At 34.4% G+C, this 144,179-nt stretch overlaps 1 protein-coding gene across 3 annotated transcripts; it reads left to right on the forward strand.

The window, feature by feature from the left end:
- The first annotated feature begins 18,082 nt into the window (after nt 1–18,082).
- CDH9 (cadherin 9) lies at nt 18,083–110,087 on the forward strand. Of its 3 annotated transcripts, none has more exons than XM_052703703.1 (12): nt 18,083–18,382; nt 47,071–47,385; nt 64,406–64,700; nt 83,406–83,525; nt 85,755–85,922; nt 89,759–89,946; nt 91,193–91,446; nt 92,004–92,140; nt 93,029–93,150; nt 105,588–105,705; nt 105,803–106,054; nt 108,853–110,087. In XM_052703703.1, the coding sequence occupies exons 2-12, from the start codon at nt 47,155–47,157 to the stop codon at nt 109,338–109,340; spliced, it is 2,373 nt and encodes a 790-aa protein (XP_052559663.1). In that variant the 5' UTR covers nt 18,083–18,382; nt 47,071–47,154; the 3' UTR covers nt 109,341–110,087. The 3 variants fall into 3 exon arrangements, with proteins under 3 accessions (XP_052559663.1, XP_052559664.1, XP_052559665.1); XM_052703704.1 differs by having other exon boundaries at nt 91,196–91,446; XM_052703705.1 differs by lacking the exon at nt 18,083–18,382 and having other exon boundaries at nt 47,278–47,385; nt 64,273–64,700.
- Nucleotides 110,088–144,179: the final 34,092 nt, after the last annotated feature.

Genomic DNA, 144,179 nt, shown 5'->3' on the forward strand with positions numbered 1-144,179 from the left:
AAGTGAGAATCAGACAGCTGAAGGAGAAATAGTTTGTATTAACTACTATGCGTAATCACTGACAATGCAAGACATAGGTAAATTTTAATATACAGGGGAGGAATGTCCTTTATAGAAATGTAGAAGTAAGCTAGGTGACAACTTCAATGTTTTTTTTCAAATATTGCAGTTCTTTATAGCCACTGTCATACAACCTACGTGATCAGGCACTGGAACTGGCTTCTAAGGGAAGTTAGCAAAGCATTCAGGCTGCCATAATTAAAGGAGAATTTGGACAATGTTCTCAGAAATATACCTTGATTTGTTAGGTAGTCCTGTGTGGAGTCAGGAGCTGGAATCAATGAACTTTGTTTGTCCTTTCCAACTTAGGATGTTCCATTCTATGATTCTGTCCTAGAACTCTTGGGAAGACTTTAGAGCTCACTGGGCTATCAAAACAAGTTTCTTTGATATCCAATATTTTTTAAAATGCATTTTAGATTTTTACATAAGTGAAAGGAGTTTTCAAGAATCTGAGAGTTGCCAGATATTGTTGATGTTTGATTGTTTGATTGTTTTGTTTCAGAATCTGCAAGATCAAATAAAAAAAATAGTTAAAAAGAAAAAGTGAACAGCAATATATTCTTGGACTATCCACTTTCCTCAAGCTGTGGTCATCAATAGGTGTGTGAAATATTATCTTGCAGTGAATTTTTCCTCATTTCTTTTGCTTCATGCAATGAGGTACTCTCTGGGCTCCTGATTGGATTCATGAAATTTTATTTAAAAATACATAAAAATGTAAACAAAATTCCTTCGATATCAGTACTATAAATGCCTGTGCACAATTATGGAAAAATAATCATCTCAAAACATGAAACTCTGACAATCTAAACAATCTTTCACTTTCCTCCAAGTTGCTGCATCAATTTTCCCTGACAAGCAACTTGTTTACCAAAAAAAAAAAACCCAAACAAACAAAAAAAACCCCATAAGGTACAACTACTTCTCCAAACATATTTCACTAAATTAATTTAAAATGGAATAAAGTTTAACCTGAAGGGTGATTGGACCTTATCTCTTCCAGCCTGAACTTTGTGATTTCAACAAGATTCAACTAATGTGAAACAAGACAATGTAAATTGTAATTTTCACAAGGATAAACTTGTCCAAGTAAACTCATCTCCTTCAAGACTCAGAGTGCTGAAACTAACAGAGCCACGAATTACAATTTTCACTGAAATTTTGTTTTAATGAAATTTCTTTGATCTAAATAAACAATACAGATCATTTTGTATTAATCATATGAAGTTAGAACGATTGTGCTTCCAGCCTTATATATGACCATGTCATTTCTATTCAAGCAAATATTTTTTTCCTAATACAAAAAAATAATTCAACTTAAGAGAGTAGCTTTTTAAAAACCTTTTGTCAAGTGACAGCAAAGTCTTAAACTCTGCCAGTGCAGATAATAATAATGCCCCGTACTTATTTAAATAAAGAGGATTCTTCCTCTAATCATCTTGACCTGAGACAACTAATAGCTGTAAACCCTCCTAATTACTTCCTAGAATTGTATTACTTTCACCTGACTGAGTATACTGACATTTAAAATTCCTTTTTTACAGCATAATATGATATAGTCTTTTCAGTGCTGCATTTCTAATGTCCCAGTGTCCAGCAGAATATTATTATTGTGAATCTTGTGAATTTCATTCAAAACACACAGTTTAAATAGATATCCCAAGCCCACAAAAGACAGCATTAAGCTTTGAATGAGGAAGGAAAGGCAAAGAAACATATTAAGTCATGCAATTCTGAGGAAAGTGTATAATGTGGAAGCCATATAAAATTGCATCACATTCCTGTATCTGATATACAAGCCCTGTCTCAGTGTAATTTTATTTTTTTCAATTCACATTTGTGTCAAAAACCACAAAATGGCTGCAGGGAACAGAATCACATGACAGAATCATAGCATGAATGAGGTTGGAAGGGACATCTGGAGGTGATCTAGTCCAACATCTGCTTAGGCAAGGACATCTAATGCCACTTGCCCAGGACCATGTCCAGATGACTTTTAAAGAACTCCAAAAAGGAAAGCTCCATAACCTCTCTGGGCAACTTGTGATAATGTTCCATTACTCATGCAGTTGGAAAGTATTACCTGATGCTCAGACAGAACTTCTTGTATTTTAGTTTATGCCATTACCTTGTCTAGTCACTGACACCAATAATGAAAGCTGGATCCATTTTCTTTGTATTCTCTCCTTAGATATTCATATATATTAATAAGATCTCAATCAAGTCTTTTCTCCAAGTTGATCAGACCCAATTTATTCAGCCTTTCTTCATTTTAGAGGTACTCCAGCTAAATAACATTCTCATAAATCCCAGTTTTACTGGAGAATTAGTGGTTAAAATCAGCAGAAAACAGAAGGTTCATAGTCGTGGACATGTGCAATAGTCCTTTATGAGCCAGTTAAAATGCAGGTGGGAAATGCCTTTTGGAAGCTTGCAATCTTGCAGACATAGGTATCCAGGAACTCCTTAATGTCTAAAATATTAGATATAGTTTAGCCAGAGATGGTCTCTTTAACAGAGACATTCAGTTTTGTGATTTTAGCAATGACATTCCAATTATGAACAACTGTGTAGTGAAAGAGTTCCATCTAGAGCAAATCAGTTGATTTCCAGATTAATTATAGACTAACTTGGCTAATGAAATGGTTGAAGAAGAGATCGTCAAGATGATATAAGAGCAGTAAAGCAGAGTAGACGTTTTTATGGAGAGATGAGAATGCACATCTCTCGTACCATAAATTACTTCCTTAATCAGAGCTGTCTTGTCAACAGAACTCTATATCCCTATCTCTTCATTCATCTGTCAATGACTCTGGTAAACAATGACCTATGGGTGTGCTGCACCAGGGACATTAAAACAAAAGGAAGGGCAAATACATCACATAAGGCATTGTTGAAAGTATGGTGGGGCTAACTCTCCATCCTTCAGCTGACTTCTCTGTAAATAAGATATTTTTGTGAAGGTCCTAACTAATGAATCAAAAACTTTTCAACTTTGCAAAGTTAAATTGCTCAAATTGTCAGGGATGTGAAAGTATTCAATGTTAATTTAGCTTCTGCAATGTCTTTTTTTTGTGAACAACTGAAACTGTCTTCCAGTTTTACTTGACAAAAGATTTTATTTGGAATCAGATGTAGTTTCACTTGAATTTTTAAACATTTTAAATTCTTATTTTATTATTAATTTAAAGAAAATAAGAAGCAAAAAAGAGGCTTAAGAAAAATGACAATTTTATTTTGTTGTTTCCAAATTTTAAATTAAAAAAACCTTCCCATTTGACTTTCAACTTAAGTCTGCCATCAAAAGGTAGTCAGTTTTTTTCTGATGGTGTTATTATAAGATGCTCAGAAAGGGCTTATTTACCTACCTTTTATTTTTATGTAAATGAGTTATCCTATTTACGTGATCAAGATCTTATTCCTTTTTGTGATTAGAAAATCCTGCTAATACTTGTACTGTACACCCAGAATTTGCACAAGAAATGCAAGTGGTGCACATGAGACATACTGTCCATTCCACGTGCAATTTATCATACTTCAGCAGATCATATCTGGAGAGTCTTGGAACCAGTATGCATATTCTAACTACTGATCTATCAGTTAAGGAAAAGACTGATTCATTCAATCAAGCTATAGCAACCAGACCTGTCCCACTTGCTTTCAGGACATCAAGAAATCATGGGGAAGTGATTACACCTTCCAGAATATGCGAAAGGAAAATATAGCCAAAATCTGACACATAGTTGGACTGTATGAAATTGTTCAAAAGTACACTTGAACTAAGAGTAAATATCATATAATCATCATAGAATGGCTTGGGTTGGAATGGACCCTGAAGACTTACCAGTTCTGACCCACCTGCCATGCACTTCATTTACACTCAATATCACTTACTGACATTTTAACTGCTACCATCATGGCTTATCAGGCTGTATATTCCTAACATTAGGAGTACTGTAAATGAGTTGTTCCAGTGCTTAGTAAGAACAAGGGGTCGTGATGGAAAGGAGCAGGCTGAAAGTCTGGAATTTCCAGCAATCTGGACCAGATCTGCACTTTGCAGTCAGAGTACACATCAAAGAGTTTGAGAGAAATCCAAACTTTTCTTTTGGGAAATGTACTTCTTGTTTCACCTTGTAATCCAATGAAAAGCTACAATATGCAAATGTGCTTAGGTAATAAATCTCTAACCATTGAGTAAAGAAAGAACTGGGTGTCAAAATGTCTCAATATTTAGTGAATAACTATCAAGTTTTCACTAATTCATAAATAAGTGAATGATTCTTGAAGTGCATGGACTACTTATATTATCCAGTGTGAAGGAACTCTGCTTCTTGTACCTCTCTGCTCATTCAGTTTTGTGCATTTGCAGTTTGCAAATTATTATTATTATTATTATTATTATTATTAACCTAAGGTTGTTATCTTTGAAGTGTTCCAATCAAGAACATCTTGAAAGCTAAATCATATAGCACAGTTCAGATCATGGTATGTTTGGACTTCTCACCAGATGCTGATTGAGAGCATGTCACCTGATTTGCTGAAGTACTAAGATTGCAAAAAAATAGAAAAACAAACTCCCCACTTTCACATTCCCAAGTCTCTGAATTTTCTCACTGAGATATCTGAAATATGAAGTGCTCACTTGCCACACAAAGCACTTCTCAATCTGTTTTCACTTAGATATGTTGTTTCATCCTTACAAGCTTGCACATAGTTAAAAGGCTGGTCTGTACGTAAAAAGGCAGTAATTCATAATATATTCCCAATACTATCATTAGTGTCTTGAACAAGTAATTAGATGGAAAGCAATAATAATGACACATTACTATGTGTAAAAAGAATGAGCTAAACTTTGAGTCGTACAGAAAATTTGTTACTATGACTATATTGCCTTATGCGGTATACTTACACAATAATATTACAAGGTGAAGTTTATGTTCAATTTTAAACCTATATTTTGCTTAAAATACATTCATTCAGTTAGAATCTACTTACTATATTTTCATCTTTCTAAAAATTGTAAGTTGTTCTGTCATGCATTTCAAATCATTAGAACGATATCCTTTCTTATAGTCTGAAGATACGTAAAGCTGACCTTATTAGTACAATTGGTAGGAAACAATTTCCCAATCCTGTGAGAATTTTTGATGCATCAAAAACTTTCCCATCTAAAAAGAGGCCAAAGAATCAAAATCCCTAAAACAAAACTAATTTTTCATTTTACATTCAGTTAAGTTTCACATCATCCGTGTCTTATATGGGCAGCAAAAATACAAACAATGCCTACTTTAAAAAACTTATTTTTGTGTAAGATATCTCCTTTTACATTGCATTTTTTAAAAAATTAACAACATTTCCTATAGAAAAGAGAAACAATAAGTATTAGAGTCAGCGCCACTTACCAATCACAAAGAGGAGAGCCATGGAAAAATATTTTCTGTTCAACAAGGAGATACGAAGCATGTATCAGTGATCTTTGAACTCCAGATCCCCCAAAATGATACCCAAGATACCCAAGTGAAAAAGAATATTAATGAATTATTGTCTGCTAGTTAAAAATGTGCTTTGATTCTGCACTTGTTTTAGGCTCATCTCATGCCTGAATCCATGAGCTCAAAATTAAAAAAAAAAAAAAAAGAAGTAAATTCTGAGAAAGATGGAGAAACTTTGCTAACTATTCCACATACAAGTAGCAAGCACTAAACACTGTAACAATAAACCCTAGACAGACAATTCCTTATGGGCATTTTACACAAACAAAATCATGATCATATGTATATGATATATTTAAGTGGACATCTGTTGATGGCTCTTTGCATGAAGACTCCATGTCTATATTTACATTTTGTACATTAAAAACCTAATTGTTTATTAAAAATTAATTATTGAAAGCAAACCTTATGGCGACAGAGGAACACACCAGAATGAAACAGAGCCTGTCTGAATAAAGCAAATTTGCCCTGAAGCCCTATTAATCTCAAGCTTTATGATTGCCTGCTGCTTGTGCTAAGATGTCAACAACTAAAGCTGTAGGTTTGGGATATTTTTAATCTCTAAATGGTACAACCATCAGTCAGAGGAGAAATTGCATTTGAGTAAATGAGTACAGCTCTCCTTTGGGGTAAACGGAAATGTGTCAAAATTATCACAGCCAGGCTGCCTTAGTGTCTGGGCTGAATTAATCTATCACAGAGGTCTTTAAAATGTCTGGAACAGTAGTATGCTCAGATCACTTGCCTCTTCTGACATACCTAGCACTTTTCCTGCAGATCTAAATTCGGACCACAGTACCACAGCCTGAATTTGAGTAGTGGTCTCATTTCCTTGGGATTTACATTAGCCCTTAATGCAAACAGCAGTGTTCATCCCTGGGAAAATTTGTGCATAGATGGAATTTTGTTTTCATTAGGATTATGAATGGCACTGTGCATGGAAACAATGAAAAGCTGTAGTTTGAAGCTAATCAGTGACATGTACAATATCATCAAATTCTTTTCTCACTCTCACTATATCCCTCACTTGAAAGGGTAGCAAATTCACTTTAATCTTTTAAGAGGTTTGGCAGAAAGAATATAAACTAGAAGGCAGCAAGACAAATAATTTAAAAGCCATTAAATAGAAAGGAGATTTGAAATAATACCAGAGTTCAATCTTAAGAGAATGCAACCTGCACTTGAGGAAATCCAACAGACATTGGTAAGCTGGTCCCCATCAGTGCGTTGATTACAACCAGTAGTGTGAGCGGATCAGAGCATTTTCCCTGACATGAAGGACCCATGCCTGTGCTAGTTCTGTAGCTTAGCAGGACAGAATTTATTTTACTGTGCAAGCTCTTCAGGGTAATACTACAGAGGAAAATCTTTTAATTCAGAGCAGCCCTCCAATCGTTTGTTGTTTTATGCTGCAAGTTTACAGATAAAGGGCAGCAAAGTGATGCTTAGGGTTCAGACACAGTCAAGAAACGTGGATAGCATTTCATTACTTCTTACTTGAAAGAAGGACAAAGAAGAGCAGTAACAGGAGAGTGTAAAGGCAGGAGAGAGCCAGGGCTCTGGTTTGAAAGAGCTAACCAAAGGGTTGCTCCTCATTTTTGGTCTTACCAGCTGGAGTCGTGTAAGCCCCTGAAGGGAATTGTTTCAGGCAGATATGGCAAGAGCAGATCAGTGATTGAATCTGCATATTTTGTACCAAGACAGTTGTTTACTGTACCTTGTCATTAAAACTGGATTCGCTGAGATTGAAATACAGGCATTTTTTTCATTATGCTGAGTTCTTGCACTGAAACAAGGTGTCATTCAGAGTAATTTTTCTAAGTAATTGAATAATAGACTGAACTCACAAAATTAATTTTGCAATCAGAAAGTCAGTAACTCTTAAATTAAAACAGTAAAATGACACCGTTATTGTAATGACAGCTATTTTTTGTTATCTAGTTGATAGGGTACAAAGGCTTTAACCAGAAGTTTCTTTATGACAGTGGCCTCAGCTCGCTGCTTGACTTGGCTTGAGAGAATGGAAGTGAATGCACTGTACTAACAAAGCTTATACCAAATGGCTAATCAATGCCTGAGGCAATACAATAATTTTTGCATATAATGAAGATAGTTTCCTGGTAGCAACTGGACTACATTGTCATTGAAGATTTATAGCAAAAATCCCCTTTAGCAATAGGAATCCTTAGTGAAAAGTCTTAATATCTGAATTGAGAATGTTTTACTTCTAAAATCAAAATTATAAACTCAACTCTCAGAAGTAACTAAGTATAATTGGAAAATGATATCTTGTTACTTGTAGGATATGAAATTCATTTGCCAGCAAAAAAAAAAAAAAAAAGGAAAAATTGAGGAAAATATTTGGGTTTGTATTGCTTATTCTAATACTTTACCCCAGGATTTTGAGAAAAGTACTGTTCTGTTTTTATTTGCCCTACTTCTACAGCTGATGCAGAAGTAGTTTTAAGCTTCCTTCTTTACCTACTCCAAAAGAATTTTATGGGTCATATGCACAATAGTTAAGCTCAGAAATAACATCTCTCAGATTGCCTGAGTAATCTTTCCAGACTGATGTCTTTGAAAATATTTTGTTCAGACTTTAGTATCTGGCTTCATGAATTTTCATCTTGGGGCATGAGAGTGCTCCAGAGTGCTCTTGCAATTCAATAGTAAATAATTGTATCTAAAAGAGAAGGGGTATGAAAGGTATGAAATGGGAAGCTGGTAGGATTCGAATATATTCCCGTGGGTGCTGTTGTGAATTTCCATTTGCCAAAATGTGCAAGCTGATGGAGTTTTGTTATCACTACTTTAGATTTCTGGATAATACCTGTCGTAGTAATTTGGTTACTCAGTGCATTGGCTAGATCTGAAAAATACTGCTTATCTACTGTCAAGACTGAAGATATCTCAACATTGTAAAAGGTATGCTACATTCCCACAGATGGTGGTCTAATGACCTATGACAGTTTTGAGGATAACCTCATCTAGGTACAGTTATTCCATTGGATTTTAGTGGTGGGAAAAAAACATACCAACAAACAAACAATCAACCAACCAACCAAAACCAGAAAGACTGTAAAATTCAGAAGCTACCCATGGCAATAACTGTTGTGCTGAAGTGCTGACATATGTCTAAGAGAGCAGAAGGTACATATCAATTCCTCCTAATCGAGGCAATGTGGCTATGATTAAGCTTTGAACAATTTTCGGTGCAGTAGTCTGAAATAAGTATTGTTGTCTAGGGTGGACACTCAAGTGGGAACATAATCTTTCCTCCCCTCTCCAGGCTGCAGTGTGACTGAAAGGGAACAGCATAGTTCTGTATGTGCTGTTCGGTTGTATTCTTTCCGCTTACATTAGGAGGTCTATGGCCATTTAAACTGTGCATTCACTAATACAAAAAGTAGCATTGTTCAGCATGTTTTTAAAGCACCTGACATAGAGTGGTGATGAGCTCTACGAAAGCTTTCTATTCACTACAGAAATAGAAACAGATGATAATAAAGACCAACTGTCACAACATAGCGTTGGAGACTTGTTCAAACATGAGTGCCTGTACAAAGCTGGCAACACCTAAAGCACTGTGTTGTCCATCTGCTGAAGTAACCTGATTATTTTGCTGTTCAGGGAAACTCAGCAACAAAGTATTCTGCTACTCCATTTGGCCTTCATCCTAAGAGGAGACCTATTCACCCCATTCATCGTATAATGCATTTTTGGAGCAAGGTATATTGTTTTCCACAAACATGCAAATGTCTTTGGAATTTTGAATAAATTCTGATTCTGAATAACTTTTGGATGCTGTGCTAGACAGCAAAATAACCAGATGATCAGCCTCACATTTCGATACATTTATCCAATACGTTTTCCTCTCATCTGTCTCCTTTATTTTTATCCTTATTGTGAGCAACCCTCCCTCTTGCTAAATTTCCACATCTCCATATCTAACTTAGTGGAATGTAGAAAATAGCAGAAAATAGTCACTGATTTCAAATCATGTAAAAACAGTAAATAGATACTAAGTACAGCATTTTTATCTAAACCTCTGTAAGTTCATGTATCTTTGTGTGCACGCTTACAGTGTACAGTTCTGGTTTTTCCATTAACCTTCTGGTAACATCCAGGATTTCAATATAATCTAGACAGTATCACTATTGATTTATTTAAAGAATGGTTGATATTGCACAGAGCCCCCTTTGCTGTGTTTAGAATAACTTTAACCAAAAGATGTGTGCTCTTAGGGAAAAAAAAAGAAAAAAAAGAAAAAAAAGAAAAAAAAGTATAACTTGGGACTTAAATCAGAATAATTTTTCTAGTTAAAATAAATTCACCTTAAATCAACCACAGCATTATGCAAAGAAAGGCTAGGGAACCAAGTGCTGTGTGGATCCTGTAAAACAGAGCATAGTGTTTCTCATAAGAGGCACAGAGAAGTGAGAACATACAGTTCACTTTTTTCCTCTCCTCAGTTAGAAAGCAACACCATTACAGCTGACTGAAACAGAATTTTTAAGTGCTTTAGCGTGCTGCTTATTTACAAAACAAAGCTAAAGGCAGAAATAATAATAATAACTTCAAAAAATTAAATGGATTAAATACACTCCAAACCATACTAAAAAATATAAAATCACAAGAATAGCAATTTATTTATTTATTTATCTATTTATTTATTTATAATTCTATAAGCCAAGTTGTTGCTTCACACACTTAAAACTGTTTTCACACCGGGGAACTGTACAGTTGCATTGGAGAAGGCAACAGAAAGAGTTGCCTGCAGAAAATACTGCCCATTGCTTAAGTCTGTCCTATGTTATCAGTATTCCATATTATGACATCATGAAGCAAGCTGTTTTAATAATGGAACTTTGTGCCAGGAAGCTGCATTTCCTTGATCATTCCCTGGCATTGTCAGCTTACATGATTTGCAGCTCTCTGGGAAGTAGATACACTGAGAAGAAACAGACTGCAGTCCCCAGAAGTATCTGGTACTCCCCATGTGATTTCTGTTTCCAGGTAAAAGAGGTAGAATAGCATAGCAATGGGGGAGAAGCCTCTCTTCCATTTCTGATAGCAAAGATAGAAGCAGCTGTTAGCAACTCTTCCACTTCTGGTAGCAAAGAGAGCTGAATCTTCTCTCTCTCAGCATTTTTTTTTTTTTTTAATTTATTATCTGTTAATCCTTCTCATATCATATTGACTTACATTCTTTATCACTTGTAATATATTAGTTATCCCTCCTTGTCTTGGTTATGTCCTTTATACTTCTTCTCCCTCTCCAAAAGAGAGAAATGTCAGGGAGGGAAAGTCCTGTCACTGGTAATAGAATTGACTAAACAGTGACAAAATGTCATATATTCTATCTTAGGTCATTAACATCGGCTTCCTTCAGCACCAAAGCTCCAGCCTGGGTCTCTGAGGCTTTGCTATCTCCAAACTATTTCTGAATCCCTGAATCAGAATGATTAAGATTTGTCTGTTCTACTATTCTAAAATATTTTTTTAAAGAAATAACTTAAGCATCTACATACTTTCTGCATACTTTCTGACTTAGAATGTTTGCATGAATATGCTAAGTCAAATTGTTTGACCACATCAGTCTGGTCAATAGCACTGATTGTCTCAATACTGTGACATTTTTTATGATCTTAACACATACCCTCCTGTAAGTGAACACCATGGAAAATATTGAGAGGACATTTCATTTTTGAATGAATAATAACATGCTAAAATCTTTTTTTTGTTTGTTTGTTTGTTTGTTTTTTTTTTTGTATTTCCATTCTTTCCTCCCAGCCAGGAGATATCTATGGAAACATAATTTAACAACAAGCTAGTGCAAACCTTGAATAATTGTTGTCATGAATCATAGACCTTTCAGAACTCCATGGCAAGGAACTTAAGGAAATAATTAATTTCACCTATTGTCAGTACTTGAAAGTTAGGCAAACATCTAAGCATTTCAGCAAGATCCCCTCCATAGTCATCTGAGAGAAAGAAAAAAATCCATATGGGGTTGCTTAGCAACTCCAATTTTTCTCCAATATCTTAGGCAGCTATCTTAAAATGGGTAAGTTCTTCTCTGGAGACATTTTTCTCCTTCCAATGATAGCAGGTGAAATAGCTTAAAGTGGCTGCCTAACTTCTGGACCAATAAAATAAGTGAAGTGAATTTCATCTCAATATTCAATTATAATACAATTATGGATTTTTTGGTGATGCTCCAAGAACAGTAGTGACTGGGAACTTAAGCATTAACACATGGAAGATGAGGAAGTTTATCTAAATTACCTGATGTAAACAGAATTGGTGCCTGCCAAACTGATGGAGGACAGCCTTGGCATGTGTCACAGACTAAAACATTTATTTATTATTTTTTTATACACATAAGCAAAAGACAACTTGGGAAGGATCTAGAATATTCTACACAGCAATAATGTCTGAAATACAAATATTTATGTGTATATATTTATCTTAATGTAGAAAGGATGAAAAATGTTTTATCTTTGTCATATCAAGGGGCAAAAGTCATCTGAGGGAGCTTTGTTTTTTTAAAAAAATCTGCTACTTCTGCTGTTTATTCTAAATCTGCTTCTACTTCTATGCTAGAGGAAAACAACATTCCTCCCACATTTTTTTCAGTAACTCATCATAACTGTCATATGCTCTATACTGTAAGAAAATAATTTAAGCATTAAGCTGATGAATAAATGGCAACTGAATGTTTAGCAGCTTATAATGATAAATACTTGAGTATACATACCAAAATCATATGAACTCTAGCTATGGAATTAAGGTTAGACATCTTATGTTAATATACAGTTCCATATGTACTGTTGTGTCTAGCTGCAAGCTTCAGAATACTTCACAGTATTTTTTTTAATTTATTTATCTATCTACCTATTTATTTGCAGTGCATGAATAATGAAAAATCTGAGATTTTACTGATATTATAAAATTCCATTTAAATTCTTTTTCTTTTTTTTTCTCTTCATCAGATTTTATGTGATTAAGATTTGAAAATTAATCTTAGTAACTTGGGTTACATCTGTACAACTAAATATTGATTCCAAATACAGTAGACCAGCATTACATCTGCCTTGATTAGTGTTCATTCTATCTGTAGCAAGTGAGCTTCATTCACACTTCATAGCACTTGCATCTCTTACAAGACCAAGGGCTACCCCTTCTTTCCCAAAAACCATTATTTATTTATTTATCTATTTACGTACTTACTTATTTACTTACTTACTTAGTGTCTGAGTGTGTGTGTACAAGCGTAAGTGGGAGTAATCTCACGTTATTGTGTTTGTCCTAAGGTAAAGGCCACTAGAGTAATGTTTCTGTAACATGAAAGCATGAAAGTGGCGCAGTTTCTAAAAAGATTTAAATGCTTTGTTTATATTCCTGAAATTTCTCATTCACTGTGATTAAGACTGTGGGGAAAAACTCTCTAAGATATCTTGTACGTGAATAAATGAGTTTCAAAATGTTTTGCACTGAGATGCAAAAACAAACAAAATCAACCAGCCCAACTAAACAACCAAGCAATTAAACAAAAGTTTCACTCAAAACAAACTGAATAAGGTCAAGCTTAACACTGTATTTAAATCATTCTGAAAAGTTCCATTTCAGGCAGGAATCAAGTGCTCACAGTTTTCTCCCCAAAGGATTTGATATAGGAGATCAACAAGAAGAATCCAATACCGATCAATAGTTTCAGAAAGCCAGTATACCGAAGGAAAAATCTTTGTTAAAGATCTTGACAAGCTCTAATTACCCATGTATGCAATTATTTATATAAGACTGAGAACTAAAGTGTTCAGTGCATCAGTATATATAAAAGTGTATATCAGTATATAAAAGTGTTACATTTTAGCCTAGAACTCACACTATGTTTTTACGGACTTTATCATAATTTTCTATTGATGCGTTCATAAATTCTGTTTAATATTTATTGTTTATATTAAATACAGTGCGTTTAACTCTATGTGTGTGCAATAATGCATATTCCCACACAATTTTTATTAAATCATTTGAAAATTTAGAACATTTTAATTTCATGTATTTGTTATGGTATACTTCAAAAATTTTTACCAGCTTGGACTTGATTAAATGCTGAAAAAACATAAAGGCCTTGCTGCTACTAAATCTGTTCTGACGTTTTAAATTTTCAGTTATCTCTTAGCAAAATCTAACCCAGATTTATCTTGTTTTGAAATTTCAAATTATTGCATCTGTAGAGTGTAAATAAAGCAAGATAAAATTGATCAATTCCATTGATTTATGTCTGACAAGAAAAAAAGATTTAATTAAAAACAAATTCACAAAAATAAAGCTATAAGAGATCTTTCGTTTATTTTTATTTTTAATTTAAAAAGTAACATCAAATCATCTTGATTCTGTGGATTAAATGATCTTTATTCTTTGGGGTAAAAACATTTTTCATAATACTATGTATGTTTTGGTAAATTTACATATATATGTGGGCAAATAACTCCAATCACATTGTACCATCTTCCTAAAAGAAAATAACACTAGGTTTTAGCAAGATGGAAAAAAAATAATTTATGAATGTGATTTTAAAATACTTAGAACAGAATATACAATTTAAGCTATAGAACTGACTGTTAAAGATATTTTTGATTCAACCTTCTACTGTTGTCTTTCTCAAAACATACACACCATTAAGTCTGGGGACAATTTAGCTTAATCCAATGGTCTGTGGGGCATGGTGTTGCCTTATAAGTACATTTTAGCTTTGGCTTGTTTAAACACAGCTCAAAGTTTAACAACGTTTAATTGCTCTTACCATGTTTTGGCCTTGTTACATGTTCTTTTCCCTCCTACACACATCTTTCCTTCTTTCCATCTTTCACATCTTTTTTTGGCAACCTGGAGCCAGATACAGTATTGCAATTCTCCCTGAGAAAAGAAAGAGGGGCTGTTTCTTGCATAATTTTTTCAAAGGAAGGGGCTCAAAAGGGGGAAAAGAACAGAAGATTTCAAAGGGGGCTAGCCGAAATCTACTGCTTGCCAGGTCTGATTTAGTAATGTTCTTCAGTCTTTCAAAGTCAGATATTCCTCCATATTCTTTAACAAATGAACCCTTTAAAGACTTTCACGGGAAAAGAAAGTCTGGAGAAAAACTGGAGAAAAAGCTAACAGTGTTTTTTGAAGTCACAGAATAGGTGAAAATACAGTGACATTTTGAACTAGTTTTTCAGCTCTTGGTATTTATTTGCTTGATCTTCCCTACGCTTCAGAATCTTAAATGTTCAAGTGAACATAAACAGACATCAAGTTGCACAACCACTGGCATTGTTCTTGTGGAGGAACTTCCCTTACTTGTGTGCTTCTTTTCTCTTTTAGTCTGTTCAGCTCTGTTCTTTTTGCCATTTCATAGGGTCTTTTACTTGAGAAAGATTTAACATCTCTTTTACTTTTTGCGTAATGGAAAGAAATCATATAATTGGCAGACTGAAGCGAAATTTTGCTATCAAAATCCCAAGCCATTTTTTCCTTACAAACCATAGGATGTTGGAAGTAACAGATGTGTGAGAATATAATCCTGCCTTAGTTTACTGGAAGCATGCAAAAAGACTATTCAAAAATTCAAAGTCTCACCAGAATATTAGTAGACATCATTCCCTGACTGGATTATAGGCGGTGAAATCTATTTTACAGCGGGGTAGTAAAATACAGATGACTCCGTCTGTCTTCTGAAGTTCTATTTGTATTTAGTTTTACCTAAGCAAATTAAGTGTAAACCTGTCAGGAGAATTAAAAAATGATGGGAAGCAGTGATTGAACTCAGAACGATTTATCATGGCAATAAGGCCACTCTGTGCATTGCTGCATGATCTTAGCTGCTGTGAAATAAGGAAATGTTCATAATTTCAACAAAGTTTAGGTGTGCAATCACTGCCTGCAATGGATGCCAGCAGAAAAACCTTTAGAAAGGAAAAAAAAAAAAAAAAAAAAAGGAAGATGAAGAGGGGTCAGAAAAAGAAAAGACCTGATTCCAGAAAGACTTCATAAAACATAAAACTGAAGTACAGCCTGTCTTGCAATAAAAACAATATTGCCTTAACCTTTTGGTGCACTTTCTGCTTTTTCGTGTCTTACCTTCTTCACACTCATTTTCAGAAGAAGCATTTTCTTTTTCCTCCCCTATATGAAGTAGCTTTCTGTGAGTTAGTGCACGGACTCAGATTTCCGCCCTTCCCTCTCTGGTTGCTGTCACACCCACACTTTCTCCTTTTTGTCCTACTTTTAATGTATATTTCATTTACAACTTATATTGCAAAACCTTTTACCCTAATCATGTAATACTGTTTATATTAGAAGTACATCTTTTCATGAATGCATAGCATGTTTTTTTTTTTTTTTTTTTTTTTGACTTTTCCCCTATAGTAGTCACTGTACTGTATTTACAACATCATGAAGAATATATCAGAGAAAGCAGCCATTATACTGCCTAATATAAATAATGTTGGCTGTTTTACTGCAAAATTCTAGATGGCACATGAACAGAGCCTTTCCCATTTATGAGTGCACATTGCCTAGTATTGCACTGTTGTGTGTGCCTGCCTTCAAAGCAGAAGACAGACCTCCAGGTGCCAGGGAATAGCACCTACTAAAGCTCAAGGAAGAGTTGTGCAAAGATGTCTTGCATATCTCTCCAGTTTGTGGGATTTCTCTGTATCTTGATGATCTCCTAATATTAATAAGAATAGAAACAATGTACCTGTAGAGTAGCCAAAATAGTGAAAAAGCTCTAATGAAGTGAAAAACCTAGAGACATTACTCATTTTTTTTTTTTAATCATACAACCATCTTCCTATTAAGAAAAAATATATATTTTTGTGAATACCCAAAATTAAAGGCTTCACTGGGATCACAAGGCATCAGAGATATAAAGTTGTCTGTCTCTAGTTTTTCTTCTTGCTTTCCCATGTACGTACTGAAACAAAGATTATAGCAATCATTTTTATCCATAGATCTGCTAACGTAGAGTGAAATGCATGTGCTCATTTAAACTGCTTTATACAGTTTTTTTTTTGTTTGTTTTTTTTTTTTTTTTTTTTTTTTTTTTTTTTTTTTAGTTGAGGTACAGTAATTGATCCTGTTTGTGTTTGGATTCTGATTTTTGATTTTCAAAATGTTAGGCTGAATTCTACATTCAGTTACAAATATGCAAATATGGTCATAATGGATGTGCAGAATTCCCAGAGAAGACTAAGTTCACTCAGGGACCAATTTAAGTGCTACTGAAATCAATGGAAAGACTCAGGCTGATGTCTGTGTGAATTATATCAATCCCTTCATCATTTCAAATGGAATATAATGATGACATAGTTCTCATTAGAAACAACATACTGTGAATATGGGCCTGCTGAGCTCATCAGTAGTAGTACTAAAGCAATAATATGGGCTTATGCCTGAAAAAAAGAGGAATAATTTACTTAGATTTCTCAATTGGTTATTTTAGGTAAATACATCTTTTGTTACAGTAAGGTTCCTCCATGAGAGTAAAAGAATTTCTCCTTCCACTAGTTATTTACCTAATGATATTTCCTAATTAGAAACTGGCATCATGATCCATCTTTCTAAGAAGGAAATGCTGGCACTAAATTAATTACATTACATTACACTTCACAGCATTCTATGCTATTCTATTCATGCTTACAACATCCAGTGAAGATTATTCCCAAAATTTCTTGGTATAGAAAGTGACTGCAAAGTCACTGTTCCTAGCAGTCCTGTTGCAAATTCTTAAGTTATGTCAGTGACTGAAATAGTTATTAGCAATCAGAAGCTCACAAAAAAATGCACAGGACTTACAGCACTTCAGTTTTTCTATTTCGATAAGTAGTGTCTTATTATTTGATCAAAGATGCTGTTTCAAACAAATGATGATGTTCTACAATAGTTCACACTGGTAGCACAGTGGGAAGCAATGGTTACTCCTGTCCAAAAAAAAAAAAAAAAAAAAAAAAAAAGTATCAGGAACCATGAAATTTCATTTGTGTTGCTTGCAAAACCACATGTTTTTGTGAATGACCTGAACATTATTAACCATAACTCCTGAAATATCCTTTGCAATTTTACATTATGTTCTCCTCCAGATGCAATGACAAGTCCATCATTGTCAACATCTGTCAGTGTTACTGCTGCTGTAAACCCGTTTAGTACATAGGCAAATTTTGTACGCTGACCTTTCTTCAACTTAAAATAATTTTTCACCACAATGGTACTGGGTAATTTTACTTTCTTTAATCAGTATGTACACACAAATGGTACTGAACTGCCAGTGTAGATAATTAGAGTAGATCTTTTCTCCAGATAATTCAAAGGTTATGGGCATACCATTCCCTTTATATTAAAACTGAAAACAGATCAAACTGAGCTGGTAGCATGAGTCTCTGTATTTAAGTCTCAGTTAATAAGAGGGTCCTTAACAAAGCCCTCCTCTCTGAACCCTCCCACTGCATTCACTTGCAAATCACTGTATAGCTGGCAAAGTCGGCGTCCCCCCAGCCCCAGACCTCCTCATCTGAGCACTGCGGCTCTATCGGCAGCAACATCTCTCTCAGTGGGGGACGTTTCTTATTAATCAGGACCACTGAATGGAAACCAATCAGATAGAGAATCCCTTTGGCTTCATCTCCCTGCCTGCCTGAGTTAAAAGCGATACTGGGAGAGAGGCTGCCTTAGTTAGCTGTAAGCACACAGCGCTGGTGATACCGTGCTAGGCAGAAGGGAGGAAGCAGGTAGAGAAACAGCACTGGATGGGCAGAGCCGGGCTCAAGCTGCCAGGCACGGTGAGTAGATTAACTTTCTGTAGCACAGAAATGTCTATAGCACAAAAAAGTAGACGCTTTCTTTAAAATGGCTAAAATGTTAAAGATTCCTTGCAGATCTCTTTTAGAGAGGGGGTGGGGGAAGAGTCAGAAGAGCACTTTTGAGTGAGAAATTAAAATAATCTCTGAAATATAAACTTCTGCTGTTGTATATATGACAGTTCCTTGTGTGTATGAGAAATCTAGCAATGTCTACGCTATCTGGTGGTACTGTTAAACATTATTACTCTCATTCTGATTTTTACAGCAATATAACAGTAACAATATAATCTAACTTTTGTGCAGAATACTCTTTCAACTGCCCGGATAGAAAGTATAACCCTTTACTGTCTGTCATCTTTGTTTGTACTGAAAACATCTAATTATAACAAACACAGTTAAGAAGAATGAAAAATGAAGAGGATTTTAGTACCAACAGGAATAAAGTAACAATGCTTTATTTTTCTTTAGCTGCAGTAATGAAATTATTTTTCTTTACATGATGGGTGACTAAAAGCTCAACGTTCAGAATGACTGAGATCTGAGGCAGATGTTCCTCTGAATGTTCAGAGCAGTAAGTCAGAGTCAACAGGCTTAAAGCATAAGACTGTTTTCCAGAAGCACTACCAACAATACCAGTTCAGTGTTTATAAACAGAGACTAAGAGAAAAAACAAGGCAAAAAGCTTAAAAGGCCAAACTGACCATTTGATTTTGAAGTAATCAGCAGAGAGAAACTGCCCAGTGAATGGCATTTTACTTTTACTTTCCACATGCAAGAGACACGCAGTCACATCCATTCAATTTCACTGACAGATTAGCTTCAAACAAAGAATGATGCTTAAGAACCATAAAGAACTCCATATTCCCCTGAAATTCATGGTAATGTGCATACAGTTGTACCTACTTGCCATCTCACAGACAGGTTTAAGTAGCAGGTGAGAGCAGTAAAATGATAGTTTGGTGAGGGTACTTTCCATATGCAGGAGTAAGATTTGTAATCAACGTATCAGTCTCACTCTGATTAAGTCTGTGACAAACCTAATATTTTACTTTAATCACAGCAAGCTCATGCTCCATTGTTGAGTACTAAACTAGTTCATTGTGATAAGAGAAAATATGGGTAAAAAGGCAAACGTAATACTTGTAACAGTTTTGCTAATGGGATCAAATGCCTTTTTTAATAAATAATATTGGTGATAAGACTTGCTAATGATGGCTCTACAAAGATCACTGGTTCCAAGTCATTTTGCATAGCTAAAAATTTCTCTCAAAAAGTGAGAACAGACTAATTAAATATTTAGGTGTCTCATTACATTTTTTTTCCTGTGGTTACTCTGAATTCCATAAAATTATGTTAGTTTTATAGGCATATTGCTAACTATATGTGAATTTTGCAGATAAAGTGCATTGTCCTGTCGTTTGTCCTTCACTATGTAATAATATGAATTAAAGATTAAATACGTTGACAGCTAATGACATTTTCTGTTAGTACAGATGTAAAACTTTTGCGTGATCATATTATCTAATCAAATGCTTATGGAAATACATATATATGTTAATGTTAGATAAACAAGCTTGTTTTAAAATCATGAAATATGTATGTTTATTGTGATATACTACAGTTGTACCTAAAATACTTGTCAAGTCTTTTTAGTTCTGATGGAGAGATTTCAATAGTGAAATTCTTTGTTTGCTTAGAATCATAGAATCATCATAGAATTTCTCAGGTTGGGAAAGACCTTAAAGAACATTGAGTCCAAACACAACATAACCATAGTACCCTAACTCTAACAACCCTCCCCTAAATGATGTCCCTGAGCACAGCATCTGAACCATTTCTAAATACAGTCAGAAATGGTGACTCAACCACCTCTCTGGGGAGCCTATTCCAGTGCTTAACAACCCTTTCCATTAAGAAGCTTTTCCTGATATCCAACCTAAACTTACCCTGATGCAACTTAATGCCATTTCTCCTCATCCTGTCACCTGTCATCAGTGAGAAGAGACAAACCCTGCTCTCACTGTAAGTACCTTTCAGATTTTGGAAGAGAGTAATAAGGTCTCTAACCTCAGCCTCTTTTTCCCCAGACTAAACTGCCACAGTTCCTTCAGTCTCTCCTCATAGGGCATAGTCTCCAAGCCCTTATCAAGCCTTGTTGCCCTTCTTTGGACCTGCTCCAGCACCTCAATGTCCTTTCTGTACTGAGCTGCTCAAAACTGAGCTCAGTATTCAAAGTGAGACCTCACGAGTGCCAAGTACAGGGGCAGGATGACTTCCCTACTTCTGCTCACTACACCATTCCTTATACAAGCCAGGATGCCATTGGCCTTATTTACCACCTGGGTATGCTGCTGGCTCATATTCAGCTGACTGTCCGTCAGTACACCAAGGTCCCTTTCCATCAGGCAGTTTTCCAGCCACTCCTCCCCAAGAGTATAGAGTTGCTTGGGACTGTTGTGACCAAAATGCAGTACTTGACACTTGGCCCTATTGAAACTCACACAATCAACCTTGGTTCACTGATCCAGCCTATCTAGGTCCCTCTGTAGTGCCTTTCTCCTATCTGGCACATCAACATTCCATCCCAGGTTGATGTCATCTGCAAACTTACTGAGGGTGCACTTAATCCCCTCATCAAGATCTTTAATAAACATGTTATCTGTGTGAGAAAAGTAGTGTATTTCACTTCCAGAGGCTACATTACAGTCATTATTTCAGAAAAAAAAAAAAAAAAAAAAAAAAGTGTTACATAAATATCACCATAACTCAGAAAGCAGTTTTGAAAATGCAATTTGGAGAGAAATGGCATTGTGAAATAGTGCTGCCATATGCCTTGTACAGATTCACAGTCTCAATTTTCACACTTGTTTGAAGAAGTGACCATTCAATAAATGTCCGATTCTCCAGACAGAAGCTCATTTGGGAGGATGTGCACTCTCCCCTTGCCTGGCTTCCGCTGCACTCAGTGTAGTTTGTGTTAGGTTGGCAGGGATGCACTCCAATCATTGGATCAGCCAATGGGGATGATTTAATTCCCTATGCCTGCCAATCAAAATCAACTGGTTTAAATTATATTACTGACAGTGTTTTGGAAAGAACTACACAACTTAATTCTGACGTTTGCTTTTGCCCTGGTGTCAGGAAATTGTTTTTGTAGCACAACAAGATGGCTTGCAGGGAAGCTACTGGCAGAAGCATGAGAGGTAGAGGTCAAAAGTGACAGGACTCACAATTTCCTTTGAGGATGAGTTTGTTCAGGAGATAAACTAAGTTAGATGGATGTCTCCTGAAGTTGACCAAATCTTAATGATAACAAGACACACAAAAGAACAAATACTACTTAAGAGTTTTAGTGTAGGGTAGAGTAAATCACACATGCACACACAATCTTTTACCTATTTTTTTTAGGGATAAACAGAAATCTAGCACTGCTCTCCTTTTCTGCTCCCTCTCTCTCAGCTCCTTTCATTTCTGGAAAATCTTGTGGAGATGCAAAAAAGACCTTCCTGGAAATAAAAACTCATCACTGAACACTTAAAAAACCTCCCAATTCCTGCACAAATCTTGTTCTTACAGCAAAACTGGGTTACACAGACCTGGATATATCAGACCATATCAGATATATTATTTTATAGGTTTCTTTCATTCAGTCAGGGCTATTTAACTGTAGAAGGCAACTGAAGCAAAAGCATAGACAAAAATGCATCTCCCACTCATTTCACAAAGCCTTCTGAATTTCTAAGGCTTGCAGCAGGTGTTACATGCAAATGTTATCCACAGAAGCACAAATATTTGAACATGAATAGGGATGTCTGAGTGAAAGCTAACTGCATTCTGTGTGTGAGTGAGAGTTTATGAAAAGTCATTTGTGGAAATAGATCCTAAATTTTGCTAAAAGGGAGTGGGAGGGAAAGGAAAATAATGCAAGAGGAAATGACTTTCAGCTACGAACAAAAAGAATTCTCATAAAAGCAGTCAAGCGTCATTTTAATAACTTTCTCCTTTTGTCTCTCAAACAAATATTAAATCACTGAGTGGCAAAAGACAAGTTACTGTTCTGACATCCAGTGACTGATCGTGTTAAAGCCTCCAGTGGCTCTGAGGCCTACCTGCCTGGCATGACTTAACAGGAGGAACCACTCCTGATCAGATCTCAGTATGTTTACACCAGAAAATTCTAGCAAAACTGGGTGTGATTTACTTGAAGGAAAATCTTGTTAGTAACTCCAGGGAAAACAGAAAAATGCTGTGCATATGCTGTAGCTTATAAAGAAGTGAAGATAGAAAGTCAAGTGTATTATTTTTAACCTTAATTCTACATCTTCAGAAATGGAGGCTGATGAGGTTGTCTTCATCCCACAGAGACTACTGCACAGAGTGTTCAGGTAATGAACTCTCAGCAGCTTTGTGGGTGTGCCTCTGCTTTCCCAGTCTCAAACTTCTCCGTGTGACTTTAACCATGTGCATGAAAATAAATATGCCTTGAGTACCTAAAAAGTACCACAGTTTTTAATATTTATTTCACAAAATTTTCTGCAACTGCAAAATGGTGTGCCTCAATTGATGGCCAGTATATTTCTTTGCCAGTTAAGTGAAAGTATTTATATTTGAATTTCACACTTTTTAGTAGTAAGAGCAACAACAACACAAAGACAGCTTCAGATTAGATTGTTTTTCCTGTCTCACATAAATGTAAATTTGATATTAAAATCTTCTGAAATGAAAATGCAAATATCAGGGATGTTTGTGTAAGTACAAATTTCTAGGCATTAAATATTACTCAGGTTTCTTTGACCTCACAAATCCTAGCCAAGGGAAATAACCTCCAGCTTCATGGAAATTCTGCCTGAGAAAATATTAGAGCATTGGGCCATGCACATCATCACTCAGAAATTCCATTTTTTCAAGAAACGTTGAAAGCATTTTCCACTGCATATAATATGTTGAGAAAGTTATCCTAAATTGTTTGTCCAAAATCAAAACATGCTCTTTATAAATGATACCTAACAAAAGATTCAGTGAAACAGAGAAAATTGTAGATAATGCTTTTCTATTCGGAAATGGGAACAGCAGGCCTTTTCATCAGTATGAAACAAACCACACAACATTTCTCATGAGAAGGTGGTGTCAGTTTGCTTATTCTTTAATCATTGAATTGCAAGCAATTAATCATGAGTACAAGCAATACATCTAGTAATATATACAAACATTATTATATTTATCTGTTAATTTCTGAAAATAATGATCAGTTAGATTGATAATCAGGAATGAAGAGTTTGACATTTATTTTTCGAACATCTTAAAAAAGAATTCAATAAAACATGAAATTATACAAGATAGTTCAATAAAGGAAATTTGAAATGTGGGATGATCTTCAATTCTCATCTTCAGATCTTACTAAAATAGTTGATCTTTATATTCTCTGTCTTTCAATATTTGCTCCTGAGGAGGCGCGAAGGAGGTAAAGCAAAAACAGTGTGAACTGAGAAGGGGGACATTAATCCCACAAGCTCTGTTTTGAAAGAAAATGTAGGCACATTATAAAATAAAATTTACATGTTAATATCCAAAAGTTATAGATTATACAAGATTTCATTAGTAAACTGCTTATTTATGAATTTAAAAAATCAGAGTAACCCCAGTTCATGAGCAGAATACTTACATATGTTTACACATGTATGTATACATATATATTAACCTAAACATAACTCAGGAAAATTCTGAGAGTAGATTAAAATGACTTTGCTGAAGTTTTGAGTGAAAATTTTTGGCTGAATTTTGTTGCTTGTGTTATTTTTTATTAGAATACTTTCATGTGATTTACGTTATTCTTTATCACAATCCTTTATAATGATGTATTCAGATACAAAGTGGGAAACTGTTAAATAAACATTCTTTTTTTCTCTTCTGACTTTAAGGAATGGGAGCAGCCTGTGGCAAATCTCAAGGAAATAATTCTGCCTTTGTAGGAACTGAGAAAATATCAGGCAAATATAGGCATTTCAAAAAGAATGTTTTTAGTTTCTTAAACTATTTTTAAGAATTGCTTGTGCTTGTGCCAAGTTCTGGAGTCCTTACAGAATGAGTAACATTTTGTATTAAGACTAGTCCCACTGAAGTCATTAAATTACTTTTGTGCATTTCCCTTACTCAGAGTGAAAATGAATGCTGAATCTGTGTTTTTATGATGATTTTATCTGATTAAAAAATATATTTTTCTCAGAGTAAAAATAAGAACGCTGTATTATGGAAAATATTTTCTCATTTCCTGTAAGATGTGCAGTAATCCTTACATTAACTTTCCAAATGTGAAATTTCATCTGTAATGAGAGTTCAGACTTGTTGAAAAATGGAAATATATTTTAAAATCCATGTAGACTCTTCCTTCCTTGCAATTATCTGCATTCCATGGATAATCAGCAAATCACTATCAGCAAATGACTATTTCCAATTTGTGCATCCAAGGATAGGGCATCCACCATGTCTTCAGGTAACCTGTTCCAGTGCCTCACCACTCTTATTGTAAAAGAATTCTTCCTTATATCTAACCAAAATCTACCCTCTTTAAGCTTGAAACCATTTTGCCTTTTTCTATCACAACGGACTCTGCTAAAGAGTCTATCCGCTTTTTTCTAGTAGGTCCCTTTGATACTGAAAGGCCACTATCAGATCATATTGCAGCCTTCTGTTCTCCAAGCTGAAGAGCTCCAGCTCTCTCAGCCTGTTCTCATAGGACAGGTACTGCATCCCTTGGATCATTTTTACGGCCCTCATCTGAATGCACTCCAGCTCTAAAATGCAGTACTCCAGGTGAGGCTCCACCCACACTGAGTAGAGAAGAAGGATCACATCTCTTGACCTGCTGACCACTATTCTTTTGATGCAGCCCAGGATACAGTTGACTTTCTGGGTTGTGAGGGCACATTGCTGGCTCATGTTCAGCTTCCCATTCACCAGTTCACCTAGATCATTTTCAGCAGAGCTGCACTCAATCCTTTCATCCCCCAGCTGGTATTGGTAACAGACTTGACCCAAGTGCAAGACCTTGTACTTGAATTGGTTGAAACTCATGAGGTTCACGTGAGCCCATTGCTCATGCTTATCTAGGTTCCTCTGGATGGCATTCCATTCCTCTGGTGTGTTGACTGCACCCTACAATGTGGTGTCATTCATTCTCTGGAGAAAGATGGAAGGAATGCTTCCTTTCTAAAGTTCCATCAGTGAATTTATGAATGTGGAGCAGTAAAAAGATTTGTGTAAATCAGCATCATGTCTAGGGTTACTTTTTTTTAAAAAAAATATGAATTACTGAACCACAGGTGGGATTAAAGTTAGCTATTGTTGGTTATTGTAGTTTTCTATGTGATTTCTGAGCCTGTAGCATCAAAATAATTAATTTGTACAGAATGAGAGCTGAAATCTGCAAATACATGCTTTTAAGGAACATAAGTAGGGGGGACATTGCTCTAGAACAGAAAATAAATGAGTCAAATTAATTTTCAGTTTCCTCTACCTCAGGTTAATTAGTATGCATTAAATTTCATGCTAGTCAGTCTGTGAATTTAGTAGACAATAAAAAAACAAATAAATTTTTACTGTTTGTGACAACACATACACATATGCATACATATACTCATGTATCTATGTAATTATATATCTACTGATATCAATAGAAATATGCATGTATATGTTCTACGTTTCTATATATCTACATAACTATGTATATATCTATCTATACCTACCATGATAAAAGTATCCATCTCAACTTAGGTATATAGATAGGAACATAGTATATATGGACATTGCACATGTTACATACATTTATACTGTATGGACGGCATCAGTATTAGGAAATCCATGCATATACTTGCCTTGTAAGGTGGTTTATATTTTAGCCAATATTAGGTGAGGTAAGAAGTTTATACTCAGTGGGTTGGTAAGAGATTTGCAGGCAGTTTCAAATTTATGTCCTTTGACAAAACATCCTCTAACAACAAACACACCAGACTGGTAAATATAAGAGGAAATCACAGTGAAACTGCTGTTCTGCCTGCACTATCAATGCAGAAGGAAAATCTTGAAAGAATAAAGAATGTCAGTCAATTAATCCATATTGAGGCCAGAATTCTGTGGAAAGAGAATTGAAGTCTAAATCACATAAATACAATAGTGTAGCATTTACTGATGGCATTCAGTGAAGCATCTATTCTTACTCTAACACCCTTACAATTTCTACCTGTAACACATATTATAAAACTCCTACCTACAGAAAGTTTAAACAACTAGTTCAAGATGAGATTTTCAGCTTGTCTCTCCATTTCTCAAGGTGTAGTCATTTGGGAAACCAGAGATGTTATTGCTACAATGCAGTTTTCATAATAACTTCAGCCTTACCTGCCTCATCATCTAAATGATCAGATGCAAGATAGGAAAAAAATCATCTCTTTTTTAAATGCCCCTCCACAATGCAAACATAAAGTTGACTTCTTCTCTCTTGTTCAATTATTTATTCCTGAAGTTTAGCTAATTGACAAATCAAGTGATGATTCTTTTATGTAGAATTTTCCACACCGATACTGGTTATCTGAAGGGAACAAGGAAAATATAAGCATGGTCTCTCACTATTCCTTTTAGTCTATCATGGTAATTTCTGAGGTATACTAAGTGAAATTGAATCCAACAGTTATTATCCTAATGATAAATTAGAAAACTGTAGGTGTTAAGCTTTAGATAAAAAAGTTTGTCATTGTGTGCAATTACAACCTTTATTTACAAGCAATTCATTCCTCAGATGTGGTAGCAAACCAGTACATAGCCCAGTCAAGAGATGAAGAAATGTTACTTTCTATATATATACAGTGGTGTTAATCTTTGGATTTTTTCTAGGATAAATGGAATTTTTTCATATAATTGTTAAACTACTGTGTTTGATAATTAATGTCTTAATACTTCACCAACTGCATTCATTAATGCTAGGAACAGAGATAAAAACTTGCCATTTATATCAGTCAGAATTTAAGAAGTATTTTTCAGTGTTTGTTTGGTTTGTTGTCTGCACTTTTATGAAATTCCCTTTGAAAAAAATTCAAACATAGAATAAAAATATTCATTATTTAAATGCAAGAACATATATATAATTTATTATGTATATGTATGTATATGCATGGGTCGCTTTGAAAATAATGTGTCATATTTATTTCCATGAAAGCTGCAACAACAAAGAGCACAATAATAGTATTTAATAGAGCAAATTCTCAGCTACAAAAAGCTATTTTTCAATATAGTCACCAACATTAGCTATACATTTTCATCAGCAATGAACTACTGTCTGCATGTCTCACTCGTAAAAATCTGCATCAGTGAAGATAAATATATAATTTATAAGTGAAAGTTGATGTAATAGTAAGAGTTAGATACATTATGATTTCATCTACTAGTGAGCAGAAGTAACCCAGGTGCCCAGCAGTCTTAATCTGTCTGATGCTCATTACAAATAATTGTTATCTGTCAGAATTACAGCATTGTCAAAATATTTTTCAATATTTATCTTTTCTCATAGTTTGCAAGGTAGAAGGCCTGGCTTCACTGCCTTCATTAGCACTTGCCTTTCTTGTGCATTGCTGTAATTTGACTATTGATGTTTGTGGTAGGTTTGAAGAAATCAGTGGACAATGGAGAGAGCAGAGGGTTCTGAATGATAAGTCATCCTGAGGGAAGTGAGGAAAAAGGGTGACATCCTATGCCATGGAGTGATGTGACAGTGAAAACCTCTGTCTCCACTGCTCTGGAGACAGAATTGATTTAGTAAGTGTAGAGAAAGATCCTTTCTTGCATTCTAAATCATGTTGAACACTTGTCCAAAAAAAAAAAAAAAACACAAAAAAACAAAAACCAACAACAACAACAAAAAAAACCCAAAAAAACAAAACAGATGCCACCATCATTATCTTTATACTTTATGGATATTTAAGTGATCAAAGATTCATGTCTTAACAACCACTAATGTTTGTGCTCCATCTTAAAGGGATCTCTGAGAAAGACTAGGAGAGAGATGAAAGCCTAAGGTTCAATCCAGCATAAGTTTACTACTCATCCCATAGCTTGTCATTCTACTAGGACAGACATTGTCCAGCCCACCTGCCCTGTAACATATTTTTCAATCACATTTATGTCCATCAATAGTGACTTCCTAGCAGAATTAATTATGTAATTAAGTAACTAATAGACATTTTATTAATATTTCTACATTCTTCTAATGTGGAAAATACCGCCTATTCTTCAAGAGAAGGTCAATCTGCAAATTAAAGAAACTGAACTCAGTTCTCAGAGAATAGCACAACACTAAACAGCTGACTGGAAATAAAGTGTGGGTAGATTTTATCTACTGAGTCTGCAGATTTTTCTCAGAAACCCATAAAAAATGTAAGATAAAACAGACAAACAAATGAAAAAAAACTGTTGCAAGCAAGTTCAAATCTGTCCTACAGAATCCCACTTTCCTGATAGAACATGTTTATGTCTGTTATGCCTGTAAAATTTGCCTGCTGCATTTTTAACAAATACGAGGTTTATTAAGAAAAAACAACAACAACAAACCATATAGCCTCAGTAAACGTGTTGAAACATGAAAAGCAAACAAATGGTTGTGAAAGGACGTGAGAATGGAGAATTCATTCAAGATTGTGATTTCTATATCATTAATCAAAAAGGATTAAAAAATCTGAAAATCTGAAGGACAAGAAAATAGATAGGATGGCAGGGACAGTACATTATTAGAAATGAGAACGTTTAAACATTCTAATTTTAATGCAAAGATGTTCAGAAACTTCTATAAATACAATTCTATGTATCAAGTTAAAGTTCACATTTTACATTTGATTTCAGAATAGTTCAAATTTTATATCTAATTTCAGCTAAGATATGCATAAACAATTTTATTATTGAATTTGAAGAGCTCTTAAATTACAGGTACCACAGGAAAATATTAAAGTCTTAGCTTACTGCTCATTAGAAAGTATCACCCTTCTAACTCAAATAGATTTTCTCACAGGGCACAGAATCAAATATTGAAATTAAGTCTTGAAGAGATACTAAGAACTGAGAAAATGAATAAATAAGTAATATTTCAGCATTGTATGTAATATCTTCATAATTACATGGTTCCATCTTACTAGGACTAAACTGAGAAGTCGATGTCATATTAGAGATCAAGTAAATTGGGATTCATGTGATTCCCCTCCAAAAATTCCAATCACCACTCAGAAATTACTGCAAAGCACTTCAAAGCATTTGGTGAGAACAGCTGTATATAACCCATAGGTAAGATCTGATGGAAAGATTAGCACAGTCTAGAGCACAGTATGACTATTCTCAAATACATCAGTAACATTTAAACTCAGCCTTTATAAAAGGAAGATATAAAGTAATGATCGTCGGTGAGCAGAGAAGGATTTGGCAGATGTAGAGGAAAAGGAGAGGCAGAATTTTCCACATGGCTGATCACCAATCCATGTTAATGTGTATAATGTGTATATGGATAGATACACATAGATACATAATATATGGAAGAGTGCATGTGTGATCTGAGGTCTGCTCTGAAAATAATGCCTCCTCTTTTACTATCTTGGCCCTCAGTGTTAGAGGAGGATGTTGGTGATGTGGCAATAGAGTTTCAACCTTCCTTTCTCTTACATTTTGTTGCTGAGCGACAGATGACATCAGAAGGACAGTATGACAAAATGACATGAAAGTGTGCATGAAGTAAAGGTGTATCATTGAATTACTCCATGCAGAAAAAATTGCACTCACTGACATTCACCAATGCTTGCTGAACATTTATGGAGACCAAACAATGAATGCAAACATGGTGAGGCAGTGGATAGCAGATTTTAGCAGTGGTGACAGCAATGTGAGAGACAACCCACATTCTGGGTGGCCATGAAAACAAAGAGCATCTTGATCAGCTCATCCATGTGAATCAATGGTTAAAGACCAGGGAACTGTATGCAGAGCTGATTGTCAGCTTCAACACATTGGAAATCGTAGCAGTACTGGAAATCACAAAGTTTGTGGAAGGTGGGTCCCTTAAGTGCTCACTTAGAAGAAAAGAAGGAACACCATATACAAGTTTCTCAGGATCTATTGAAGCAATATTACACTAAAGGTGACAGTTTCCTGGATTGAATCACTATCAATGATGAGATACGGTGTCACCACTATGAGTTGGAATCAAAACAGCAGCCTGTGGAATGGTGACATTATACTTCTTCATTGAAGAAAAAATTCAAGACACAGCCCTCAGAGGGTCAAATGATATCACTGTCACTGTCTTGGATTTTTTTTTTTTTTTTTTTTTGAGGGCGGGGTAGAAAGATGAGGGTCCGTCTGGTTTCACTGGAACCCAGAGAAACCACCAGTTCTGATCACTGCATTTCAGAGTCAGACCAGAGCAGAAGACAACCATTTTTTTGCAACTAGTGCTCAGACCTATGTCAGTTTAAAGACCTTGAAGAACATTGCCAATTTTGGCTTCACTGTCCTATCACACCCACCCCACATCTGGATTTAGTGCGTTACAACTTCCATCTGTTGGGCCAATGAAAAATGGACTTACTGGGAAACATTTTTGTATCAATGATGTCACCATCATAGCAGCTGTGAAACATTCAGTCACCATCACTGGTGCAGATTTTTATGAGTGACAATAAGTCTCTTGTTCATCATCAGCAAAAATATGTGGTTAATGGTGGTGACTATTTTGAAGAATAGCATTTTATAGCTGAGAATTTGCTCTATCGAACAGTGTTCTTTGTATCTCTTGTAGTTTCTGTGGAAAGAAACAGAAAGCATAACTGTTGGAGCAACCTACCTACATAAAATATATATTTTTTTTAAATGAGCGGAACTAAACAAATGAATAGAATAATTCCATACTCCTTGAAGGATAGGTGTCAAATGAAAATACTGAAAAATGTCACCAAGTACTGATTTTTTATACACTGAAGTGTAAATTTATCAAAAAATCTAGATAGTTTGAAAGTACTTCTTTCTGCACAGGGAGAGAAAGAGAAATTACAGCTTGTTCAGCCTTCAAAATCAGATTCAAATATAATTTCAGTATAGCTTTAAATGGGACAAATATAGGATTTTGAAAGTATTGCTCAAATTAATCAGTGATTTTATTAGATAACATAAATAGTTGTAACTGCATACCAAAAGATAGGACAATAAATAATAGACAATAGATTTTAAAATTATACACAGGGCTAATAAATATTCCATTTAAACAGAATAAAACACAAATGTATACATCTGTTTAAGAAGCAATTGCTTTAGAAGACATTAATATGTGTATATCATTAATGAAAATTTCATTGAAATACGGAGACTTTGGCTAATGGCAGATAAAATGGTGGAAAAGTACAGAAATGACACAGAATTTAGCGGAAACTTTTTATTGACTTGGAATTAAGTTGTAAAATTTCTTGCAAAGACTAGAAGAGTTAAAAGTAGGAAAATAAGAAATAACGCTACATACACCTGTGTAGCAAAGACAGTACATTCAAGAAAGAGAAAGGAAAATCACCTCTACATAAATTAATCATTTACTGAAATAATATTCAGTGTAAATGATGGAGGGAAGAAGAATGGAAATAAAGAGTCCATTGTTACATTTAACCTTCAAATACTCACTGAAATAAACACATTGAAAAATCTAGAATTTTGTGGATTCTGTATGGAAAAAGAAAACAATAGAAGCACGTGTCCTAGTGAAGTCATTAGAAATTCAGAATTCCAGCTACAAAGTAACTCTTTTTAAGAACACTTTTTATTTATATAGATGTAGGTTAAAACAGACTGTAATTAAGTAATTTGCCGCATAGCCTGTATTGCAAAGGACTAGCATGATTGAAATAAAAATAGATTAAAAGTATTACAAATGTTTTTGGTTTGGAAATAGAATATTCAAAGTAAGCCTGATGGTACATGAAATAACTTCAGTGAATATAAATGAGAAAAAAAATAAGCACATTTTGAAATGCCAGCAGGGAAAACAGAAAATAAAAATAAGACTGAAGTAAGAACTTGTATATATAGAACTTATAATTACAATAAAAGGGCTCACATTCAAATAAATTTCACATACGTTTTCAATGCATTATCTTTTAGAATTTCAAAAATCACAAGCTAGTGTTAGTAGGTGTATTTTATTATGTATATTCATCAAGACCAGAAGGGAAAGCTAGAGGTCAAGAAACAGGCTTAAACTCTAGTTCATCTTTTCTTTTGAGATGACTTAATGACAGCGGATTAAAACTTTAATTTGATTAACAAAAATTCTGTGAAAAATTACAAAATTTCATTATAACAGAACTGGGAGAAGAGTTCAATTTGGAAATTAAGGCAGAGTGTTTTATTTTGGATTATATAACAAAGCTTTCAGTAATTAAATCAAAGTGTTTTTATTTGTTTCACATTAGCTAATAAAGCATAATGTGTCACAATAGAAATGAAGTGGAAAGCGTTTAGTTTTGTGAACCAATGTAACTGATGATCATGAAATACTGATACTAAACCTGAAGAGAATAAATTTAAAAATATATCAACTAAAGAATTTCTTTTACAAGGACTTCAGAGTAATGAAAGTGATTTTAAGTAATGAAAGGAAAAAGGTGGAAAAAAAAGAGTGGAATGTTTATTCTATTTGTGCTTGATTTAGATGATCACCTTCCCTAAAATAAATAAATAAATAAATAAATAAATAAAATTTCAGTCCTTATGTACTTTGTAGGAGTTTTCCTAGAACTAATCTACATAATGTATTGCAACATATATTAGGCACTTCAGACATCACTGTGGTAAATTCAGATATGGGGAATAATACTTATTCCCAAACTTGTTATCTGAAATTCTACAGAAAGTTGCAGAGACTTTCAAAACACATAAAGTACTACAATTATATAAATCCCCGATGATTAAACGTCTGAGGACCAAAAAAAATACGTGGATTTCAAAATACATGAAAAAATTGACCCTGGGAAAGCAACAGTTTTTGAAGAATCTGAGCATTTACAAATCTTTTTTTTTTTTTTTTATTTCTGAACTTGCTAATACTCATCAGCTCTGAAAAAGAATTGGATCTATGACTCTTGAGCTGAGTAACATAAAACAGATTCTAGAAGGCAACCAAACTTTATCTGCCAAATATGAGCTATGAATGGTATGTTCACCTAACCTACTTTAAACAATTCTCCTCTGAAGAACATTCATACTGCTTTCCTGCAGATTTTTATTCTCAAATGTTTGTATCCTCTCCTCTGTGCTCTCTCCTCTCTTCCTAGGTGAATGTCTTTCACTTTTTTATTTACCAGAAAAACTTACATCGTAGACTATTCTTTGATAATTTTAGATTTTTTTTCACTTTATAAGATAGTAAATGAATTCAGAGAAATTAAACTCCTTCATCAAAATTGGTATGCAAGCATCTGGTGCAACCAAGAACAAGTGACATGACTCTATGACAATATACTTTTATGTTGTTTAAGCATATATGATTTTATTACAACTGTTATAGTCAGCTCAAATAAAATTATTAGGATGCATGGTTTAGTTCTGACCTATATCATTTTTTCACATAAAAAGAACAACAAAAATCTCAGAGCTAGCTGCATCTTCTAGTCCAAGGAAAAGGAGTAAAAGAAGCTAATCAGTTTCATCACCTCATAAAGTAGAAAGATGTAGTACAATACTATGGCTCCCTCTTTTGGATAGCACACATTTACTATTCAGTACTAAGAACACTCATAATGTCCTAATATTAAAACAAAACAAAACAAAACAAAACACAAGTCTTTCACTTTTCCTCCCTACTTAACAGCAATGAATTTAATGAATAAATCCAGATATTATACATTTCTTGTGAAATGCAATTATATTATAGATACAGAATCTGTACATTCTAAAAATAGACACACATTTCCCAGTTAGGGATGTAACTAAGATGTTTTAGAAAGATGTTAAGCTTTAGTCCATCAAGTATGTACAAACCTGAAGTATAAAATTCTTTCACAGATTGATCCCTATTTCAGTTTTGCTATTAATACAAAATGAAGGAGAACTATAAACAAAAGATATCTAGAAAAGCACTTCAGCTAGCTTACTCTCCAGAGAAGAGACCAAAAAGAATTAGATTTTATTCCTACATTATTTCTACTTCATTAGGAACTGACAGTGAAAAATATAACTATTATTGGTTTGCTTTTAAAAAATTTTCCACGACTGTTTTCTAGTTGAAAGTCCAGTGAATTATATGCATTGATTACAGGAAATTTTGGTACATATCCTTGAAGAACTAAAACACATACAGGTATTTATAAAGTTAAAAAAAAAAAAAAAAAAGAGTAATTCTTGCAAAATAAGAAGTGATTTGTTAGGATGGAAAGATGGAGAAAAAGTGTTAAAATGTACTAGTGTAGAACAACAAATCCTGATGGAGCCTAAATGTTCATGATTAAAAACTTTTTCTTAACATAAGACTAGCAATCTAGCAATACTGGCTTTATGGGAATACTTCTATTTCATTACAAATTTGAATTTTACTTTTCCAAGTAAAATTCTTCTACACTTCTACATTAATATGTAGATATAATTCATGTTGTAAAACTAATTCCATTTTCTCCATGTCTCCATGTATACTGTGCTGAGTCAACTAGAAATAGAATTTTTGGCAAAAAGTCTTCATGAAAAATTCAGCAGCACTATTCAATGACTTCTGCTGTGTCAGCAAGAAGGCAGACTTTTTTTCCAGTCATATTCCTTCCTATTGCTTTCTTATTATCCTAATATAAAATACAAATGTTTAAGCAGGTTTATATAAATGAATTATTCTTCAAGATTTTTTTTGGCTCTTCCTTTTACTCAAAATAGGAATTTCTCAACATTCATTAGGATATTGGGCTACACAACTAAACAATTGGATTTATATGAAGTATTTTCATTTTTTTACATTATAATGACCTTCCTAATTATACCATTGCAGCATATTTTCCTTCACAGTATCCAAAATTAACTTTCATGAAGAGCTGTATAACCAATAGGACAGTTGTTTTTCACTCTACAGGATCATTATTATTCATTTTATATATTAGTAGCAGTTACTCTTTATTAAAAAATCAACATTGTAATACAGATTTTTGATGAAGGTACATTTTTTTCAATGAATAAAAGCACTAACAAAAGAGTAATTTAACTTTATTGGGAATAGCAATGAAAATATTTCATTAGCTGCTGCTCTGCGCTAACAATCCCACTATGAAGTGGCATCAAAATTTGCCGCTGTGATGTTCAAAATCACAAAGGTAAAAAGAATGGGACAAAGCTCATTTGTAGACAACATAACTTTATTTGCATTGTATCTACTCATAAGAAAGAAAACTGACCCAATATACACATCCTGAATGTCACCTCTGCACTTTTTTCCTAATATAAGTTTGTGCTAATTTTTTCTATGAAGCTAGAGTTGTCATAACAGTATGGTACATGGCTGTAAATTCGGTTATACTCCCATATATTCTCTTCTTTCATCTTTTAGAAATCTAAGAATTGAGAAAGATGTAGATATTTTAAGTTTATGAGATAAATATATTTTAATGATTGTTGATATCCTGACATTTGTGGCAAACCATCTGTACTAGAATGGATGACATAATTCTACATTTTCATATGCTTTGCTTTTTCAGCTGTTTTCAGACTTTTTTTTTTTTTTTTTTTTTCCGTCTTAGAAACTGGAAACATATTCAATATTTCATCCTCTATATTGTACCAAGTTTCAATGAAAAAGGCAGGAAGATGTAGGTAGTAATTCTACAATATTATCTGAAAAGTACTGTGTGCGTTTTGAATTAATCCAAATAAGTTACATGAAAATCTGCACTTTCTGGAAATTCATAATAGGATACAGAATGTTTAGCTCTCAGTTATAGTCCAAAATTTACCAAAGGAAACATATCACATTATTTGAAAGCTAGCTGATATAGACTAGCTACTTCTGCCTCTGAATAAATAGTAAAACAGTTGGTATTTGCAATAACAACTGATGTCTGATCAGAACACAATTAAGTGATTAAATATATGTGCAGATGACATTTCCCCCCATTTTAGACCCATTTCCAGATCAGTATGTAATCTTCTAGAATTGACTATCATTACAGCAATAGTAAATCACATATAAACTGTGGTACAAATTTGCACAAATGATCAAATTCAAGAAATACTACAGAGAATCTTGAAAAAAAACAAAAAAATTCCAGGGAAGGGAAGTGAAGAGGAGAGGAGTGGAGGAAATTAATAGATTAATTTTAGAGATTTTTTTTCCTGAAAGGACTTTATAACTTGAAGTAATCTAAATTGCCATATTAAATTGAAAATGGAAGCCAAACTGTGAGTTTTGATCAGAGTTCTTGATGGGTTGTTTGAACCTGTCTGTAAGAATCAAGAACAGGAAGAAATTTAGTTGAGGACATTTAGGCTACAATTTCATAGAATCATAGAATCATAAAATCATAGAATCACAAGGTTGGAAACGACCATAAGATCATCTAGTCCAACCATCTGCTCATCACCATTGCCACCACCACCATTGGAAAATGCACAAAGCTTTACAAAACAAATATCAGGAAGGGACTCCACTATAATAAAAAAAAAGGCACTCAACATCCACTGTCAAATATCTGCAGAATGCCGTATTTAAAATTTCATTAGAAAATAATTTTAAAAATTTCTACAATTAAAAACTGAAATATACTTGGGAATTTGATGGAAAACCTTTATCAGCAGTTTCTTGTGACTAACCACTGACTAATCATTATTCCCTACAATCCTGTACCACATCTTCCATGACACTAGAAGGTTTCAGCACGTCAAATATAATGCCCATTTTTAAAAAAGCTGTTTAAGTTCTATCAAGGACAAATAATGTCAAAGTCTAACAGAGAAACTAACAGCAACTCTTATAAAGAATAAAAGTAGTGATCATGATGTAGCGCTGAAAAGTCAGTGGAAAGTGCAGTCTGGCTTCTCAGAGCTATTGCAGTTCTCTGAAAGTGTTATCAAGTATATGGATAACTGACCTCTTTGATATGTTCCCGTTCTGCTCCTAGTCAGCTTTTGACAGAGTCACTCACCAAAGGCTCTTAAGAATCCACAAGCTGGAAGTGAAGGCCCTTGCATATATTAGTAATTGATTAAATGACAAGAACCAGCAGGAAGAAGTAAATAATTGGTTTTCACACTGAAATAAGGTCTGCTGTGTTGTTTCATGGGGATCTGTACTGGAGCCAGAATTACTTAACATGTAATAAACTGAAAACAGGTTCAAATATCAAGGTGAAAAATTTTGCAAGTAACATTCAGTGTAATAAAGCTAAACAGCCTTTGCAAAGGCTCACAAAATATTTTTATAGCTATGACACTAGTATATGTATATGCTAGTATATGCTAATATATTTCACATGACAAGAAAATCAACTTTTGTAATGCAATTGTCCATGCCATTTCACTGTTATCACAGTCCCTCCCTAAAACAACTTAGGCTGTAACAACAGGCTGTGAGAAAACTCACAGCTCTGTTTTAGGACTAGGACTGGTTTCCCACAGATGACATGGACAAAGTAAACATTCCAGCTTTGCCACATCATCTGGTCTTTACCTCAAAACAGTTTAATAACTACAGTAGATTTTTAGTAAAATTGCAGTCTGTGCAATACAGACGCTGGTCGTCAAAATAATGGATGATGAATTTGTAATAAAATTATGAAGTTACATAAAGCAACACATATACTAACCTCCAGATTTCACACTTAAAATAACAGGCTGACTATTCTCATCTGGGATTAATGCCCAAATATAAAGATACATAATAACAGATTTCTTCAACAATGGAAAGAAACAAACAGTGCTACAAAAACAATGTGATTGACTGTCTCTACATTCATGAAGCTCCTGCATGTTGAATATTGCAATAAATGAAACTCTCACATCTCAAACAACTTAACACAAAATACAAAGAAATTCAGAGAAGGGTAAAGGTGCAATCAGAAGTATGGTATGGCTTCCAAATAAGGAATGATTGAACCAGCAGTCCCAGAACTTTTCATCTTGGAAAAGAGACAGCTGAGGGAGAATTTGATACGCGTTGATAAATTTGTCAGTGGCAAAGACAGTGAAGAACAAATGACTATTCATCCTGGCTTACAACTATAGGTCTAGTTGTATAATGAAGCCATCACGTACCTTGTTAAAAAAAAGGAGTTGGTCTCACAGTAGATTGTTGAACTGCTATTCTCCTTGCTGCACAGTGCTGTGGCTCCTAAGAACTTACATGAGTTCAAAGCAAAGCAGATCAGCAGAAAGTTGTGATAAAGTTTATCTATTGGAATTACTAAATATCTAATATCTGGAGACAAGGAAAATGGAGAAAAAATAATCATATATTTCTCCGTGATTTTATACTATCATAGATGTTTATCATACTTCTTGAAAAGATCTTAGACTATCAGAATGCTCAGAGAATTAGCAATACATTATCACACCTGCTAAGAATTTACTCATGTTTTATATTTTTCTTTCATTAATGATGTCAAACAAGATGTGAGGGAAAAGTGCTTCTGCTTCTTTTTGGGAATATAGGGGAAAATCTTTTTAAGAATGAGATTCAGACATAGGGAAATCATAATACTTAACATTTCTGAGATCACTCTTACTTGTTTAAGTGGTAGAAATGACACTTGTAGATACTGCAGACTATTTATTATGAAAATCCAGTCTCAAATCTCAACTGTGTCAGGATCCTTTCACATTGAAATAATAAATGGCAAAAGTGGTGTTAAATCTATGCATTGTTTCTGTGCACAAATTCCTGTGATTTTCTCAGATCAGAGGATGAAACTTTTTTTGATTTTGCATTCCCCTTAGAGACAGCAGAAGGGTACAAAGAGGGCTGAGCTCTGATAAATGACAGCATTCAGCAGCTGCTTCATTTGTTCAGGAAGGAAGACACAACAACAGGCTGCAATTGCCACTCCAAATCTGCTAACTACCTTTAATTGGTCAGCAACTTGTTTTTTTTTTTTTTTTTTTTCCAGTTCACATAAGTGAATATATATATATGATGCAGGAAATAACTGCATCTGTTTTTCACTATCCTTCCCTATATGAATGATTTCTAATGACTCAAATATACATGAACTAAAAAAAGATTAGTATTTAAAAAAAAATTACTTGAGGTACTATCTTGAAAATATCTGCATTCCAAAAAATTCTGGCTTATTACAGCCTGCTGGGCTATTATAAAAGCTAGAGACCTGGAAAATGTAGCAAGTTCTTATCCTGCTACATGCTATGCTGAGAAGATAAGAAGTGGTAGGAGGCATTTGACATAGAATCTCAGAATGCTTCATTAGGACTTAGCTGTGTGACTGGAGTAGAGAGCTGCGTAACAAGCTGCAAGAAAGGCATTTGACAAAAACACGTAGTCCCAGTTATCAGCATTACTGGTGTGTCCCATCATTAACAGTGCTACCATAGGCGAATCTCATCTGCTTAATGTAGGAAGTCTGATTTGAATCAATGTGTCTAGAAAAGAGGGGCTTGCATCTCCAGATACCTCTTTATTTTGTGACAGGCAGACAGAAGGTTAAGCTGCTTATGGAAAAAAAAATGCCTTAAATGGTGTAGGGTATCAATATTAAAGTGCAGACAACTGGTTTATGAATGCAAGGACTTGTCATGTCAAATAAACAGGTAATTCCAAAGGGGAAACAAAAAGAAGAGTTTTGCTTTGATGACAGTATATATTTATTCTTCTGTCTCTAAAGGCTAACCTTTAAAAACCATGAATGTGTTGTATTTGTAAATAAAGTGTGATATAAAAACATATTATGCAATTTCATTATATGCTAAGAGGAAAATATGTATCCTGTGGAGAAAAATCGATACTAAAAATCAAAGGAAGATCTTCAAAAGGCCTTGTGTAAAAGGTTTACTGGAGATATATTCCTTAGATTCCCTCGTGTTGATGAAAAGCAGATCCTGTAGAAAGGATCATTATAGGAGAAAAAGGGTCTTCTATTTTTTTTAATGTGAAAACTCATATATTGCTTTTGAAATCCCAATGAGCTGCTTCCTCAGTAGTAGAGGTTTTTAAAGTCTCAGCCTGATTAAATACCGTTGCTTATAAGTAAGAGACCCTCATACAGGATGGGTCAGAAGTGCAGTAATTCAATTACTGACAGGAGTATGGGTGGGGAGAAAGAGGCCAGTGTTTTATTTCCATCCCAGAAGAGAAGGGCAGATATTATTTCACTGCCCAGGGAGAGTTGCCTAACACACAGCTGTCTCTGCATGAGACTTTGCCAGTGGGGACTGTGCAAACACATACCTACACATTCTCCTGCCATCCATCCACTCATGGGACTAGCATTTCTCACTGTGTGATACAGAGGTTGACTCAAGCCCTGGTTGAATTTGGTCCAAAATCTCCAAGGTATGATCCCAAGGGGCTGGGAACAGGAAGATAAATGTTTCTTGGGATGCATGGATAAAACATAGATTAATTAATCGACGGGCATTAATTCAGTCATTCCAATATAAATTGTTATCAGTTGAAATTCTCTAAGACTTTATTTATGTTCATGTGACCTCCTGATACACATAGCTAAGGAAACACTCAGTAGTGTCTGTACACTCAGTACTATCTTCAGTAGTTTTCTGGAAAAATTTTCAGCTGGAAAGCTATTCTGAAATTCTGCTCCAAAGGTTTGCAATGGGAGTGAAGTTTTTGTTTTTGTTTTTTATTTTTGCTGTCATTTCTGAGTGAGATATAAGTGCTGAAAAGATGAGTGTTCATCACTCCAGGATCTGTCCCTTCTGTGTTTGAGATCCCTCATAATATACTTCAATTCTTCTAGAAATAAATGAAGATACCTTTCTTCATTCTCCCAGATTAAGCAACAGGTGTAAATAGTGAAGATGCACAGTCATCATTTTCTTTTCATCTCTCCAGTGTTGTTCCCAACTCTATCTTTACTTATGAAGAAGAGAAAAATTAGGAATACATTTTTTAAAAGTCAGCTATCACTGATGCATCCAGAGTTTATTCATTTATCTAGGATAACAGGACTCATTGTCAGCTGCATTTGGAAGGAGGCATGTACATACATACCTCGTCTGTCTTTAGGTAGTCAGGAAATAAATATGACTGAAGCAAAAGTGGCACAGATCTAGCATAAGCCTTGATATTATTGGTGACCATGTGAAATTTATAGTGTAGCCTATGTTAATACTATGTTAGTCATTGCTCTTGGAATTCAGACTCCATAGGTCAAAGCTGCAGGGCTATTCTGAAAGTAATACTTCCTCCTTTATTGTATCAGTCCATGGCATCAAAGGCAGATGCTGGTGTTATAGCAGCAGAGGTTGAACCTTCCTGACAGTATTCTGTTACATTTTATTGTTGTGTGGCAGATGGCAGGCAGTAGAGGGGCAGTCTGACAGAATGGTGTCTGACTTAGCAATGTTTATGAAGCAAAGGTGTGTCACTGAATTCCTCTACACTGAAAAAATGGCACCCACTGGCATTCACTGATGCTTGCTGAACATTTATGGAGGCCAAAAAGTGGATGTGAGCATAGTAGGTGGTATGTGCATTTCAGTAGCTACGACAGTGACATGTTCCTCACAGCCATGCAGATTTACAAAAGTATGGCATGCAAGTTCTTATTCATCAGTGGCAAAAATATATAAAAAATGGTGGTGACTCTGTTGAAAAGTAGTACTTTGTAGCTGAGAATTTGCTTTATCAAATAGTACTATTATAATCTTTGTATCTGCTGTAATTTGCATGGAAATAAATATGAGGCATTACTTTCAGAGCGACCTATGCATGTTCAGATATTTTGTTTGCAGAAGAAACATAGCCAAAGTCAGTGAAACACATACAGGCTACAGAAGATTTACATTTGTTATATACTGTTTAAATACATATCTTATTTTTACAGATTGTATGGATCATTGTGAAGACAGTTGCATCCCTTCTATTTAAAACATGGTGAGAGCAATATGAAGTGCTGCTGCTGCACTTTACTCTGCTATTTTTAGATGTAAATGAGCACTGCAGCCCATGTCTTTAAAAACAAATTTTTACTTCACTATTAACAAATGAAACAAACTGATGTGGGATGTATTATCAAGTTGCTGAAGGTTAGCCTTTCTTCATGTCATGCTTGTGAGTGACTGCGCTGTACTAATTAAAAACATTGCCACGGCTATTGCTATAGAAACATTTAAATTGGCATCATTGCTAACAAATCCTTGCTATTGATCCCAGCAGGGCTTATTGCACATTACACCTGGAGAATCTAAATAGAATATTTTACTTTCAAAAGGACTTTAAAAATATACTTTTTTTTTTCCTAGTTGCTATAATGCTCAGGAGAATCATGTCTTTTATATAGACATAATTCATTTATCTGGAACTGTTGCAGGGTTCTGATGTCAGAATCCTTCCTGCAAAGTGAGATTGTAATGATTCCAGGTAGCCACCATGCATCCCTCAAAGTGTAAAAATCAAATCCACTCAGATGCTCTGATTGGCTGAATGGGGAAAGACCAAAATTCTCCACAGTTTAAGGCATTAAACTGTGTAGTATGGGAATAGCTCATCTTAAGGAAGTTTCCAATGTACCTAAAAAAAAAAAGAAAGATTTTTTGCTATTTAACAAGAATAATAAATTGACTCTAGTATTGTCTAAATACTGGAAGCAGAAGTGAAGCAATAAAGACTGTGAATATAACGTAAACCAGTTACTGAGAGCAAAAATCATTAAAATTGTGCTCTCTGGTTTCAGACAAAACATCTTTTCTCCTCTTGGAAGAAATCTAATTGCTGTAATGTTTAGCAGATCCAGAATCCTCTAGACTAATAAATCTCTCTTTACAGCTAGAACATCCTACCATGGGAAAGAACGGGCTTTATTTATTTATGTATTTGTTAGTCATTTCAAAATCAGGCTTTCATAGTTCTTGATGAGTAGTAAGTCCTTCTGTTAATTAGCGAGGAAATCAGTAGAGGGCAGCACTACACAGAAAACCACATTAAATACGGAAACCGATATTACTCCGAGGAGTTTTCCCTTTTTAAAAGGCTGGTATTTGAAAGAAATAATTCTGTATAGTGTATCTAGACCACCTACACACTGCAAATTGTGGCCCCTTGGGCATCTACTCTTGCTTTTCCAGACTGCTCCAGAAAACTTTTGTTTCAGCGTAACAATGCCTTCTGAACCTTCCAAGTGTTCATCCTGACTTACCTGAAGAGCTGACTGTAAGACAAGATGCATAAACCAACAGCCACTTTGCAGGATTTCTTTGAGTACAGTGAAAAGTGTAATGCATCTAATGCATATAATGCATTTGAATGAGTATGGCACACTGATTTTGGACAGAAAGGAATAAGGAGAGTTTGAGAAAATTAAATGTTTCATTTTGAAATAGCAAAAAATAAACAATTGAGTTTTCCTATGTTACTTCCATTTGATATCACAAAATTGAACATACACTCGCACATCTCCAAATGACTACCTGAAAATACAAGCTACTCTGAAAATAGTGCCTCTTATTTATTTCCATGAAAAGTACAACAGATACAAAGAGTGTAATAACAGCATTTCATATTGAAAATTCTCAGTCACTAACTGCTTTATTTTTCAACATAGTCACTGCCATATTCACCAGTGATGAGCAAGGGTCTGCATGGTTCAGAACTGTAAAAATCTGCGCCAGCGGAGGTGAGCCACTGTCTCTGCCATCACTGTTGAAACATGCCACCTACCACATCACTGTGTTCACATCCACAAACATAAATATTTAGTAAATGCTGGTGAAGGGCAGTGGGTGCCATTTATTTCCACAAGAAGGAGGTCTATGTAACATCTATGCTTCATATGTGCTTCCAGGTCAGATCCCCCTCTACTGCTATCTGTCACAAAGCAATAAAATGTAGTGGAAACATGGTGGGGAGGTTCAACCTCTACTGCCATACCACCAATATCCATCTCTGACGTTGTGACCCGATGTAATAAAATAGAAGGCATTACTTTCAGAGCAGCCCTCATATATTGACAGTCACAATTTTTCCCCCAGTACTGTTTCTAAATATATAAATAACAATAAACCAATCTAAAATATTGGAGTGTTAGATTTTTCTATAGTTTTGAATAATGACTAGTGAATTCAGAAGATAAATATATTTTACGTGTATTTTAGGATTTTCTGCTTTTTAGGTTAACTATGCATTAAATTTTTGCCAAATACATATGTAGTTTTCAGAATTTTACACAGCCCTGAAAGACAAAGTACTGTTTTAAGACAAATCAACCAATGTTTCCAAGGTTAAGACAGGAACCTTGAGAGTCATTTTACAAATGAGGAGATATGCTCTTTGTATAGAGTATTTTCAAAAGTAGCTGCTGTTTCTTTTTACTGCTATTGTACAATACCTCAAGCATTATATTTGCAGAGTCTGAATAGGCCCTGAATGGTGATGCACTTGGTGGTCCAGATAACCAAGTTTTATGTGATACACTGATAGACAGTTATATTCAATGATAAAAAATACTTCTGTCTATGTTTTACAGGGAATTAGAATAATTAAATGTAGACATTTAAAATCAGCATGAAAGATTGAACTTAATATTGTCCTTTTTTTAATTATTATTTGCTGGTTTATTTTATCGATCTCTTTTGATCTCTATGGAATAAGCATGGAAGAAGGCAATCACATAACGTATCTAACATGAACTATTTCACAATGTCAAAAATTACTGACATTAAATTAGCCACAGGAGAGTTGCCTTTTGTCCTTGCACACTCAACAGGATCATATTGGACATTAAAAGATAGAAAATAAGATTTTGAGCGTACCTACATAATTCAAAAAAACCACATCCACTAATGTGTGCCAAGATGTATGTACAGGATGCATGTGCAGGATTTTATGTAAATTGAATTTACTTTGTGCTCTGATTCTTCAATTAAAATAAAGCAAAATAAAATAAAAGTTTTCCTGTATTATATCCATTATCTTCTGCATAAATTTGACACCTATTAAATTGATTTTTTTGTTGTTTGATTTTAAACATATTAGAGAGTGATAAATATACTATGCTCTCACTTCTTGCTCAGATAAAACTGTTTGAAGTTACTAAAATGCTAAGACTTTGATCTTTCTTTCAAACTGACAGTTAAGATCCTGAGACCACAAAAAATATCACAATTTTAAGGAGAACTCCACACAAGGGCACAACTTTATCTATGAACTCATTAAAGCATTTAGAATATTATTCATGGAATGTTTTTTCTTAAATAACTTTGGCTCTGAACTAATTGATAACTTTCATTTAAAAAAAATCCTATTTCCATAAATTCCCATTGAAAAAGACATCTCCATCCTCCAAATAAAATAATTTTTAAAAAGTAAAGGTAGCTTCTGTTAGAGTTTTGAGAGAAAGTAAGATGGGTATATACATTTTGGCAAATTTTAGAATTTCAGTATTCTAAAATTTCTCATGCTTTCTTGTCAACTACCACTGTCCATGAACTAGCTTCCTGATATTTTAGGTGCTGTACTGTTTAACTAGATTTTCTGTAATACACATCACAGCTCAGATAAGAATATCCAAAAACTAAAGCATGTTTTCCTGGTAATCCAGGTTATAAAAGAGACTGAGACACTTGGAATCTCACTTGTATTGCCAAATTAAGACTATTCCATTTCAAACAAAAGACTATTCCATTTCAAACAAAAAAACCAAAACAATATGAAAAAAAGATTTTGGATAAGCTGTGTTCTTCTACAAGAAGCTAAACTTCTCAGAAAATAACAGTATCTATGTAAGAATCAATAATAACAATATTCTATGTAATGAAATTTCCAATTTGTTGAAAAAATAAACTGAAATTTATTTCAATTCAATTTCATATAATTCACATATTGAAAAAATAAATACACAGCACGTGCACGATTCTGACCCAAAAGTAGAATTTTGTAAATCTCAGCAGAATTCTGATAAAAAAAAACTTTCCTAACTCACTCTTGCAAAGAAACTTGTTAAAGTCATCAATAATACTTTAAATTTCATTTTCTATCATGAGCTCCTTTATGCAGAAACTGAAATGTATTCTCTGGATATTTGACAATAGGGAGTCTTCTTGTTCACAAAATAAGAGAATATTCAGACTTGCAGATAATAAAAGCAGATTCCATTGGACTGAGATGGAAGAGGTTAGACTACAAGTTTTCTTACTACATGACTTTTTTTATTGTTTGAACAAGAAACTGTTAGCTAAACTTTTATGACCAAAGGCATTTTACTCAATTAATGTCTTAAATTACTGTCTATCTATACTGTGGGAATGTATAATGGAAGAGGATGAATGTATCAAAGTACTTAAATTTAAACTCTAATTCCTGTATGTAATTGTCTCAAGAAAAGCTTCAAATGCACAACTGTTATTTATTCATACAGTTTTATGTAATTTGCATGGGTTGTTGTCTTGATCACTAGGCTATTGGTAGACTGCAATGTACTCAAACACTTTTCTCCATTCCCTAGGTCCTATTTCCAAGAGGAATATAACATTTGAAAATTTTGTCTGGTGAATTATTACAGAAGTGGAGTCTAATAGCATCTCTGTAAATGATGAGGGCTTATTCCTTCTTGACAGTTTTGCTTTGGAGCTCTGTGCTTCATGGTATTCATATGATGCCATCACAAAAAAGAACTAACAAGTATTCACACAGTGAAAGGATAACAAGACTGTCAGAGAATGATGGAAAAACACTGCATCGTACCAAGCGTGGATGGATGTGGAATCAATTTTTCTTGCTGGAAGAGTACACAGGTCCAGATACTCAATATGTGGGTAAGGTAAGTTCTACGTGTAAGGGATTCTTTACAGGTGATGCATCTGACAACCCTGGAATTTCCCCTCCCTCTCTTTGCTTTTTATGATGCAGCATTCCCAGTTTTTCATATCAGGCAAAGAAAACACCTGTCATGTCACTTGAGTCTTTCTTGATTTCTCCAAGTTTTTCAGGAAATGGAGTAGCTTAGTAAATAAAATAGGAAACTGTTCAGACCAGCATGGTACAGTTTGTTATTACATATGCCTATGCACACTTCATCACTTCATCATTTCCAGCTTTAAACTGTTAAACGTAAATATTAGATAAGGATATAGAAAAGCTGTGCTTTCATTCATCTACACTGTGGCATTTACCAGCTTGCTGGGATGTGTGCTTCTTCAAGTGAAATGTAAAATCTTATTTATCAACAATAAAATTTCTTCCTCTGCACAATTGTAAGCACAGACAAGGTGTAAGAGAAGAGAAAAACAATATTTTTCATCATCCTTGTGACAAACTGAGATCTTTACTTAATGGTTTGAAAGAATTCAGCACTTCTGAATTCCAGCTCTCCAAAGTTCTATCTTTCCTGATATCACACAACTCAAGGGTTTCCATATTTCCAGTCCTCTGGTGTCTACCATCTACAGATCTGCCTTGTGTTCTGGTGTAATTGTACAGTCTTGATATTAATTTAGAGTAACCACCCAGAATGACTCTCAAACCAAGGAAATGTTTATCTTAAAACAGTAATAAATTTTAATTCCAACTTCTGTCATTCATTCACAGTGCTCTCACTAGCAAGGGTTGTCCTGTAGCTGTTATTTTCTGGTGCCTTACTACCATGTGGATTGAGACATTTTTAATTAAAAGACTGCAAATTGTTTTTGATCATTTGTTAACACCTCTAATCATGTGAGGTATGATCATCTGGAAAGCAAGCTTTATTATGAGAGAAATGTCAGAGAAACCAACTATAATTATAACTACGAACTTGATTCTAACCCATTTATACTAAGATTATACTCACATGATTCTGTTTTAGTAAGTAGAAATAAGATAATTCCAAATAATCCTATTGCTAGATTTATTTATCAGTTTAAAAAATAGGTAGATGTGGTATAAGTCAACCTTTATTGAAATGACCTTCAATAAAGGTAAACTAATCGCATAATTTCTAAAATAAAAAATAAATAAAAAATTGGTTGGAAGCTTACAAAGAAAACATATAATAAAGTGCACAGATCTCCATAGAAGCTCTACCTCAACTTAAAGACATATTTTCTGTTAGAACATAAAATTTGTATAGAGACAAGTAAGTAGCAAATACAGGAATTTATTTTTCTGGACATAGTACTATAGATGAATGGACTTCAGACCATTTATGCATTCTAAATCTCAAATAAATTCAGCATACCTAGAGACTGTTATCAATATGTTTGCTTCACACAAAGAAAATTACTCAGTAATGAGTCTACATGGTATATTGTTTCAGGTGTTAATTTACTCTGCAATCATTCCAAACTAATTAAAAACCATTGAACCTTATTGACAAAGCTGAGTTCAAGAAATAAAACAGATGCCCATGCAGCAGTATAAGTACCTGAGATGATATATTTATTACAACTCAAAGAGCGTGTTGAGATTTTTTACATTTCACCACAAAATCTTGTACAGAGCCCCTGAGGGAGGAGCAGCATTAGTGATTTTCTAACATAAATCACCACAAACTCTATCCAGTGTTCCAAAGAGATGGGCGTTGGATTGGAGTGGTGTAATCCATATGGTTGTGTTAACTTTAGTACAGTTCATGACATGACAAAATGATTGTGACTGTCCTCAGTAGCATAAAAACACAGCCCTTATATCTGAGTTAGACCAAAATTTCCCTACTACATGTGGCATACACAGCATGCCTAAAGAGAGGCATGCTCCTAAAGAGAGCTGCTAGAATTAGCAACTAAGAAATTTGCTATTTATAGAAAGCAAAATTTTTTAAGATTATCTCCAAAAAAGACTTAAATGTTAGGTTTAGTATTCTTCTGCTTGAAGTGATGGCAAGTAGCAAAAAAAAAGGGTGAAGAGAAAGCACTTTTATTCCCACCCATGAGGACTATCTGGTAGTAAGAATTCTTATCCAGTCCCTCTTTAATATGGATATACACAGGCAGATAGATTACAAGGGCAGAATAATAAATGCTGCACTAGAAATAAAATAAAATGAATTAAGAAAAATTATCAGAAAATGAACATCTAAGGGATTATAGGTATAGTAGTAATAAATTAGTTTTCCCTTCACATTTTAATTTTAGAATAATTTTACTTCATTATGTTACTGCTTGCATTTTGTTAGTGAGGTTATTTCACTGACACTTCATTTTGTTGTGTGTTCTGTTATTGGCAGTGGAGCAAAATAACACATTTCTCAGAATGGCATATTATTATACACTTTACTACACATCATCGACCCATAGAGAGGAGATGGAGAGTAATTCTGTGACAGCCAATATCTCTCCGTCCCATCAGTCAGTCCTCCAGCCCTGTTTAGACCAGTACCAGGGAGAAACATAAGGAACAGAACACTCCCTCCAACCACTTGACTATCTAAATCCTTCTGACAGTCTGGGCTCAATGTGGATACTTCTACCTTAGACTGTCTCTGACGTTTCAGAGAACCCTGGAGAGTAGGAGGTAGCCCTTCCAGCATGCCTTATGTGCTAACATCTTAACTACTGATTGCCTTTTAAAATTAGATTGAGAGCAGCCAAATGCCTCACAAGCCAAGCAGGCTCAGAACAATCTTTCCACATATCTAAGATTGAATAGTAATTGTTACCAGGGTTACTGTACTCTCCGGTCTCCTTCCCAAATGTCTTCCAAGAATGGAAAGTTGACAGCTCCATCATTCCTGTTTTTGTTTGTTTGTTTGTTTTTGTTACTTTCTTGCACATACAAGAGTCTTCTAAGCGGTTAAAGCTGACAGATATAATAATGGTCTCATTTATCTGAGTGGTGCTTGGAGACAGGCTTCACCTTATGACAAGAAGTAACTCAAAATGAGGTCAGGTCTACTAAGAAGGTAGATGACAAAATCAGCTCCTTGAAAGCTGGAGGATAGCTCATAGACCACTAAAGCAGGTAGCATGGTTTTAATGGACTCTGAACAGCTGGAGGAGAGCTTATGTTCCCAGCTACTGCTAGATAGCTTTTGGACAGAAGCAGTGGTAATGGTGACATGTGACATTAAATAGACACCAGTAAGTGCGTCCAATGCATTTAGTGAAATAGAAAATATTGCTTTGTGAGTAAAAGATATTAGCATTTAACAGGTGCCAAAAGACTTGATGCCTAGAATAACTTTAGTAAGGAAATTACTCAAAGGACAGAGGTGAATCATTGACCGTCTTTAGGCAGCAGCATGCATGTAAAACAATTACCCTGTGAATATTGTAGAAAGAGGAGTAATAAGAACCTATCGTATATCTGTCACGCATCTTTCTTCCCTTTTCCTTCTTCAAACGATCCATTTGTATCAAACTGTTGGATGCTTCTCTATGTAAAAGATGAGAGATTAGGAAGACTTGAAATTTCATACATCCTTTTATTCATATCTGAAACAATTCAAGAACTGTTTATGGCATCTTTTAATTCATCTTCATTTTAAATTAATTTAAGGAAGTATCTAGAGAAAACAGTGGTTACTACATGTACAAAAAACACAGAGGAAGATAAATTTTGCCATGGAGAATTTGTGAATGGAATATTTGGTCAGATAGAAAGGTAGCATAAGCAATATCACAGTCCTGATTAAAAACAAAAACAAAAACGAAATGGTCTTCCCCATTTTTTCTTTAATTAAAACATAAAAACTTTCATGCTATTTCAAGATAGCTGTTACTTAGTATGAATGTTGAACAACTTAGTGAAAACATCAGCATGAGAAGTTTTTCATGGGATACAGTGAGGGGAATAGTACAGCTCATACTACCTACAAGAATTCAGAAAAAGAAAAAAAAAAAAAAAAAAAAAAGGGCTACAATATAATACACAAAGTTTAATGTTTGAAGGGTTTTTATTTTTAAACAAAAAAGGAAATTTGTCAATATTTATGAAATTTAAAGGGATTGAGGAAACAAAAAAGAAACTGTAATGTGGTATTCTTTCGTTTCACATTGGGAAAGATCATGGATTTGATTTTTCAGCTGCTACTATATTTAATGAGGTAGAAAACCCCAGCTGAAGCCCCAGAAAGGACCTAAGAAATAGAATCTAAAACACTGACTATCTGTGAGATAAAAGTCTATCAAAATTTACTCACTGCCTCAACAAATATATTAAGGAAAAAACTTAAGAAAATGGACATGCAATTTAAGAATATTAAAACTTGATGGGATCACGTCCATTAATTAAAGGAAAAGCCAATAAAATGCACTGGAGTCTCAAAACAGATAGCCCTTCAGGGATACTTAGATTTACTTTCCAAAGCTAAAACTGAATTTATTAGCCCCTATTTCTAAATAACTTAACTGACACTCAGTAAAAATGCTTCAGTTGTGCAAAATGTCAGATTTTCCACATCTTTAACTGTTGTCATTATGAAATATCCCTAGGTGGGAAGAAACATACCTAGTCAAAATCAACAATTATGGAAAACACAATTCTTTATGGTTTGCAAAAATATATGTACAAGATTTCAAGAGATGAATTTCTTTTTCCTTTTATTAAACTGCTCAATTATGTTTTCATATGAAAGCTAGCCTTTTTCTGCATAGAATAAGCAGTTAACTAATCAAAGGTAGTTGAAGGATAGATAATTTGTGAAGTTTCATGCAAACTATGCCAGAGCAGTGTTAAACTATACAATACCAAACATTTAAAATGTGTATCTATCCCAAAAATTAAAAGAAAGGGAACAATAACATTTTTTACACCACCTGTAAGAAACAAAACTTTTATTTTTCATATTAAAGGGGGAAATACAAATAAAAAAGAATTAACATTGCTCAAAATTAACTATTCCATGAGTAACCTCCCATTTAATAACTTATATAAAAATAAACAAACTGAGCTTTACATGTCATAAAAGCCATTTAAATTGGATGCAAACTGATGAAAAATCTCTATTCTACCAGTTAACAAATGAGTTTGATTCATGACATTTTCCTACATGTCTTATTAAAAATTATAAAGAAAATTATACAGAGGATGTTTCTTTTGGTGAGCTGGTTGCAGTATCTATCTGAATGCAATCATTTATTAATTGCAGTCTGCACTTTACAAGTATTCAGACACTTACAAGTGGGATTCCCACTACTGTTGTCTGATTTACAGGAAAAGAGAGAGCAAATCAAAAGAACTTCATATAAAATACAGAACGTCTTGCTACACTACCACATTCATCAGACTTAAAAAATTCAGTTTCATTCAATTACCTCATTATATATATTTGTTTTGTTTTGTTTTTTTTTTTCTTATTTAATGTGATTGAAGAGAAAGAAAATTGAATGAATGTAGTCCTTACTCCACCATTATTATCTCAGTTCATCCACTGTTGTTCATGTCCTCTCAACAATGTTGTGATGAACTTAGCAATACTTAGCATCTGCCTTGGGAAGTTTGGGAAAAAAGAGCTTGTTATCAGAAAAGGTGACCCATTGAGCTGGCTCTTGATTTATTGCATAAATATTTTTTGTCAATATATATATTGAATTTTCTCTTGATGTTGCCTTTAGAATATAAAAAATTGGTTTTTTTATTTGTCTTTAATTGACATATGCAATAAATCCATAAAGATTTACTCAAAGCATTTGTTATTTTCCTTCAACATAATCATTTTGATAAGTCACCTATTCTTACATGAGAAAATATATAGAAACACTGTAAGTCTTCCAAATGTGTTCTTCAGTTCATTATAGATGCATCCTAACATTCTCTTTACAAAAGTTGTTGCATTCAGTCCAGCACCTAAATGCTGTTAAAAACAGCATGTTACTTTACCATCCTTTAACTAAACAGTATGATATGTTTTAAAGAAAAAAAATCATGTTACTGACTTATAACCATTCAGAAGGATAATTCACATGAGGAAAGAATTCAGTGTGAACATTCTTAAAATGCTACATCTAGCATGTGCTGCAAAACCGTAAGAGTCCCAAACTCTCTGGCCACATTCTTTTAGATATTCTATGCACAGAGTGCAATATTGAATATCAAAATGATTTTTTTTTAAATCATCATTATGATGCAGGTCATCTTCTGTTTCTCTAAAGGAATATGTGAGCTGAAGTCAAGCTTGTTCACTAAAAAAACTCTTTTGATAGTAATTTAATTTGTGTATTTTCTATACCTTATGTTGTCCTGTGCTACATACTCATATCCTCATGTGAGTCTTGTTCACTCAGAGAAACATTTGCACTCTTTTAATTAGGTCAAGGAGAAACATTCTCCTTGGTTGATCCACTTAGTTGTTCATTGCTGTTTGCTTAAGACAAATGCAACATAGACAATTAAAAAACTCAAAGTCAAAGTTATTATTTAAAACAGAGATTTAAAGAACATTTTATAAAAAGCTTTTGTTTGGATTGAGAGTGATAAGCTAACAAAAATGAAAGCTGGAAGAAAAAAAAAAACAACAAAAAGAAGACTGTAAAGCCATGTGGACGTGTAGGATGGAAATTCCTCCTATCTCTGGTAGTAACTTTCAGTTGCCCTATGAAACAACATTTTCATTTCTATAAAAAAATAAATTTTCTGAGCTTGAAAGCCTCTTGGTCTTTGCAAGATCCTTATGTTAAAAGACCTATGTAGGTGTGCCTCAGAGCTCCAGCTGGCTTGGGACCTGCCAAGATAGACCTAGCTTCTTATTACAACTTCACAGGCTGGCATTTCCCAGACTTCTGGTGAGAAATTTAGACTAGCAGTAATCTGCAGACCTATCATTACCTGTTATAAGGCAATCATTTACTCTGCAGAAAAGGTGGGAGGGTGAAGAAAATGATTTTATCAAGACACTTTTCATGATTCTGCATATTTATTCCATGGATTACTTTACAGGAGCAATTCTGAAAGGGGGAAGTGTTTTGACTATGTTGTGATTTACTGATATCTGCCAGTCTAGTAATAAAAAGAGAGAAAACCCCATCAGAGCAAATCAGTATGTGACTACTTCACAAGGCCAATTTGACTGTGTCAGACAGTAGTATTGTGAAAAACCTTTCTGTTGGAGAAAGGTCTATGTATAGTCAATTTGAAGATCAATAGAGAATATCAGAATACAGTTATCCAAAGTTACAGAAGCAAATGACAACAGTTAGAGAATTGAATAACCACTGCAAAGGTGAACAATTAGAAATTAGCACATTCACATATTTGAGGAGAAAATCAAGTCAGAAATGATAGCATATGTCAAGGTTGAAAAATATTTGAGAAAGGAGCATTTTTAATCCTTCATTCTGAATATTAGCAGATTGTGAAGTTCTATCTTAAAATCTCCACATCTTAAACTCTCCGCATACTCAACGTGATAATGGTCAATATTTTATTTCAGATAAAGTCATAGTATAATTAGCAAGAACGTCAAATTTACTTGATGTTCTATGTGCCTATCCAAAGTACTAAGTAAATACTAAGACAAAAATGTAATTCAACAAAGGATGAGATATTTTTACAGTTAGCATTGAAGACTCTATTTCCCCCCCAATTTTTTTTTTTCCTTCTCTTTTCCCTTAAAATTAATGCAAAATTCACTCCAATAGTTTAAGGTTTTTTCTGTGCTTTAAGCAGATGCAAGCACTTTGACTACTCATGCTGTTAAACTAATATTAACTCATTTTTTTTGCACATCCTGATGGGTTTTGATGGATTTCTTTTTCATTAATATTAGCTCTGAGACTCTAAAGAGCAAAATAAAAGAAACCAATAAAACCCACTCACCCAATGAACAACAAAAAAATCATTAGACCTCACTCTTATTTAACTCTTGCATTATCTACTATTTCCATATTCATCTAATTTCATCTGTTACAGCTTGCAGATTCAGCAATTAAACATACCCTTGCTGAAGTGGCACTGTTGATCTGCAGGGCTTCATGCTTGGTTTCAGCCTTATGCTTTGGCTTCTCTACGTGCTGTTCGTCCTTTGTGCAGTTTTCATTAGAAGCCCCAGGCAGCTTTACCCTTGCTCTCCACTAAGCAACAGTCCTCATGCTTAATCAAACAGGTAAAATCAGCCTGTGGGTTAGGTTGAACCTGAAAGCCTGTTTCAGGCTCTTATGAAATGGTATTGTACTTACCAGATTTTCTTGTGCCAGGAAAATAATGAAGTTATTTTGGTAAATGTTCCAGCTACCATCCTGACTTTGCCATTGCTATAATGGTGACCTTCCAAAGACAATAATCTGAAATGACATTTAAATAAACTGTAGAAGTACATAATGCTAATTTCAGTAAGTATTGGATCAATGACAAAAAAAGGAATAGCAAAAAAACTCTTTTTATCTTTTCATAAATACTTATTTCCAAACTACTTGGAAATAAATCTTTTTCTTTCCCAGCATACTCTTCCTTTAGCAATAGTTTCAGGTAAGAAGCTACATTATCATAATATATTCAAGACTTGGTGCTTATTATTGGCCCTTCTTGATTTCAGATCTTATACTGATATATCCACCTCTGAGATTTTACCAAGACACTGTGCCTTAGTGCATTGGTGGGCATGGGGAACGGCACTCAGACTGAAGAGCACAAAAGATGGATGATACCTCTACAGTGTACTTTTACTGAGTGTTCTTTGATGAGTGTGAAAGTTTACAATTCCAGTGCAACTTGAAGAATAAACAGTATAATAAGTATAATATCTTAAACTAATTTATCCCCTTTTTGTGTTGTTTGGTTACCTTTGCTAAGAAATAAACATTAACAAAGGATTATTAAAATCAAGAAAGGATCTTATCTACCTTCCACAACTGTTTGTTTTAAAATTTAAATTCAGATTCAAATTTAAGGATTTTAAAGAGTCACAATTGAACAGTCATATTCTAGAATAAGTATTGAGGCTTGAACTTCTTGAGAGATGCATCCAGCGTCCTAACCACAAAATATTTAGCTTGTCAACTGCAGATCACAATTTCTGGGGGGAAGAAAAAAAAAAAAAAAAAAAAAATATATATATATATATATATATATATATAAAAACCAGTGGTTTGAAACTTTTTCTTAGATAACTGACTGAGAATCAATAAGTATGGAACTCAAAATCATCACTCTTTCAGGTCTGATGTGCATTCACATAAGAATAAATCTTTTTAATGACAGTAAATAGCTTCAAATATTTTGAATATTTTTGGAAAAAATAGATCTTTGAACAGCTTAGAAAAAATGCATGTTCTTGGGTTTGCTTCCTTTGAATTAGTTGACCTATAGTATGGTCCTGTTTTTTTTGGTACTGCAAATATGGAAGGCTGTTTAGAGATTTTAGACCAAAAAAAGACTCTTTGATCACAGACTCACATCTCATTGTCTTATTCTATTTCTCTTGCATAATGCTGTATGATACACAAACTGCCCCTTTCCTGCTTCACCCTCATACACACACTCATGTACACACTTGTGATTAAATTTATTTAAAAAATTCCTGTTATTGACACTATCTTCAGATCATTGTGGATGATCCACATCTGGAAAGAACAGAACTTAATCAGTATAACTCTTGTGCAGTTAGGACAAAGGATAACTAGACAAGTTCAAGGACGTTAGATTCATAGAACAAAATGAGAATGAAAAAGGCAGCTCATAGTTGCATGCTCACATCCCTCTCCCCCATGTTTCTCCAAATTTATCCATTTCAAAAATTAATACTGTTTCAATGGACAGAAATTTTATTTTAGCCTATCTCTATGCTCATCTTTTGGAATTTTGAGCCCTCAAACTGCAAGATATCACACATGCTGAAAGATTTTACCCAGAAGTTTCTGGACAGAAAAAAATCTATGAAAAATATATGTACTGTCTTGTTATAAAGTCTTTAAAATAATGATGGATTTACCAACTGCTCCAGGGATTGATTAAAGTGACAGTGTTTGATGTTGAGTTGTGATGTGATAATTTCTGATCTGTGGACATAAGTGATGACTACAATCATTTACAGTAACCTATATATCATATTCTGGAACAGAAAAATTATAGTCTTTGACAAACTGCAGCAAAACTTTGATTTTGTTAAATCAGGCTGAGAACCTGCATCTCAGCAGTTGATTTGGATAATCAAGAAATTAGAATGGACAAGAAAATTCTATATGCTCTGAAATCCAATTCCTTGTACAAAACTAAGAATGCAACCATCTTTCCAGATTTGACTAGGGCACAAGAGATATAGAAGGTATGCAAGGGAAGGAGACACTTGAGAAAGTAATTGTATTGCAGTACTCCAACTCCTATGCATGAGGAGGAGATGTGGGTATTAGGGAAAATGAATTTTCCCTAATTGTTTTTGTATCAGCAGCACCAAAATACTGCTAAGAATTCTTCTTAGCACTTCCTAACTGAAAACTAGATTTACCTCTAACCATTAAGCCAAAATCAGCACCTGCAGCTGTTGTCAGTGGTGTTTTTCACAGTATCGTTCTCTAGAGAATTTGTAACAATAGAGAACTGAACATAAGAACCAGATGCTGGAAAATAGAAGATAAGAAAAGTAAATGTCATTTGCCTTGTTTAATATACAGTCACTTAGGTTACCATCACACACAAAGTCAGGTTGTTTAATTAAGAAGTTTGTGCTGATGTCACAGATTCATGTCAGGTAAATACATTGCCATTTAGAACATACATAAAACTTTTGATTAAACATACATCAATAGAAAATTAAGGCATTGCAGATGCTGCTACTGCAATTTACACTAAAGAACCACTGAAGTTATTAAGATGTCATTAGAGTTTTTAATTAGTTGAAATGTTAATGAAGGAAGAGCTCCTGTTGCTTCTATATTCCAGCTGCTGTAAATCTGAAATCATGTAATGAGGGTACTGGTTAATATCCTACTTGTCACTAGCACTCAGCATATTTTATGTGAGATTTTGGGATTGAATACGGTGCTACAAACTCTTATTTCAAGTTCACTTCTTGCATTTTCTACGTGAATTTCATTTATTTTATTTTCAATACTCATCCATCCACCTCTTCAACTACTCTCTTCTTTCTCACCTGAATATGAATGACTCTTCTGACTTCTAGTAATATATCTAAATAAAAATCTGATGCAAATAGGCACAAGGTTTTGTGAAAGTAATGTATACTGGATTTTCCTCTTTCTTCCCTCAGCCCAGAAATATTGGCTACAGATTGTTATTACTAGATATCCGAGGAGCTTTAGAAACATTCTTTTCTGCCTCTTGTTAAAAAAGGATAACTGCATTGCTTCACACTTCGGACACACCTGAAAAAATTTTCTGCCCTTCCCATTACTTACACTTCCCATTTCAGAAGGTGTAAGTATATTTGAAAGAATCATGCTAAATCTTACCACTTAGAACACTTTGCCACTTGAACATGTATACCATGTGCAGACTACTGAGGTTTCCCTATATATTTTACAGAATCAGTCTATCTGGATATGTTACAGCCAAAACTTACTATTTCCTAACTGTTAAACTATTAATATAATGCTGCCTTACATAAATATTATGGAAAAGCTTTTCAGTCTAAATTATACATTACTTAAGAATTTTGCCTTATGCCATAATTGAAAGCTAAACTCAAGGAATAGACTCTCTAGGAAAGACAAAGTTGTGACTGGCATATGGGAATAACTTTAACTGTACTACAAACTAAGAGGCTGAGAATAGTGTTTGGAGGGAATTTTTTTTCCATCTGAGGCATAAATTGCACATGAAATACAAAATGAACAGAAAAATGTTTGGACGGCTGCAGATGGTTCAACAAATCCTTAAAGAGAAATATATTTGATAAAAAAAAAAATAATATCAATATATAACTCTTGTAATAGCTTTCAGTTTCATGGGGAAAAAAAAAAGTTCTGTTATGGCTTCCAAGTTTCTTCTGCTGACTCGTGATAGCCTCAAAACAAACTAACCAGCAGCATTTACACTTCACATTTTCACTGTTGTGCCTGTGGCAGATAGAAGAGAGCAAAAGAGCAAGCAGCTCTAATGTCTGCTTGAAGACAGTGGAGATAAGAAATCTGCAGTGATAGCCCTTTTTCGATACCATGATACAGAGGCATACTGTAAACCATACAGAAGTGTAAACCTCAATGTAAACATGGATCTATCCTCTTCTTGAGGCATCTCTGTCCTTCATTTCTTCTCATTCCTCTCCACAGGTGAGAACATACCACCTTTCTGAATTTTGATAAATAAATATTTGCACTCTCTTTGTCCATCTCAATAGTAATAAGTTGCTCACCTTTCTCTTTTTTTTTTTTTTCCTTTTTCCTCTACAACAGTTGTTGTACAGAAATAAATTATAATTAGAATGAAATCTAAATGAAGTCTGAAGATTTCTTTTTTTCAAAATGGGGAAAGTGTATTCATATTACTAAATAATTTGTTAAATGCTTATTCTTCTCTTTTCCACTTATTATATGTCTGCCTAAATTGAAAAAATTTACTTTCTGATACTGTTACTTTCTGCCACACATTTTACATAAGACTTTATAAACTAAAATTGAAGTGTTAAGCAACAGTCAAGAACTTTTAAATTTTGGCTTCTTCAGGCAATTTTTTTCCTCTGCTACTTTTATTTCTTTCCATAACAATTCCTAAACTTGACTATTTAAGAAATTTGTTTTCCTTTCAACATAGGCTTCTTTTCTACCATGTGTAGTGATAGTAATTTTTGAGGAGTTATGGACTGTAATAATCCTGAAAGCAAGAAGTTATGTGTTGTAACTACATTTTGTTGATAAATATTGAGTAGTACTTGAAGACATCAAAGGTGCAAGGTATTAACTTAGGGCAAATAAAATTATGCTACAGATCTCTGAGATCATCTGTTGTCTTTCTACTCATTTACATATTGTAACATGAACCCATGTATATTTATGTCAAGATTTATTTGGAAAATATCATGATCTTGATTATCACATCAAACAAAAAATCAGTTTTGCAGAACTGGATAGAAAGGGTAATTTGAGATGCATATTTTTCATATGCAAATAAAGAAAGAAGATTGAGAGAAGATTTAAAATATGCTCATTCCTAAGACATACGTTGTTACAGAGAAAGCTAATTGTCACTGCCATAACCATTACTGATATTTTTGTCTCTGATGATCCTCAGGAGAGTTTGTGTTGACAGTGCATTTAAGCAGCAACACGGGAGACTACAGCAAAATAAATACGTGTGAAAGAATAATAAGAAATTAAGATAATTAAGATAAATAGCAGAACATCTTCAATGTTAAATTCATTTCAAAATATTTCAAATGACTCCATGTTGGATATAGAATGGAATGGACTATATCTACACCTATCTATCTATCTATATCTATATCTGTATCTATATCTATATTTATATCTATATTTATATCTATCCATATCATCTATATCTATATCTATATCTACCAGTCAAAATTAAATTGCATCACATTCTTATAACTGTATCTCACCTTATATTTATTTTACATAAATATATGCAATCTTATCTGGAGTTTCTCTGTTTTGTAAATTGAAAATAATATTTGGTAGTTATATAGATTTATTACAGTGAGAATTGTTCGATTGTTAAATTTTACACAACTAGTATTTTGTTCATATCAGATGCATATTAGAAGTTTTGATTTTTGCAATTATTATTATTTATTTTTAATATGGAAATAAATCCATTTTTTCACAAACTCTAATGCTACAAACTTAAATCATAGCTTAATGAAAATTCATCGAATGCTAAGTTAAAATAAAACATTCAAGGGAATTAGAAATTGACATGTATGGAATAAGTGGTACCTTGTACTTCAGTGGTCTTGTTAATAGAAAGTGGGCAACAGAGTAAAGAAATATGTTGCCTGGAAATCATACTCTATTTCAAAATTTACTGTGCTTGAAAATTCTGCTTAAAATCTGGTAGAAACATGAAATCAGGGGAACCTTAAAGCATCCATCACAGTTTGATCTACCGAACATCTTTGTGAGCAGTTTGGAATGCCAGATAAAATAAATTAACCTATTTTCTTAGGATCTATGTATAGTTAGGCAGGATAAGGGAATGATGGTGGATAGATTTTTTTTTTTTTTTTTACAAAATCACTTTTTAATGTACAAAGATCAGTGTCCCCACTACTTGCTCATCACTGCCCCACTGCAAAAGGTCATTGATTCTGGATTACCAAAAGAATTGCTCAAATGAACAATCAAAATGAGTTTGGCAAGCCAGCACTATTTACAATCACAGTCTGGATTTTTTGCTACCTATCTACATGTATCTTCTTTTTTATACAAGGGACCAGTCTGCAGTAGAAGAACAGATTTCTAGATCTAGAAAGAGTTTGTAGGAATAAACAACTGTGAATAGCTGTATTTGGATTCTTATTATGAAAAACACTGTTTTTAAAGTCATTTTTATATTCTCTGAATGATTCTTTAGGTTGCAGAGATGCCTGAGAGAAGCATTTAACAGTTATTCAGATATGAACTACATTATTACCTGTCTTAGTAAATAGCTTTTATCTCAACCCATGAGTTCTATACTGTTTCCAATTCTCTCCCTCATTCTGTTTGGAAGTGTGAGAGGTTGTGTGGTGGTTAGCTGGATGCAAGGTTAATCCACAGCATTACCACAGTTTCAAATAAAATTATATTAACATAATATTCCAGGTACAATTTCTAATGAAAATAAAATGCATTTTATATATTTATGGTTTCTGATATAATTCCACTCTTACATTACATTTTTATTTAAATACAGATTTTGGTTTTCTGTTCTAAATAATACAAAAAGTAGTAAAAATCTCATCTCACTTCCTACCCTGTTTTTGTTTTTTTTTTTCTTTCATTTCCTAGTTCAGAATAGTGTAATATTTTGTTCCAGAAATGGTTGCTTATTTTGAAAAGTGGAAAATTTCCAGTGTCTCTGGACAAATCACATTCTTGAAAATTCAAGACCAAGACTCCTGATAGTTAAGTCCCTCCACATGCAGTTTTCGAGGCAGACTGCAATGCAGATATTACCTGTAGGCCAGAATTCAGTTTAATTTGTATAACAAGTCACAGAAATTTATATCAATAACTGCATTTGAACATATATATATAAGTTTAAGTAACATTAAGAAAGGATAAGGATGTAAGCCTAACTGAGGCCACAACCTCAACAACACTATCCCCAGGCTTCATGTTTCCTAGTGCACAGAAATTGTGCTGTATGACACAAGACAAGATCATCTGACCAAAAGTAATACTCTCTATTTTGCACTTGAGATACACATAAATCTACTTTGATTTCTTTTTCTTTGCCCTGGAAACAAGATCAGGTTTCATACTCAAATGCTTTTAATTAACTCTGTTTGTTAATTACATAATACTCCACATTCTGTACTAAGATGCAGTCTTTAAATTTACTTTTTCTATATTCTCCTTAGAGCTGGCTAATTGCCACTGAGGATTTTTGTGAGTGCTATATGCATATTGTATTACATTCTTCAAACACGTTGTATTTAATCCTTAAGAATTTTCATGGAGATTTATTACAGTGGTAGACTGAATACAGTAGGTATTAAAATTGCTCAGATAGTCATATCATCCATTCTTTCCTCTAAAAGAACAAGAGAATAATCAGCTCACATGTGTTAATAGTGTTAAATTACAGTGTAAAATCAGTTGAAAAAATCAAAGTGAAGGAATTTTAACAAAATCCTCTGCGATCAGCCTTTGTACAGGTGGAGTAGTGGAAAGATGAAGTGGTTCAGCTATGAAACATGGAGATAAACACAGACTGAGATAGAGAAATGAGGAAAAAAAATGGCAAAAATAACTTTTCTGGCTTTACGGACAATCTAGACTAAAGCCTTTACTGATACTGAACAATATATTTTCAGGTGGATGACATACTACAATCTATTCAGAGAAAAGAAAAAAAGCTGGATTCTTTCTATCCATATCCAAAACATTCAGGCTACTGAGCTGTGGTCAAATGGGACTGTAAACATATATCTGAGGGACATGTACTGCAGATGATTTTAAAGAGCAAGTGTATACCCCTGTAAATGAAATTATAGGAGTAGAATTCAAGAAAAGAGCATTGTATCAGAATTTCTAAAATCTGAGACCGTCTCAAGGCCTTGCTTTGGATGATGTTTTGAAGCACTTTTTCACAATGGTATTGTACAGCAAGTTATCAGTAACTCTAAGCTCATAAGCATACTGTTTTGAACTCTTATGTAGAAGTGTAGTAAGAAAAAAACTGTAAAATTCCACTCAATGCTTTGAAAATTTACCTCCTAGTGTTCTTGAGAATTATTTCACCCATGTGGAGAGGACTAGAAGGAAGGTAGTAATCAACTGAAGCAAGATCTTTCAAAAGAAATATGTTAGAAACACAAGTTGCTTAGAGCAAAACACTTATAAGTGATCTGGAGAAGTTCAAAAGCTGTAATCCTTAAAATCTATTTCTTGTTACAAGATACTAATGCAAGAGTGCATCATCAACAGTCAATAAATGGGAAAACAAGATTTATTCTCCAAATAGAAACTTGAGGATTTTACACTCCCTTTCATCTTTAACGTTTTCAATAAGGAGATTACTATCACTTTCTTGATAGGCCATTGAAAGAAGTGTTATCTTTTGTTTTAATTTTGAACATTACTACATCATCTTCTATATTTCCTCATGTCTTTACAGATTTGTTTAGAAATATTTTTTTGTGTATTACTGAGTCACAAATTTGTAATTTTTTCAACAGTGAAACAGAAGATAACCACTGCTGACCCCAATTACAGTCAAGATTGTACAGACTTATTCATATATGCTGAATGATTTGGTCTGTAATAACAATACATATATTTATAGAATTCTTCTTTTCTACCTCCCTGAAGCTACACACTGACCAAGATAAAGGAGATGGAAATTTAAAATACATATTAACAGGAGATGGGGCTGGCAGTCTGTTCATTATAGATGAAAATACAGGAGATATTCATGCTGCGAAGAAATTGGACAGAGAAGAAAAGTCCCTGTATGTGCTACGTGCCAAGGCTATAGACAGAAAGTCTGGAAGACAAGTGGAGCCAGAGTCTGAATTTATCATTAAAATCCACGATATCAATGACAATGAACCAAAATTCACCAAGGATCTGTACACCGCCAGTATCCCGGAGATGTCTGGAGTTGGTAGGTAAAAATTATCCTTATGTAGATTCCAAACATTTTTGGGCTGATTTGGAATTGCAAATAATTTCTTATCTGAGATACTTAGTTTCTGTAAAAATCCAAGGAAAAAATTCTGTTGTCAGTAGGATAACATAAATGATTGATTCATGTTTTTATTTATTTGTTTAATCTTTATCCACATTTAAATCCTTTTTCTACATTATAAGCTGCTCTTTTGCTCTTTTAAGCCCACTGGACCTGCAAGGAATGTAAAATATACAATTGTCTTATCAGTTTTGTCACACCTGTGAGTGTTGTTTCTATAACATACATTTTCATTATATTTACAATGTGTAATCTTCCAAACCTTTCTGTAGCTTTAGACATGAGCCACTTTTAGGAAGTAAGTATTCAAATCAATTTATGTATCAAAATGATGCAAAGTATCTTGCTAAAATACTGAAGGATTTCGTTTTGGATTGTTGCTTTTAGATCTTTGTTATCAACATTAATATGATTATCATTATTTTATTATTATTTTTTTTTAGGATACCAAACATGTGAACATCTTTCCCAAATAAATAAGATATTTAGTTAGATAAATTTAATTTTTTTTAAAAATAACTAGCTTAAAGCAATTCACAGCTGCGCTGAAAAATGTGGAATTCCATTAATAGTTGGGTAAGAAATATAGCCTCAAAGTATAATAAATCTTTGAGCTTGGTAGAAATAATAGCATCATAGATAGCATTCACAATCATACACTCATTAGAGTTAATAATGATCATCTGTGCATTTTAATCATTTACAGTAGAGACAATCTCTCTGATGATTAAGTCTGAAATACCTGGGACAATGGGGAACAAATAACAAGGAATATATCAAGAGTTATTTACTTATCATGAATTAGTATAATGGTTTCCAAAATAGGCCCTGGATGATGTTATTTCTCAGACAGAAAAAAAAGCACCTATGAATATTTGCAACCAATGTGTCCTTGCAAAAATAATTTCCTGAAGTTAATAATTATCACCAAGTGTAATTGGCCTTCTGTGATGGATGGCATGAGTGGATGAAGGAAAGGCAACTGATGTCATCTACCTGGTCTTGTGCAAGGCTTTTTGATATGGTCCTGTATCACATCCCTAACTCTAAATTGGAGACGTATCAATTTGAAGTATGAATTATTCCTTATTCGGTGAATAAAGAATTGGTTGGAAGGACACTGTCAAAGGGTTGTGGTCAGTGGATCTACTTCCAGTGGAGGCCAGCAGTAATGAGCAGAGTCCCCCAGAAGTCCATTCTTATTAGGACCAATGCACTTGAACATTTTTATCAGGGACATAGATGATGGAGTTGAGTGTATCCTCAGCAAGTTCGTTGATGACACCAAGATGAGTAGTGCAGATGATAGAATGAAGGAATGTTATCCAGAATGACCTTGATAAACTTGAAAGGTGGGCCCTTGTGAACATAATGAGGTTCAACAAACCTAGCTGCAAGATTTTGCACTTGTGTCATCAATCTCAGATATATGTACAAGCTGGGAGAACTCACTGGGAGCAGCTCTGTGAAGAAAGACCTGGGTGTCCTGATGGATGAAAACTGTAATATGTGCCAACAGTGTCCACATGCATCTTGGAAGGCCAATGATATTCTAGGCTTCAAAAGAAGGGTGGCCAGCAGGGCGAGGGAGGTGACTGTCCTCCTATTCTTTGCCCTAGCAGGGCAGAGTACTGTATGTTCAAGTCTGGGCCCCCAGCACAAAAAATATGTGGAGCTTTTGGAAATGATCCAGAAGAAGACCACAGGGATAATCTGACGGCTGGAATACCTCTCCTATGAAGGTAGTTTGAGGGAGCTGGGCTTATTCAGTCAGGAGAAGAGAAGGCTGTGGGGAGAACTCATTACGGCTTTCCAGTACTTACAGGGAGATTATAAACAGGAGAAAAATCAACTTTTTACACAGACAAATAGTGATAGGACAAAGGGAATGGTTTTAAACTGGAGGATGGGAGATTTAGATTAGATATCAGGGGGGATATCTAATCAGAGAGGGTAGTGAGGTGCTGAAATAGGCCACCCAGAGAGGTTGTGGATGCCCATCCTTGGAGGTGTTCAAGACCAGAGCCTTGGGCAATCGGATCTAGTATTTGATCTAGAGGTTGGCAGCCCTGCCTTCAGCAAAAGTTTGGAACTTGATAATTCTTGAGGTCCCTTCCAACCCAAACCATGTTATGATTGTATGATAATGTAACCTGACACTTTTATAATGACAGTGGAATTCCTACAGTACTATGTGTAATGTGAAGAGTCGTAAAATAGTTATTTCAAGGATGCATGCAAACAGAAAAATCTTTTCCAATTGAGAATTTTCTTTCCTGATGACTTGTGAAGTAAAATTGTTGTCAGTGCACATGTCATATTTAACTTGAAATATTCTTTTCAGTAAGGTATTATGTTGGAATAGATGAAGTAAACAACATTATGTCCATGTTAAATCTTAATGCTTAGTCCAATCTCCTAAGAATCAGTGGAAAAGCATAAGAAAGATATAGGACTTAGTGCCTTAGAATTGTCTGTGAAATTTTAAGTCTATGAAATGTCTATAAACGATAAGGAAGAAGATAAAAGATAATTATGTATTTCAATAGAAAAATTGTCAATGAAAAAACGCAGTAAAGAGTTTTACTGTGAAGACAGCACTACAGAAAATGGTTTTAAGTGGTAAGTAGCTTTCAGCGTGGAGGCAAAAAAGGAATATGAGTTGTTTTTTGCTCTGCTTTGATGTTATTTGCATTTGGAACTATAAATTTACACCAGAATGTCAATTTTTAGCATCTGAATTTGAGTGAGTAAAAGTAATTTTGTAACTTATCAAAGCAGCAGAGAAGAAGGCCCTAAATCCAGATCAGTGAATTCAAGGAGCAGAAATTTTGTATTTCTGCAGTCAGTCATAAAAAGCAGCATGGTGTACATTGAGGTTGGTAAGAAATATGAAAAGGTACTCTTCCTTGGAGTCTCTTTGCCATGTTCCTCCAGATGAGGAAGCAGATGCCATGACTGAAGTAAATGACCTGGGAGGAAGAAGGTGAAATCATTCTCCTAAGGGGAATGCAATTTACAAGTGAGCAAATTGTACTCAAACGCTTCCATAAGACACACAACAAAAAACATACATAAAATACAGAATGAAAATGATGTAGTTATTGAACTAACTGGATAAAAAAACCAAAGATTAGTATAAGCCAGCAAAATGCACTAAACAGTGCATACAGTGAAATGCAGAGGAAAGAAAGAAAAGAAAGTAACAAAAATTAGACTCAAAACCAATGCAGGTTAGCAATGGGCTATGGAAGTATCTCTTGGGTCAAAAGTTCCACAGTAGGAGAATATACTTTTAAAAAATATCCAATGCATTATGATATCTAAGCAGTTATAATTCTTAATGCTATAGAAAAGATTTAATGAGCAACTGCTTACTTTTCTCTTGTATGGATATGCAGTCCAAATTATATTTTCCATAGTGCATGTTGCACACACAAATTTTCAGAATTTTCAATTGTGAGTTATGCAATCAAGTTACTTATACCTCAACACATAATCTCTTGAGTGTTTTTGTCACACACTGCTGTTAGTAAATGAGATAGGTGTCCAGTAGCTAAATTTGGTATGGAAACATGTTCTGGACTGCAGAATTTAAAATGAATCTTAATGTCATAGATTTATGTAAAATAAATGGTGACAGAAGAGCAACCAGCCCTGAGGAATTACAGAGTGAATAATGCTTGGTAGGGTTGCTGTTATTAGGAAAATTAGTATATCTGAAAAAGAAGATCAGGAAACAGTGAAAATGGAATGGAAAAAGAAAAGACTGAGATGACAGAAGTGCATTCAAGAAGATTAAAAGATTTTAGAGCCTTTTTTTTTTTTTTGTCCAACCTATGGCTTCCTGGACAGCTAGAAATGTGGCCTCACAATTTTTAATATTATGATGTGACTTTTAGTGATATTTTTCATTTTTCATGAATTTATTGTGCATAATTTGAATGTGGGCTCATTAGGCAACAATGGTATGCTATAGACGGTTGGGAGCAGAGAAGTGCTAACTGCCTCTCACACCCTCCACACACACTCAGTTGAACTGAAACTCACATGTATTACATGTTACTACTCTTGTTCCACTGAGTGAATAAAACACTGATTACTAAGTTTCAACCCACTTACACCTCTGAAGACACGTAGGTTTTGTTATTAAGCAGACATATTAGCTTTCTTGTTTAAGTTGGCTGGTGTTATTTCATAAAATAATGCTTTCATTAGTTTCACAAAAACAGAATCCCATTTAAGTTTCTGTTGTTACACTTTTGATGTTTTAATAAAAATATTTTAAAATAAAGGAGGTTTTGTTATTTGTATAGGTTAAATATATTATATATTTTATATGCGGCCCAAGAAAATTCCTCTTCACTCAGTGCACCCCAGGCAAGCCAAAAGGTTGGACACCCATGCTTTTGAAGAAAGAATTAAGTGCCTCTTTAAGACCCTCTATAACAAATGAAGAGAATAAGAACTGTAAAACAAAATCCAGAATCTCAAGCAGAGAACGTAGAATAAAAAAGTCAGTGTAGTACTGTGTTACACGCTATAAATACTCAGGATGATGACTGTTATTTTTTATAACTACGTATAAACAGATCCTTGCATGCTTAATCAAATTGTTTTTCTGACTGGAAAGAACTACAGAAATACACTGTACCTCTTCAGAGACAAATGTACTCACAATGATGAGGTAAAAAATTTCAGGGGCATTTTCATTTTCTTACTACTGTTGACTTCTTTCAATCAATTTTGCATCTTATATCTAAAGATTTTTAAAATATAAATATTAAATCTATAGTATTTTTGTAAAGTTAACCACAATAACTGCAGATATTCCTGAACACTCAGAAAAATGTCTTTGTGATTGAGAAGTTGAACTGAAATTGCCATTAACTATTTTCCGAATGCTTATGTATCTCTTATTCAAATTCTATATCATACTACATACCTCTCACTGTGTTACTGACTGCTTCTTGGAATAGTTAGATCTAGAGCACACAAGGGAAAAATATAAGCTAACATCTCTGACAGAATGTGTGATTTTCAGTATACCAGTAGGCAAAACTCACTCATGTTTGACCTGCTTGATAGTAAGAAGAGTGAGAATATAACATGGATTTTCAGCATAGCCTATCCAAGCCCAGAAGGGATGAATGCTTATTTGTGCATTAGTTTATGCTGATCCTATGCTGCAGTATCTGCACTGCAGCCATCAAGCTGCATTTAAATTAACTTGGCTATGCTTATATCTGATCCACTCATATCCCCAGCAGCATTATGGGTATACCTAAAATGCTGTGTAGCAAAGTTAGTTCTAGAAGCAATCAAAACTAGTGAAGTGAGCTGACTGCAGTTTAATTTCAGATAGCTTTTATGGAAATGATTATGCTAAATGCTCACAGTGATATTAACTTAAAAAATTAAATTAGAAAGTTTAAGAGATTCTAAAACTCAGTAGCATGGATTTTCTTATTAAAGTCAGCTACTATACTGAAGAACTGTTGATTAATAACTGCTGTAGATATGTTTGTAAATAGAATAGCATAAGAATTCAAGATTGTTAAGATGAGGTGATTTGATTTAACGGAAAATAATTTCAAAATGAGAAAAATAGACAGAACAATAAAGGTTAATTAAAAAAAAAAAGAAAGTATAGGAAAGCTGGATGTTCACACAAGATGTGTGAATTTCAACATTTAAAATTAATATAACAAAAACTGTCAGACGAAATCTTGGTCACAATGAAGAGCAGGTGGATTTTGAGCATGATGCATTCTGAATTGGCTGTTTTAGAAATATGATAGATGGAAACTTTTGAGAACACAAGTACTTGTTATGTGTCTGGAGAATAATGTCTTAATTCCCTCTTTATGTAAATGAAAAAGTATAGTTCTGATCATGATTGAAATGTAATGATTTCAACTTGTGGCTTTCATCAAAGACTGTCTATGAAGGGCCAAACACATGTTTACACCAATACAAAATTTGATCTAAGTATTTGTCTAAATAAAATGTGATTGCCTATACAAATGACCGAATATCAACAAAAAAGAAACAGTAAAGTAAAAAAATTAAAAAAGTAAAAAAAGTAAAAATAAATAAATAAAACAACCCCCCACACTTCACTATGACAGCCACTTTTCTCAGAAAATAAAAAGTTCTTGATTTTTAAGATGTAAGATAGCAATGTGATGTTCTGTGGATTAAAATCGCTTTTGACTCCTGGGTCAATATTATTATACTCTCCTGTACCTGCCCTGATTATATTAATGAGTAAGGCTTACAATTTTTTTCTCATTAAAGGTCTTTAACTTATGGCTGATGAGTATTTTCCAAAACATTTTGTGTTTCAATTGATCCTATTAAGGGAAGGGATAATGCCTAATTTAGTTTAGCATTCATTTCTCCATACTTAACTCCACTGCTAATTTCTGGATTTTATGGATCTGAGGAAAGTCACTTCCCTATTCAGAAATTCTGTATGATAAGACTTGTATAATCTATGAGGAGGGAGGGCCACATTTTAAATGGTTAAACTTAAAATTGAACATTTTCTCATGAAATTACTTTTATTGAAATGCTGGATAGTGAAGATTGATAAAGGGATATTATACATGAAATAGAGATATGACCCTTTTAGACTCAGGCATACAGGATTACAGCAAGCTTATGCATGCCTTTAACAGCTACTCTAAATTAAAGATACTTGCATAATATATAAATGCAAAGAGAAATAGAAAAAGACAGATCAAAATGAAAGAAAACTCACAGGATCACACTGTCATTTTTACTGTTGTACTCTGTATACTGCAACATCAGTTACACAATGGTTGTTTTAGAAATACCAATATCATTGTTCACCCATTCTGTATTGTTTATTTGTAATATTAAGTATCATAATTACCAATGATTTTTTTAATAGGACTACATTCTGATATTTATTTTAGTTACATTGCTTGTTCAGTGTCATATAATCATAAAACCACATTTCTCACAGTTTGCTGTTTCATATTGGAATACCTTACAAGACCAAATGGAGCTGATAGTTTATTAAAGAAAAACAGAACAAACAAACAAAACTATCAACAATAACAACAACAAAAACTAAACAAAACACAGCAAGCATCTTATTTTCTATTTTAGAATTTGCTCATGTCAGTAAGCATTAATCTATAGATCTGTATAAATGACTTAATGGAGGCAGTTTTTTTCTTCCATTTTTCAGCCGGAAACAGTTATATTTTCTCTCTGCGTCTTTTTTCTGGTTTCAAATGTTTATAAATAAATGTGTGGATGACAGTCTTGATTTTGCTGTAATCTGACTAAAACTATTTTACTAACCTGCAATAATATGTTCTTGCTTACATTTTATCCTGATTTACATACTTATTATTTATTTTAAGAAACATTAATTTCATAAATTTACTCTTTCTTTTGTTGAAAGGAGTATTTTTCCTTATAAGTATATGTTTAAGAAGTAATAAGACAAATCTTACAAGGGTAGAAGAGCATATGGGAATTGTTGGGATATATATGTATATATATGAAGGTGGAGAGAAAATTGAAATAAAACCTTCTATAAATTTTGGAAAATTTCCTTGTAAATCACCAGATAAATCATTATTCCCTTACAGTTTATGTAGAATATATTACTGTTTCATTTGAAAGAACTGAGAAGCACTGCATATTCAGAAAAATGAGGGACAAAAATCAGTGTTAATAAGATTCAAATCAGTGCCTCTGAAGAATTTAAATTATTCTCAAGCTTAAGATGTACAAAACATTTTCACATTACAGATAAGGAAGTTTCAAGATATAAACAAAAGAAGCAACTCTTTTACTGTATCTCTGCTCCTAACTTTCTTGACTTATGCCTCATCTGCTCTCTAAACTAAGAAAATAAAACTTAAACAGATAATCATAAGAAAAAATAAATGAATTCATCCTCACTACTAGTTTCACTACTTTGATCCCCAGATAAGTTCACATAAGGTTAGACTTGTGTCAGAAACTTTTCATGAAGTGACAGGAGTGTGCAAGTGCAAAATAAAGCAGGAAAAACAGGAGAGACTGCTTCACAGATAAACTAAAAATTTCTTTATCTATTCCATTTTCTCTGTCTTCTAAATCCTTAGATCTTTTTAACATGTTTTTGTTAAGTTATTTTATTTTATTTTATTGTGATTCCTTATGATACTACAATAGAGATACTATGTCATCCCTTGCAAGGAATGCAGGAGGAAAACCAAAGCCATCTACTAACTCCCTACCAAAAATAACTGTCTTGGTGCTAGAAATGGAGCTTTTGTAGAACTGCTGTCAGAAAGGAAAGGTAACTGGCTCTTGCTTTAAACACAGTGAAGCTTAGATACTTTTCAGATATCTTTTCTGTGAAAACTGAGCTGCTGCCAACTCACCGTGAATTTTTTAACCTTCCCTAAGCTCCTATTTGCATCTACCTGCTCATTTTTCATGATCTAAGTTATTTCTTATAGGAAGATATAAGATGAGAGCAGTTCTAATGCAGCAATTAGTAGAATAGACAAATTTTAAAGTACTTCATAGGGCTCTAGGCTTTGTAAATTGCCTGGCCTACGCTTGGAAGATGCAATGAAAACTTTAATCTCTGTCTCAATTTCCCACCAGTCAAAGGAAGACTACATAAGTTCATCTGCTGCTGCAGCAATGAACATTTCTCAGAGTGACTGTCTTTGTGCCAAGGGGAATTTTCAGTCCTGCTCCAAAAGAAATGTAGTTTCCTTTTATCTCTCTTTGAAATTATTCAGTACAATACTATTCACCTGGCTACTTTATTGCAACCATTTTATTATTTCCCATTATCTATGTACATTAAAAAAAAAGAAAAAGAGTAAGCTCAAGACTAGAGAATGAAATTAGTGTTAAAATTGCTTGCATCATACTCACACTAAAAATTGTTTGATGTGTCCATCTTACTTCCATTTACTTCCGTAGTTATTCAGTGTAACACTCCAATCTCTGAACAAAAGCCTAACGGGCCTGAATCCTTGACATCAGTGCTTCTTCTCACACTGCAACACAGTACAGTAGGATATGTTCTGCATACCTAATGACGTTTTCTTTTAGATAGGGTGCTCAAATGAGGTCCTTTCACCTATCACATCCCCACAAGTAAAATGTAGAAATCTCAATGACATTCTGAAAACAGAAAGGAGCAGCCATGCTGCTTCAGCCAGTACATGTAAAAACTTATGTCTTTTATACAGCATTTAATAAAAAAATGAATTACTATTCACAGCCACGTGCAATCTGTTTTCAGAGCTATGAAAAATACCAAATCCTATACTTGATGTCAGTTTCCAGGCACCAAATTTTCTCATTTATCTGCTGTTACATGTACAGATTATTCTGCTTCTTTTAAGACAGACTGCAGTGTAACAGGTGCAATGAGACCTCATTTATATGACCCACATTGGAGTTTGCAGCAATTGAACTGCTTGTGCAAAGGATTGGCATAACTAGGATGAATTAGAATGGATAAGATTAGGAACACCTATGCCTCTATCAGAAGCAACACATTAAATATAACACAGGTGTGCAACAATCTTTATTGAAGCTAAAACACAGAAAACATTAAAATAAGCAAGTTAAGAGTAGACAAGTAATCTGTTGTCTAAACGTAGGTTTCTTTAAGTAGAAATGACAGCATTAATACTTCTATTTACATCACACAAATCCACTGGTTTTCTTGTTTCTTTTTTTCACACCATACAGTTAAGCTAATTAAGTAATTCTAGGTGCCCAAAAAATTTCTTCCTTTAAATGATTTATGAGAATGAGATTTCTCAGATAGACAAAGAGATCTAAATCAAGAATTGGAGTTGACTAGGTCAGAGTTAAATCAGCTTGAGAATTGTCTATATGCACCATTAAACAAATTTACAAACTGTATTTAGAAGTATTATTTCATTTTTTATTCTTTTAAAACATAAGGGTAAACCTCTGGGTTGTTCACTAAATCTAATCTCATGAACACAGAAGCTTTCAGTCCTTTTTAGAAGCAAAGACAGCTTTCTGGATGCTTGAGTATGCATTTTAGTTGCTAATGCTATGCAGCTGAGTGTAAAATGTCAGGCTTAGTTTTTGAAATAATGCTAACATGTGACTGTCTTTTGAAAGTAAAACACAAAGATAGTTTTTTTTTTTTTTTTTTTTTTTTTCCCAAGAGACTTCTCAAGAACTGTTAAATATTTCCAGAACATGTAAGACTCCACAACCTCTTTGGGCAGCTTGTTTTACTGCTCTGCTACCCTCAAAGTAAATAAGCTTTTTTCTCATATTCAAAAGAATCTTCCTGTGTTCCAGTCTGTGCCCAAATACTCCTTGTCCTATCTCTCAACACCATTGAAAAAAAGAAGAAAACTTCTGCATGTGAATTATTTGGTAGATATTTTAACTCTTTTGAAAATAAATGAAATGTCTGAAAACGATAACATTAAATTCTTGTGACTTAGCACCTCCTAAAATTTTACTTTAATTTTGAGGCTTTTTATCTGCATGTACACACACACATACACATTGTACTCACATCTATAGTCATTAAGATAGAATCATGCAGGTTCTAAAATTGTTTTGTTTTTGTCTAAAAACAGTATCATAGAAACATAGAATGGCTTTGGTTGGAAATAACATCAAAGATCATCAAGCTCCAGCCCCCCTACCACAGGCAGGCCCATCAGCACTACCTTCACAGTCAAAATAGAGATTAACACTCAGTTTTTGATCACGTTTGTCTGTGGAGCTGGAAAAGGCTAGAAACTGTTCAGATTTTTATCTACTTGTATTGCAGAATTATTTTGAAGATACACATGAGATTCTCTTCCTCTAAATAGAAATCTACAGTAAAGAAGCTGCAAAATCTAATAAAGAAATACAAAAGCCAAGCTCAAAATGAGAGGGCAAATGAAAGACAAAATGGAAGCTAAATAGATTCTTCCTGAAAAGTTGCACATCTTTCTGCACTACAGTGTAAAATATAGAAATGTACGGGCTTATACAGAGGAAACTCTAAATGTAGTCCTAAAAAGTGACAAATCTTGAAACCTGTTTCTTTTTTCTGTTGAGTTTTAAGTGAAGACTTAAGTTACAGACTTAATGGAGGTCCCCGGTTAACTTCTTCATAGGGGGAAAAAAAGCCAGTAAAGCAGAAAGCTCTTCATGAATAATTAAATTAAGGGCATTCTTTAGTCTGTGCTTCATGAAGAAGGTCTTGACAATAGAGAAGAAATATTATCCTTGTGATTATTTTATTATTTTATAATTGAGAAAATATAAATAGCCTTGAATACAGGATTGAAACTGCTATTCATTATCAGGATTTTTAATAAATAGGTAAGGTATTGCAACATTTTTGAACTACAACTTCTACTGCTAGGATCAAGGAGGAGACAGCTCTTTCCAAATTTCTCATATGAACAGCTGAAAAAGTTGTTTCTCCCTTTTAGGGTATTCCAGGAACTAAGGTGAGGCAAAATGGGCAAGATTCACAACTCTAACCTTTTTAAAAAAACAGGACTTTAAGGAATTTTTAAGTGATGGAATAGCTGTTTGACTTGCCATGAATGGCACTTGTTAGTTGGTAAACCTGGTGTGTTTTCGCACACTCTGTAAAGGCATTCCAGACAAACATAAATAATTGAGGTAATTATTTGGCATATTATGGTATTACCTGTTGCACATATTAGTTTAATTAGAAATTAATTATAACTGGAAAACTTGAAATATACATAGCATCGCCAAGCCCAGAAAAACACAGCTGGTGAGTTTCATCTTCATTTTGATTAGAAATTTTAATGATAATATTGAATTTGTGGGTTTATTTATTTATTTCCTTATTGGTTTTTGTTTGTTTGTTTGTTTGTTTTTGTGTGTGTGAGTTTTTTTTTGTTTTCATTTGTTGGACTGAAGATACTTGCTCTGCCTGAATGTCTGCTAATTCATTGTAAGTGCATAAAGCATATCTAACAAATGTAAAAGAATTCTAAGAAGCAGTTCATTAATTATGGGTGACAGATCACTTTATCTCATTATTTTAGGAAATGCAGTGTAAGAGGAAATCAACATTAACACTTGAAAGAGTCTAACTACTCATTACTGTCATTTGATGACATCAATATTGTTTCAGAAATGATTTTCTTCATGGTGAGAGGAAAAAAAGAATAAATTCCTCAAAGGGTAAACATGCAGTCTTGTTCACTCACCAATACTTCAAACTATTTCTCATTCTTTTTACTATTTTCCACTTCTTATTTTGTCCATAAAAGTTTTCAAATTCTCATGCAGAGCATCTGATGCACTTTGCAGTCACAATTACTAGCAAAGAAAAACTAAAGTTACTATATCAAGAGATTGAACAGCAGGAGGGCAAGGGCTAGAGGCTTTGCTCAGCTTTCCCATTCTTTCCTGCTCAATTTCAGACATTATTTTGCAATGGTATATGTTTTGTATTCACTGTCAAAAGCTTGTAGCCCACACAGCATTTCTAAAGGTTAGACAGAGTAGTTTAGCAACATTGCATCTTTCTGTGCAGTCAAACAATCTTTAGCACGTACTTTAATGCAAGACCTGATAATGCACTGTAAAATGTAAATAGATTTTATTGTAGAAAAGGGAGCACAGAACAAAATCCCAAAGCATCAAAACAAGAAATGATGACAATATCCCTCTTATGTTTATATAATACAAGGGATTGTTTCAAGAGTCTAAGAATAGTATCTCATATTTTGGAAATGAGTAGTAAGGCCCATTTGTCTTACTGGTCTGGAAGGAGAGCGAAAGGAAAATAATTCTGAGAAAGGAAGCTATTCTTCTTATCATAGCTTGGTTTTCCTGCATCTCTCAGAAATTACTTTCAATGACTCTAGCACATATTACTGTGTCCATGGAAGATCAGTAGACTGTGAAATCAAAGGTAGAGTACCCATCTACTGGAGTTAGCACATCAGCTGACTTCTGGATCAATCATTATGTGAGATTATTTACATGATAATATGGGACAGCATATATTCAGTGTAATGAAATGTCACCTCAAGTCTGTTGTTGGGAAAAAGAAGTCTGCATCTTCTTTGTGTGTGTTTGCTGTTACTGTTTTTATTGCCTTGCTTTTAATACATATTTTAGCTCATCATGTATTACTGAACCACATTTTAAATTCTTTCTTAATTTTCCATGTAATGTTATTGTTGCTGTTGTTCCTTTGGGTACAGTTTCACAGTTTCCTTATTTCTTCTAGTTACTTTTGTTTGTTTTTCTCAGTTATGCCCATTTATTACTCTTCTAACTTCGGATCTTTTATATTTTTTTCCTGTTGACGCTCTTTTTCTGCTTATACTCTTTCGTTCCTCTTGCTTTAACAAATCTTTCATGCTTCTACCCTTTTTGCCCTTTCTGTATCAAAGAAAAAGCAGTCTAGCAGAATCTCTCCTAAACTGGGGTCATGTAGTAAAGAGCAAAGTTCACTTGCAATTCCATGTTCTTTCAGCTTTCTAGGTAGTATTCGCCTTCCAACCAAACATGAAGGTTAGGTCTCAGCTGTGTTTATCCCTAAAGGAATGTGATCCACTCCAACTGATAATCTAATGAGATCTTGGTGATAAATTCTGTGGATCCTTATTTTTTTAAGTCCTAGACATTGCTTTATGGCTGCCTGTAGTTCATAATTTTTTCCAGTATATTGCTTACACAGAGATTCTATCTATTCAAATAGAATAACCTGCTCTCAAAACTGAAAGTTGTTTACTATACTTTAGTATTTCTGTAGCTCACTTAAAATAAAAATTTTACTCATGTCTTACGGTAGTGGCATTTCTATTGCATGTCCAGATGAAAACATACCTGGATTCATGCTGTCTGAGCAAGCTATCTATCCACTAATCTTCTATAGGATTTTAATGAAACAAAATTCTTACTTTTGACTGCAGAGATTTTCTAGGCCTTTCCCAAATCTTTTCAGCTTGTGACAGTTCTCCTCCTCCTCTAAAATCTTATCTCCATGAATAAACTTGATGAAGAGCAGTCTGTCATTGTACTTGAAAACAGGAAGCGTGCACAAGAACTTCTCCTTTAGAGAAACAAAGTCTTTCCTTCCTCTCCACTTACTCCAGCTGGCCTTCTATTTCTGAAAATGAAACAGTCTTTCTGCTTTGAGTGGAGCTTTCTTTTGAACATAGCTACGGAAAAAAGAAAAGAAAAGAAAAGAAAAGAAAAGAAAAGAAAAGAAAAGAAAAGAAAAGAAAAGAAAAGAAAAGAAAAGAAAAGAAAAGAAAAGAAAAGAAAAGAAAAGAAAAGAAAAGAAAAGAAAAGAAAAGAAAAGAAAAGAAAGGAAAAGAAAGGAAAAGAAAGGAAAAGAAAAGAAAAGAAAAGAAAAGAAAAGAAAAGAAAAGAAAAGAAAAGAAAAGAAAAGAAAAGAAAAGAAAAGAAAAGAAAGGAAAAGAAAGGAAAAGAAAAGAAAAGAAAAGAAAAGAAAAGAAAAGAAAAGAAAAGAAAAGAAAAGAAAAGAAAAGAAAAGAAAAGAAAAGAAAAGAAAACTTATGTGTAAAAATCAGAACCATCTGATAATGTAAAAATATTCTTTTTCAGCATTTTCAGGTTTTTTCATATGAAATGACTTCTTGCAGTCTTTATATTGGAAGATCAAAGTCTAAACCAAACACTATTTTTTTCCTTGTAATCAAAAGTTGGAATAGATCTGAAATCATATTTCTATCAAAAAAGTCAAGAATTAAAGAATCAAAGAATCAAATTGAAAATGCACACTGAAGCTACAGAATCCCTATTGGAAAGAAGATTTCCTCGTTCTGAATAATATTTAAACCCCTGTATGTCACTTGGATTCTGCTTTGATAGAGGAGTCTTGAAATGCACTGTGTTAAGAATATAATGTGCTCATTTGCTTTGTCCAAAATGAAGGTCACAAGTTATCAACTAATTAACATTTTCAAATAGACACAGATACATCCTTCTGATTGTCAGAAGCTGTTTTAATTCATATCAGCTGAGCCAAGAAGGAACAAGGGCATATTGGAGAGTAATATTTTACATAAAAATAAAGTTATACCTATCTCATTCAAAGAAGACCTCTTGGACTACAGCAGTCCTCTGTGGGATGTGCACACACACCATGTAAAACATTCTGGTGTCATGTTATGAGACCTTCTTTAACAGGAAATCTTTCGAGGACCTAAGACTACATAGACCCCAAACACATTAAGGATAATTCAGAAAAGCATTCTCATTTCAACAGCTTTTTCAAAGTTATATCTCATTCTTCATGAGTTTTGGCCATCCGTGGAACTCTGTTCAGGCACTGTCCTAGATATGGAGTGATGCTCTCTCTAATTCAAATTTCTTTTTTGGACTCCACATTCTTGCATGCACTCAGATATAAGAACACACATGAACATTTGTTATTATTTCTTAGATGACTATTGAAGCAATTTGCACATTTTGTCCAGTATCTTTGCTGTGTGGTGGGTTTCACCTTGGATAGCTTCTGGACACCAGCCCAACTACTCTCTCAACTCACTACTCACTACTCCTCAACAGGGTACAGAAAAAAGAAAAATGGAAAATACTGTTTGTTAAAATAATCACCAATTGCCATCACAGACAACAAAAGGCCCTTAGGAAAGGGTAATTTAATTTATTGCTAATTAAAAAGATGTAGAACGATGAGAAACAAAGCCAAAAGCTAAAATACTCCCTACCCTCCAGGATTAATTTAATTCCTTCATTCTCTGTTCTGTTTCTTCCTCACTGTGTTCAAGCTGGCAGCTGCGGAAGCATATCAAAAAATGTCTAGTATAGCAGCCTAGTATAGCCTAATATAACAGTGAGGAAAAAGACTTCTTGTTAATTAATCTGGACATTTAAAAAAAAAATGAAAATCCACATTTATCATTTGGGTGAGGGTGAGTAAAGGTCATAACTGATTTAGGTCAAAAAAACATCCAAACCATTTTTACAACTTTGCCAATTTATTTGTTGATAGCTTTGAGTTACTTCAGTATATTCCTTTTCTGTTTGGATTTCTAAACATAGAAACTGAGAGAAATTTCCTCCTCAGAAAAATAGCTATGCAAGCACTGCCTACAGTTCATGAATATTCTCTTTTCTAACACAGCATTGTGTTGGTAGAGAAGAAAACAAACTGCTTGCTGATACTAAATTTTCTGAGGACATGTTTCTGTTATTCATGTCCCTTAGTGGCACTGTTAGCATACTGGCAAGGTGTAGGTGTTTTAACACTATTGTTTAGTCACTCCATGAATTCAAATAAATGAAAGAAAACATAAATATTTTGTAAACTTAATGATATCTACATCAGATATGCTTGATTTGTTTGGTAGTGACCTCTATATTTTCTATAGGGTTATAGCTTTTGTATTCTCCTCAGCAGCCTTCCTACATGGCATTTGAGACTCAACAAACAAAAATGTACAGTCCACTGAGAGAAAGACAGAAATTTCCACAAAACTGACTAAAGCAGTGGAATGCCTTTGTTGAAAGAAAATATTATCCTTGTAACAGTCTTCAGTATTCTATTTCTTTTTTCTTTTTTTTCAGATGAACAAGAAAGCAGGGGAAAAAAAGTTAATGTCCATTCAATTTTTATGACCATACTCTGTCTCAGTCCCAAGGCTGGGAATAGGCATGAGCTTTAATTTATCTATTGCTGTTTTTTTTTTTTTTAAAGCAGATGGATCTTATGGAATTTTGCAAAGAATACTTTTTATTTTACACCCAGATAAACAGTTCAGCTGAACACTATTAGTGATAAAATTGTCCCTAAACATTCACTGTTTCAGGATTATTTTCATAGTTCGCCTTGGCACGCAGGCAACCTCTGTATAACTAGCCAAAAATAATCTAGATTGCTAACTGCAAAAAGCTTCTTTAGTGTTTGATGCATTGTGACAAAGCCTTTTTTCAACCCTCATTCTACTGATTCTACGTTGCAGGGAAAGAAGTATTCCTCTCCTCTAGTTATTCTGTTATAACTACCTAATAATAGTAATAACTATATAATAGTAATAACTAATATAACTAACTGTTGTATTTTGATAACCTGAAATAGAAAGGACAGTTACTCTTATGTAGGTAAAATTATGTGCAAACTCTTGTTATGTACTATGAGGAAAGAGATACATATAACAGGACTCAACATGCTCCCATGTTTCTGCGTACCCTAGTCCCTCATATGTATGGTATGGCCAAAGTAGAAATCATGCACTTCAACATCTCACATGACTGAACATCTTTTATAGCCGAACACCAATTTTACAGTTCAGGAAGGCTACCTGACCACAAGTTATTGGAATGAACTCCAATCTAAAGTGTCTAAGAGTAAATTAAAAAAAAAGAGGATAGGAAGTGATTTCATTTAAGTGGACTGAACTCACTTGACCTTTATTTTTTTAAAATAAGAAAAGTGAGATATACCGACAATACTTATCCAGAAGCACAGTAAAGAGCTTCTTCTCAGTCAGTCATCAGCCTTTGATAAGAAGCTAAAGATCTTTACAGTTTCAGTTGTTAGACTGCCTCCATATGTGCAGAATTTCGTCAGCTCTAGATTAGGTTAGCAAAATGCATACTGATATCTTGAAAATTGCTTAGAAATAAAAGCTTGAGAAGATTTATATATGTATGTATGTAATATTCTAAAAATATTATATTTTAACAGTTATTGTATAGGGTTGTATAGGGCTTTATAAAAGCTTTCATTTGCTTCTAAACCATGAATTACACACAGTGAATTGTCTCAGTTTTTTGTTTTTTTTTTTTTAAATTTTTTTTTTTAATCTCATATAACCTATTCTCTCATTGTGATCAGAGGACCTCAGGAAAAAGGTTTTATTCAAAATAAATATTTATTTAAAAAATTGTAGTTATGGTTTAACAGAAATTATTTGCCAGATAGTTGGATAATTTTAATAAGGATGAAAAAAGTGCATCATATGATTTTGCAAAATGTAACTAATTTTTAAAAAGTAATTTTAAGAATTAGATTGAGACAGAATTTTTTTTAGGTTTGACCAGATATTTTGAGGTTGTCTTCTAAACAGAAAATCAAGTTAATGTATTATTTAAGCCGAACTTGAAAGTCATAATAGTATTTTTCACATAGTAGATTCCTAGTTTTTAAGTGTACAGTCTCTACTAAGGCCATGTTACACCAAAAGGCCACCTTAAAAACTATTTAATTTCAAGAAAAAAATTAGTACTTTACTGTTTTTCAAAGGATGTGCCATTCCCTGTAATTTTCTAATGCTTATCTGAATCACAGAATCACAGAATCACAGAATGGACAGGATTGAAAAGGACCTCAAGGATCATGAATCTCCAACCCCACTGCCACATGCAGAGCCACCAACCTCCAGTCATGGAGTTTAAGTGATACTGATTTTAGTTTTAGTCATAGGGAAGATATGACTTATTTTACTTTTTGCCTGAGGATGATAATACTGGATTTATCTATCAGATGTTGACTTTTTACTGAATCCAGTTCTGAAAATACTACATATGATTTCTAAGAAATACATGCCTTCTTAGAATTCTTTAATTCCTTGTTTGGTGCCCATTTAGGTACATCTGTTATTCAAGTGACAGCCACAGATGCTGATGATGCCAACTACGGAAATAGTGCCAAAGTGGTGTACAGTATTCTTCAGGGACAGCCATATTTCTCAGTGGATCCAGAAACAGGTTAGCAACTCACAAGGTTCTGGTTTTTGAAATGACAGAGAGTAGATACAGGGATGAAGATATTTTTCACTTTTATTTGAATATTGTGTGATATAACTTGACATAAAGCAGATAATCTTTTTACAAATGGAAGTTGTAATCCATGAAAGTATAACTTTTCTGTTAAAATAAAATTGGTTTGGAAGAATAATTTCATTGTTTGATGTCAATACGGTTTATGGAAGACAATTGTTAACTCTAAGGTCAGTCGTTTAGAGTGTAGATTATTGGAAGGGGCTCAAAGATTCATGTTTTAAAAGTTTGTTTTACACCAGTTTCTGGGATTTTATCTGTTTCATCTCTAAATGTATGCATATATATAAATATGTGTATTTGTAGATATAAATATGCATATGCACACATGGAAAATTTCAGACCAGGAGATAAAAAAGTATCTCCAGAGGTAAATAAACTATCCGTAAAAGTTTGTGACAGATTCTTGTTAAATTACAATTTTTATGTCAAAAAGTTTTTTGAAGCTATACTCTGACTCTAGCAGAATTGAAATAAGAACCATTAGTACATTACTTAGGGCCTTAAAGCATAAGGAGAAATCCTTTTCACTGTTATATAAGAAATGGTCAAGCAAAGGAAGAAAGACTCATATGAACTTTGGTTAATAACTTCGGTTAATAACTTTGGTTCTCTGGTTATCAACAAAGAACAGACTTTAATTTTTTAAATTTTTCTATTTTTATTTTTATTTTCTTTAATTTCAAGAAGAATACTAATACAGTACTGGGTTTCAAAGGCATACATTTTTCCTGTACTTTTACCATGGGCCACAAAATTGTGGCCCCATAAAACATCAAATCAACAAAAAAAAGCTACTGAAATCAAAAAGAAACACATATCAACACATATAAAACTTTTCATGCATTGCACTACCATGTTTCTGCGTATCATCAAATTCATTCTGGTATAAGTATCCAAAATTTAAGTGAAATTTTTTCCAGAGTCCATGAAGTTCCTAGTCTAACGGGCATGCTCAGATTATGGCTAATTTACTTTTGAAACAATTACTTTTTGCAATTCAGCAAGGCCATTATAGCCATTATATATAGGATAATAAGAGAGAATAATGTGGAATGAAGTTTGTTTCTTTTTCTCCACCTGTTCTTAACTTTACCATACAGAAGCAAGGGAAAAGGACAATGATAGTTCATTAACCAAGGCTAGCAGGTGTTGAAGAAGGTAGACAGTTTGGGGAATATCTGAGAGCTCATCTTTGATTTTGGGATTACCTTTATGTTTATCCATTTTTCTTTTTAATGTTACACTCGTTAACATGCTGAGTTATGGTAGGTAGAACCCAGTAACTCTGAATTGGATATAAATGCCATAACTATACTAGAGAATTTTGGCTTTTGTTTTTTTGTCTTGTTTCACTATCTTTTTGGGAGGGGGAACTCTGTAGATTTAAGAAACAAACAAACAAACAAAAAATACACGTAATGGTAATGAGTACCTTCCTCTGAAAAAGAAAAGGAAGGCATTTGAATGCCCCAAGGGAAAAAAAGAAACTGTATTTAAATTCTTCCACTTCAACAGAGAAAGTAATCATCACTTCAGTCCTGCAGAACCACTATATTTTAAATAAAAACGAAACAAAACAAAAAACCAAAAAACAACAGCAACAACAGAAAACGCCACCCAGCAACTCTGCTTCTATTCTAAAATATGCATAATGGAAAGACTGTTTGTGTTCTGGATCTCAAGAAGATTTATTTGACCTTTCTTCAGGGTAGGAGATTTTTATTTTTATTTTATCACCTGAGTTTTTTGTGTGCTATGTAAAAATGTTTTCCAGCATTAGCTTTATAGTCTTTTCCAATTCTTCATTAGCTATAGTCCTGGTTGACTACCATTGCCCTCACTGGTCTTTAAAATCTATGGATCTATTAAAGTTTGAAATAATGAAACCAGGACATGACAGAGTTCATCATTAGGCCATAATATCAAGCCCTCTACAGGGATGCAAATTTCGTATTGCATTAAAATAATAGCTGTGGATGGCAGTTGAAAACAAGTTTATTAGTTCAACAGACATAATTTTGCCACTGAACGAAATACTAATTTAGAATATTAGAAACAATGAATAATATATTTCTTTTATTTCTATATATTTGAAAAATCGGAGGTTAAAGTGTGCCTTCTACTCTGTGTCTCTTTTTTTCTCTTTTCTCTAAGGCATAATCAAAACTGCTCTACCGGACATGAGCAGAGAAAACAGGGAAGAGTATCAAGTGGTCATCCAGGCCAAAGACATGGGAGGACAGATGGGAGGACTATCAGGGACCACCACGGTTAACATCACACTGACTGATGTCAATGACAATCCACCTCGATTTCCTCAGAGTATGGAACACTAAGAGTTCTGTTGCTTTCCAATGAATTTCTCTAAATCTGTTGCTTCACTGTCACCTTCTGCGATCTTTTTTTCTCTCCCCTTTTATTATTTATTTATTTATTGTTTTACTATAAATACCAGCCCACTGCTGTGTCTGGCTTTTTTTTTTTTTTTTTTTTTTTTGTTGTTGTTGTTGTTGTTGTTGTTGTTGTTGTTGCAGTGACATAAAGGCAAAGTGAATCTTCTTTTTTAAATGTCAAAATATTTTCTGCAACTATAAGCTTACTTCCCTTCTTACTCTGCTCATAGGAATGTTAACTGTAACAGCAGACTTGGGTAACTGTAGGGTTTTCAGAACCTTTACTGAAATTTAATAACAAAATCTAGGATTGAGTTTATATGCCCCTAACATTTAGCCAAGTAGTTCACCAAATTTTCTTATGTACCACCTTGCACAGGCAGAGTTGATCAGGAGATATGCTTTGCTGGAACTCTAAGTATTTGCTTCAGGTACTTGTAACCTGTACTTAATTTCTGATGAAGTCTGCTTTGTATAATCTAGCCTGTATCTGATGCACAACTGAGGTTTTCAAAAATGTCTGTTTAATAAATGTGACAAAATTTATAAAATTAAATTAAAAATTAAAATTAAAACAATAGAAAAATTGCACAATATAGTAAGCTTCATGAAATACTACAGATCCTTTCATCCTAGGCTACTTGTTTAAATCCAGTTCCTTGTTGTTACAATCAGTGTCTACTAACTGCTTGACAGGCTACAGATATAATAAATTTACAGCCTCAGTTCAGTGTCTGCTGGAAGAATGTCCATATTGTAAAATTTGAATTGCTTGTTAGCACTGATAAGAGACCTGACCATCTCTCTTTACAAATTCACCAAAGAATGAACAAACAAGGCTGAACTCTCTCCCACACTTAAAGAAACTTGAAAAGTACTTCAGCGCCATGGAGATAAGTACACTCAAAGCAGTATAAGCACGTCAGCCTAGAACAGATTCTTTAAAATGTTAGAAAACTCAAAGTGGGAGAGAGGATTTTTGAAGCTTGCTTTCATTCTTCCTACTTGGTTGTGTTCTAAAAAGAGAGGGGAGAGAAAGTACAGTGGGTCTTATAAAGAAAGATAATTTGAATCATAATCAGTACAGTTTTCAACCAATTTTTCTGCTTGATTTTAGGAGAGGATACTCTTTTATAGCATAATACAGCCTACAGTACTTTGGCAAACAGGAATTCCCGAACCTAAATTAGAGTGTGGTGTAGCCCATTCCAAGCTTTGTTGCTGAATAAAATTAAATAAAATTAAACAAAACAAAATTATATAAAACAATAAAATGAAGGATACACAGAACTACAAAATGATGTTAGTTTCTCACTCAGTCTCCTTAGCCTTCATTCCTTAATGATGATCTTGAAAGATTAGCTGAAGCCTGAAGTCTATAGAAGTTCTGATAATTATGATTAGTTTTGGTTCTGGTACATAACTGTAAAGAAATTCACACAATTTGATGCTTCATAAAATATGCCATGTAGCTTTCTACATAGAATATCACTAAAGAACATAGATTGGCCATACATTAATTGCTATGGGATGTCTTCAGGGGAGTAACTTTCATTTTCTTGATGACCCTCCCTTTCTATTTTCTTTCTCCTTAACAGGGTGATTTTCAAAATTTCTAGGGAAACCAAGTATATAGACACATCCAAAAATTTTAATTTATTCTAAGATAAATAAGAACATCCCTTCAAATTAATACATGATTTTGGAGGTTTTCTCCTTCCAAAGGCAATTATTTTCCATTTTCTTTTATGTGAGGCAAGAATAAGTACAAATGTGACCCAATGCAGAGGGTCAATAGCAAGTGGACACAACAGGAGTTAATGTGATGTTGCTGAAGAACTGAAAACCGATTTATTAAAGTAGATAAAAGAATGAAATTGGTGGAGAGCACCGTGAAGTACTGGATATTTGGATTGCAATAAGAAGAAACATTTTATGTTTTGTTCTATTTCCTGAAATGTTCAATGTCCTTCACACTTGAAAAACATAGGCAAATTTAAATGATGAATTTATATGGCACACTAATGAAAATTCAAAACTGAATTTCAATTGTACTCTAAATCAAACTAGCCATCTCACATCCCAAAATTACATAGCTCTCAGGCTGAACAACAAAAATAAGGAGTGTTTTCAGATGCAAAAACAATTAAGGGAGTTGTTTATTTATATTACTTATATATATATGGAAGAAGCCATAAGTGGAATTATTAAATCTATTCTTACAGTATTCTCAGCACCTCTGACAATCCTTTGAATTTGAGTAAGCCTTCAAACTTATATTTAGCTGCCAAGAGTCCTAACTTTCTTCAAATTTTCAGCTTTAAGGGAATAACGCTTATTCTAGTCTGTGTGGATTGCAGTCAAAGAGTCTATTGCTGAGCAATTTTGTAACAATAAATAAAATTTAGCATCAAGCATTAGCTTCCATGTTGTTACACATCTATATAATTACAGGGTATTTCCAGAGACAATGTTTTGTACTCCGTACATTTTGAGGTACAGACTCTCTCAGCACTCAGATGTCTACTATAGCCCTTTTTGCATAAAATAAACCTTTAGGACTCTGCACGGGTCTTAAATGAAAGCAGAGTATGTGTAAATACAGGAAACAGCCAATAGGCTACTTAAAAGAAATATACTTGTTAGTACTGTACTTCAGGTTAATACAATTTTTAGATCCTTCAAAAAATATTTTTGCATTTTGCCCAGTGTTAATTAGTCAGATCAAGAATTTTAAGCTATTTTTTCCAGTATTATTATTTTGCATAGTGATTTCATGTTTATTTACATCAGAAAATAGTTCAAAAAACCTCAAATTCTGGAAATTTGCATGGAATATGCTCTGTATACATATATATGTATATATGTCAAATATTCTCTAGCAAATGACAGAAAATATTGATTTAGAAATGTCTTGCTAATGATGAAGAATCTTCGTTGTTTAGTTCTTACTGGTCAAGAAAACCATCTGATTAATACTTTTTATGCTATAGCATGTCTTAATATTAAGATTTTTATGGTGAATGTTGTCAGAAAATACATATAGATTCACATTTCATCTGTGTATTAGATGAAATATTTCTGTCTGTGTAATCAGAATTTTTTCTAGCAAAACCTGATTATAAAAACATTAAATAACACCAATCACTGAAGGAGCACAATATGTATGTGCTGAGTAAATTAAAGAAAATCTAAAAGTATGTGCATTTTAATTAACTATAGCAATTAACATGAACATGTACCCAAATTCTCTTTACTGTGACTCTTTATTATGTATTATCAATAATGGATAAATGAATTGTTTTAGATAGAACATCTGAAATGGATATAAATTTCCAAATATCAAAAGAGGAAAAGTATAGCCTATTCTATCTTAGTCTCCTGCTTGGCTACTGCTCTTCTGTCTTGAGGAAGCAAAACAAAATCTGCTACTTACAAATATATCTGGCAACATGTCTGGAGAACTGAGGAAGAAGAGTAGTTAATGAATCAGTATTAGAATCACTGCCATATTATTGAGCTTCTCTGTTCCAGTATTAAAAACATTAAAAACACTGTACTAAATGGCTTTGAAGAATCATTTGAAATTTTTGTGACAGTTTGTCAATCAACTCCAAGCCCTGTTTTGTATAAGTAAAAGTTTAGTGTAATGACTAATGGCATTTTTCTTTGTGTAATTTTAAAAAATCGAGGTGAAATTGAAGGTGTTTATTATTCAGAAGAACAAAGTTTCTTAAAATAAAAAGCTTGATTTTGCTCTTCCAGGCACCTACCAGTTCAGCTCTCCTGAATCTGCACCACCTGGGACTCCTCTTGGCAGGATTAAAGCCAATGACCCTGATCTGGGTGAAAATGCAGAGATTGAGTATAGTATCTCCAATGGGGATGGATCAGATGTGTTTGATATCATCACTGACAAGGATACACAGGAAGGGATTATAACTGTCAAAAAGGTTTATTTTTTCTCCTTCTCTTTTATATGTACTTAGCTCTCCAGGTGTTATGGTTATTTTTCCAGGGTAAGGGAGGGTAGATCTCACAAGGGGTCAAAGCTGCCAAGGAGTTCTTCTATTAGTTTTGTTCTTCTCTTTCTTCAGCAGATATCTGTTATTTTCAAGTCTCGAGGGAAATTTACTGGCATGTCACTTCACATAAAGCAATATTTCAGTGGCAGCTGTCTGCTCAATATATGTAATCTCACACAGTACTTTCAAATTAGGGCTCTGTGAACCTGGAGGGGTTCAGTTTGCAGTGGGGTTTGTCAGCTGAATGGTGCAGTAGTACTCACAAAGGTTGGAGGCTCACCTCCTGTTTGATGATCTTACATTTACAGCCTGTTACTCTGTAAACTCTTTGAAAATCCAGTACACTCAGAACCTTAAATCTGTTTCGGTTTAAGTTCAGCCTCGGTAAAACTTAAGTTCTTCGATATTATGTCAATTGAGGTCTTAAGAGCAAAGGGATTGATAGGAATTTATCTCAAAATGCCATCTCTGACAGATTGGTTTGGTGCTTTTTATGGTTCAGACTGTTGAAGTATGAACACTCTTTTTAGTTCAGTTCTTAAATGATCAGTAACAGTAAATTGTTGTATATATACGTAATACAAATATATGGAAACTGTATATATGTGTTCATTTCTGTGTGCACATGCATGCACATATCTATGTATATATATGTATATATACAAATATACACATAGGCAGGAAATCAGATCTTGCATTTTTTCTTTTCACTGTGGAATATGGAGTGTAGGAATAAGTTGTATCACGATTGCTACTGATGCAGAATAAACAAGACTAGGTGATAATATGGGAGCAGACAGGAGAGTGGAAATAGGGCAGAGTGACTTAAAGAGCTGGCATAAGTGTTTTTGTTCCATAAGGAAAATAAGGACATTTGCACTTCCTACTTGTGGAGGGAGTACATCTTGCCTGTTTCTTTCTATTTTTATATAGATAAATCATCCAGGGCTTCTATGAATCTGAACAAGTAGTAGGCAAAGAGATCATAGTTGTCTTGCTTCCCTATATAATTCTCATTTTTTCTTATACTTAGAAAATGCCATCTTCCCCAAGATCATTACAAATTTGAGACTTTTTTCTCTGAAAAATGCTTAAATATTTAATTCATCATTGTAAAGCTGACTCACATTTCTTATAAAATGATGCAATTTTCTTAATATTATTTGCTCCCTAGCAGCTGGATTTTGAAAAGAAGATATTATACACCTTAAGAGTGGAAGCAACGAACACTCATCTGGATCCTCGTTTTCTTCAGCTGGGGCCATTTAAAGACACAGCTCTGGTCAAAATTTCTGTAGAAGACATAGACGAACCTCCAGTGTTCAGCAGATCCTCATATTTAATAGAAGTAGATGAAGATGCCAAGGAAGGAAGCATTATTGGGCAGGTTGTAGCCCGAGATCCAGATATAACAAAAAATACAATAAAGTAAGTCATTACACGTTGTTAAATGCTTTAAATATTGGTTACATCTCACGCAAAGCATGATGAGGATGGAGTAGCACAGTGGCGCACTTATGTAATTAAGCTCATAGGAGCCACTGAAAAACATTCAACAGATAAACATCTATGGGAACTTGTGATTGCAAGCAGTTATAAAGTGACAACTACACCTGAAATGTATGTCCTTTGATGGCTGAATTCTCCAAGAATTACACTGCCAAAATATTATCTAAGAACATTCAGTTTTACTTCATCATTCACTTTGCAAATTCAAACATAATTTTGAATAACAATCTAATAAACAGTAAACAGTACACATAATTAATTTGCCCTTCATTCCACTCAGTCTTAAAAAAGACTTTTCTCTGTATTTGTAACACACTGCATTCCTGTGGCAGTTACAGAAAAACTTAGGACTACCTGTTTAGAAAACATTCTCAGTTAACGACAGTGAAACTCACAAAATGTTTATAGGTGGCTGTAAACTAATCTGAAGACTGTGTCAAGAAACAATGAAGCTCAGTTGTAATATATCTTAACAGATATACTGTGGATCGACACACTGACCTGGATAGAATTTTCAACATCTATTCAGGAAATGGATCCTTATTCATCTCAAAGCCACTTGACCGGGAAGAAACTCCCTGGCACAACATCACTGTCATAGCAACTGAAATCAGTAAGTTGGAGTGATTTGCCTAAGAAGCACATTGGATCTGAGAAAGACTGAAATACTACAGTATTTATGATGTAGGCCTGCCCTTCCTCAAATATTGTCAATACACAGAGTATCTTTATATGTGCTTATGTATCTACTTAAGGATTATCTTTGCCCATTTGTGGAAAGATAATTTGGAATTCTGAACAAAACTGGTTTCCTGAGAATTCCCTGCAAATCATTTACTGTAGAAGAAATGTATCTCAGCCAACCGATAACAGGCATCAGAAGGAAATTTTCTAATTTTTAGAAAGACTGTTACCTTTTCCTCACACAACACTCCTTCACTGTAAGGTCAAATATTGCCTCCATTTTCAGTAAATGTAGTGTGTGAGTCATCTCCGACTATAGCCTGATGCCAGATGTCAAGCTTGCCAATACTAACTGCTTTTAATATCTGCACAGATCCACTTTGTGGTTTTACTGTTTTAGAAGGGACAACACTTTTTTTCTCTTTCTTTAGTTGACTCTAAATTATTCTTGACAGCTCTGCATCAGGAAACAGCCCTTAAAATGAATCATTTACTTCACCAATGTATGGAATACAAGTCAAATGTCAGTAACAACTCAGTGGCCAATTATGCAAATCTTTTAAGCAGACTTCATTTGTATAATTTCAAAATTCAAGTAGCACAATAGAAGAAAAAGATTTCAAATATTGCTAGGGCTTTTAATCCTATGCAAAATACAAGAGTAGAAAGTTGAGGATAATTGTTTTCATGTTATGAAGATTAATATTTCCAGTGTCTATTGGAGGAAAAAAAAAACAAAAGAGGTCTTTTCACAAATTGTGTGCTGTGCAAAACTTCGCATTGTACATAGTACATTGTAATCATGCTCTTGTTTCAGATAATCCTAAACAAAGTAGCCAGATACCTGTCTTCATCCGGATTTTAGACATAAACGATCACGCACCAGAATTTGCCAAATACTATGAAACATTTGTCTGCGAAAACGCAAAAGCAGGACAGGTAAGTGAATATTTACGTTTTTGAGAATTTTAGTGAAACTGTTAAGGAATATCATTATAGAGACTTCATAGTGTCTACATTTCAACAACTGCAAATCAAGCCAACAACCTCTTTATTCCCTGTCTACTACAGTAGCTACCTGTTGTTTACCAGAAGATTTTAAAAGATAAAATGGAAGATTTTATGTTAATATAATATCACATAGTACAAGGAAATGTTTATTTAGGGTGTGTTTTCATCCTTAATATCAGAAAATATTTTTCGGATCTACTTATGCATAATGCTACAAAAAATCTTTGTACTCTCTCATAACTCCACTTCCTTTGGGAAGTTTTTCAAAGCCTTAGTTGACATAGCCACACCTTCAAGTACATAAACACAGGAAAATGTTTTACTATGCTCCAGTAAAGGAGATGTAGAATAAGAAAAATCTTTTAAATAAAAAATGCATAAGTACATGAATGAATAAAACTAATGTAACTGTTTTCTTTGCAAGTTTTATAAAATTCTGAATTGAGCTGAATGTGAGCAAAACTCATGTACATCCTTTTTAAAATTATTTTATAAACTCTGTAATTATCTAAAAAGATGATAAGATTTATGAAAGAAAATTAGAAACAATGTGTATTTATGATTACCTCTGTCAGCTTTTCTGTCTTAAGTTTTGTGAAGGAAGAGAATGTTTTGCTAATTTTTAATTCTGAAAGTACTTACTGAGTTGATACCAAATAACTGGATACAGCATCAGATTATATACGCTGAAATTGTCACTCTAGCATGTGCTTAAGTCCACATTTGAATCCTGTCTTATTTCCTCTCTCATCTTTGAGAGGATGAAAAGACTTGAGATCATTATTTTCCCTAAAGGAAATTTGAGTTTGTTTCTGCTGAGGTAAAGAGGCCAGGACAGAATTCTAGATCTTTATTTCTGTCTTTTGAGCATACTAACTACACAAAACTCAAAGACTTTATAGGACTGAGCAACATGGATATGCATCAGAAAATATATTATTTTAACTTTGTTCTCTGTCGAGAGTTATTTGTATTTACCAAGGCCATGATGACTGCACTGAAAATAGCATAAACAATACTTGGGATTGATCTAGAATGTCAGAGCTTGCAGAACTCTAGAAAGGGCAAGAATATGCAGTTTACCAGATGCAAAGCAATGATGTTTTAAAGCAGGTTTAAGAGATGAAAACAAATATGCATATATATATATATATAAAATGGAAAAAGACAAATATAGAAAAGAGAGAGAAAAAGGTGTGTAAACTGAAAGGTGTGTAAATTGCATTCAGTCTACTAATGTGTTAAAATTGCTCCTACTACTGGAACTTGGTTAAATGGGTTATTAAATACAGAGGATAGTCTGAGTGAAATCGATTGGCTTCAGAGAGGTACTTGATCATATTTTAATTCTTGTTCAAGAAAGTTCGTTGTATTTGCCCCCCATGCCTCCTCCCTGGAAGCATTCAAGGCCAGATTGGATGGGGCTTTGAGCAACCTGCTCTACTGAGAGGTGTCTCTGCCTATAATAGAGAGGTTGGAAATAAATAGATGATCTTAAAAGTCTGTTTCAACCCAAACCATTCTATGATTCTATGATTTTGTTCTTGATATGAATGATGTACATAGATAAATATTCATATCAAAGGCAGTGGTGAATTTAATTAAAACAGTGGAGGAAATTAAAATATCAGAAAAATGAACAAGATACATCTTTCAAAACAACTGAAAGATTCAAAACAACTGAAGCTTATGATCAGAACATACTGTCAGAGCCGACAACATTAATTGTCATATAAATGTATAGTTCAATACTTATAGAATGAGAAAAGCCTTTCTCTCAACTTCTGATTATTGAAACCTCATATTTTTTTATGATCTACAATCTCTTTTATTTATTTTTTTTTTTCCTTCAGATTGAATACATTCAGATAATTCTAGTCACTGATTTGAATGGCAGGCACATGACCTAAATTCTGACTGTGCAACAAAATTTCTTTGCACAAGATGAAATTGAGACAAAGAAATCTTAAAATCTTAGTATAATGGCTGATAGCAAAGTAGGTCATATACTTTAATTGAATAACACAAAGAAATCTTTAGAGCTTAGTAGTACTATTTCAATGAAATTAATCATGTGGAATATTATCAGTTAGTTCAATACAGTCAAAACTCTTGACAGTTTTCTTTCACCAAATAGTCTAGAATACTTGATGAATTACCCAACAACAAAGAAAACTGCATTTACTTTTCCAGTGAAGTCAGTGCCTTTCTAAAAATAGCCATGAGAAAATGAGAAGGCCTGTGAATTACGTGTTTTCTTGTTTAGATCTTCCATCCATCTACTGTATCAATTTAATTCCAGATATTATATTCCTTAATTGGAAAAATCTGCAGATACTAGAAAGAGAGTATGCATCAAATGTAGATGCAGAAGGATGGGAGAACTAGATCTTTCTTCTATTTTTTAACAGTTAGTTTCCTCATGCAGGCATCTGAATTTACACCTGGATATTTACCTGTATTTGAAACTGTTTCAGAAAACAAATAAACTTTAATATGTGAGAATACTTTTAGTTTGGGACCTAAAAATAACAGTGAATATAGAGATGCGAACTGGAATGTTTGGGCTATAGATGCTAAATTCCAGATAGCTCATGTTTAGCAGCCCCAATAAGTATAATGAATATGCATTCAATTAGTACTACACTTTATTTTAAATATCACCTAAAAATACTTTCTTATTAGAGTCATTATTTCCTCTTCATACATCACAGCAGTGCTTCGACATCTGGTGCCCATAACAGAAGAGACAGACTGAGAAGATAAATGTATTTAGTTAATTTCTAAAAGATTATTATTTTTTTTTAATTGTGCCTAACTATTAATCACCATGCTCTCTAAATCCCAGTTGCATAGTGAAGCAGTCAGAATGATCAAATATTGTTCTCTACTGTCTAGTAACATTACTCGTTCTCTACATCAGCTGATATTAGAGGCTCCATTTGTTGTGTTTTCAGAAAGAAAATCCTACAGAATGTCTCCTCCTCCTCTGCCACTGTTTTGTCTCCAGATAACAGTGGTATGATTAGGGAGAAATATTGTCACTAGAGATGCATAAACAATAGCATTGATAAGGCTGGAATAGATCTGTCACCTTGCAAGTCCCACTGCCTAATGCACAAGCTATAGAGGAGTATGATGCAGCCTTCCCCTTGCAGAATTTAAAAACTCCTAATCCTCTGATGGTGTGCTGGAGCCCCAGGGACTGCTGTAGGGAAGGCTCTGGTACAAGTTCTCTCATGCCCTTGTCATAGGAATTAATTGTGTCTTTGTAGCTGGATTAGAGGATGAATCCTCTCCATGGAAACTGGGAAGATTTACTTGAAAAGGACGTTGAATAAACTGAGCAAGTTAGTGACAACAATTCAGTTAATTTCAACATCTACTGATAATATTTAAGAAAACTACCTGAATTGCTTTTTAGCATTGATGCTATATTATTTCCTGCCATTTAGGGGCTCTCAAGCATCAGAACAGGGAAAGAATTTGTTTTCTCTCTTGGAAAGCTGGCAGATTTTTCATTTTATTACTCTCCATACACTGCTTCCTTTATAAGATGAAGAAGACAGATAACGCATTTTTAATGTGGTTGTTGCTAATTATCAGTCACAACTAGCTGTATGATGTCCCTCTCTTCTCCAAGTAGAAACCTATTGATTTCATGAGAGGCACAAATTCCCTATTTGTCTCACTTTTAAAATAAGAATAGTAGTTTAATTAAAATATTTCTAACTTCTATAAAGAATTCAGCCCTGAATTAAAACTGTCAGCATATGGTTGGCCCAGAGCCAAAGAGTAAAAATTGTTTTGCTTTAGCAAACATGAAACTTCATTAAATTGTGGGTATTTTAGAACATTTCTGAAGACATAATGCGCAAGGATCAGAAGTCTATTCAATCTTACCCACATGTGTCACTGTGGTGATGCACATGCTGGAGCACTACCTGAACACATGAGATTGCACAAGCACTACATTAACAAGTTAGGCATCCACTTAGGATTTCACTGATTTTGAAATAATTCTTTTGGGGGTATTTGATAATTCTTTTGGGGGTATATCTTTCCATTACTCATACTTCAGGTGGGCAGTGATGAAATTGTTCAGAGAAGCCTACAAAATATGAAAAGAGATTTCAGGGGTTTAGGGCATTTAGTTCAAGGTACAGGAGCACAAGTGATCTTTTGTTCTATACCTTTAGGTGTAGTGAAGGACATGGGGCAGGCTTGGAAAGCACAAGTAATGAATAATTGGCTCAGAAGCTAGTGTCGAGGCAGAAACTTTGGGTTCTTTGATCATGGGGCAGTTTACTCAGCCCCTGGCTTGTTATCAGTGCATGGAACCCACCTATCTCAAAGAGGGAAACGAATCCTAGCACAGGAGATAGCAGGGCTGATTGAAAGAACTTTAAACTAGCTATGATGGGGAAAGGGACAAAACAGGGCTCACCAGAGATGAGGGTAGGGGAAAAACGCTTGAGCTGGGAGTGAGACCAATGACTCAGCTGAAGTGCATCTACACTAATGCACACAGCATAGGCAACAAGGAGAAGGAGCTGGAAGTGATTTTGCAACAGGTTAGCTATGACATAGTTGCTATTACCGAAACATGATGGGACCACTCCCATGACTGGAGTGCTGTGATGGATGGCTACAAGCTCTTCAGAAGGGATAGACGAGGAAGGAAGGGTGGTGGTGTGGTTGAAGAGCTTGGGACTGGGAATGACAAAATTGAATGTCTATGGATAAGGATCAGATGGAAGGCCTATAGGTATGATATCTTGGTGGGTGACTGCCTAATCAGGATGTAGAGAAAGATGTAGCAGTTTATGAGCAGCTTGTGGAAGTTGCACAATCGCCAGCACTTGTTCTTGTGGGAGACTTCAACTTCCCTGATATATGTTGGAAATATAATGCAGCGCAGAGGAAGCAGTCCAAGAGATTTCTAGAGTGTGTGGAAGATAGCTTCCTTACACAGCTAATATGAGAGCCTGCAAGGGGTGGTGCCCAGCTAGACCTGCTCATCACTAACAGAGAAAGACTGGTGGGAGATGTGAAGGCTGGGGACTGTCTTGGGCAGAGCGACCATGAAATTGTAGAATTCTCTATTCTTGGAGGTGTCAGAAGGGTGACTTTCAAAACTACTACCTTGAACTTCAAGAGGGCGGACTTTGACTGTTCAGGATGCTTGTTGCAGGGGTACCCTGGGAGTTGCTCCCTAAGGGTAAAGTGGTCCAGGAAGCCTGGATGCTCCTCAAGATGGAAATCTTTAGAGGCACAAGAACATACTGTTCCTGAATGCTGTAAGGTGAGCCATAGGGGAAGAAGACTGGTGTGGATGAACTGGGAGTTACTGTTGAAACTCTGAAAGAAAAAGAGAGTCTATGTCCTCTGGAAAAAGAGATGGGCTACTTGAGAAGATTGCAAGGAAGTTGTTAAGATATGCAGGGAGGAAGTTAGAAAGGCAAAAGTCCAACCTGAACTCAGACTGCCCACTGCAGTAAAAGAGAATAAGAAATCCTTTTATAAATATATCAACAGTAAGAAGAGAACCAAGGAGAAGTTCCATCCTTTACTTGATGCAGTGGGGAATGTGACCACTGAGGATAAGGAGAAGGCTGAGGTCCTCAACACCTTCTTTACATCTGCCTTTAATAGCCAGATCAGTTATTCTCAGGGCACTTTACGCCCTGATTTGGAAGCTCGGGATGCTATGCAGAATACACCCCTGATCATTCAGGTGGAGACAGAGAGCTCTTCCTCCATCTGGACTGTCACAAGTCCATGGGAATGGACGAGCTCCACCCTAGGGTGATGAAGGAGCTGGGGGGAGTGGGATTGCTGAGCTGCTCTCCGCCATCTACCAGCGCTCCTGGTTGTCTGGAGAGGACGCAAAGGATTGCCGATGTGACTCCTATCTACAAAAAGGGCTGTAAGGAGGATCTGGGGAATGATATGCCTGTCAACCTGACCTCGGTACCAGGGAAAGTTACGGAGCAAATCATCTTGGGTGAGATCACAAAGCACGTGCGTGGTTTCCAGGGGATCAGGCCCAGCCAGCATGGGTTCATGAAAAGCAGGTTGTGCTTGACCAACCTCATCCTATGCTTGACCAACCTCCTTCTATGACTGTGTGACCAGACTGGTAGACGAGGGAAAGGCTGTTGATGTAGTGTACCTAGACTCAGCAAAGTCTTAGACATGGTTTCTCACATTATTTTGCTGGGGAAATCAGCTACCCATGGCCTGGACAGGTATACCCTTCTTTGCGTAAGAAACTGACTAGAAGGCCGTGCCCAACAGGTAGCAGTTAATTGAGTTAAATCCAGCTGGCGATCCGCTACAAGTGGTGTCCACCAGGGGTCAGTACTGGGCCTATCTTGTGTAACATCTTTATTGATGATCTAGATGAGGGGATTAAGCGTACCCTCAGTAAGTTTGCAGATGACACCAAGCTGGGAGGTAGTGTTGATCTCCCTGAGGGCAGGGAGGCCCTGCAGAGGGATCTAGATAAAGTGGATCACTGAACTGAGGTCAATAGGATGAGGTTCAACAAGGCCAAGAATTAGGTCCTGCACTTTGGCTATAATAACCCTATGCAACACTATTGGCTTGGGGCTGAGTGGCTGGATGACTGTGAAGAGGAAAGGAACATAAATCACTGGTTGATGCTTGGCTGAACATGAATGGCAGTGCCATCCTGGTCTGCATTAGAAATGGTGTGCAGAAGCAGGGAGGAGATCAATTCCCTGTACTCAGCACTGGTGAGGCCGCACCTTGAGTACTGTGTTCAGTTATGGGTCCCTCACTACTAGAAAGACATTGAGGCCCTGGAACTTGTCCAGAGAAGGGCAACGAAACTGGTGAGGGGTCTGGAGCACAAGTCTTATGAAGAGTGGCTGAGGGAGCTGGGATTGTTGAGCCTAGAGAAGAGGAGGCTCAAGGGAGACCCCATTGCACTCTATAACTTCCTTAAGGGAGGTTGTGGTGAGGAAGGGTTTGGCCTCTTCTGCAAGGCAACAAACAGGACCCAAGGAAATAGCTGCAAGTTGAGCCAGGGGAGATTTAGATTAGACACAAGGAAGAACTTTTTCTTTCAGAGAGTGGTCAGGCATTGGAACAGCCTGCTCAGGGAGATGGTGGAGTTGCTATCCCTGGCAGTGTTCAAGAGGTGTCTGGGTGAAGAGCTATGAGATACTGTTTAGTAGCTTATGGTAGTAATGTTGGTGGGAGGACGGTTGGACTAGATGATCTTGTAGGTCCTTTCCAACCTTGCGATTCTATGAATCTATCGTTCTGTGAACAATATTACTTTAGTCCTGGAGAAATGTAGCTGCTTTCTAATCTTCCACAAGATCTTGAACCCAATCACTTCCCACTGTGCTGCATTAGCAGGGTATTCAAGGTTAGTTCGATTGTTCCTACCAGATCACATAGGCAGAAAAAGGGACAAGAAAGAGAAAGGACAGGAGAGACACAGATTTGCTTTTCCATCATTTCACTACAGTATGTGTAAACTGTTACATTCTGATCTCTCAAAAACAGACTCTTATGTATTTTTCATAGCTTATTGCAGATATATTGTAGAGATCAAACACCACAGAATTATTTGCTACACAAAAGAAGTTTAATATGTTTCAAGAAATGACAAAGCCAGTGCTCCAAGATGCAGGATTTATTCTGTTCTCTCCTAAGTCACTTCAGAAAAAAAGTGCCAGACAAAAACAAAGAACAAAATGTCCCTTTCTCAAGTGTCTAGTAATGTTTTAAAAACTTATTTCAGAAGCACACCAAAGTAGAAAAATTGCATTTGAAAAATTTCTCAGTGTTGTACAATATCCAGGTTTATCTAAGAATGTAATGTAACAAGAACATAAGCCCAAACATTTCAACCGGATTCAAGGCCTATTCCTCTGTCAGTCTGTAATCTCACAAAAGAAATGAAAGAAAATTCAGCAGATCCTGCTGTGAAGTCTCTCTCCTAATAATGTCATTCATCAGAGGTCTTGTTTCTCAGTCACTGGAGATACAAATTTCATGCTATATGACAAATGGATTGTTAAAAATTCAAAAAGGTGCTGGTTAAAACAACAGAGCATCTTTAAACTCCTCTGCAAGTGACATTATTTTTCACTGTCTTGTTTAAAGTGAATTTTAACAGAAAAAAATTTGAAAAAAAATTAAAACATTTTATACATATTTTCAAACATGACAGTCATCACCAGTATGCTTCTGTTCGAAAAAAATAATTAGCAGCAGATTATTCAGTAGACACTCAAATTATCTCAAATTTTGTTTTCTGGGTAGAAATTTTTAATGTGAATTCATCTGTTCACCTCATCTTGTTCAGCTTTCTTCATTTAACTTTTTAATAATGCCTGAAGCATTGTGTTGCATTGTTGAAGTATGGGCTCTGGAGCCAAGCTGCAACTGTGCTTTGTATGGACGAAGTATCAAACCAGTTCAGGCTGAAAACTTCACCTAAAAGGTGGCTAGCTTTATTAAATTTATTAAAATATTTATTAAAATATCTGTATAGGTGAAGATGTACTTTTAGCCTAACATTTGCTTTAATGTTTCTTCTTTTCCTTTTGAAGACAGTCCTAAGAGTGAATCCATAACCCAACACTCTTGCTTGTTCAACTCCGTGTCTACAGATGCAGCCTCAGGAACATCTCTGAAGTGATTAGGGACTCTTACTATTTCAGAATGCTCCCACCTAGCTTTTATATTCTTCCTGTATTTGAAGGAGCATGAATCAAACTATAGAGCAGTCAGTGTCTGTGGTTGTACTACATCTGTGGAATCTGTTATGAGGTAGTCTATTCATTCCTGATCATTTTTTTCTCTCTTTTTCCAGAGCTTAATGCAAATGGCTATAAAATAGTCAGAAGAAAAACTAGTCACAGTTTTGAATTTTGTGAGTCATAATCTTTGAAAAACAGTATTCTGGAGAAAAGAATAAAAAAAAATTGAAAGCAATATTCTAACCAAACCATTGTCATATTTAAAAAATAGATTCCAGTGGGAAATGGGCCCAAATATTTTAGAAAGATTCTCTGGTCTCATCATGAAAAGAATTCTCCAATATATTCTCCCAGTGAGAATATTTCATCATTCACAACTCATCTTACATTGTCAAGTTAGTAGAACCATTTTGTCCCAAATATAAAAGAGAAATTATTTATTAGTGTCTAAGTTTGTATTTTTAATACCCTCAAAGGTAACACAAAAATGTCTATTTCTTTAAGTGCAGAGAAGTGCACACAACACTGACATTAAAATAGTGGCAATAATGCTGTATTTCCAAATTAGGCTCTTTCTCCTGGAAACAATGGAAGAAAAGACAAAATGAGAATGCTTCTTTTCTCCTCTAACACTGATAAGCTTGACTCATTTGAGTAAAAGGAAATTTCCTGAAGTAGGGCTTCCCTCATAAATCCTACAATGTTGAAGATCTTTCTGTGAGGTCTTGCAGAAAAGTGATCATAACTCAACAATTGCCCTAAAATGGAAGAAGAATATATTTTCATCATAAAATTGCAAAATATAAACAAATCAGTACTATTTCTTTTTTTAAATAACTGATTTAATGCACAATAAAAATAGGCTCATATTTTTCATTTCTGCAGTGATTTTCACTAACATCCATCTATTTTATTTTCAGCTGTATTGCAAACAAACAAACAAACAAAAACTTCATTAGATAACATTTCTAATTTCCTTTTACCTCCTTTTTTTTTTTAAAAAAAAAATCACCTGCATTCATCCTTTTTCATTGTTCTGTTCTCAAATCTTTCGCGATGAAAAAACAGCTGGTTCACAATTTATGCAGCCAATAGTTTGAGCAGATGAAAAGATTTTTTCTGCTGTTGTTGTTTTTATTGTTTTCTCCTTCAGCCTTATCCTCAACAGTAAGTTTTCAATGTAATTAGGTTTCGCTATGCCTGGCATAATTGTCCTCCCCCATGTCATTTGCACATGAAGGGAAAAAAATCCAGATCCTATAAACATCCCACTGATTACATCTCAAAAAACTCCAAGATTCTCAACAGTAATTTCTGGCAGCTATTACGTGAGGATTTTTTTTTTATCCTTAAGTTTTTCATCAAGTAATTGCACAAATATTACCACATATTTTAATTCTCACTCATCTCTAGCACTTTCGTGTGTGTGTTTTCAAACTTATAAAAATTTGAGGGAAATAATATTTTCATTTTGATATTCTACATCTATCAAAAGTGTGTTTTGTTATAATAATATTCCATTTTCACTTAAAGCAAAGCAATGTCTTCATCTTATTCTCTCTGTGGCCACTCTCAGAAGCATACAGTAACAGGAAGAAGAGGAATAGACTATAAATTGGAAACAGGGGACAGAATCAGAGACATAGGCAGAATACTATGTCCTAAACTGGTTTGTTTAATCTTGAGAAATTGATTAAAAACCAAACTAACTAACTAAAACACCCAAAGTGAGGTGATGAATGATCATCAAATGCTCTAGAAGTGAAGAGACCTTAGTATATAGTCATTATTTTATTCATGCTTAAATAAACTGCATAATCCTACCTTCAGCATATTCTTTTCCTCTTGTACAGTGCTGATATTTGCACGTTCCCTTTCGAGTCCATTTCTGATGACAGGATACCTAGGAACATAGAAATAAAATAGTAATAAATAAAAAAATCTCTTTTAATTATTTTAGAAGAAGGTCCTAGGAAGTGAATTACCCAAACTCAGGCCTTCTCTATTGTTTTTGCTGTTGGTTTTTTTTTTTTTTTTTAAATTGTTATGTAACAGTTGACTGTAATTACATGTAATTAAAGTATCCCAAGGTTTACCAGAAAAATAGGTGAATGCTCATTGTGTAGAGATTTCTAGTTTCTGAATATTACAGCCCTGTAATTGTGTTCATCCAATAGAGCTTCATCCCGAGAAATGCTAATACTCATCCAAATTTCATTATGCTCAATTCTCACTCAAGGTGATGTCTGTAGCAATCTGCAAGAAAAAAAGCTGCTCCTTACTTTATTTCCACAAAGCTTAAAAATCATATCAGTGTTTCTTGTCAATTACTGTATTTCTTGAAGGGCTCATGCTGTACTCTTCCTGGAAATATCAGAAAAACAAGGCATGAAGTAAGCCTTTGATAACAAATGGCTTTGATGTTTGCGGAATTTCAGGACACCCTATGCACTGGAAACTCTTGAAAACCTCATATCAGGCATTGGCTCCCTCAAAGCTTTAAAAGAATCAAGTCAGACTGCTGAGCTCCTTCTGCTTCTAAGTTTAGGTGCTACAGAAACACAGCTGTACTGAGTTGTAGCATCCTTGGAAGAAGCTTACTCTCATTCTCACACCATTGAGCTTTGTCATCTTCAGATGACATCTTCTGAACTCAAACATACCCTTGAAATTCAAGGTGGAGTATGGGCCATTCTCCAGCTGTATCCACGGTATCCACTGGAGAGTGCAAGGGGCATAGCAATCACTTGAACAGTTTGTTGCATTACTACTCCTTACACAGCTCACACACAGTACTAAATGCTGCAAGTCATAGCTCTGCTCATGGATGTTCTCAGGTAGCTTCTACTTCTGCAGTTCTGCAGCTGTATTCCTTAGCCTCTAGTAGCAACAAGGTAGAGAAAAAAAAAAAAAAAGACAAATTACTAGTGTGCATGTGTCTATATATAATCAGGTTCACATAATTGCACTTATTTTTATGCAACAGGAAAACCTGTGCAACATGGAATCACTGTTGAGGCCCTTCTTTTTCAATCTTTTCTGCTCTGATGCTGTGCTGGGGCTGTTTCCACTGCCCCCAGAAGGCTTGAATGCCCTTGTTTACAACTGTAAAACTTCACAGCCAGAGATTTCAATTTAGGAAAGAGTAAAGTATCTCCCTTTATTACCTCAGGAGAGCTGAGCATCCTGCCAGTGCAGTACTACAATTTATCACCAGGCGCAGATGAGGTAGACTGGGAATTAGACCCACTTAACAATTGGTTTACACACTGCTCTGTGTCGTTGCTATATGAGGCCACAGGAGGTTTATGTCTTATTTAGAAGGGCAATTGTTTCTGTACCACTGCAAGATACTGAGTACAAATCAAAGCAAATGGCAGTCTCACAGTGAAGACTTGTCCTTTTTTCATTCTCTGTTATATGTTTAAACAACAAAGCAACAACTTGTTTACTGGAACCTCTCTTGTGTTTATGTGGGGAACATTTGGCTTAGGACATCAGTTTGTGCCTACTTACAGAGATTCATCAGATTTTCACTGGACATGAGTATCAGAGAGTTTATTTAAAATGAACACAGTCTCTTAAGAAAGAAAAAAGCATGAAATACTGTTTTCTTTATAGCTGATACAGACTGTGAGTGCAGTTGACAAAGATGAACCTCCTCGAGGACACAAATTTTTCTTTGAGTTGGTGCCAGAATTTGCTGTTCATCCAAACTTCTCCATTATAGACAACAAAGGTAACTGCTGATCAGTGCCAGCTTCCCTATTACCCCTGCCCCAATACCATCCTGTGTTCATCCTGTAACAAACATTTATTCTGCTTTTTCATTGTAGACAACACAGCAGGAATTATAACTAGAAGAAATGGATACAGCCGAAGTAAGACAAGTACCTATCACCTTCCAATCATAATATTTGACAATGACTACCCAGTTCAGAGCAGCACTGGCACCCTAACCATCCAAGTCTGTGCCTGTGACAGCCAAGGGAACATGCAGTCCTGCAACACAGAGGCCCTGCTCCTTCCTGCTGGCCTCAGCACAGGGGCACTGATTGCCATTCTCCTCTGCATCATCATCCTGCTGGGTACGTACCTGTGGGGTGACATATGATTGACAACACAAGGACTGATTGCTTCTAGACCCCTGATATTCTTCAACCCCTTATTCATATGACACTGCAGAGCAATATTTCATATCTAATGCAATCTTTTATCCTTTGTAAGAAATCTTTTCTAAGATGGAATAGGAGATTGGAGGGGAAAAGGAACAAATGTGGGCTGTTATTCATCATTATAATTTGTAAGAATGAATAAAAATGAAACAATGAGACTATTGGTATTATTTGGGAAAAGAAATTTAAAAATCTAAGTTCAGTTGCAGATACTGTGCACATCAGAGCAATATTTTACGTTATAAACAGATTGTAATTTTAATCCAGGACTCTGAAAATCATCTTCCTGAAGATGAGTGATATGCTTCTCCATGATTAGAAAAATATCAATTATACCAACTATTTAATCATGAATGATTTGTAATTTTTATACTCAGGAAATATTTAGCTCAAAAGCATAGAAGAGAAATGTTCAATTGCTTGCAAGTGGTAGTGAGTACAGCTGATTAAATAAAGTTTGAGCACAAAAGTTAGATGGGTAGCTGGACAGCAGCAGCATTTGAAAAAATAGGGAATATCTGAAGGAATTAGAATAAATGGTAGCTCATAACATGTTGTTAAGAGCACAGAAATTGTAGTCTATTGGTTTTACTGGCCAAAAATGCCTTCTTAAGAGGTCCATTGTCTCCACTTTCCAGTCAATCTCTATGTCAGATCTCATCTGCTTCCCACCCATCTCAGCCAGTGCAGATTGCCAAGGGGGGAGTGAGAAGTTAACAGGTGTAAGGTTATATAATTTTGTCAATATTTGGATTGCCAGCAAGATCAAGTGGATTTGGGCTACCTCCAGTAAATGTTCGGATGACCACAGAGGCTGTTAGGAGACAGAACTACATATTTGGGAACTGTATCTGGGAAGGGAGACTGCTTGAGCTCTGATAATACAGTTATTCCTAATGTTCAGGTTTGAGCATCGCTGCATTACTGTTTTCAGCCTGATCCAAATTTACTTCCTCAGGACATTGTCCAAGCGCAGCCTGAGCAGCAGAACTTGCAGGGCACACCTCCCAGCAATCAATCTTGATGCAAGCTCTAATCAGATCTGGCTCTCCAGATTGCACAGTTCTTAACACCATGTCGATGGTGTCTGTATCTTCAAAGCCCTCTCTCATGTGATAACACAGAACATGAAATATATACCACAAAACACATACTCTCTCACTATGAATACACCACTCTAGTAGGCTGCAGTGTGTTAGTACAGAAACATTGAACTAAAAATAAAAATCAAGATCATCATTGCTCCTTAGAACCATAGCAACACCACATGAGACAGAACAGCCTCAGGGACCTGCACTGTGCAAAACAAGCGTGACTAGATTGAATCTTGTGGACCCAGGGTCAGAGACCCTGCTTTGCTTAACACTACAGGCATAGCTGAAGCCGAAGTAGAATAAGGCTGGAATTCAGCTAAACAAAATTCTTAGCTTACAGCTGATGTAGTTCTTGTAACTTTATTTAAATACTATTCACCAAGAAGTATGTTCAGACAGTAGAGTGGCGTGACTGTGCCTGTCACACGAGAAGCTTTAAGTACCCAGCTGTACTTTTTCATAATAATTTTTTAGTGTTCTGCCCTTACAGCTGCCCTCTTTTATATGAAGTTACTAAATTTATGAATAGACTACTCCTTGTCTAGTACTAGAAAAAAATTTGAAAAATATTCTTCCTGTACACTCGCAAAATCAGAAACAGAAGACCCTTTACATTTGCAGCACTGTACTATGACATGCAGAGGATCTTTGTTCCCCCCTCAGGCCTCAGTATGTCCATTCTTTTTATTCACCATCACTCAAGTCATTTAGAGTAAAAAACTTTGCTCCCAAGGTTTAATATACTGCTCTAATGCCGTTAAGTGTGGCTTGGCATCCGCTGTTACACCTCACTGACAGATGATTTTGTTGGCCTTTCCTATTTACTTCAGATACTGGAGCAAGGGTCAGATTTTTAAATGCATTTAAGTATTGAATTCCTACTGAAATCAATAGCATTTAACCAGTAGAATGTATTTACAAAGCTTGACTTTAGTTTCTCATCTACCTCTGTAGAGGCTTAGCTTAGTGCCAATTCTTACCTCTCCAAAACAAAGTCTTATTCAACCAGTATTTCTTAAACTACCAGAATCATGCTTTGGATGAAACAGTAGCAGAGATCAGATTTCAATTCCTGCAGTCACTGAAGAAAAAAAAACAAAACAGTTTTGTCAATAATATTGATAGCTGAAGATTCTCAGGTTCTTAATTTCAGGAGAACTTGCAGATCCTGCTTTCAGTAGTGAATCATGCGCTTAGGAATACCTAAATCACTAGCTTTCAAGAGAGTGAATTGTTTTTGTTTGGGAGATTCAACTACTTTTTTTTCTTATAACATTGCCCTTAGTACTCACAAAAGTAAAGCTGAAGTCAAATGCTTGTAGGATGATCTATTTTAATACATTCTCCAGTTTTAAACATTAGCTTAATAGTAACTTGTATATCTACATGGAATGCATAATATTTTAACCATTGCTCCCATAGGTTTAAAAGAACATATACATTTGGCTGCTGCACAAGTGCTAATATTTTTACTTATTAACCTCAACTTCAGCTTTTGTACCTATTTCCCTACTAAAAATCCTTTGACATTTCAAGTACAACAGGTAATGAAAATATTTTCTCATATATTTCATTTCTAACTCTATATTTCTTCCTTCGTCTTTTGTTTCTTTTCAGTGTTAGTTGTCTTGTTTGCAGCCCTCAAGAGACAGAGGAAGAAAGAACCCTTGATCATCTCGAAGGATGATGTGCGAGACAACGTTGTGACATACAATGATGAAGGGGGTGGGGAAGAAGACACCCAGGCTTTTGACATTGGCGCATTGAGAAATCCAGAAGCTAGGGAGGAAAATAAGATGAGAAGAGATGTCTTACCAGAAACTATATTTCAGATAAGACGGACTGCACCGCTTTGGGAAAACATTGATGTTCAAGATTTTATTCATCGAAGGCTAAAGGAAAATGATTCAGACCCAGCTGCCCCTCCTTATGATTCATTAGCAACGTATGCTTATGAAGGAAATGATTCCATAGCAAATTCACTCAGCAGCCTGGAATCACTCGCCACAGATGGCAACCAAGACTATGATTACCTCAGTGACTGGGGACCTCGGTTTAAAAAATTAGCAGATATGTATGGTGGAGAGGAAAGTGATAGAGACTGAGGAAGTAATCTGTGACCTGGTCAATGTTAGTGGAATTCATGTCTATATTACTAGATAAAGTGGCCTACTCTCTCTTACTTGGGATTATTATTTTTTTTTACTAAAAATAGTTGCTGTCTTAGTAAGGGTTTGCTTAATCAGTAAGTCAGTGTAAATTGTTATGAATGATTTAGATAAAAAAATCTATAATTCACCCTTTCTGCCCAGAAAATTCTGAAAAAAGGTTTTCATTTACAATGAAAACACAATAAAAGGCTTTTTGTGCCTTTAATAATGAGGTGGATTTTTTTTTTGTTTTAATTACTTTGCTTTACCTTTCCTATTAGCTGGGACATTGTGAACCCACGCTGTAATGTAATCTCTAAAGTATATTTAAATTATATTAATATTACTGCCATATTTATTGAGTTAAAGAATGTCTGTGTGTTGATTCATCATGATATTTTTATATATGTATATTTATATTTTTGTATTTTTATTAAATAAATTAGTATTTATAAAAACACTACTTATGCACATAATTTGTTAATCACAAAAAAACTGTTCAGTCTTTCTGAACAATACAAAAACGCGTATCGTGCAAAACTTTATTTTCAGGTGCATCTTGCAATGGATCAGTAGTTGAAATGTGCTGTGCAAGAACAATATGGAGAGTACTTTGTATTGGGAATAGCATAGAAAAAAGATAAATGATTTTGAAATTTTAATTATAAATAAATGCCATCTGCCTTGCAATGTGTATTACTATATGGCATAAGATTACTGTTCTTTTTTTTTTTTTTTTTTGTGAAACTCCTCTACACCCACACTTATCTTCATTTGTGACCAGGTAACAAGAGACTGGATTTAATAGATACATGCCTGGGGATTTAAGGAACCTTGAAGATTTATTTTGGTAGACATAAGAAAGGGGAATGAGATTGTATTCTAATATTATTTTGTGGTTTTAGGACAATTAGACTTCTCTTACTAATAGTGCCTTTCTAAATTAAAGCAAGACATGCAGTAGAAATAAAATTCAACTTTGTTCATGTTGAATGTTTTATTAAATATTTTAGCGTTCTCTTCTTTCAAAGAACTATCTACATTTGCATATATTTTAAAGTGTTAATACAGTTATCTAGTTGACATTTACATTTCTAATACGTTTGCTGCCTCACCTTTAATGCAATGCACATTTTTCTTTCCAATACAGGATATGAAGAATTTACCTGGATCAGTTGTGATATGACTGAGAGTTAAAAAGTTTTTCTTTAAAAAATGAAGCATTAAAAGAACCAAATAAATTAACAATACAGGATGTATACCATATGTATTAATACAATTTTTAGGGAAAATTAAGTGCATTTGGATGTCCAAAAAACATGTTTTTAAGATTTTCTCTAGATTATTAAATTTCATAATCTCGATTTATATAAATTACGTATTTTTCAGATTTTTTTTTTTCAGAAAAAAAAATTAAGCGGCACCTTCAAATTAATTCTGTCAGAAAGCCCCTCAGAACATTTTAAGAATATAATTCTTGTTCATTATCATAATTTTTAATAATGGAAAATAGTTGTATTTTTTCAGAAACAAGTACCTTCTATATTTAAAAGGATATTTGTCATTTCTCAGAAGCTCAAATTTTGATAAAAGGATCCCACATAAAATTAACTGAAATCTGAAACAGTGAATCTGAAAACATTTTCACTGTTTGTGTTTGTACATATTTTGTTGACTCTGCATTAGCTAATTTTACCTCATATACAAAAGATGATATAAAGTGCCTACAGAGGCACTCTTCTCTTACTAAAAATCTGATAGAGAGCTTACATACAAAGTCACTTCAGTCAGGCATAGGAACACAGTACTGCCTAATATTTTCCTTTCTACTAAGTTTCTCAAAAAATTTCTCTTTACTGTTATTCACTTTATCCCTGTAAAGCTTTCCCCTGCTAGTTCCAATAATGCATCTCTGAGCTTTGTTCTTGGAGGGAGGTCAGGGGGCCAAGGAGCTGCAGGCTAGCACCTAAACAGCTCACTTTGAGCTGCATGTCAAGTTTGCAACAGTATATTGAATTAAAAAAAAAAAAAAGTGACAAAAAGTCAAAATAGCCTGCAGATGCTGTAGTAGCAAAACATCTACTTAAAACTTGATGGTATACGAATGCATATTTCTTTTTTGTGACTTTTGGAGGTGAAAACCAGATTTTCAGAATGCATGTCCTAAACAGTGTTGTCAGTAAGCAGAGGAACTGCTGGGTGAAAATATTCAAACCAAACCAAACCAGAACAGGACTGTAGGAAGAACTTCCTTGAAACAAAGAAGTTGTTAACACAAACTTCAGTGACAAACACAGTATACTGGACTAAGAGGCAAGCTTTTAGCAGTTTTGTAAGTTGTCATCAGAAATCTGAATATTAGACAATGATGTACTGTCAGGAGAGATGAAAACGAGAATATGTCTGTCCCCAGGCAGGGCCGCATAGAGATAAGGTAAATATCAGTGGAGTTGAATAAGGCTTTTAGAGTCTAAGAGCTGGAACAGAGTGCATCAAATGTTATCAGTTTGATTTGAGAGAGGCTACTGGAGAAAGCAGAATGAAGGAAACAGAGTGCCACGGCATTAATCTTCATTACATGTATGCATTTAATTTATAATTCATATTTTCCATATGAAAATTATCTAATTTGTGTATTGTTACTATTCATTCCCCCCCCCTTCCCTGCCCGAAAGAAGATAGAGGAAGAAGCATTGCAAAAGTCTGCTCACAGAAGTCTCTTATGCAGGCATATACTTGATGTCAATATATCATGGCACCTCTGCAGTATTTTGGGAAGAGCATAAACTCCAGGAGATCTTAAAAGACAAAAAAGGCACAAGACTCTCCTTCTCTCATTCTTGGATTTCTCATTCCATGAGTCATTGTTACTAAAGCAAAAAGGAGAGTTTTAGACTTTGTTTTCAGCACGGGAATGAGACTTTCCCATGCTTTCCCATTATTTCAGCAGTGAGCCCCGTGCTACTTAAAGTATTATATGTCGAGAGGATGACCTACATAGATCTACAGCTCACAGATTTTCACATAGCTGATGTAGCAAAACAAGGCATTTCTTGAAATTACTAAAAATTTCAAGCATTCTTAAAATGGTTGACTGGTTGGTCAGTATTCTACCTGATATGCTTAATTGTAACTATGTGTGTTTATGCATTCAAATGGGCTGCAAAAGTATTTTTTTCTATTATATATGTCCTTTTTTATTCTTAGTCTTCTATATAAAGTAACACAGTAAATACTCATTATGTTATCAAAGAATCATTTGAATTCTCAGTATAAATTATTGTAATATTTCCATTTTGTTCTGTATCATTTTTAACTGTTTCCATCTACTGAGATTGTTTTTTGCCTTTTTGATTGTATGTAATATAGTAGACCTAAAATGACATACATATGCAATGCAAAGAACATCTTCTGGTGTCATAAGCCAGACTGCTTCCCAGTGTACTTCCATGGAGGAGTTCATGTCTATCACAACCCTTAACATAGTAGAAGAAGCTGACAAGCATAGATTTATTTATTTATTTATTTATTTATTTATTTATTTATTTATTTATTTATTTATTGAATGGTTCTACTTTATACCTGTGAAGCTATTGGTTTCTTTTGGCATTCTAAGGTGATACACTTATAGTTGCAATGAACAAAAGGTCCAAAGAAGATTGATCTTCTTCAGAATAGGTATATAATATGTGTCCCAACCTTGGCAGAATTTCTGATTGATTCTTTGGGATATACAATATTGACTAGGTACCAGGAACAGAAGAGAGGGATGAAAAGAAGGAACTCCTTCTAGCAATATTTCTACAGAAAATTCTGCATCTGCAAAGGAAGCGAGAGACAGAAGTTCTGGTCACTTCGCCACCTTCATCATATATGAAATCTACCGTATCTAGTGAGGCTACAGATTCTTGGGCTTTCCTCAAATCTCATACATGTGTCACCAACAAGTTAAGGGCTATGAGACTTTAAAAGAGTATCAAGAAGGAGAAATATCATTTTTATGATGATAATGTAAGCAAGGATCAATTTTTCTTCCACTCAGGAAAAGGAATGAAAGCAGATGGGAGAGAGAGGAGGTAAAATTAAAAAAAAAAAAAAAAAAAAAAAAAAAAAAAAAAAAAAGTCTAAATGAAGGAATAAAGGAATATTCCAAGAAAAAGAAGCAAATCTATCTCAATACAAGCAAATATCTCAAAAGCTGAAAAAAGATGAATGTATGATGGTCCAGCTTTGTAATGCATATATATTTTCTTTGTACTTTTATTTTGAATTTTATAAATTGATAAACTGTTAAGTTGTTTCATCAGTAAAGAAATAACTGCTGGAGATGATTTCCCATGGAAGGTTATAACTTTCAGTAAAATATTGACACAGTTTCTCCTTATTAAATTGGGTTAAATAAACAAACTCCCACCAGATGTAAACATGCCAAAAATTTTTAGTTGCTATGATATCTAATGAGGACACTTCAACAGTTAATGGTCTATTCCACACTGAAACTTGTATTTTAAAGTCATGTTTACACTTCAATTGCGCTAAGTAGAAAGACAGAAAAGAAAACTCATTGGGTCATTGCATACTGGAGAATTGTTACATTCTTAATGCTTTAGAATATAATTTATTTATGAATTTGAGTTCCAGAAAGAAAGATTAAAAAAAATTATACAGTGAAATGGGAAACATTTTTGCGTCTCCTACTGGAAGATGTATGGGGAAGAAATGCATTGTAGAAGCTGCTTTCAGGAAATATAACATGGCTGTTTCTTTGTACTCACATTGCTGTGTACATATAAGGCCTGCTCAGAAAGTAATGTCTTCTATTTTATTATCATATATTATTGTGCTGGCCCATGACATCCAAGGTAGATGTTGCTGGTATGACAGTAGAGGTTGGCCTGTCCCATGAATGTTCTGTTAAGTTTTGTTGACATGCAACAGATGGCAGCAAAGGGGCAGTCTGACAGAGTGGCATCTGACATGAGAGTGTGTGCAAAGTAAAAGTGTGTCACTGTACTCCTCCATGAGGAAAAGATGGTATGCACTGACATTCATTGATGCTTGCTGAACACCTATGGAGACCAAACGTTGGATATGAAAGCAGTGCCGTGGTGAGTGTTTAAGCAGAAACTACATGAAAGACAAGACATGTCTGGATGGCCGTGCAGATTTTTACAAGTGTGTCATAAATGCTCTTCCCCATCGCTGATCAAATTTCATAGCTACTGGTGGTGACTATGTTGAAAAATAATGTTGTAGATGAGCATTTATTCTAACAAATTGTGTTATTGTACTCTTTCTATCTTTGTAGTTTCCATGGAAATAAAGAGGAGATATTACTTTCAGATTGACCCAGGTGTGTGTATGTGTGCGTGTTAGTGTGTGTATATATATGTATGTATGTACATATCTATATATAAACTAATTATCTGTACAGTTAACCAATAGACTTCGTAAATGTCACTTAGTGATATTCACTGAAGAGATTAAAATCATGTCAGAATACAAGACAAATTCTACTGTTTTCACACCAAAATACATAAAATAATCTGATTCAACAGTAGAGGATATATTTTACTCTTCAGTTCATGCATGAATTTCAGTTCATGAATCTTAAATCAAACTAGAAGGGATTTGGCCTGAACTCTACTGAAAGATTTACTTTAAATTTGGGATTTTGAATCTTTGTTAAGATCTTACATAAATAAAAATGCAGAAAAGTGGGTTGTGAATATCATTGCTCTTGCCTTCTGAAAAAATCCTTTTGCTGTTATTTCTGCAGGAGAAGGAAATGTGGAATCAACCCACTGGCTGTCACAGGGCATTCTAACAGAAGAGATTCAGAAGCATTCACTTTTCTGCCTTTATTCCCTTCCCCCCATCACTCCCACCCGAAGCAAAGCAAACTCTGCAACACCTTCACTGGCTGTAGCAAAATTAATTAGAATACTTTTTAACAAATTTCTGATCACCAGTAAAAGCTCAAGAAGTGATAGTCTTGTCACAACTTCAGTGTTTTTTTTTTTTTTCTCTCGCTCATGTGCACTGTTACAGCAAGAAATACATTTTCATAGCAATCCTATGACTTGAAGTATGAGCATATTCCCTATTTTGTTCATTTTACTGTGGAATCTGACACAGTTTCTGTCATAACACATATTAATATACCTTCATCAAGCTTGGACTGAACTCCATAATTTCAAAAAGCATTTGCTTTTAGATTGAGTGTGCCAAGCTTTTCTCCCATCACTTCTCACAGGGGAATGACAAGCTGTACAAAGTAGTCCTGCAAAAACAGATTTTTTTTTTTTGTGAGTAAAATAATAATAACACTGCTCACTACTTATAGTTTTGTCCTTCAGTTTGTCTTTCAAATTACTGGCAGGCATTTGGACCACATCAGAAGCAGTTTCATTATCTGTTAGCATAGTGAAAGAATATATTTGGAGCAGCACAGGATCCAAAAAATATCTTATTTTTAAAATATAGATCAGGAGCGTTGGAGCTTTCCTTTCCCCAGAGCAGCAGGACAAAAGTACATATCTGGCATTTACTACTGGAAGAAGAGGTGAAAGCTGAAGTTTCACAAGTAGAAATGAGGAGAGGGAAATTAGGATTGGGATTTTTGGCACTTGAGAATTGCTGTTGTGGCTGTCAGGAATCAGACTGCTTGTTGCTAGGAGCAACGATAATAATACTTCTTACATAATGCTTTTCATCCCTAGTTTTTAAAGCTTTTTATAAAGAAGGTCAATATCATTATCACCATTTTACAGGTAGGAAAAGCACTTATTTGTGCAACAGTTTCCCTAAGGACACCCAGTAGGACAGTAGTGGGAGCAGAAGCGTGCTCTTCACACGCCACGCTACCTCAAGGAGGACAGCTTACTATTCAGGAGGTTATAATTTTTGTATCCTCACTGCTTAAACTGATGAGAAATATTGCTTTTAAAGGAGTTTTTACAGCCACACAGTCTTCAGACATCTTAAATGAAAGTGGCCTTCCATGGGACCCCACAAGTCAAATATTTCCCAAGATAAGGTTGCTCTCTTTTTGAGTTTTTGAGGGAGATCTCAGATAGCTGCAAGAGAAAGTGATGTGCTTTCAAGGGCTTGCTTCTTGAAAGAAAGAGAAAGAAAGAAAGGAGAGATGAAGAAATGCAGAATAAGCTGTTCTCTAAAAACTACAGTGACCTGGTCAGATTTGGCAAAGAAGCAGCAGCTTTAACCCACAAGTTAATCTTTAATCTAAAACAGATGACAGTAGGACAGAAGGGGAAGAATACCAGGTTGTAGTACTGAATACCAGCTGGCCTTCACTTCTTTAGAGTTAATTATTATTTATTATAAAGGATTCCTTCCATGATTTTCCATTTGATTTCTTGATGAGACATTATCTTTTGATTGCTGATAAAAATTGCTTTTCCCACAGTAGTGTCAGGTTTGTAATTTAATGACAGATTTTTAGGAACAAGCTTGACCAGCACTCAACAGTGATGCAGAGAGAAAACAAGGCATGAAGAGGCTCTACAACCACATCCCTTGTGGAAGTGAAGGGCTCTTTTTCAGCTAATGCTCAAATTAGGATACAGAATGGACACCAGGCAGCATGGCACCATCTAAAGGATGTGTACTGAGAGCCAAAGGGAGTAAACAGCTTCCCCACCTGCTAACACATATGCTGCCATCTGCAACTTACTGACCACGGGAGAAGCTTGATCTTTTCCAAAGAAAAGGCAGTATGATTTCAGCTGTGCCAAGGCTGAGATCCTTCAGCCATCCTGTCTGATGATGCCAGAATATTTATTGTCACTGATACATGGCCAGCCCTGTACTGTTTTACAGCCAATTTTTGTGCAGCACTACCAGTATGGGCCAAATTTCACCCTCTGCAGGTCATTGACTTGCTATTATTCTTCACATCACCAAAATAGTTACAAAGTACCATGACAAATCACACACTATAATTTGTTAGAAGAAACAAAAATCTTGTGTTTGTGGTCTTTATCTTGATTTTATGAAAATTCCTTAAAAAACAAAGAAAGAAAGAAAAATACATTTACATTGTTAATACTAACAGATGCAGAAACAAATATCGTAATCTGACAAAGTTTACTCGTCAAATGATATAATCTCTTTCAGTGCTTCAAACTAGATAGTTGCATGCACTTAAAAAGCTGGGAAAAAAAGCGGTTTAAATAAATTTTAAAGGTTTAGATAGAAATGCAGCAGAATTCTATTTATAATATTCAGAAAGATTATTTGAATAAATTTTAAAATAACGTTCACCTAACTTTGATTCTACAATGTGTTTCATAAAGTAGTAAAACAAAAAATAACATTCACAATGTATACATGCTGACATTCCTTATATCTGCATTTGGGACTACCTACCATTTAGAACTTTTCCCTATTCAATTCATCTTTTACAGACATATACATAAATCACTTCATGAAAGAATAATCTTCCAATACCACTTTTCAGCCAATGGGGCAAGATATTGCTTGAGTTTTGTAGAGTAGAATCATCACCATACCCAAAGGAGGAAAAGAAGAATAGAATTTTGAACTAGTTTGAATCAAAAATCAGTAGTAGATGCTTTATGTGTGTAATAAATACATACTCAGAAAATATTTTCCTGTGTAATTAAATATCAGTTTATCCTGAGGATCTAAAAAAAATATACAGTTCTTTAAAGCATACTGCACAACATTAATGAACCTGCCATGTTGTGGAGGCAGCCTGCCATGTTCTGACTACCTTGCCAAAGATGGAAACATTGGAGGCAAGGGAAGAAAATGTTGAAAAAGGTGCCTGCAAGGATGATGCAACCCTGGATGGCAAAAAAATCAAAAGCAAGTATATAACCTTCGTTCTTCCAAAGTCAGTTACATTTTTTATACAGTAAATGTCGTATTGATCAAGCCTTCCTTTCCAGCAAAGATCAGGTATGGAGTACTAGCGTATGCAAAAGTCTCAGGTTGCTGTATCATCATGGAATTATGATTAAATGATTTTATGGATCCCTACAGTTCTATTTAGTAACAGTATTGTTCTAAACAACTCAGACAGTGAGGACTTTGCAGACATGGGTGAATACACATGTGGAAATGACAGTTCAATGATAGAGCTTCAGCGGTTTCCAGCTTTGAGAGGAGCATGGTAAAGTGATTATCACATTATACTTAGCTGCTCCAGATTTTATTCTCAATCTCTTCAGAGCAAATTATTTGGGGCTTGGACAGAATATTTAGCCATCTGTCCCATAGCATCATACCCATCCTTACAACATATATTGCAAGTGCATGGTATTATGCCAACTCTGTACAAAGTTCCTTTGATAAGGAATGTTCACTATTTATATCATTACATACTGTGTAAATATGTGTGTACTCTGCAGATCAACAGTTGTGAATGACAGTGTCATCTCTTACTAAGTTTAAGAAAAAATTGTTTTTGCCATTCTTTTTCTCCACAATTAGAGCAGACTAAGAAAACTGACTTTTTTTCCTCTTCCTCATGACATTAAAAAAATCCTTCAATAATTCAACTCTTTAAGGTTGATTTTCATATTGGGAAACTAGTATTGATTCAATATCCATTCTGCCCTGTGCCATTAATATGTACTTTCCACACAGCTTTTAATCTCTTTAGACTTCATTTGCACTTTGAATAACTTCTATTTAATTATGATATGATCTAAGCTGATTTTCTAAAGAATCTAGGAGATCAAGTTGAACAGTAAAAGTATATTAAAGTATTTTTTGAAGTTTTTTGAATATCTGTTTATGAATGCTTGTGAATAGTTACTTTGAAAAAAAAAAAAAAAAGGAGTTAAATGGCACTCGCAACTTACTGAAGTTCAGAAGCCTACCATTTCAACCATAAAAGATTAATGTAATATTACAATTTTCTGAAAAGCTACATATGCTCATTATAGGCTATAAAGCATCCTTGTGGAAGCTAGTTGCTTAAGAATGAAACATTAATAGAAAATACATTTATTTATGTATTTATGTATTTATGTATTTATTTATTTATTTTACTTTCGTACAATGAATGGACTCTTCTACAAAGAGCAAGAAAAACGGATAATGTTTACACACAGGTTCTTCACTGATTAACATAAACCACAGATTAGATTAGAATGTGGGAAAAAAATAGCATGAAAAAAGATATACAGACTTCAGAATGATAAAATGAAATAGGTTACATGTTTAAACAGACAAATGAGAATGGAACTTTTGGAGTAAAAATTAGAACAAAAAATTCTGAGCATATTTTAAATAACAGAACGTGGCCAGACTGAGAAAGGGCCAGAGAGAGATGTAGTCAGTGAACAAGAAGAATTGGTTAAACAGAAGTCTATGAGCCTCTATGATGCTATTAGTTACAGCAGTGGGAAGATTCAGAGAACTGGAAAAACGTTACATTGGTAGATTTTTAGTTTTACTGTTTATTTTTAATCACTATATCAGCAATGATGGCTTTCAAACCTCTTTCAGCCACAAACATTCTAATTTACTATGTCACTTGTATTCAAAAAATACATAATTTCAAAGCTTGAGTTTATTTTTTCAATCTAATTTAGCATTCTCAATGTAATTTCAGGTACTGTTTCTAAAAGGTGAATTTACATGCATGTTATGGTCACTAACAGACAGCAAAGTCCTAGCACAGTGACTAGCGTAGCAGAAAGGAGGATTTCAAACGTATTAACAGTCAGTGACATCAGGATCATATTTGCTCAGTTTCTTGGTAAAAATATTGTTTTCAGTTCTTAGTAGTGCTCAAAAACAGCATGGAAGCAGGAAGTCAAGCTGTGTTTCTTTCCTGCTCGTGCATCAGCCAGCTTTGCAATGAGAACTTCTGGAGGGAAAAGGGAAACAGAAAGAACGGTTTATGGTATCAAAAACTTGAAGGTTAAATCTTGTTGTGATATTGCTTAGATTATATAAGTAACCAGCCAGTTTGTGAGCTACAGGATATTTTACATAAGAAAACTGAAAACAATACAGAACAACAACAACCAATCAAACAAACAAAAAAGTAAGCTATTAAGCACATATGAATAAATGTCCTTAAAAACGAGAAGTTTTCCATGGTAGAGATACACCATATAGATTTGAGAAGATCTAAATACTAGCTATGGCAAAAACACATTTGTCTTCAAAAGAGAAGGACTGCAATTTAAAATTAAAAATAAGGATACTATGAGAAAATTCAATATCCAAACATTGATATCTGTTAGACAGGAGAATTATCTCCCCAGGACAAATGTGAAAGCTTGTTTACTTGATACAATTTAAATTAACTAAGGGAAGAACAAACACTAATATAGCAGAAAAACATTCTGCTAAAGCATAAAGGATGGAAAGAGAATGAAGGGGTAACTACTAAGACAATATTCCTCTTTTACAATGTTAACATCTGCAATATTAATTAGTTGTACATACATTCCTTTTCTTATGACAGAGTATTAAGATGCAGAACCTATTCCTCCAGAGTTTCTCCACTGCCAAACCTTTGCATAGCTGCAGAATACCCCGATCAAATTATCTTTATATGGCAAAGTTCTATTTTTTGGAAGAAGGGTCTAATTTCCTAGCACAACTATATAAGTGTAAATCTTTTAGGGCATGGTAATGCTAAATTCACAATTCTGCTGTGATCTTTCTGTGTGTGTTTTCAAATGAAATGTTTATGCTAATAAAGGCAAATTCTTGAATCAGCCCAGTATGTGCCATTTATATGTTCTCCTGCATTTCTGAAGAATATATTAAAAAAATAAATAAATAAATAAAAAATTCTCCACTGGCCTTAATTTCAGTGTTATACAGAAGAAATTAGAAGAAAAATATTAAATATTTTGAATATACTTGAAAATTATTAAACATTACATGCAGTGTATCAGCTGTTAACATCACACATTCCTGTACTGTTCCTTAGGATGTAATAAAAGAAAAACAAATCATCAATGTGTCAGATATGTAAATTTAAATCTCAGTAGGATATGAACATTTTGTATGCCATGTTCATATATAAATATTAGCATTCCCATGTGGCCCTTTTCTTTACTTTTTCTTGTTTTTGAATAATAAGCCTCTGAAATTTATTTTATATATTTCCATTCTTAAGTGGGATATACAGAAGAATTTTAAAAATAATTAAAAAACAAATGAACAAGAACAACATCAACATAAAGGGAAACATGAATACTTCATTCATTCCTAGGAAAGTGTCAGCAGGCAGTATGGTTCTCTGTCTTCTGTTGCTTCTGTTCCACCTCCTCCCAACACCGTAGGCAGAGCTGCCATCTCTCACAATATGTAACACAGGTGAACTTCTGCATACAGAGAGCGTCAGGGTTCTTTAAGTGCCCTGAATCACATTATGTTTGCTAAAACGTAAAGCTGAACTTGAAAGCATGCTCATGAATATGTTAGTTCTTCACTGTGGATGGATTATTCAACTTTGAAAACTAGGGGAAAAAAGTGCAGTATACAGCCCCCAGAGGCTCTGAAGATGATATCACACACAATTTGTTGCAGTTATCCTACATGGAAACCTGAATATTTCAAGAAAAAAAAAAAAAAATTATTTAAAGTCAGTTAGCATTTTGTGTAATTTATAGTTCCGGCTAATAAATTTATTAGTTAAACTAAAGAAATTTTATTCTGCTTACATAGAAGTTCAGCAAAACTGACATGATAGAAAGTAAAATTAAACTAAACTACATAAATAAAGCCTGACCAAATGCTTCTTTAAAAAAAAATCCTTATGTGTAAAAAAGACGCTAATGAAAATTTAATACTGAGCTTTGTTAACATGTCTTGGTAAACAGCTGTTCCAAAAAGCAGCAAAGTTTTTACAATAATATTATGTATTTCTAAATTTAAGCCTTACCAGTATAGGATTTTTAATATTATTTAGATGGTTGAGAGGAAAAGGCTAGAGCAGTTATTTTACAGAAAATACCACTGAACAACTGCACACTTTCTATGGATACTGTTAACTTGAAAGAAAAACAAGACTTGAATTGTGCAATACATGCTTGCAAACTTTCCATTTTCAAATATATCAAAGAAACTGCCACTTAGTAAAGCACAAGAGGCTTCAGACCCCAGCTCTGAACTGGACTGATGTATTTATGCAATTTCAGTGAGCTGCTGTTTTAAATGTACTTCAAGTCAAGCCTGTCTCTTTTTCTTCCCTTTTCCATTATTTCTTGTAATGTTTTTCAGCATGCTCTTACTACCAGTCTTTCATATTAGAATCCATGATATTGTACCCCAGTACTGCTTCACATCTGAGACAGCATTCAGATAAGAAGGCAACCTCAAAAACACTCTGCAGAAGCTACTGTGCCTGCTGTGCTCTGCAGAGACACTTGGCAGGACAAGATCTTTCCTGCTGCCAGCTCCCCAGCTTGATGGAGGAGGATGTAGTTGCACCTGGTAAGGCTGTTCTGTCTGCCTGGAGCTGCTTGTGTGAACATGAGGATACAAGCCAAAGAAACCACTACATAGCACCATGCAACGTAGGCAATGAGAATATATTTGGTCAATTTAGGTTTTGGTTATATTTTTCAGATTGTTAGTTCAATCCTGTTGCCTAGCTCTGGAATTCTCAGGTCAGTTCAAGACAAGATTTTAAAGCTAGTAGTTTGTGGAAATTTGGTAAGAATGTGATATTCAGACTGTCTATATTCATGGAGTACAAGACATTCAAACTTTCTGTCATGCAGGCAGCACAATTTTATGAGAAGGTTATCACAACTAAATATTCATGGATTGCTTAGATGCTGAGAACTTAACTTTTCACAGTATCCTACATGTAATAAATCATTTTGTAGGCTGTGCTTGTAAAAATACGTTGCAGTTTATCCTGCATTCATTTGAATTACAGGTTTCAGCATCTTTCATTGAAAAGATTTTTCTTTAGTCCGATAATGATATGTCAGAAAACATGGCTTGTTTATGGCAGCTTAGAGATCTGAAATGAATATTTTTTTCTCTCATTTCAAAGATCAAGTGTGTCCATGCTTTGAATGAGAGATCATGCTTCAAAATTTTCATTATTAATCGTACCTTCTATTTCATTTATCTGTATTAAAATATGCTCAACCTTGTCATTAAAATTCCATCTAATTAATCAGTTATGCTCACAGAATAGCTAATAAATTAGAAGCAATGTCACTGGTTATTGAAATGCAAATATACATATGTCAAACATAGGCATGCTCTGAATCTTCTCTAAATAATAGTTAAGATTTTATTAAAATTCAACCACAATTAATTATACTGCATACTTTGTTGCCTCTTATGTAACGTGAGAAGAGGTGAAGAAAGAATGTACTAAGTTTATATTTCTCAAGTAAAGACTGATTCCAGCTTCTATTTTTCTGTGAAGTCATTCAGTGCTCATCTCTAAAAAAGAGCAACATTCTTCTGCTTATGCATCAGAAGACAAAATCTTCCAAATACTTATTCAATATAAATTTACACTGGCTTTACTATTATAGTAAATTGAATTTTATTCTCTACTGAAAAGGACAGTGTCTCCCTGTACATCAGGAAAAGATCATAGATGCAAGAATGCACTAATAATTTTTTTAGTCTTCATCAGTTCAGCAATAATTCCTCCAGCCTCCGTGGTGATTTTGTACCACTGTCAAGAGTTTTTCATTCAGCCACTGAAAATACTATCTCAGAACTATCATAAATGTTACTGCAGATAGAGCTTAATCTAAAGAGCATGCTACCAATAATGATATACTTTTGTAGCAATTCTGCTTATCTAGATAAAAAAAATAATAATAATTAGAAAACATATTTTGGTTTGCAATCACCATTTAAAGACAGCTATGCTAAAACCATTATTTTCCTTTCAATTTGTAAAAACAAAGCAAAACAACCTAAATAACTGTCTTATTGTAGTTACTTTACATTATCTGTAGATTCACTATTATACCAAACTTCATGAAGTCATGCTTCAATAATAATTTAAATGCCAGCAATTAAATCCTTAACTTGCTACTCCTCTCCTTAAAACATGTAACAGAAACTATTAACAACATATTATACTCAAATGATATTGGGAATCTACTTAGTGTAGACAAAGAAACAGGGAGACTACACATAAATGTCGAAAATGGAAGATCACGATTCTAACATAGTTATTTTACAGGTAGAAGCTTTATCAACATGAAGTAGTCAAAATTTGAAAGACTGAAATTGAGAGTTATATTTGTAGAAAACTAACTGCATGATAACTAGGATTGCTATGGAAATAGTTCATAAGATGGGATTATCTACAATGTCAAGTACTGAAATGTGGTTGAGGGCCTTTCATTAGCAGAGTGTAAGAGGACACAAACTACTTCAGGGAAAGCAGTTTCTATGGAAGCCACTGCAGAAGCCACACTGAGTCGGGACAAGCAAATTGCTACAGGGTAAGAAAACACTTCTAAGAGATGTGATGAGCAGTGATAGGTTTCATGCCCCTGTGGAAGAAAAAAAACAACAAAACACACGCACACAAAAAAACCCCAAACACTAGAGCTTAGCATTAGAGAGATTCGTGGCACTAGAACACACAAAGCTGAAAGCTAGAGCACCTTGAAGCAAGGGTAAGAGATCTGACTTCCATGTTACATTGTTTTCTCCTTGACCTCCCCTGTCTTGTCCAGAATCAAGAGTGTACACGTTCTGGGAAAGGCATCGGTGGGGGAGCAAAGACATTGTTAAGCTAAAAATAAATAAATAGGAAGAAAGAGAAAAAGAGATAAGGAAAAGCAAGGTGGGGAAGTAAAAAGATGCAAGCTCTTTATATGTTTGGAAGAAGTATCTATGAAGGAAAGGTAGGGGAAGAAATCAGTTGCAGGAAGACAGGATGTTTCATTCCTTTTTCATTTTCAAAGACTTGTAAACTAGATTTTGTAGTTCATAGGATATACCTGTGGGAGATTCTGGTAAAACATCCCACACTGCTCTCCAAAGGTAGTCTTTTCATGGCAGAATCAAAAACTAAAGGTCAGAAAAGCCATATATATTAAATAAGTATTACTCATTTTTGAAGCATAACACAGAACAAAAAGAAAGCAAAATAAATACATTATTAGTGAAGCTGCACAATTTTCATGTACAGTTTAATATTTACTTTATAAAAGGTAGGAAAACTTAGAATTGACACGTCAAAAATGCTTTCAGTTTCATAATCAAGTGAATTCTTTTGTGCACTCACTAAGGAAGTAGCATAAAGAAAATGTGGGATTACTGGTGAAGCATTGTGGGAATATTCTCAGATATTGTGAAAACTCAAATTACTTTATGCAGTTGAAAGGCACAGTTTTTATTTGCTGAGATCAATCACAGTACAAAGCTTTGTTTCATTATCATTAATATTATTGGCTAGAAGAAGATAAAGAACAGTAAAAAGATGAAAGAAAATCTGCTACATTTCTGAAACCATGGATAAAAGACTTGCATTCTTGTTGCCTCCTCTACTAAATAACACATTAAAAAGGGCTATCATAAGTATACACTGTTAAACATGATCTAATTTTCTGGTCTACTCTATTAAGTGGCAGCATTTTTACTGATACTTTTTATTAAACTATGATCAGAATTGCAGACAGCTGGGAAATTTGATGAAGATATTGAATTTATACCTTATTTGGAGGTGTTCTACATGAATTTAACTGCTCTGCTTTAATAATAGAACGAACAAATTTTCCACATACTTTTGATAGAATTTTAATATTTATGAAAAAGATACATTTCATCAATAAATTGAACAGACAGAAGGTTCAGATTTCAAACAGTGTTAAATCTGAAGATTTTTAGAAACCTATAATTACCTGGAAAGCAACTTAGTCATGATCAATACGTTGTTTTGATTGCCCCTGGGAACATTAAATTCTCCCAGACTTTGTTTAAAACCATTTATCTGACAGAAATGTGTTGCTGACATTTAACCAAATTAATTATTTTGTTAAACAGCAGTCATCAAAATGTTTTGGAGAGAGCTGAGTTCCTTTTCCCATTACACATATACTATAAAACTAGAAAACATAGATATTTCTTTGGCTTTCACCAGAAGACTTTCTAAAATAATACTGAAGCTGTTCTAAAAAAAGATGTTACAGGCATCTGTAGCAACTTTATACACTGCACTCTGAAAATTTAAAAAACGAACAAACAAACAGAAAACTTTTACTTACAACCATTTTGACTTAAGAGAACAATACAATACAGATAGCTACCATTTAATTGGAAGCATTTTATTCCACCATTACTTTAATAAAATGAAGGCAAATCTATTCTGTGAAAAATAAAACTATTTCAGATTATTCAATAATATATACGATATTCTGTAACATACAGTGACACAGAAATCTGTAAACCAATACATCCTATGCAGGCAGTAATATCTGCAATTTCGTTTCATAAAAAATATCAGCATATAATCAGCAATCTATGTATTTTTGTGAATTTTGCTTTTGGTATCATCACATACAGTTACTGATTCTCTGATTCATTCCATCTGTCTTAAGGTTTGGATCTTCTATTTGGATGGAGGGATTTTTTATTATTATTATTTTTTTTAACAATTTCTGTGTTATTTGAGCCCCTCTGGTATATTTTAGCTATTGAACTAAAATATTTTTCCTATTTGCCAGATATAGTAAACTCAGGAATAGAAAAAGAAAACATGTATCTAAATAAGCTGTATACTTGTGAAGATCTTCAAAGTTGAATTTCATCTCCTTCTATACATCCTTTTTCCAAACTCAGTTTTTGCACAGTTTAAGTATTCTATGCTCTTAATATTGACTATTAGTTGTGTGGAAGCTTCAACTTTGCATGTAAATTTTAACTCAATATATACAAGCAACTCACCAAACCTCATATAATTATATAATTAACAAAATGCTTTGCAACACCTAACTTCTCTGAGCACTTATCAAGCTTTGGTTTGTTTGTTCATCAATTACATCATGTACTTTTTTCCCCAAATTTGCATTTCAATTTCCATCTTTTGATGAATAAAAGAGAACAGATTACGGGTGGGGGCATTACAGTCATTAACCATACCCAGCCTGCAATCCAATCAATGTATGCCTGATTCAAAGGGCCCACAGAACATTTTACCCACATGCCTGTCCACTTCATGGTTCACAATATGATTTCCAGATATTTTATCATAACCTAAGTCAAGACACTAACTTACTACTACAGTGTGCTATAAGAAGGAAAGAGACATCAAGAGCACAGTTCAAGTCTTGGGCAGATCCAAGCTTCTTGATATAAAAAGGATGTTAAGGAGGAAGGTAGCAAATCTGGTATTAGGCAGATGGTTTGTCCTTTGGCTGAGGTCTTGGGGTTATCCAGTCTGAAGAAGGTTGAGACATGACCTCATCATCCTGCAGCTCTCTTAGGAAGGGAAGATGAGGAACATTCAGGGTCCTGCTCCTCGTCACTAATAGCAGAATGGGAACTGCACAAAAGTACATCGGGGAAGATCAGGGTGGACAGTAGGAAAAAAAATCATTTGAAGTGGTCAAATATGGGAACAAGTTTCCTAGAGAGGTGGTCAATGAACCATGCCTATCAGTGTTCAAGAGGCATTCGGAAATTGCCCTTGGTAATATGCTGTAACTTTTGATGAACTCTGAAGTGATCAGGCAGTTGCACTCTGTTTTTTATAGGTTGGATCCCACTGCACTATTATATCTATTTCATGGTGGTTTCACAGGAAAAACAAAAGCACAAGTAGTCAGTATTTATTTGCCTTTGCTTAAAACTTGTAAAATTGTAATATTAACAGAAATAAGTACAAGATTTTCTTTATTTATTCCCTCAATATACAACAGAAATACAAATCACACTGGAAAGTCAGCAGATTACAACAATTGTTAATTAGTCTGGAAGAAAGTCAAGCTCCCAGAGAGATAGAAGATGTTCAAAACAAGTATGCCTGCAAAACTCTTTTTTTATCCCCTAGTGTATACGGATTATAATACAGTCTTTAATTGCTGTTTACTTACTCCTTCCCTAGAAGACCTTCCCTAGCCCCCCATTCCATGCACAGCATGACTCTAGTCATAAAAGGAGAGTTACTTTACATTTTGCTCTACCGTCATTACTTAACGTTTGTCACATAAATTATTTACTGTAGACTCTGCAGATAAAGCACTGAACATAGAGTTATCAATTTTCTTTCTATAGCTCTAATAATTGTATGAGAGAGAGCTGACACATCCATCAGACACTTTTATTCAAGAATTCTTCCAGAGTAGGAACCAATCCTGTAGGGTACATTAGACAAAAGATATATTGTACATATTACACTCTTTTCTATCTATAGCATACTAATTGCAGTCTACTTCAGGTGTAGAAATGATCTTGCCAAAAAGCTTTGCATAAGCAGTGGAGTATACCAGAAAAAAGATGCATTACAGCATGACATTTCTGTGAAGGTAGTTACTACATATTGTTTTATTCATTTAGGGGTACAAAGTCATGAAAAAAAAGAAAAATAATTTAGATATTAAGCATTACCACCTAATTTAGAAGGCTTTCAGATTACAAAAGTGTTAAAGCCTATGATCATAAAATCCCTTTCTTAATATAAGGTTATTTTTCATGAATTATCTGAAACAAGATTTGGGGGGGGGGGGGGGGAAGTTTTGAGAGCACAGAAATGAATCAGTAATTCCTTTGTTTCAAACAGATGCTCTAAAAAAATAGCTTACAGAATTATATTCTCTTTGGAGCTCTCTTTCCCTCTCAGCAAACCTAGGGTTTTGGTTTTTTTTTTTTTTTTGGTTATTTGTTTGACTGTTTTTGTTTATGTTTATGTTTTTTTATTTTTTTTTTTGTTTGTTTTTTTAATGCTTACTGACATTCAACTTACAACATTTTCATTCTACCTATGCTTTCCATCTCTTTTCCACCTCCCCTTCCCATACTGGCTAGATTCTTGTGGTTAGAGCAGGAAGTAAAAGACATGAATTTGGTTCATTACTGGCAATTATCAGAAGCAGAGATGTCAACTTGCAGCCTGGGAAAGTTCTCCATTGCCGTAAATATATATATATATATTGATATATATATATATAAAGACAGCTAATAGTGCTTTATATATATATATTTAAGGTATATATATGTAATATATTATGTAAATATAAATATTATATTTATAAGCAACGTGGCATTTAACATTCATCCATCAGGATGCTTAAAATCCGTTTTTCAAGAAACATCTTTTTTTCTACCTCTGGAAAAGTGTTCCAAACGGGAAATAGGACATACTCAAAGCAAAATAAAGAAGTTGATAGTGTCTCAGTCAAGATCTGGGATAATAACCCAAATATCAGATCCCTAAAAGCAGTGACATTTAACAGGAATGTGTCGTAGTCATTCACCAGATACAGTCTTACTCAAAGTCTAATACAGAGGTTTTGAATACCTGGGAAGAAGAACAGCTAATCCAGCTGTTAAAAAGTTCCTTACTCTTCATAGAAGCTATTAAGTAAAGATTGCCATTATTCAAATGACATGATATTGCTTTTCAACTTTTTTCCCCAAGAGTAGACATGAACTGTGGGCCCTAACTGATTATTTTCTTTTAGAAATGTTGAGGAAAAGTAATTAAAAAAATCTAGTATTGGATGGCAATTCCAAATAAGGCAAGAGATTTTTTATTTTTTCGGAATATATATGTTAATTCCTTTTCCATATTCAGTGGTGGATACAGAGTAAAGAGTACTGAAGGGTGCAAACACAAGTGGAGACCAACAGTCAAACTGTGTAATTAAAATAGAATTATAAATTTGTAAGGTATCTTATCATGCTTTGGAAAGGAAACTTTAGCACACAAACTGAAATTTTGTATGAATAAAAATGTTGGATTCACCCTAATTCCTACCTTATTTAGAAGGACTGTAGAACTACAAGCTTCACAATATTTTATTGTTTGTTTGCTTGTTTTTTCTTCAGTATAATACACTTCAAGTAGTGAATATCTGAGATTCGTTCAAGTTTTCTTTAGAAACAAAAAAAAAAAGATTTGCGATTGCAAAACTTCCCCTTACAAGTTTTCTGAGATTAAATATATATATTTAACCAATTAACATACATTGGTGTGATATTAACCCTAGCTGGCCTTGTATAACTCTGCAAACTGTCATCAGTTTATTGTGCTAATAGATTTCAAACATTCTCCATTATCTTGCACTCCCCATATGCAGATAAAGGATGCTACTTGCAGAAATTTGGCTTGATAAGTGCTTCATGAATTGAAGCCAAAGTCTCCTTATCCTGCCTATCCACTAGACTACCTTTCACTGAACAGGAGTTTGTTACCCTAGTTCGCATTGGGGGGAAAGCTGCTAATCTGCTGTCCCCTGGAGGGAGAAGGAGAAGAAAAAAAAGCATTCAGGTTGTCTTCTTTATGCAACAATGTTACGAACCTTTCCATTTGCCATATGCTGAGAGGAAAAACTCTGAGCAGCTATTCAATACTTTTCCAAAAATGATTGTAATGATACTTAATTCTCCTCACCTGCCAAGATGTTGTTGCTATGGCAACTAACCATTCTGATCTGGTGAAGCCAACACTGCTTTCAGAATTAGAAATATTACAATAGCTTTTGTTTTAGCACTGATCTTCGACTTTGCAAGGTGAGCTAATTGAATGAAAATTTAGGCCAGAGTCCCGCATGGACACAACAAACAGACAAATGGCAAAGCTGGGTTTGAAAGGAGTCTCTGCTGGTAATTAGGACATTCAGCAAGGAAGAGCACTTGCTCAAACCCAAACACAAGAGAGCACAACTAGCTTTCAACCTTCGTAACTAATAGTAGTCAAGCTGAGCAGCTGAAGCCACACCATGACAGGGTGTATAATGTTTTCCTTTCTTTGTTTTGCTCATCTGTTTACAGAAACCATGCTTTTTTTCCCCCTTTTTCTCTTTTTGGTGAAATCATCATCTTCTTCTTCTTTTCTTTTCTTTTCTTTTCTTTTCTTTTCTTTTCTTTTCTTTTCTTTTCTTTTCTTTTCTTTTCTTTTCTTTTCTTTTCTTTTCTTTTCTTTTCTTTTCTTTTCTTTTCTTTTCTTTTCTTTTCTTTTCTTTTCTTTTCTTTTCTTTTCTTTTCTTTTCCTTTCTTTTCTTTTCTTTTCCTTTCTTTTCTTTTCCTTTCTTTTCTTTTCTTTTCTTTTCTTTTCTTTTCTTTTCTTTTCTTTTCTTTTCTTTTCTTTTCTTTTCTTTTCTTTTCTTTTCTTTTCTTTTCTTTTCTTTTCTTTTCTTTTCTTTTCTTTTCTTTTTTTTAAAAAAAAGTATGTGTTGAGAAGTGAATAGACTTGTTTATGCAGCAAAACGCTATTTTATTGTTCATTGAGCTTATCTCTTCTTATAGAAATGCCGTTGCTTGAAGATTCAAAACTTCACAAGCAACTCAAAATATTCTCTCAGCGTCCCTATCTTGGTCTGTAACACAAATTGCTCACTTTGAGTAGGAGTCTGCATTCCTTATGAAAATAACATGCTTGATGGTTTCAATGGCATTGTTAGTTGCAGTAAGAAGTCAAGATAGAGCTTATAAATTTGATGTGCATTGCTTCTATGTGCTTCAAAGCACATGTGGAAATATAAACCTCTACATACACGTACCCGTATTCCCTACTTAATAGGATTACTGTGAGTTTAAACAAACTCAAAATATTCAATAACTACTACATCATTTGTAAAATATGTTGGAAACTACCATGACAAATATAATGAGTTTGATGTAACATAAGGTTGAAAATAAAGGAGCAGAACTACATATAAATAAATTGTCTTAACATCATAAAATAATGCACCCCTCTTAGAAGAGTTCAGTAGATCATAGAAAGCCTCATGGACATCACAGGATAAAGCAGTTACATATGTAAGGTCCTGAAAACCTTTAACAAGCACAGTTACTCATTTGCCTGCCTATGAGGATATTAGCTATGGTAGTGTCAAAACCTCAAAATATGGTTCTTAAATATAATTTTATTTTTACATATATGTACTGCAAACCGAGACAGTGAAAACAACTGATTTCTGTGTCTTATATGTTTCGTTTCAATTTCATGTTGATTAAGAAAACACTATGCAAACAATCCTCTAGCTCACAATATAATTAGAATTGAAGCTAATAAATCAAAAAAATGAGAAACTGTGTCCAAAAATTGGAAAGGCCTCACTAAAACACTGAGGTGCAACGTGCAGTCTGGTTGAGCAGCAAGGAGTACAACCTGACAAAGAAGAACAGGTCAGATGACCTACCAAGGCCTTATATATGTTCCCTCTGAGCAGAAATGATAACAAACAGCGAGCAGTCTTCTGGGGAATGTAGTTCTTCTTCTCTTCTGGGACAGGTGCCCAGAACTGGAGCACTAACACTTCAACTCCCAGTGCACTACATGATGTTATGATGTGGAATACCAATAACCAAAAGTCATAAAAACATGACACAGACACCAGGCAGTTGCATCTGTACAAAGCAGAGGGAGAAGAGGCACCCCACCAACGTCCTGTGTGGTTGGCTGGAACAGCTGAAATAGTACTGTTGCTTTTTAATCACAGAATCATAAAATAGCCGTGGTCTGATCAAAATGCTGTATGCAAGTACACAAAAGTCTATTGTGGTAAGATGGGAAGTGCTAAAGAAGAAAGAATGATAGTGTGCTTTAGCATGCCAATGATTTAGCAGAAGAGAAAGTATCAAATGACACCAATTTCATTTAATATAGAACAAATTTTGGGGGGTTAAGAACTGAATTTGTCTCTGCAGAAGATAAACTTAAGTCCTGTTAATTATCTGAGAACAAACCACCTCTGGTTATGGAAAAAACATGAAAACACAAAAATTGTGGAACTGAAGTGAAAACAGTATACAGAAATGGCTTACAGTGTGAAACTGCCTATGACTTCTGGGGACAGTTAGTTACATCTATCAGCTTGGTCAATTAATGAGGATTTTTTTTTATTTTGGCTACTGTATTGATTTTTTATCAGTTTGTTTTTCCAGCACTGAAAAGACAATATAATATTTCAGTTGCAAACACAAGAATTTCAGGAAAAACTATAAGGTCATTGCTTTCTTTCACATCAATGACATATCTGTATATATAAAATTATGCATATGCATTTGTAAACATATATTTACATTATCATATATGATGATATCTTAAATAATACTATATATCATTACAAGTATATTTTTTTAGAAAAAGCTTTGTAAATTTAAATTGAAAACAAAATTTAACCTGACAGCAGCACAACACCTCTTAATGGTGTGCTTGTGTGTGCATGTGGGTATTGCAATCTCAGATTTGAAAGCTTGCTTGCCGTAGCAAAACCAAAGGAACTCTTTGAACTGTTAGGTGCCACTTTTCAAGCCTCTTGTAACATGCTGGATGAAAGATTTATAAAGGGCACTTTAGAATAGGACTAAATTTCATGTATGGTATTAGCCTAAAGGCAAAGGGCATTCTGTCGTTGCTTTTAATGTCGCACTACTTCACATACAAGTTATAGGTACATATCAACATCTTGCATTGTATAATACCACCATACTTCACTGAAATGTTAAGCTTTCAGCACTCTCGCCCACAATATGATAATTAGAGTCATTCAAGTACTAAAACTGGCACATTTCTTTTCCACAGAATATCATGGGTTATTCAGATATTTCGCACCTCACCTCCTACAGTTTTCTAAGTAGGACTCGGATAAAAAAGTGAAGATGGCAAATAGTGTGTGTCAGCTAAGACTGTGAAAAGCATACCTTTATCCTCACTTCAGTTCTTCACCTGTAACACCAAACAGCACACACTTATTCTCTCTCCTCCTTCCCTTCTCCTTCCTCCATCATATGATAATGTAAGATATTCTTCTTTGATCTTTCCAAACATATTTCAAGCTCTTTTGAAGACTGCATATATATAGTCTTTATAAACCCTTTTAAATTTTTTATAGTTTTAAAGGCTTCCTAAAGTATAAAGGGCTTTTAAAATTTAATATTCACACAGCCCATCCTCTTGTGTCTATCTTCAAGAAAGCTGTGAAAACCATGCTGAGTGCCCTTTTTCTTTGTGTTACCTTCCTGGAATTTCATGGCTCCCTGCACAAGCAATCATACAAATTCAGCTAATAAGGAATACCTTGAATATTTCTTGCTAGGAGCTATGCTTCTGCTATGGATTGCCACTTTGATTTTACAAATAATCAAGAAATGGGTGTGTAGTTCCTATTTTTATGACAGCAGTTACATGGTTCTACAGGGCCTTTTTTTACTTTTTCAAAACAAACAAACAAAAAAAAAACCAACAAGAAACAACTCATTCCCCCTCCCCTCCCAAAAAAACAAACAAACAAACAAACAAAAAAAACCCATCATTTTTAAGGTATTAGTGAGCAGCTGGAATTGAGAAAATTCCCAGAAGTGCTAAAAGCTTAGAGAAAATGCTACAAAGAATAATTGTAATTGTGATAGCCCTGCACTTAATTTATCTACCTTTTTCAGTTGGAACTATTTATCTAAGTGCTTTTAGTTACACAGAACTGTATATTCATATATTCACAGGGATTCATGTCCCACTAAAAAAAACCATCTTAAAATGTGAAAAAAAAAAAAACAAAAAAAAACAAAAAAAAAGAGGATGGTGGCTTTTTGCTCTGATATGCAAGGTAGAACAACAACAAAATAGGGGGAAAGTGAATTGGTAATTACAGATTTTTCAAAATTCCTGCAGATTCGTTAATTAAAGACTTGTCATGATGCTTCAAAACTACATCAGTCATGCATTTGATATGAGCAATTGTTCACAGGCTGGAATTCACAAGCCACGTGGAACAGGATAATGATCTTACTCCTCTGTTCTGTAGAGACATAAGCAAAAGTTGTGATGATCATAATACAGGCAATTTTGTTTCAGTGATGTCGTGTTCTTCAGTATCATTCTTATATTTTGATTTAGATCAGAGAGCCAAACCAAAGGTAATGCATCTCAGTATATTTTTATAGGGTATCTGAGATGAACTGAAGCAGTGGAAGCTTTCAGGAATCATGTGCTATGCTTTTATATTTCATTATCTTGTTAGAAGAGAATGTTACTATAGTAGATTTAAAAAATGAATTATAATGTTAGAAAAAAATACTTTGTAATAAAGATATCCAACTCTTACAAGAGTATGGAAGTTTGATTTCTTACTTCTATAAATTCTATAAATTTATAGGATATGGAATTACATCTATCACTATGTTTTATTAGTGTCATTTAGTAATTTAGTAGAAGCATGCAGAAAGCAAAGACAAACCATGAAAATAACAAGTTCCTGAATTGTGTCTTATCTATGCAATAAACTGGAGAGCCACAGAGGAAAAGAGGCTAGAAGAGAGTCTGAAGTACTCACACTCAAGGAGAAAGTCATAATAAATTTTTAAACAAATAAGAAATTCTGCTAATATATAAATGCAATTCAATATTAAAAAGTGGCAGAAGGTATTCATTTATATTTGTAAATGGAACATAAGCCTTCAACAGTGAACATGAATAATTGGTAAAGGAAGTGATGGGGTTGATACAGTGCATCTCCATTATCACGGAATCCTTCCTCCAAACTGCATTTTAAGTAACCTACAAGTCATTATATTCCCTAATATTCCACTATTATTCCAATGTTAAAAATAACTCCAGATTAACTAGAGGCTAAAATTCAATTTTACTACACATAACACCAGATCTACACAATGGCCATTTTAGCTATTAAATTTATTAGTAAGTAAGATGACTAGAAAGCTAGAGCACCTCTTCTATGAGGAAGGGCTGAGGGACCTGGTCTTGCTCAGATTGGGAAAGAGAAAGCTACAGAGACCTCACTGTGGTCTTCCAGTACTTGAAGGGAGAAGGGGAGATTACAATCAAAAAGGAGCCTGACTTTTTCATAATCTCATAGTGATAGGACAGGAGGTTGTGGTTTTAAACCAAAAGAGGGGAGATTTAGATTAGAAGAGGAAATTTTTTCTCAGAGGGTGGTGAGACACTGGAAAAGGTTGCCCGGAGAGGTTGTGGATGCTTCATTCCCTAAGGCACTCAAGGCCAGGTAGGATGAAGCTCTGTGCAGCCTGATCTGATGGGTGGCAACCCTGCCAATGGCAAGGGGATTGAAACTGGGTGTTCTTGAAGGTCCCCCATCAAATCATTCTATGATTCTATTAAATTCACCTACCCTAAACAAAAACCACAAGTAGTCTGCAAGACTGCAAGACTGTGTCAGTATTTATGACACAAATATGATGGGAATTTGCAAAAATGTTTCTGATCAATTGCCCTGAGAGAAAATGGCTTTACCCCATCTTCTCTCCATGCTCATCAGAGGGCACCAGCTGGCCCTGTAGCAGCAGCTTCATCCCGTGCATATCATGGGATCACCCCTGAGTGCAGTTTATTCAGCAATATAGTTCTTGCACTGAGAAACCAGAGGAGTCATCTTTGCTTTGTCCTGCTGCCCTGCTCTGCCAGCACTGTTAGCATGTTACTTATGCTGATTTAAAATATAATGAACCAAACAAGATATCATTTTGCCTCAATGTGGAAATTCCTATGATATTTTTTTCACTTTCTTATTATTTAAAAGACATTCCTGCATTCTTCACCTGTTTGAAAAGTTGCCAAGAATCACAGCATATTCTGACTTGGAAGGGACCCACAAGGATTATAATGTCTGTGAGAATCCTTCTTTGTTTTTTGGCTCAAAGCTTGCTTCCTGAGGTTTTTTTTGTGATAAGACTCTGAATGATTTGTTGAGGAGGCAACTGATGGGTGCTAACCATGTGACAATTGATATCACTCTGTGGACATTTGAAAGCCCCTTCCTCCAGAGCTGCTTGCGTCCGGACAAGAGTGCTCAGGAGTGTTTACTGGTGGAAGATCTGGCCTGAGACTAAACAGCTCCAGCTTGTTATGGGAAAATTGGGGAATGATACCAGCGTGTTCTGTGAAAAACAGGATGCAGATGGGCATTCCTGCTCCCTCTTATCTGCTGTCAAGGTCCGGAAGATGGGAACAAAGGAGTTTCTGCTGAGTTTCTTCTTCTTCTTCCCAGAGCCAGAAGCTGCCACTCAAAGGAGAGCTGACTCAACCACTTTGGGTTTGAACTGTCACTCCAAAGACAGCTGACTCGACCACTCTGAAACTATTGAAAAGAGGCCATCATCGCCATGGTCACCGTTGTTATTCTTGTCGTGGTCATCGACAGAACAATGCCCAACGACCCACCACTACTGAAGATCAAAGACTGAACTACGAACCTCGCTGGATCCATGGTGGTGACTATCTCCCTCTTGCTTCCTATAAAGACTCCTGGCTTCTTCTTTTCTATCTTTTCTATCTTTTCTATCGCCCTCCTTCCCTTCCCCATTACCCTAATTCATAATAGTGTCCGTCCTCCCCTTCCCCGTTTCCCTAATTAAGATTTGTAATAAACAGGTCAGACCAACATTTGAACCATTTTTTCTTAATCTCACGCCAGGTATATAGATGATAAAAGAACCTCCTCTCCCTCCTGTAAATTGGAGCGAGACAATGTCAAACTCCTAATTCCACACAGAACTACCTAAAAGCAACCTCAGCTGCTCTTCACACTTCTTGCCTTTTTAATTCTTCACCCAGTCCCTCCAGGATCCTTGCTTTTGTATTAAACTTCATTATCTGCACTGAACTAATAAATTTGGAAGATTTGATGCTGATACCATCTGGGAATGCCAGGTAACAGTCATTTCTTTTTTTCACAGGACATGGCTGGAACTTTTTATCCTATTAGTGCCATTACTTAGCTACTGTAAATAGCTGCCTGCCTTTGTAGGGGGAGTCCTGGTTTTGTCACCTCTGTACACAGAGATTCATAATATACCCATCGCTTCATTACATACAGGCCATACCAACACTAACAGTAAGGAAAGTGGAAGAGATTGGATTTTCTTTATCAAGCTGTCAGCTTTGGCAGAATTGGAAGCATGAGCTCTGCCTATTAAAAGAGTTCTTCTCTTTTGTGCTGAGAAGACAACTAGCATTTGTCACTACAGAAAAACAGAGACAGGAGCTTCTTCTTTGCTGCTAAACTCTCAAGGGTATCTATTTTCTTCTCAGTAGTTTTAGAGACTCACACTAAAAATAAGTGAGACCTAAGAAAAGCCTCATGACTTAATTCAAATGCCAGTACAACTTCTTAACTGGCCCATTATGTTCCTTAATTGCAACAATTGCTAATAAGCATTTTGGTTTATGTTGGTCACATGGCTGAGGGAGATAGATAACTTTAGTTGGAGTAATTAAAAAAGAAAAAAAAAAGAAGTTTTAGATTTAGATTTAGTGATGGAAAACAAGGGTGACTAATTTAAGTAAATGTTTATTAATGTGTAAGGATTTTCTGCTGACTTAACTTTGTTATTTCTCTGGGACATTTCCTGAAGCAGACTATGTTTCCTTGTGGTCTTTTTCTATGAGAATTGAATATTTGAAACTGTTTATACCTTTCTCTGCCTCAGCAGAGGTGGCTTGTAATAAGGGAGCAGAGAATAGTTCTGTGTAAAGAAAAGGAAAAAAAAGACAGAAGAAAGAAAATGAAATTTAAATCTGAGCCTACTGTGGGAGAATGGGAGAAAATGAAAAGAATTCCAGCAACGAAACACAGGAAATACTCTCTTATGGCAAAACAAATTATTTTTTTTCATGTGTCTGGTCCTTAAAAGCAACATTTGCATACTTTGAGAGTTATGCTGAATACTTTTGTGATCTGTTTTCTAAGTCCATGAAAATACTTTGCAAGCCTGGCAGAAATTTTTAATAAGGATTCAGCTGGCTCTATTCTTGGTTTAGAAAATTTCAGACTTGTTCAAAACCTTTGAATTCAAAATTCCCATGGGAGGTTGAAAGTTCTAATAAAGCAAAGTTGGCAAAGACTGGGGTTGAGAAGAGAGGACTTTTGGAAATAAATAATATAAAAATAAAGATCTAAAGGAAGGAAAGTCTCTAGAATCAATAACAAATGAAATTCTCTGGAATCTATAGCAAAGAAAGATGTTGAGAGTGAAAATACTTGACAATAAAGGAAAAAAAAATAAGCCATTCAACAGATGAAGTTTTTTTCCTTTTTCCTTACTTTTACTTCCCGGCACTTTACCTTTAATACTTTATCCCTAGGGATGAGGAACAACACTGCCATGCCACAGACAGACATATCATGTTTTGTGGGAAGAACAGTGTTGTTTCTCAGCTTGCCAGGGATGCTGAGTATTTGCCAACAGTTGACTGCAAAAAATAATATTGCTTTCTACCTCTGTTTGCCTTTTCCTCACAAAGTGGGAAAGTCTATCTTCTAATCACATGAAAAAATTGTTTACAATTCAGAGTTCAAAAGTTACTGTCAGGTAAACTGCACTTAGTGCCTTAGGAAGCCAAACTTGAACATTGTTAGAGAACAAAACAAAAAATTAGCAACATGTACAGGACTTTACATTGTACAGTGCAGCTAAAGTGATCTTCATCCAAATTAAAATGTACATGAACAGTAACATATATCACACTGGCATGTGCAAAGAATAAACAAGTAAAATGCTTAAGAGTTTATAATTAGGTCCATTATGACATATAGAAATTTGAATATGGGCTTTTTAAGGGTAGCTAGAAAAGTAAGAAAAAAAATGAGCAAAACCTGTGAGAAGGTTATGGAATATAATCCAAATCACTCTGTGAGAGATAGAGAGTACTTAAGGCTATATGGTAATTAACTTTACAACTTGCCCTTTCTCTTCTTAAACCTTCTATCATGTTCCTATAATGTTGAATGTTCATCTTCTAATTGTTATATCGTTATAATGATTTTTTGAAGTTTCTTCCAGTAAATCTCATCTCCAGTTGACAGACTGGGAAACTGAGACAGCATGATTTTAATCTACATGAGTCTGTTTCACAGAATGGAAAGGAGCCAAACATTTCAATCAAATTCTGTTCTGTGCTATGTTACAAGTTGACCAAAAGTAGAAAGGATGGAAAAGGGAAAGGAAAAGAGAACAGAAAAGGAAAAGGGAAAGAAAAGAAAAGAAGAAAAAAAGACATTTTGCATCAAGACATCAGTTAGAACAAAAATGTGAGAAAAGGGATCAACAAAGCAGAACAGAGAAATAGACTCTTCCAAGCCAGGAAGATGTGGCCTCATTCCAACACAGTACTATCCCCTTCCAAAGCAAGGGGTCTGTTCTACCTTTGCTCTCAGATTCCTCAACTGGTCTTCCAATAATATCAGGGCCAATTAGACTTTCCCTGTCTCAGTCCCGAAGTAGATCTTCCTCTGGAAGAAGAGAGTTGGCCTGTATCAGTTACATTAATGAAGCAGAAAAATTACCTTACTGAGACCAAATAGTGAGAGGATTGAGAATTAAAATTCCTTTTGGATATAAGGGGTTACACTAACAAAATTCAGCACAGAAGTGCACAGATCTCCTCCAAAGTACGAAATAACAATGCTCTTCAATCAGGAATGTATTGGTCACAAATGGCACTAATGCCTCTGCTTATCTTAACTGCTCTAAGAAAAATGAATTTTCATCTCTAGGAAAGACTAGGATTAAAGTGTTTGTGAGTTGTTTTTACATTTATTGAATTACAGTTAAACACTGCTGCTGAAAAATTTCTCATGGAATGTAAATTTCAAAGCATTTAATTTGTGGTTATCAAAATACTGCAGTGCTGGAATGTGAACATAATGAAACCCAATATTATCGATTGTATAAAATAAAACATCACCATTCTCTCTGTACAGACAGATGAATTTGCAGAAGAGCCAACCAATCAGAAACTGTTAATCTCAAAATCTGAGTTGAATGCCTACTGCGTGAGAGATGAGGTCAAAGTTTATATTAAGTCCTGTGCTATCTATCCTCAGAAACATAAGAGTAAGACCCGTGTGAATCAATACACAGAGAGAACACCCTAAGTATGTGCTGCATTTTAAAACACATTGTGTTACCTTTCAACTAGGTAGGCTTCCAGTGTACACTTTCCAACTTTTCTGACACATTCAAGTGATCATTATCAAACAGAAGAAATCTGAAACCCTTACTGTAATGTTCCCAACTTCATTTGCTGCAAGAGCAAGTGGGATTTCAATCTTCATACAAGAGCAATACAGATGGCTGTAGTTGTGTCTTGGGAGAACAGTGGAACTTTCCATCCCAACAATACAGGTACATCACTTTATAAGCAAACACTTGCTTATGTACAGTAACAATTCAGTTTTGAAAATGACCAACTAAAATATAATTAGTCACTCTTTTGGGGATGGTAGTACTTGAAACAGAATAAGTGCAGAGAAGAGCAGGGAGAAACATATGCTACTTTGCAATGACCTTTCCAAGCAATCTTTCACAGTGTAAATAGAACACACTCTCAAATTCATCTACACTTAATGACTTTACTGTAAATATAATGCAGCATTTCATCTTTATTTTCACAGACTAGTTGTTCTCCCAAGGTATGTCACAGAATATGTACATATACAATGCAGAAACTAAACAGTATTTCTCATGTGAAAGGAGAAAGGACACCGTGAGTCTGCATAGTTGACATAAAAGTTTTGATAGAGATTTGAAAGAAAAAAAGAAAAATAACAGCAATAACAACAAAAAGAAATGAACCTTTCACCTTTAGCGTATGGACAATGAAATAACTACCACCACTGACACTGGGAAAAATATTCAGCTTTCATCTTAGCTTTAGAAGTGAATCTTCAAGCACATTATTACACTTCAAATCAATATCACACAGCTGCTAATCCTTCATATGACATAGTTTGAACTGGAGTAAAAAGAGAGCAGCTTTAATAAGACTGAAAAGAAAACACAGTTGTGTTTAACAGCATCCTTTGAACTGAATACTTTTGCACTTGCTCCTTGATGATGAACTGTCATCCTTCAGCTTGTTATGCAAGGTTTCAATGTGAATCCAGTGCACAGAAATAAGAATAACAGATGTGTTGCATGCTGAGATGCTGTAATCACTGAGAACCATGGGCAGCTCAACCCCAATTGCAAGTTCAGAGGGGAAACTGGAGATGTACAGAGTATTAGGAAACCTGACCACAAATTATATAAAGGCATTTACTGCGAGCTCAGGGTAAGTCAGTCATGCACAAACCATATAAAAAAAAATGGACGCATGCATGCCTGAATGATCTGGGGGAATGAAACCTTAAAATAAACTAATGTAAATGTCCCAATCTCATTGTCAAATGAGAAATATTTTACAATTTTTCCTTATTCCTACAAGCTCTACAAGACAAAACAAACAAACAAACAAAACAAAACAAAACAAAACCAAAAACACAAATAGCTTGAAAACAAAAAAATCATTCTCAAGGATAATCTGCAAGTAGAAACCCCATCTTTCCCCTTGCAACAAAGCAGAAAACCACACAAACAAACAAAACCAAAAACATCCCTACACACCAAAGACATTCATTCAGTATTCTCTTTTTTTGTTTGTTTTGTTTTTGTTTTGTTTTTATTGGGAAGAAAGGAGAAAGAAACAAAGAGTGAAAAAGAGAAAACTTTTGATTTCTACCCTAAATCCCCAAATACATTAGGGAATTGGCAAACAGAAATTAAAACTTTGAATATAGCAGAACTTCTTCCTTCCACCCCAATATATGATTTAGCCCCCATATTACTGGATTACTCTGAGTGCATTTTTCCACTTCTCTTCTGACAATATCTTCATCATAAATGACATTGCCACAGATGGTGATATTTCTGTTTATGATCATCTTTAACTAGGAAACTGATAATGTTAGAGTTAAAAGGCAATTGTTTGGCACAGAGTCAAAAAGTTAACTCATACAGAAGTTTCAGGGCATTTGAAATGTGCTCAAGTTAATTATAAAAAAAAAAAAAGAGAGAGAGAGAAAGAGAATAGTATATCTTACTTTCATAAGACGATGACTTGATACTCATAACACAATTTCTCATTCTGTCTTCTTTTCTATTTCACACAAGGGGGCTAAATTGGGGGGCTAAATTCTTATACTGTCTTTTCAATTACAAGCAGAAAAGACATGTGCTGCTTTCTTAGATTTATTGTAGGTCTGAAGCGAGGAGAGTAAATAGAAACAAAGAAGAAACACCTCTATTTTACCAAAAGTGGCTTTTGAAACAATGTTGCTATTACTTACAGAAAACACTTCTCATTCTTCAGTACCAAAGAGCACTGAGAAATTATCTTCTTTGATTTTGAGTTTGCTGTATATTTGCTGCATACTTGACAGAAGCTTAGGGCCACATTTGAACCTGACTACAGTACCAACAATTCTCAAAACCATACCCAAAATATTTGTGTTCTATCTAAAAACTCATCTCACTGGCTGGAAAAAGAGTTTGCGAGAGTTTTATTTAAAACCAAAATAAGCTCCTAGATAATATATTCGTAGATGAAAAGCTTCAAAACATGATTAGAATCTACAATAAAGCCTTAAAATAAGGAAGTAGAGGGAAAGAAGTTATTTAAAAACATTTTGTATATATGCATATACATATATACATATATATATATTTTGGAAGGAAGAAGGAAGTGACTGTTTTTCTACTTATGTATTTTTATCATATCCCTCTTACTTCCAAATCAATAGCGAAATAGACTACTTTTCAAATTTACTGTAATGGAAGTAGTCATTAAGAATGACTAATAGAAATATTTGATAAAAGGAT

Source organism: Tympanuchus pallidicinctus, unplaced genomic scaffold (assembly GCF_026119805.1).
Source record: "Tympanuchus pallidicinctus isolate F22 unplaced genomic scaffold, pur_lepc_1.0 scaffold5, whole genome shotgun sequence".
NCBI classification, from domain to species: domain Eukaryota; kingdom Metazoa; phylum Chordata; class Aves; order Galliformes; family Phasianidae; genus Tympanuchus; species Tympanuchus pallidicinctus.

What these genes read in the sequence shown, in the direction of transcription:
- CDH9 (XM_052703703.1), top strand. Translation starts at nt 47,155, where the DNA reads ATGATGAGGGCTTATTCCTTCTTGACAGTTTTGCTTTGGAGCTCTGTG. An exon ending in CCCGGAGATGTCTGGAGTTG is followed by an intron (nt 64,701 to 83,405) that starts GTAGGTAAAAAT and finishes GTGCCCATTTAG; the next exon opens with GTACATCTGTTATTCAAGTG. An exon ending in TGTCATAGCAACTGAAATCA is followed by an intron (nt 92,141 to 93,028) that starts GTAAGTTGGAGT and finishes CTCTTGTTTCAG; the next exon opens with ATAATCCTAAACAAAGTAGC.